This window comes from Bidens hawaiensis, unplaced genomic scaffold (genome assembly GCF_021521415.1).
Source record: "Bidens hawaiensis isolate Kalapana, Puna unplaced genomic scaffold, B.hawaiensis_p1.1 tig00028528_1, whole genome shotgun sequence".
In the NCBI taxonomy this organism is placed as follows: Eukaryota; Viridiplantae; Streptophyta; class Magnoliopsida; order Asterales; family Asteraceae; genus Bidens; species Bidens hawaiensis.
The window spans coordinates 149,608-283,459 of NW_027505121.1; the positions used below are offsets into that span (position 1 = coordinate 149,608).

Sequence of the window (133,852 nt, forward strand, 5' to 3'; positions counted from 1 at the left end):
CTAGCGCAATAAAATATTAGATCAAAAGGCTACAAGGTCATTCATCGATGTATAGGTAGGTTTGACAAACAAGTAAGTGTTAGGTGATATAAACTTAAACTATTGTCGTTGCTAGTGGCTATACGTTTAAGAAGCGGTTGCATGATTCCGTTAAAGTCATATCAATGAAGGAAGAAATGTAATTACACATGTCATACCCAAGCCTCTCTTTAATTTATCACAGTTGTCTTATGAAAATATGTGTCAATTTTTATTTGAGTCAAGAAAAGCTTCATAGAAAAATAGGAGAAAGAAAAACAAAAGAGTCAAGAAAAGAAAAAGAAAAACACAAAAACTGTAGGGCCAATATTATATATTGTTTTTAGGATTGTGTATGTCATTTTAGTTTGCTTTTAGTCGGTGTAGTACGTACTCGGTACGTTTACTTTGTAAGTTTATTGTGTAAACTTTGGAGAAATGGGGACCCTATATAAAGGCCACTTAACCCATTTCCCCACACCAACTCTTTCACAACTCTTGGAAATAAAAAGAATTTCTCTCTCTCTCTATCGTCTTCTTCTTTCTTTCAAGAAAATAAACCAAACAAACGAAGATCCGAGATCCGAGTGTCGTTGGTGATTTCCGCTAACCAACAACACGGATTGATCAGAGTCAAGTCTTGAGATCCATTTAGAGGACCTACAAGTGGTATCAGAGCTTTTGGCTCGACTTTTTGTGGTTTTCGGGTCAAACTTTTCGGATTTTGATCTTAGTTTTGTTGGATTTGATGTTGATTTCGTGTTACTCATCTCTTTTTGAGTCCCTTACACCTTAGAAACACACGAGAATCACCAAATCTAAGTTTTTAGTATTTTAAGTTTTTGTGACTAATCTCAGATTCGGCTTAAAACTCAGATCTAGGCCGATTTATTGATTTTTAGACTAAAGTCTTTTTGACCTTTTGGAAGTTTGGGTGTTATGTTCTCAAAAAAAAAATCGCATTAGGTACTGTAGCAATCGCGCGGGGGTACTGTAGCAATCGCATGGCGAGGTACTGTACCACTTCGCGCGGGGGGGGGGGGGGGGTACCGTAGCAACTCATGCGAAAAAGGTATTTCGCATGCACTGTAGCAACTCATGCGAAACACTGTAGCAACTCGGTACTGTAGCAAATCATACAAAACACTGTAGCAACTCATGCGAAACACTATAGCGACTCGGTACTGTAGCAAAAAAAAAATTAAATTATTTTCAAAAAAAAAAATCTAATTGAGTTAAAAAATGTCTTACGAACCTAAGCTTGGAGGAAATCTGGATATGGGAGAAAGCCGAAAGGAAATATTAGAAAAAGAATTCGACATGTTTACACATATTAAAGCAGAATCGGTTTCTTCTCTCATCAACAGATTTGAGTCACTCTTCATTAAAATGAGAAGTGTCGGTATTATCAATGGTTTGTCTGAGATCAACATGAAGCTGTTGAATTCACTGCCTTATACATGGAGCATCAATGTGGTTACCATCAAAAGAACCACAAATCTGTATACCATGACACTCTTAGAGTTGGCTTCTACCATCAAGTCTTTTGAAATAATGGAAGATAAACTCCAAATGAACAATCAGTCCAAAGAAAATAAAGTTGGGACAAGTAATAAAGTTGGGACAAGTGCTACCGGTAAAAGCAGTCATGCATGTCCTATCATTCCCGACACATCACTAGTTAATGAGGTAAATTACAATCTGTGCACTCAAGCTTGTGTTAATAAGGTTACATATTATAGATACTTACAAGACGAAGTTTTGAAAGAAAATGCAAAACTTCGTCAATTGAACACTGAATATGTAAAAGCTGACAAGATCTACATTGAAAAGATCAAAACTCATCACGATGATGTAGCAAATCTTAGACTTGAAATTTTTCGAGAAAAGCATAATGTCATTTATTTTAAAGACATAATTAATGATTTACAAGAAGAAATTATGAAATTAAAACTCGAAGTTTCTGATAAGAAAGAAAAACAAAAACAAGTTGAAAGATTTGAGGCATCATCTGAAAAATTAGATGATCTTATTGGAGCCCAGGGAAGCGCTAAAGTTAAAGCGGGGTTGGGGTACGATTACACTGCCGTACCACCACTATTCAATGATAACTACACCAGTTTGCCCCACTTTAGCTATAATACTTTTTCAGAGGAAGAAATGGAATACGGGGTTGGTAGAATACCAACGCCTGTGAAATTTGTTCTTGCTGCCTCTCAAACTGCTGCTCCAGTCCCATCATCTGATAAATCTGACATCAATGTGTCTTGTGTAGCAGGTGATGTAAATGGTGGTGAATGTGGGACGGTTAACCTGGGTTGTAAGCTAAAAAGAAAGTTAGAACCACGTTTTGAATCATGTGTGGATCTAACCAAAACTATTAACAATCCAGTTTGTAATAAAGTTTGTAAATCCATGTTGGGAAGTTTAAAGTCAGGGTCAAATTATGAATTTTGTGAAAATTCAAGTGATGATAGTTGTACAAACGTTTGCAATGAAAATGAATGTTCTTCTTCTGACTCAGATTATGAAACCGTTTGTGATGAAACTTTTGTTGAAAAATGTGTCAATGAAAGTAGACCTGTTGAAGTGAACATATCAAGTTGTTCATCATCAAGTTGTGAGACTAAGGATAATTCAAGTAAAAGCAAAGTTTTTGAAAAATGAAAAGGCAAGTACTTTTTGTAAATATGTTCCACCAAATAAACGATCATTTTCTCAAACAACCAATCAATTTAGAAATCCTCAGCCATACAACTTCTATGATAACAACTACTATGGTCATTATCAACAAAATTTTGTTGATCCATATTACACAAATGTGTTTTATAATCATGTTCCTTTCCAAGGATCACCTTTCCCACCACACCAACCACATTATAGTTCAGATGAGTTCTTTGGCACTCCCAGGAGAAAGTGTTGTTTTGTGTGTGGTCACTCTTCTCACCTTGCAAGACATTGCAAGCACTGGTTCAAGCAACAGCTTGATATTCAAAGGTGGCTTAGTCAGTCCCCAAAAGAAGCTTTTAGTAGCCCTGATTCAAGGACTGATCAAGTTGATAGTGAACCCAATGAAATGGATGTGAGATCCAAGGTTAATAAAGTAAAACGCAAAAAGAAACCTTTTTGGAAAACCAAGAAGGATAAAATCAAAAAGGATCCTAAGACTGTAAAGTCTGAGGATTCACCAAACAAAATTCAAAAACAAGAAAAGAAAAGTCCAAAATTGTTAAAACCAAGGAACAAGTTTTTGCTTGGATTCCTGAGGACCGCTCTTCATCAAGTGAGGCTCCAACAAGAAATAAATGGTTTCAGGATATAAAATCAAGTTTGGTCGATTTACGGTTGACCTTCCCGGGACAAAAGTATCCCGGGAACCCATGTTTATTTGAAAGCTTAGTGCATGCAGGGTCAATCAAGGAGGACTATCAATAGTATTAGGTACTTAGATAGTGATTGCACCCGGCATATGATGGGAGACGAACCCTTGCTATTTGATGCTAAACCATTCGATGGCGGATTCGAGTCTTTCATAAGCGACATAGGAGGACAAACTTCAAAGAAGGGAAGCCTAATTTAAATGGTTTAACAACAACTTTCGAGCGTTTCTCAACTAACCTCATCCAACTACTTCTCTCAAGTGATGGATCCAGCATCAGTTGTTGGATCTCGGTTTGAATCTCTTCAACTTTGTCATACAATGTGATAATGCATGCTTAAGATAGTCCATCTGACAACAACTTTGCTGACCTTTTCACTAAAACCATCGATCATGCTCGATTTGAATATCGAGTCGAATAGATCGGCATGATCAATTTTGATTAAAAAAAACTATCTATCTTTTTGTATATAAAATTGTAAATATTTTTCAAATATGTCACAATTTTAGAGGGAGAAAATGAGTTAAGTTTAACTCACCAAAAAGATTTTCAATTCATCTTATGAAAAGCAAAAACAAATCAGTGATATAAACTTAAATATCTGCCTATGCTAGTGGTTACACGTTATGAAGCGGTTGCCGACTCCAACTAAAGTCATATTAATGAAGCTTGAAATGCAATTAAACATGTCATACCCAAGCCTCTCTTTACCTTATCACAGTTGTCTTATGAAAAATCAGTGTCATTTTTTATTTTTATTGAGTCAAGAAAATAATCAAGTAAAGTGTCAAGAAAAGCAAGAAAAAGAAAAACAAAAGAGTCAGAAAAGTAAAAGAAAAAGAAAAATCAAGAAAAAGAGTCAGTTCTAGGAATTTTAACTTCTGCGTTATTTCTTTATTTATTTTGATTCAAGCCTCGGACTTTTTCCTGCGCGATAATATGGTATTATCCGACCTGATTGTTAAGGCCCTGAATCTTCTGCTTTGTTTTATTTTCTTTCTTTTGTTCAAGCCTTGGACTTTCTCTGCGCGATAATATGGTATTATCCGACCTGATTGTTATGGCCTGAACTTCTGCTTTATTTTAATCTTTATAGATCGAGTTAAGTGTACAAAGTTTCAAGTGCACAAAGTCAAAGTGTCAAGTGTGTTAATAAGATTATTGTGATCAAATAAGAAAGGTTTAAGTCAAGTTGAGGTGACATGTGAAAGCAAATTAAGCCCGAGGTATGATGGAGTCTGTAATTTGTCGGATTAAATGGGGACCACACAAGCATTGTGCCTAATTGTACCTTAACGTATCATGTTGACATCAAATACTTGTTAAGTTTAAAGTGGACAAATTATATCTACAATCGACTTTGGGTTCTTGGCATAATAATGCCCAGATAGAAGTGTGATCTAAAACGTTAACAGATAATGTGATTCCATGTTGTGATTTTTCTCAGAAAAATAATTTTGTAAACTTTTAAAGTAAATATTTTTGATAAATAATATTAATTTCATCTTTACTCCTATCTTATTTTTGTTTTATTTTTTGTTTCAACTTTAAAATAATTATGTATATATTTTCGTTATTTTTAAAATATATGAAAATGCCAAAAAGATTTTAAACTTTTTATTATGTTCGTACATATTTTGTTAAACTTTGTTTCATTCAAAATCATGTATTTTGTTGTCAAGGTCGTTCATGCAAAGTTCCTTGGAAATCTGGGACTTAAACAAATCATTTACAAGTTGAGAGACTGAAATTGGGAGGGTCTGTGAACAAATTCTTCTTTGACCCTCGAGAGGGTCTGTGAACAAATCTTATTCGTTCTAAGTTTTGTGCAGTTATACATGGACAAGTAGATCAAGATCTAGTCTGCTTGGAGTTGCAGATGTTGAAGCACTTAAAAGAAAACGAGAACGTGAAAGTTGGTGGTTGAACCTAAAAAGGAACTGATTGTATCTGAAGACAAGGAAAGAAACCAGTCGGCTCAAGAAAGTCAACAAAAGAAAATTAGATGTCGAGCCTCCCGCATCTGATGTTTCTAAAATTTGCTGTTGACGATCGAAAATAAGATAAGAACTAGAAAATAAAGAATTGTTCAAGATCCAATCTGGTTCAAGATCCTGAATCAAGACAAGTACTAAGTTTCAAGAAATAAAGACGAAGCAAGGAACTTGACGAAGGTTCCTCGACATACTCAATCCTAGAGGGAGATTGTACGGCCAATATTATATATTGGTTTTAGGATTGTGTATGTCGTTTTAGTTTGCTTTTAGTCGGTGTAGTACGTACTCGGTACGTTTATTTTGTAAGTTTATTGTGTAAACTTTGGAGAAATGGGGACCTATATAAAGGCCACTTAACCCATTTTCCCACACCAACTCTTTCACAACTCTTGGAAATAAAAAGAATTTCTCTCTCTCTATCTTCTTCTTCTTTCTTTCAAGAAAATAAACCAAACAAACTAAGATCCGAGTGTCGTTGGTGATTTCCGCTAACCAACAACACGGATTGATCCGAGTCAAGTCTTGAGATCCATTTAGAGGACCTACAAAAACAAAATGAAAATCAAGAAAAAGAGTTAATTAGGATTTTAATTTCTGATTATCTCTTCATTTATTTTGATTCAAGCCTTGGACTTTCTCTGTTTGTAGTCATACAAGATCTAATTGTTAAGGCCGTGAATCTTCTGGTTTATTTTAACTTTTCTAGATCGAGTCAAGTGTGCAAAGCACAAAATGTCAAGTGTACAAAGTACATAGTGTCAAGTATGTTAATAAGAGTACTGTGATCAACTAAGAAAGGTTTAAGTTAAGTTGAGGTGAAATGTCAACACAAACTAGGCCCGAGATATGATGGAATCAGTAACATGACTGATTAAGTGGGGACCACATAAGTATTGTGCCTAATTGAATCTTAAATGTATCACTTTAACATCAAAACACTTGTCAAGTTAAACATATGGAATATATCTATAATCGATGATGAACTTATGTCACAATAATATCAAATTGGAAACGCGATCTAAGCTTTGCAAATCAATATGATTCCACGTTGTGATCGTTCTTAACGATTTTATGTAAATTAATTCAATATTATCTTTAACTTCAAATATGTTTTAATTTTCTTTTATTTTGTTTTGTTTTTATTTTCTAATATATTAAGTACTTGTATAGTTAATATTTAAGTTTTATTTTAATTTTAATTTTATTTTATTTTTATTTTTATTTCATTTTTGTCTTTATTTTTAAACAAATTTTACTTTATTTATTATGTTTTGCTAAAGAGATCATCCGTGCAAACGTTAACAGTTATGGACCGACAAAAGAAAATCAAGAAAAATAAACAAGTGCTTGGATTCGGTGGGTAAATGTTTTTGGGGTTTGAATATACAAATGTTTTTAAAGACCGAGGACCGAGAGTGTAATTTTCGGTGAATACTCGCGATATTTTGACCTTATCTCTTTTACTATTCACCAAAACATTTCACTTATTCTCTCTCTTCTCTCTCTTCATCTTTACTCTCAAACCCTAACATTTCACTTGAATCTTCAAAATACGGCCACTCTTTATCATCTTTGATGATGAATCCAGATCCAACTCCCTCGGTATAACTTCATAAACACCATGTTCCTTCGTTCATCTCATTTTATAGGGTTCACGCAAATCTAGACGGGGTTCTAATGAACCATCGGCCTAGATCTGAGGATAGATCTTCAAATTGATGTTGCTTTAAAGATTATCACATATCGATTAGGCTTTAGTTCATGTTTGTCACCATTAATTATTAGTTTTTAAAGTTTATTGTATAAAGTTTGTAGATCTAGGTTAGTTCATGTGTTCAAGGGTCCAATTGACCAAGCAAACCAAAGGGTTTCTCTTTCAAACCCTCCAGATCTCTGATTGGGTCTTAACGACCATGTTGAAAGGAAAAGGAATCAAAAACAGGGCTAAGGAACTTTGTCGCATGGAAAGGGGTTTCGCTTCGCTTGGCCATGCGAAGCGAAATGCGTTCTGTTTCACTTCGCCTGGTCATACGAAGCGAAATGCTTTCTGTTTCGCTTCGCCTGGTCATGCGAAGCGAAATGCTTTCTGTGTCGCTTCGCCTGGTCATGCGAAGCGAAATGCATCCTTGTTTCGCTTCACCTGAACATGCGAAGCAAGATGCCTTTATATTTCGCTTCGCATCCCATGCGAAGCGAAATAAGATTCATGCAAAATTCTTATACTTAGCAAATTTTTCAGATTGATGAACTAAGGACTGTTTTTACCTACTGGACTGTTTGGGACTGTTTTACCCTTGGACTAATTTGGACATATAATGAATGTATATTATGGACTAATTGACTTGTATATACACTAAAATTAACTTATCAACTTATTAAAACTAAAATGTACATAATTATTCAACTATAAGTAATTAACTAAATTAAATAATGTGTAAATATTTAAGTCTTTTGTGTATATCTTATCTTATATTGTTTAACTTTGTTTAATGATGATTCTCATATCTAAATGAATGATTTATGGGTCATAATCAATTTTGTGTTCTCGAGCTTCCAAAGGCCAAAGCTGACAAGGTGTTCACATCTATGGTGAAATGGCTAAGACAGTCACCCCTTTCACATGCCATCTCTGCAACCTCACTATTCTTGGTGTTTTGTTGAGCACCAAAGGCAAGGGACATCAGTATGTAGGACCAAGACCAGGTCTTAAGTTCGGTTTATTAGAGGAAACGGAGCCTGCTGGGGATGAGGCGTCTGTTGAAAGTGGAGAGATTTCTGAGCGAGGCTGAAGAAACAGATTCATCTGATGAACCAGCTGAGGGCAAAACAAAGGGTAAGCATGACTTAAAGAGGAAGGCTTCGGACAAGCTTTCTGTTCGGGGTTCTTTTAGAAAAGGCAAAAAGGTTGAAGTTGAAGAGGAGGAAGAAGAGGAACAGCAGCCCCTCAAGCGTATCAAGAGACTTGGAGACTCCAAGAAGCCTCCTAAGCTCATTGTCAAGCTTCCTTCCAAAGGTAAACCCTCTAACCCACCTGTAGTTACACAAGAAACCTTAGCCAAAGTACTTAAAGACCTAGACGTGGCCAAGATTCAAATTCCCGCCTATAGGAAACCCAAAGCCAAAAAGAAAACCAAAGCCAAACAGACCAAAACCATGCTCCATGATTCTCCTGACTCCTCACCCGAACACTCACAAATGGACCAACCTATATCATCCTTTCTACCACGTTTACCTGAATCCCCACCAAAATCACAACCACAACCTACAACTCCACTCGAACAACCAACCCAAACTGAGCCCGAGCCATCCCAAACCACAATACCAACCACACAACCCACATATGAAACAATACCGCCCACGATATTCACATCTTCCATCTTTAGCTCACCAATCCAAACCACAAGCTTATGGAGCCAAACCGTCATTACCTCACCACCACCAAAACAACCAACACCCTTAAACTTAGAACCCATACCATACACCTCCATATTCTCAAAACCACCCACTTCCACAACCTCACCTTTACCGACCCAATTACCACCCATTACAACATCACCTGTCCAAACAACCTCACCTCCACCAACCTAATCCATTATCCTACCTGTACAAACAACCTCACCACCCATCCTGTCCATGACCCCACCTTCCACAATATTCTCACCAAAACCCATCACCAAGGGGAAGTCTTTGACACCTCCGGTGTAAGCCGATCCTATCCTCGATAGGATCGTCGTACTGGAGGAATCAAACGCCAAGAGGGCTGAACGTGAGATGGTGTCCTTACTTTTATCAAAGATTTGAAGAAAAAAAAGATTGAGGATGAAAAGGAGAAAAGGAAATTGAAGGAGAGGGACAGGTATTGGAGGAGCAGAAAGAGCTGAGCGATGCTCTTATTGAAAGTCAAAGATTGATGCTCAACACACTCCACGCTAGAATCCTGAACCAACATCTACTGATGAATCATGAAGCCTCTGAAAATGCTAACCTGAGGGCAGACCACTCGAGGCTTGGTGATAGAGTGGCTACACGTGAAAGGAACCTACCCTCTGCCACCATACTTGAAGAAAGATTGTTCAAGAAGATTGATGACACAATGACCAAGTGGGATGTTGAAAAGGAGGCGACCAACTCCAGGGTATCTGTCATTAAAGATCAATTGGGCTCATCTGACTGTATCAATACACTTGTTGCTGAGAACACAAAACTTCGAAGCGAGATTGAGGCCCTTCAAGCAAAACTGGCTGAACAAGAAAGTATCAATGAACGCCAGTCAAAGCTTAATGAGGAGTTCATATGCAAGCTTAATGGTGATGATGAGGATGGTGAAGATGAGGAAGACGATAACGTCCATGATAGTTTTGACGAGGATGATGACAATAATGATGGTGGTGACGGCGGAGACGGAGGAGCCGGTGTAGTAAGGTCAAGTTCAGTAAGTTTCCCATGGAATGTCTGAATAGGACCCGTTAACTTGTTACTAGATAGGTCTAAGACTTTTAATAATCTTAATTTTCCCAAAGATTCTGGAATTGATCCATGCAAGTAATTATTAGAAAATCCGTCATACACATTAGATAGATATAGGCCTTTTAAATTTGTCATTCTTCCAAGGGATTCTGGAATTGTACCTTTTAAACTCAAAGTCAAATCCAACCATTCCAAAGCATACTGGGTGCACTCTGATATGTTTGTTGGCGAGCTAGTCAATTCTATGAAAAACTTGTTATCACACTCATTTGTTTTAGGTGACAATGTCTCCATATTCACACATCTTCAAACTTCTCAAATAAATTAAAAGAAAGGTCAACTTCTTGAAGATTAGGCATAATAGGAACTGATAAATTCAAAGAGCTACCCGAAAGGTCAAGGACTTGTAGAGAAGTCATGTTTGCTAAAATGGATGGAAATCTCCTAGGGAAGGAATTGCTGCTAAAATCCAAGTGTTGAATGTTAGAAATGATCGTGAAATTAAGATGAGTATAAGCAAAATTCATCTCTTCTAATTAGTTAATGAAGCTCTAACAGAGAAGGGATCATGCTTAGCAAGCTTGCAAAGTTAAAAGATCAATAAATTCTAGGGATGTCATGTTTTGTGAAAAGTCAGGGGGTTGACCTACGAAAGTATTATCACTAAGATCCAGGTGTCTGATGTTGGAAAGTCTAGTGCTGGAATTATGAAAAGGACTAAGGTTGGCATTAGAAAGGCCGGAGTCTGATAAACGTAACTCCTTTAGTGAAGGAATCATGTAAAGCACAATGTCAAGGTTTTTCGCCCCACTAAGAAGCACAGAACTCAAGTCAAGATGCTCGAGCAACGAAAGCCCAGAAATCCATGCCATATCATGTGCCACAAGCTCATGTGGGCTGTCTGAACTAAGATCAAGACTCACCAAGTTAGAAAAATTTCCAATGTGATGAAGAATAATGCCAGAAAATTTTGCATTAGAGAGATTGAAGTAAGTGAGTTGTTTCAAGGATCCAATGAACCCAGGGATCTGGCTTTCTTGAAAATCATTCCCGCTCAAATCTAAGATTTTAGATGCTTCAACTCTCCTAAAGAAGTGCTAACCTCATTACTGATCAAGTAGTCGTCATCATAAAAAAAAGTAGCCGTGAAATCATTGATAAAAGGATCATCGTCAATAAAACCACATCTGAGATCAAGACTTTCAACGTTTCCGGTGACACTGTCACAGTGGACTCTTTCCCAGCAACAACAATTGTTGCCAGCCCATGATGACAACATACCAAAGTCATCTTTGACACTGTATTTGAACTTGAGAAGAGCTAGTCGCTCATGCTCAAAGCACACCACCGTTGTATTTTGAGCACCCAAACAAGTATTTGTGTTGGCAACCAGAAAAGTAGCTATACAAATGAAATAGAGCCACAAGCCCCATCGATTCCCCATTATCTAATCCCACTGCCAAAGTTAAGCTGGTGAAATTAAAAGTGAAATGTAAAGATGGATTCTTATGATGAAGATGGTTTCTTGAGATTAACCAAAACTAGTTCATTTATAGATCCAGAATGTGTACAATTAATCATTGTCAACTTGTCATGGAAGGCTTGAATGTCCAAGACCTTCACACAAATCATTTTGTTTAATACGTGTCATTTTTACATGCAGTCCTCTCATTTATTTTCAATTTCTACTATTTTGATAGGTGGCATGTCTCTTCATCAAGCTTTCTTAGGCTGCGTGCTATGGGCTCCGTGGAGGGGGGAGAAGGGCGCGGTGGGGCTGCGAACACCACCGGGGGGCACGGTGGGGTGGGGAGCGGTGGGGTGTGCGGTGAAGGGGAAGGTGGGTGCGGAAAGATGGTGGAGGTGGGGCCCACCCCAACGCTTAATAAAAAAGAGCCGTTAAAAAAAATTAATAATTAAATATTTCTATATAAATTCAAACCTTTTTCTCAATTTTACTCAAACAACTTTCAACTTCACATCAAATTTAGCCATCTTCATACCAAATTTAACCATCTACACACCAAAAACAAATTAACCATGATTCCTAACTCGAACCCGATCCCGAACCCAAACCTGAACACAAGCCAGGTTCAACACCGAACCCAAACCCGAACCCAAACCAAAACCTGTGGGATCCGAGTTGTATGTGGTGGGCTAGTTTGCTCACAAATAACGTCGACCTTAGCAACCCGCTCTATGCAAACCAACAATGACTGATTATTCCTCCACCCATGCCACCGTTTACCCCCGATATGTTCTTTCAGGCGCCAATGTCGTATACGTCCTCGCAAGTACCACAAACCCAAGTACCCGAAATGGCAGTACCCGAAACGAAAGTCTGGCGTCCAAAAAGAAATCATAAATAAAGAACCCGGGTGACGGTCGAACAACCGAAAAGGTCGAAAGACAAATGTGGGAACCGGACGAGGAAATGGCGTTAGCGTTGGCGTGGATCGACTCTTCCGAAGACGCGATTCAAGGTATATTATAAAAATATTTATATGTTTTCCATGTTATATATTTTTTATTTACTAATACTAAGCTTTTATATGTATCGAAGGTGACGGTAAATATTCACCGGAGTATTAGGTACAAATATGCACCAGGTTCCTTGCTTTAATGGGTCGAGTAGATTATCGCGGGAATGATTCTGTCTACAACAGATGGAAGTCAATACGCACAAAAATAACTGACTTCATAGCCGCTCACACCCGCGTTGTGAACAACAGAAAAAGCGGCATGAGCGATGCCGATGTGTTGGAGGCTTGCTTAAAACAATACAAAGCCCTTTATAACAAAGATTTTAGCATGTTGGATATTTGGAGACAATGCATAAGCTCGCCAAAGTGGCATATGGTCCCGACATCATCACCACCGCGACTGTCCAAATGGTCAAAGACAACGCCTACTTCGCCCAATCAATCGCCGTCTTAGCCCATGTCCGATGGTCGTTGTCAACTTAATCTAAACGAGTTAGATCCGGAATTAATTTTTGACGAACCGGATGAGTTGCCACGGCCGGTAGGAAGAGATAAAGCCAAGGGGGCGGCTAGAGGTGGAGGATCTTCATCCAGAACCATATCATCTAAGAGTTCCGACATGAGCTCGCTTCTTGAAAACTTGGAGCTGAGGCTAGCCGAGTTTGCCAAAATTAAAAAACAAAAATAGGAGGGCCTCATGAAAATGCACGAAGAAAGAAAGGCAATGCTTGCGGATTACAAAGCGATGCACTTGGAGCGAAATAAACAAAAGGAATTTGAGCTCATCTCAAAAGATCTATCGCATCTAGATCCTGTGTCGCGGGCGGTGATGGAAAAAACAAAAGCCAAGATATTGGCCACATATGCCAACGAGGACGATGACGATGACGACAAACAATAGTTATATTTTTTTTAATTGTATGTTTTTTATTTTTATTTGTAGGGTTTTTATTTTTATTTGTATTGGTTTTTTTATTTGTATGTTTTTTATTTTTATTTGTATTGGTTTTTTTAAAAAAGGTTGGCTTTCTAAGCCCCTTCACCATAGAGGGACATTATGCCCTGGGCTTCGATGCCTCCAGTGTCAACGTGGTGCTGACGTGGCACCGTGGAGCACCATAGCATACAGCCTTACGGTTACTTTGTGCAGTTAGCAAGCAGATGGTTTCTTCCATGATTCTAGCTCCATCAACCCCCTTTCTCATACATATAACCGGCCGTTCTTCTCTCCACTACTTCTGATTCTCAACATCTCAATATCCCCGTAAGTTTGATCTCTTCTCTTCTTATCCCACATATCAATTAATTTTTTCTTCTATATCTGCATGCTAAATGCTCAAATTATTTGAGTTGATCCGTATCGTTTTCTATTACAAGGCAGAGAAGAGAAGAATCCATTTGGTTTACACCCAAATTGACAAAATTAGGGTTCATGCGATTGTGCAGCTTTTGAGGATTTGGGATAAAGTCAGAAATTCCAAAATCAATGGTATTCACTCAATTTTCACTTTTATCATACTTGAATATGTTGCTATAACTTTATTACAAAGAGTTTGTTATTGAATCATAACAAGTTCTATTATACATATAAATATATTTGGTTTTCAAACAAAAAGTTTATTCGGGTTGACCATAAACCAAAAAATTTGGCCCAAGTACCAACCCGAGCTACTTCGCTTCGGGTTTATCATTTCTTTCGATTCGGGTTAGTTCAGTTCAGGTTTCGTTTAAAAGTGACAACCCTACTCTCAAGTGCCTTTCATGATATTCTTCCAATGTTTCATCATACACAATGGATTTTGCTTTCACCAAGGCATTTCTTCTCCGAGAACTTATCTTGCCAAGTGACTGCTGTTGAGGAGCGTGATCTTTGAAGCACCCCATTTGATGAGGTCCTTTTTGTAATCCGTTTTGTTCTGCATATGAAGCTGGTTTTAATGTTTTTCTTTTTTTTTTTTTTTTTGTATACAAGCCCTTGCACATGACAAGACAATGGGCGATTGATAGCTTAAAGTTTGCAAAGGGTGATCTATTTCAAGCATTTAAGGTAATGGATCAAGCGATTCGGTTTGGGTAATACACTAATGCTTCAACTATTTCTTTCAATGTACTCATTTTTCAAAAGCTTAATATACAGATGACATAACTCGACTTACACCCAACCGCTTTAACATCAAGAAACATGTTTTTCAGTTTATTATTTAGTTTCAAATAATAGAAGGGAAGACATCGTTTTCAAAGGTACTAGAAAAAGGTTAATGGATCTTCTTTATCCGATTTATGAAAAAGATGCAAAAAGAGGTTTTAAATTTTGTAGTTTCTGCAAGTTTTTTTTATACCATTAAGTATTGAGTCATATGCAAAGCAGTGCTTGACTATGTCGTATCAGCTTTTTAGTAGATCCTTTACACAAGATTATTTTAAATTTTATCTTATACCGGCAAAACTTAAATTTAGCAATTAAAGAAACACTAGGAGCTTATTTGGAAAAGCATGGATGGGCATATAAAATGGATTAGAAGAGAGTGGTAAAAATAGTAAGTTATAAGGGGGGGCTTTGCTAGATATAGAGATGATCAAAAAAACCGGTTCCTGGACCCGAACCGGTTCCTACCCGTTTTTTGTAGGAACCGGACCCTATCTGATTCAACCCGATGATCCGTGACCGGTTCTTGCATTTCTGAGTGGGGGCGGGTAGGAACCGGAACCGAACCGGAACCGGTTCTGGAACCGAACCATCCGGAACCGGTTCTAGCCGTTGGATCGATTATAGCCGTTGGAAATCGTTTTTTTGGCCATTTTTTGACCGTTGGGGTCAAAAATAGCCGTTTTTTGGCTCCCCCAAGCACCCCACTATTAGTATAAATAGGTATTTGGTGTCATGGGTTCATCACAACACTCAAAACGCAAACCCGAACGCAAAAAAATACAAAAAAACGCTATTACAATGTTTTGAGTTCTCTAATCTCTTGTTTTCTCTTCTTCTATATTCATATTTGTTGTTATGGCTGCCTCACAATCATCGGTTGGTCAAGGTTCCAACGCCGAACCAAGTTTCGTTCGTATTGTACCTCATAATCGTAATCAAGAGATTTGGTGCAATTGGGATTTGGTTGAATTGAGTGACCATTCATTGAAGGCTCGGTGCAAGTTTTGTGGGGTTTATTTAAACCCACTTTCGAATTCAAATTTGAAGAAACACATCGAAAAACCGTATTGCAAGGCGTTGAAAAAGAACGTCGATTCGCAACAAACGCAAATGGATAGTGAAGGCGGAATATTTACATACCAAATTGATCGAGTTCAAGATCGTATGGCGAAGTTTTTGATTCAAGAAGCTTTGCCGTTTAGCCACTTCGACAACCCTCGCTTAACCGCCATGATTCGAGATACGCTTCAACCACAATACACTCACGTAAGTCGTCATACTCTTAAACGTTATTGTTTAAAATTGTGGAAGAAGGCCAAAGAGGTACTAATTGCATATTTTGAAAATATAAATACGGGAATAAACTTAACTAGTGATGTTTGGTCGGCTCCACATGGTCTACCCGAATCTTATCTTTGTGTCACCGCTCATTGGGTAGACCCGTCATCGTGGGAAATGATGAAACGCACCATTGCTTTCGAACTCTTTGAGTATCCACATACGGGAGATAATTTGTTTGAAATTTTAGATTATGTTATAAAAACTTATAAACTAGAAAATAAAATATTTTCAATGGCATTTGATAACGCGTCGAATAATACATCGGCGGTTGATAAATTAAAATTAAAATATACGCCGATTTGCAATGGTGTATTTTTTCACTCAAGGTGTGTTGCACATATCATTAATTTAATCGTGCAAGACGGACTTGCTTCGGATGAGGTTACATCGTTATAAACGATTTTAGACTAATGATACATGAAGTTTTTAAGAAAAGTAAAAAAAGACAAATGGAATATAGAAAATTTTGTAAAGATACGGGAAGAAAAGCTTTGGGAGCTAATTGGGATGTACCTCATCGATGGAATTTCACTTGCATAATGTTTCAAAGTGCTTTGGAACAAAGAGAAACTTTACAAATGTTTCATTCTAGTCTTGCCGAGAATGATTTGGCAATCCCCTTTTCAAATGAGAAATGGGAAATTATCAATGACTTATCGACTTTTCTTGAAGTTTTTAAAACATCAACTACGAAACTATAGGGAACGTATTATCCGACAAGTCCCTTGGTTCTTTCGGAGTTATTTTTAATGGTTAACAATCTTAAAGAATTTGAAAATAAAGGTCCAATGTTTTCAAACATCATATTACCAATGAAGTTTAAATTAAAAAAATACTTTCTTGAATTGCCACCCGGTTTTTACTTGCGCCGCCGCTTTAAACCCAATGTTAAATGTTACGGGGGTTGAATGTGTGATAGACGAAATTTTTTCAGCCTTAGATATGCATGAAGTTGACCCAAACTTTTCAACAGAGGCAAAAAATTATTTTAACTTGAATTTTAAATTTATGTATGACTTTTATTTAAATAAATATGGGTCAAACATACACATGCCTATGCCGGGGGGGTCTTCATCAAGTTCAAGTGCTACTAGAGTACGAGATCCCATGATTAGCCTTATGAACACCGTTCGCAACGTAACGGCTAAAAAACAAAGGGGTAACACCCCTTCAAGCGAACTAGGAAGGTATAGCGCAAATGATTACTCTACCGGTTTATCCGAAGAGGAATATGGCACTTTTGATGTTTTGGCTTGGTGGAAGGTAAAGGAAACCGAGTTTCCGATTCTTGCCACCATGGCCCGTGATTTACTAACCGTCCAAGCTTCTACGGTAGCTTCGGAATCCGCTTTTTCTCTTAGTGGCAGGGTAATATCGGTGAGAAGAACAAGACTAAATTCGGAGTCGGTGGAGATGTGCATTTGCTTAAAGGATCACTTGTACTCAATCGATCGTATTCAACACGTAACCACTCTCGAAGATGAAACACCACTTGATGTTCGAGTGCACGACGAACAAGAAGGCATTTCTACAAGTAATTCCGAGGAAGAAGTCGTCGCTCAATAATTACGACGAACAAGAAGGCTTTTCTAGAAATAATATGTCACAACTTTATATTTATAAGTTTAATGTTTTGTTAGTTTGTTTTTGAAGATTTTAAAACATGTAACCTTTTTTTTTGAACTTCTTAAAGTAATTAAAATGAATTTTATGTTAATTGTTTTTTTTATTTTTCATGTTATACAAATACGAATCGTAGTTTAGAATCCAAATCGCAAACGAAAAACGAAAAAAAAATAAAAAAATTTTACACTGTAACCGGTTGGAACCGGGTACAGTACAGGAACCGGGTTAGGAACCGGTAAGAACCGGTTAGATAGGTTAGAGGTCCGAGGGTGGGAGAACCGGTTCGGTTCCCTAACCGGTTCTAGCCTGGAACCGGTTTAAAATGGGGTTTTGAATAGTTCCTAGTCCCAAACCGTTTTGAACATCTCTAGCTAGATAGAATAGTTCTTGCATCCTAAAAATTTGGTGTGCATTGATATGTTGTATAGTTACTTCATGCATTTTAAACACTGATTATATATATATATATATATATATATATATATATATATATATATATGATCAGGATTATGTGAGAACTTTTTGGGAATTAAGAACTGTGAGGACCATTTTGGACCTCAAAAAAACCCAAAAATAAAAGAAATCATAAAACAAAAAAAACACAAAAATAAAAAAACTAAAAAAAACAAAGTTCTTATTTATCATCCCGGTTTCTAAAAAAACGTAAAAAAAAAATTCTCGAGTTTAGCTAAATTATACATATATGTATAATATGTACATATATGTACACACATGTTTTTTTTCCTATACACATATTTATAATTAAGGTAAATAAAAATGTACATATGCGTACATTACGTAACTAGAGATTAAATGAAAGTATATATATGTGTATAGATATAATTCGAATTAAAAAAAATCGGTGTTTTTTTTATTATATATATGTATAATATGTACACACATCTTTTTTCCTATACAGATATGTATAATTTAAGGTAAATGATAATGTGCATATGTTTACATTACGTAACTAGAGATTAAATGAAAGTATGCATATGTGTATATGTATAATACGAATTTAAAAAAAATCGGTTTTTTTAATGAAAACAGAATGAAATATAAGATTTTTGGTTTTCTTAATTTTTTAAAATTTTGTTTTTTTTTTTTGTTTTATAATTTTTTAAATATCTTTTAGAGGTTTTTTTAGTGGTCCAAAATGGTTCTCAAAGTTGTCAATTTGCCAATGGTTCTCTTAAGATCCTTACCCTATATATATATATACATATATATATATATATATATATATATATATATATATATATATATATATATATATATTATGGGAAGAGATTGAGTTGATAGCTACATGGATAATACGTGAACATCTGGCTATTGACTATTGAGTATAGACTAAAGTTTGTGCATTGGGTTGGATTGGAATTCAAGATAAAGTCAAATTCTGTCACGAGTAAGTGGATGAAAGAGATAAGTGAATGATGCACCGATTAAAATATAATCATGGAACATGGGTAAAGGGAGTCATAGCAATTTGGGATACGATGTATGGGCTGCTAACGGGATGTTGATGGTCAAATTTACCCGTGTAAACATATGGATTAATGGGACGATGACGAAAAAAAGTATACTAGTGGTGTTTGTATTAAACACATTGCTATGATTTGTTCCTATGATTTTTTTGAATATCATGAGTTGATTGGTGGCATTGCAGCACCAAACTACTTAGCGGGTTAAGAGGGTAAACAGGAGCATACATGCTTAGCATGTTCCTTAATTCCATATATATGGAGCGGAGGTCGAAGTGGTGGAGTTTGAATGTTAGTTCCGTAGTTGTGGCAGAGGTGGTTCCAATCAGTAACGGTGATAGGAAGGACACTGAAGTAGATGAACGAGCTTGTGGAAATGTTCTAAGTGAATTTTATTTGTGATTGTTATTATTTTGGTGTAGATAAATAAATGTTATAGCAATGTTGGCCATCCATTTCTATTATGATTTGGTGTTCCTTTCACTTTTTTTTTCTTTTTCAGATTGTAGGCATGTGTTATTGACATCAAAATATTAACATGTAGGTTGACTCACGATATACAAAAGATCAAGTATTCAAATAACTTACTAATGAAATTTGTTATGTAAACCATTTATTATTTCAAACTAGATGATGCATAAAGGCTCTCAAAGCTATTAAAAGACATCTTTTAAACCTTCTATTCATCATACATATTAAAAGTCTACATAATAAATGGTCATTTGCGATGACCATCTTTTATTTATTTATTTATTTTGTAAGACCCCGAATCCCGGGAATCCTACAATTGGTAATTACATCCATAATTTCACAAAAATTTAAAACCTAACAATACTTTGTATTTAAAACCAGTTCAGAGTAAATAACAGCGGAAAAGTTTAAATATTAAAAATCCCAAAACACGGGTACATGTGTCCAAAATAAATTGTAAATAAAATATTCGTTTTATTTGAAATCCTTGACCAGAAATGTCTTCAACCTTCCGAGTAGTCTCCAACACGTCCAAGCGGTGGCATCCACTTCTTAACCTGAAAGTCAATCTAACATACACACAAAGTCAGCTTGAGCTGAGTGAGTTCAAGTTTTCATAAAAAATAATTCATACTTATTTTCAAAGTTATAGTTATAAGCAATAGAGAGGATAAAATAAAGTAAATAATATAATTCACCAAGTAATACATTCATCGTCGAACACACGTACACGGGCCTCTCCACCACGAGTCAAGGCTCGAGTAATATATTTGACCCGGACGCGGTAAGACCTAAGCATGTGACACGAGCCACTCCACCACGGGTCAAACCCGAGTAATATATTTGACTCGGTCACAGCTTACACATCCAGGCACGAGATACGGGCCTCTCCACCACGGGTACAACCCGAGTAATATATTTGACCCGGTCTTGGCTCACACATCCAAGCACGTGATACGGCCTCTCCACCACGGGTACAACCTGAGTAATATATTTGACCCGATCGCGGCTCAACATCCAAGGGGCTCTTCACCACGGGATTTTAAAACCCGAGTAATATATTTGACCCGCCAAAATGATGATCACGTCACACGAGCCTCTCCACCACAGGTACAACCCGAGTAATATATTTGACCCGGCCGTGAATCACCATGCACACACACATCAATAAGCCTACTCACATCATTCTTAGTCACGAGGAACTCAATATCATCACACAACCGTAGGCTATAAGGTAACACATACCCATACATACATACATACCTCCATACATACATACATATATATATCTATATATATATATATCATCCCATACGGGAACTAAGTAAATAGGTCTACTCATATTCAAGTACTACCAAGTCTACTAATATCCTCGAGTCTAGACCATTAATATTGTACGTAACCGTAAAGGATACAAGACCATAAACGAGTCTAAAATATCCTAAAGCATATAAAATAATTCAAACATAACTTTCAAAATGCACAATCACGAATGAGACCATGTAGTACCATTCAAATAGTTGTAACGGGTAAAATCGTATAAAATTGGATTTCGGTGTGTTTGCTAGCCCAAAACTTAAAAGAGTTAAAAAGGGGGCATCATGAACTCACCTGAAATCAATCGAACACCTGCAACGAGCTAGGAAATCCCTAAGTGCACAATCACAAGCAAGTGCCTGTAAATTATACACAACACGTTACTAAACTAGACCGCAAGAACACACTTGCCTAATGGGCCGCTCAAGCCCAACACTTTGGCCCAAGGCCCAACAACTTGGACCAAGGCCCAAAAACTTGGCCCAAGGCCCAACACTTGGCCCAAGGCCCAATACTTTACCTCAGCCCCTAAAACCCTTCAACTAACCAAATCCACCCTACGATTATGGCCGGGGCTAACCATGAAGCACAACTCACCCGCCGGTAATCAAATCGAGTCGAATACACGCGTAATAAGTCTTAAAACCAATTGTCGAACGAATCAGCCCCAAATGGACTAAATTCCCATATTAACCTTTTCTTACATCATAATTATGTCACCCGAGTTGATAGGGTTGACGGTTCCTTTTTACAACTTTCAATTTAACATTTAAACGAAAATTCGCGCACCGCCGACTCGATTGACCAATCACCAACCAAAACGGCCCCGAGTATCAAAAATATAATTTTCCCACAGCCCTTGGACTCCCCTAGGGCCATGCAAACTGATTCGGTTGGTCATCCAACCGATTAACGCATCAAACTCAACAATTTACAATTCTACACCCGATAAACCCTAGTTTTCGAACTAAAATCGATTGACCGACCTAACCACCTCCATTGGCCATGAAATTTTATTATGTTGTAAGTGACATACCTAGGAAGTTGACGGAGCACAAACTTCAATTATAACAACCCCGAAAGATGTGAGAAAGGGCAGCCACCGGTTAAGCCTAAAACGAACTTATCGATCAATAACGAATATAACATGCAGATTTTAGCATGCAAAGATGTATTTTATTACATAGGAAAACCATGGAATTAAATTTTTACCAGGGTTGCATAAATATCTTAAGTTTATAAAAATATTTTTATTATATTTTTCTAGTGGACAAAAAAATCATAAAAATTCCTCCAACACAGAAAGGTATGTGCAGCTATTTCAGCGCGCAACAAAATGGTTTTATTTTTATAAAATTCATTACCAAACCAAATTAAACGATTCCAATTGGGTTTGATTCTTAACTCAAAATATTAAGTTCCAGAAGTGGAACCAACTAATTTGGACTTGTTGAAAAAGAGATATGATATCGGGAAGACAGACCAGAATCCGACATCCCTCATCAGCTTTGACACTCGATTTTATAAAATCATAAAAACCATTCAAATCTCGTCCAAAAATTACGTATTATACCTTTCTGGAAACTAGACTCAAAGTAGAACATCATGGAATCAAGAATCGATCAAAAACAGTGGATAAACATCGCGTTACAGACCCTACAATAAATGTATACGAATCTGTCAGCAAGCTGTTATCATCAAAACTCAATGTTACGACCAATAAACGCGTTAATATGATCAATTAAGGTGTAAAAGACATGGGAAATCATAAAACCGACCTTGAATTGAAGTTTTCACGGCTGAAACTTGGCTGGGCAGAAGAAAAACGAGCAGGGGGGGTCTTAGCTGCGATCGGCTGCTGGTAGGAGTTAGGGTTAGGGTTTGTTTTGTTTTATGATATAAAAACAAAAGTTACATCCAAATCCCTCCAAATTGAAGTGTAAGGCAAAATGGAAAGAAAGTTAAATGGTTTAACGTACCGAGATGACGCAAAGGCTTCCGAGAAACGTCGGATAAATCCCGAGAATTATACCTACTCTACAAGCTTTAATTCTTGAAACCGGAATTAACATGCGTTACAAGTCCACCCTCCTTACAATGGGATTCGTCCCCGAATCCCGTTGCAACAGGAACGGTTGTGGATGGAGACGAAACCTAATCATCTAATCGCACACGAGGACGATAAGAACAAAACCTTTACTAGCGCCTGAGTCAAACAGAAACGAAGCTTAAAGCTCAACAAGTAGTAAGGAAACCTAGAGTGATAGTATGCTACGCCTCAGCTAAACCATTACGCGTAAAGCGTTCGAGAGGATGGGAAACGAACGGGAGAATTTAAGGAACGAGAGGAACTTTAACGCTAATGACACGAGCATTAGCCACATCCTATCCCTACAAAGACAGAACCCTAACACGGTCAAGCACAGGTAGCGTTTAGAACATGGAAGGTAACGGGTAAACTGCTAATAACGTTGATCAAGTGTTATTAATCGTTTACTTTACCCGCCCATCCTAAGCGCCCCCTGCCCCTAACCATATTAGCATCCTATCTAACACTTAAGCAATTTATGCACATAATAAAAATTTAAAACTTATAAGAATGATTAAAAAAATTAAAATTACCTCTTGGCGTGCAGCTAGTCGCGGTTGGCATTTCTAATCCTTTCTTTACAGTTCGAGTCCAAGCATTCGAGAATGTTGGATCCCTCGAACCAGGGCTCTGATACCAACTTGTAAGACCCCGAATCCCGGGAATCCTACAGTTGGTAATCACATCCATAATTTCACAAAAATTTAAAACCCAACAATACTTTGTATTTAAAACCAGTTCAGAGTAAATAACAGCGGAAAATTTTAAGTATTAAAAATCCCAAAACACGGGTACAGGTGTCCAAAATCAATTGTAAATAAAAGATTCGTTTTATTTGAAATCCTTGACCAGAAATGCCTTCAACCTTCTGAGTAGTCTCTAGCACGTCCAAGCGGTAGCATCACTTCTTATCCTGAAAGTCAATCTAACATACACACAAAGTCAGCTTGAGCTGAGTGAGTTCAAGTTTTCATAAACAATAATTCATACTTGTTTTCAAAGTTATAGTTATAAACAATAGAGAGGATAAAATAAAGTAAATAATATAACTCACCAAGTACTACATTCATCGTCGAACACACGTACACGGGCCTCTCCACCACGAGTCAAGACTCGAGTAATATATTTGACCCGAACGCGGTAAGACCTAAGCATGTGACACGAGCCTCTCCACCACGGGTCAAACCCGAGTAATATATTTGACTCGCTCACAGCTTACACATCCAGGCACGAGATACGGGCCTCTCCACCACGGGTACAACCCGAGTAATATAAATGACCCGGTCTCGGCTCACACATCCAAGCACGTGATACGGGCCTCTCCACCACGGGTACAACCTGAGTAATATATTTGACCCGATCGCGGCTCAACATCCAACGAGCCTCTTCACCACGGGATTTTAAAACCCGAGTAATACATTTGACCCGCCAAAATGATGATCACGTCACACGGGCCTCTCCACCACGGGAACAACCCGAGTAATATATTTGACCCAGTCGTGAATCACCATGCACACACACATCAATAAGCCTACTCACATCATTCTTAGTCACGAGGAACTAAATATCATCACACAACCGTAGGCTATTAGGTAACACATACCCATACATACATACATACCTCCACACACACACACACACACACACACACATATATATATATATATCATCCCATACGGGAACTAAGTAAATAGGTCTACTCATATTCAAGTACTACCAAGTCTACTAACATCCTCGAGTCTAGACCATTAATAATGTACGTAACCTTAAAGGATACAAAACCATAAACGAGTATAAAATATCCTAAAGCATATAAAATAATTCAAATATAACTTTCAAAATGCACAATCACAAATGAGACCATGTAGTACCATTCAAATAGTTGTAACGGGTAAAATCGTATAAAATTGGATTTCGGTGTGTATGCTAGCCCAAAACTTAAAAGAGTTAAAAAGGGGGCATCAAGAACTCACCTGAAATCAATCGAACACCTGCAATGAGCTAGGAAATCCCTAAGTGCACAATCACAAGCAAGGGTCTGTAAATTATACACAACGCGTTACTAAACTAGACCGCAAGAACACACTTGCCTAATGGGCTGCTCAAGCCCAACACTTTGGCCCAAGGCCCAATACTTTACCTCAGCCTCTAAAACCCTTCAACTAACCAAATCCACCCTACGATTATGGCCGGGGCTAACCATGATGCACAACTCACCCGCCGGTAATCAAATCGAGTCGAATACGCGCGTAATAAATGTTAAAACCAATTGTCAAACGAATCAGCCCCAAATGGACTAAATTCCCGTCTTAACCTTTTCTTACATCATAATTATGTCACCCGAGTTGATAGGGTTGACGGTTCCTTTTTACAACTTTCAATTTAACATTAAAACGAAAATTCGCGCACCGCCGACTCGATTGACCAATCACCCGCCAAAAGAGCCCCGCGTATCAAAAATATAATTTTCCCACTGCCCTTCGACTCCCCTAGGGCCATGAAAACTGATTCGGTTGGTCATCCAACCGATTAACGCATCAAACTCAACAATTTACAATTCTACACCCGATAAACCCTAGTTTTCGAACTAAAATCGATTGACTGACCTAACCACCTCCATTGGCCATGAAATTTTAGTATGTTGTAAGTGACATACCTAGGAAGTTGACGGAGCACGAAATTCAATTATAACAGCTCCGAAAGATGCGAGAAAGGGCAGCCACCGGTTAAGCCTAAAACGAACTTATCGATCAATAACGAATATAACATGCAGATTTTAGCATGCAAAGATGTATTTTATTACATAGGAAAACCATGGAATTAAATTTTTACCAGGGTTGCATAAATATCTTAAGTTTATAAAAATATTTTTATTATATTTTTCTAGTGGACACAAAAATCCTAAAAATTCCTCCAACACAGAAAGGTATGTGCACCTATTTCAGCGCGCAACAAAATGGTTTTATTTTTATAAAATTCATTACCAAACCAAATTAAACGATTCCAATTGGGTTTGATTCTTAACTCAAAATATTAAGTTCCAGAAGTGGAAACAACTAATTTGGACTTGTTGAAAAAGAGTTATGATGTTGGGAAGACCGACCAGAATCCGACATCCCGCATCAGCTTTGACACTCGATTTTATAAAATCATAAAAACCATTCAAATCTCGTCCAAAAATTACGTATTATACCTCTTTGGAAACTAGACTCAAAGTAGAACATCATGGAATCAAGAATCGATCAAAAACAGTGGATTAACATTGCGTTATAGACCCTACAATAAATGTATACGAATCTGTCAGCAAGCTGTTATCATCAAAACTCAATCTTAATGACCAATAAACGCGTTAATATGATCAATTAAGGTGTAAAAGACATGGGGAATCATAAAACCGACCTTGAATTGAAGTTTTCACGGCTGAAACTTGGCTGGGCAGAAGAAAAACGAGCAGGGGGGGTCTTAGCTGCGATCGGCTGCTGGTAGGAGTTAGGGTTAGGGTTTGTTTTGTTTTATGATATAAAAACAAAAGTTACATCCAAGTCCCTCCAAATTGAAGTGTAAGGCAAAATGGAAGGAAAGTTAAATGGTTTAACGTACCGAGATGACGCAAAGGCTTCTGAGAAACGTCGGATAAATCCCTAGAATTATACATACTCTACAAGCTTTAATTCTTGAAACCGGAATTAACGGGCGTTACATTCAATAATGGCTAAAATGTTGGAAGCGTTGGTAGCAATGTTCAAAGTCGGTGTTATTGCGTTATTGTTGGCCAACGGATGAAAATTTGAATTATTTAATTCCAAATTTTCATTTGTTAAAGATAGTAAATTAAGCAAAATTAAATTATTTTAGAAAACCTTAGCATCACCTGTTTGTTCTTTTTTATAAATATCTTACAAGATCAATAAGAGTTCACTTTTTATTTAATATTGTTAATGTATAGTCCCGTCATTCTTTAACTAGCATATATCAAACAAACATTGATAAAATCGACTTTGTTAACTAGGGAAGGTATTCATTTATCAAAACAAATATAGAGGTAGTGATATTTGAGCGATAGCTTAGATTAACTGTTTATATATGTATTTGCCTTTTCATTTTGGTTTTGAATTGGTTAATTTCACATGCGGATAGTATTAGATATGGTGCCATTTTCCTCGCAATGTCTATTTTGCACCCACATCTATTTTTGCACCGGCGATGGGCATATTTGCATTTTGCTAATTTCAAGTTATTTGATAGTTTGTTTTTACCAATGTGATTTAAACATAATTGATGTTGTTAAGTTAAGATTTTTTGTACCCAATCCAGTGTATCACACGGGTTTATAACCTAGTAACGCTAATATTATAGATATATTGTATTGCAACGACAAAAAAAAGGACGCTGATTAAAATAACTTGAAATACTGGAAAAAAAAAACTATAACATGATATGATGTATATTATTCTTATTGCAACTTCATATTGCAAAGTAGGAATGAAATCGGTATAGTACCTGTAACATTCGTTATTTTTCAAACCCGAAAACCCGACCCATTTCGAATTTTCGGTTTTTGTTTATAAATCTCAAGTTCGATTCACGTATTTTTACGTGTCATTCGTTATTCTATTTGAGTGGTATTCGTAATCGTTAAACCGACCTATTTTGTCGATTCGTTATATTCCTGGTTAACATTCATCTATAATATAATTTACACACGAATTTACGTTTATTGTACGTTAATTTCTTATTCATTTTGTTGTAATAATGAATCTACGAGATTGAAAGTCCAATGTTAACGAGCCGCAATAGTAAATTTCTCGTTACGTTTATTAGCGCGTCCTAAAGTACAGGAATTTAACTCGTAAATTATATTTTAATTATTGATCTTAAAACATTTCAAAGTACAAGGTTTATATTGTAATTATAATTTAATTTCTATTCTTAAAACATCTTAAAAACTTGAAGGGCCTAAAGTGTAATATATTAATATATTATAATATATAAATCAATCTAATTTCAGCCATCATCTCCTTGGCTGCCCGTTTTTCCGTCATGCTATTTCCGGCGACTAGAAATTATTCTGGCAAGCCATATTTAAGCCGTGAAAGTCGCGATTTGACCCATTTGATTCTTGTAACGACTTTAGACCATGTTATTAATCTATTTAATATTCTAATTATATTATAACATCCTATAATAATCATATTAATCCGCGACTGCCATTATATTCGCCGAAAAATTGACGAAAATCATTTAACGAGCATACGTTTCAATTGACAATATAAATAAGACCTCCTTATCAAACTAAACTCGTTCATAATCTCCAAACTCATTAGCATACTCCCTATATCACCAAATTAATTCGTCAAAGCTCGTTTTCCGGCCATCGTAGTTCACCATCATTTCAGCATGGTTACGGGTAATTATTATATGCTTTTCAATATCTTTTAACCATCTATTAAAACCCCCCAACTCAATTTAAGCAAACATGGAACCAATAAACGAATTAAAATCTAGGGTTTGTTAATGGAGAAGATGAAGAAGCATATGTGTATATATATATTTATTCTCGTTATGTTAACCAATATCTAGTTGGTCTAGTGGTTGAGTCTATGCATTGCGGTCATAAAGACCCAGGTTCAAACCTTAGTCACTGCATGTCTTTGTTATTTTCTTTTAAAACCATTTATACTAATTACTAGATTTTATCCCCCGTATTACGGGGGTTATTTACATTATTCGTTTTTAATATATATATATAGATTTTAATTTTATTTATTGTAAGAAAGTTAATAATTAACATACTTGAGGTTTGATGATAAAATGGTTTCACAAATAAATGATATGTAATAATCCGGTTTAAAAGCTATCTGGGTTTGGTGATACGCATTACCCGTTTATTTTCTTTATTATAAAATTGTTTCTTAAATATAAATAATATCATTTTATAAATAAAATAGGATATTAATTTTTAGTATATCCCTATTTTATAGGATTTTTATATCAAATATTTGTTTAGATTAATTTTTAATATAATGAGATGTTACACCCCGTTTAAGAGCTATCTGAGTTTGGTGAGACCTTTACTCGTGAATTCGGGTCAAATGCGTGAGAAGCCTTCATTTACAAATAAGGCAATCTGATGGCTTGAGAGAATGGTTGTTTTACATTTTTCGTTTTTTAATATTTATTTTTTGGATTTCAATTTTCTTTGTTGTAAGAAATTTAATAATATACTTAAGGTATGATGATGAAGGGGTTTCATAAATAAATGATATGTTATAACTCGTTTAAAAGCTATATGGATTTGTGACCCATGACCCGCTTATGTTTTTTACTATAAAATTGTTTATTAATTATAAATAATCTCTCTTTCTTTTTAAATTGGATATTAATTTTTAATATATCCCTATTTTATAGGATTTTCATATCAAATATTTGGTAAGATTAATTTTTAATTTAATGAGATGTTATAACCCGTTTAAGAGCTATTAGGTTTTGGTAAGACTCATACCCATGAATTTGGGTTAAATCAATGAGAGGTCTTCATTTAAAATTCAAACAATCTTGTGCCTTCCATAAAAAGGGGGAGCAACCACATCGCGACACGTAGGATTTTAGGGTTTTCATTTATATATATTATAGATTATAAACCATATATATATTTATAAACCATTGTTAAATCAAATAAAATTATTTTTAATCACTTAAAATCAATGATAAATTTATACCTATCATTTTCACCTAAAAATCAAATTTTCAAAACCCGTCAACTTCATTTTAAACCCGTTTAACATTTATATATTTATATATCGTTCATTAAACTTTATAATTCGTTAGCACGTTCGTTTTCAAAATAAAGTATACCGTTAACACCAAAACTTCGTGAACGTTATAATATTTAAACTTAGTATTAATCTTGTCGTTAAGATATTATTAAAATATTAATAAATCATTAACCCGTTAATATAAATTCGTTAATTTTTTTTTGTTAAGCTTTAAATCATTTTCTTAATTCGTTAACTTATATTTCGTCAACCGTAACCCATTAATTTTAAAATTGTTAGCTTATCATTCGTTAACCATAATTCGTTTGTTAGTTAATCTCAAAATCGTTAACATGAAAACTCGTTATCTTTTAATTCAATAGCTTAGTTATAATATTAAAATAATCTTAAAATCATTAAAATTCCATTAAAAGTTTAAATATAATATTATAATATGAGAAACCATAAAATGCTAATAAAATATATTAAAATGATGCTTAACACCTAAAGCCAAATATATATAACCTTTTTAATCCCGTTAGTTTGTACTTAAATATTTGTATCTATTTTATTTATAGTTCGAGGAGTTCAATTGTTTCGGATTCTTTAACGTACTTTCGGTTGCTTCGGTATCGTTAAATGTGCTTTCGCTTTTTATTTCAAGTTGATCTTCAATTTCGAGGTGAGTTTCTCACAACCCCTTTTTTAAACGTTTCATATTTTGGGGTAGCATATGTATCTTATTACAAATTCAATGCATTACGATTTCGCTTACAAACTACAATTCACTATATGGACTTGTGTGTTACTTGATTACTTGCTCGAATTTACTTACACGTGGTAGCCTCAATAAGTATGATCATAAGCCCCCCTTTGCACTCAGGTCCATTTGTATCGAGTGAAAAAGGGCCTCATTAACCGAGTACGTTGGTTGTTACCAACTGCAAAGGACCTTACTTGCGCGATTATCCGAGTACGTTGGTTGATACCGACTGAAAAGGACTTTACTTGCTCGTTTATCACTTGTCCATGAATTGTATGATTTTTACGTATTATATCAAACTGTGGGAACCTCACCAGCTATGTTCATAGCTGACTTTATTTTATACATATGTTACAGGTGTAAACATACGAGGATTAAAGTTAGAAGACACATAGCATGCATATAAGATATTTAAAGAACAACTTATCATTTGTTTATTTCTTTGTTACAACTTTTATTATTTGATAAACTTGTGTTACATGAAAATTTAAATGAAATAATGTTATTATGGTAACCTAATAGTGTCACGTATGTTTGAGCAATCAGTACGTCACACGCAGGCGTTTCCGCTTTAGCCTGGGTGTTACAGATTGGTATCAGAGCCATGGCTATAAGATTGGACATTAGATGTGGTGTTCTAGGTAGCTATAGCTTATTTGTTAAATGTCTAGGTTGCATGATAGAATTATGTGAGCCTCTACTTGATTGTTTAAACGCATTTACTATTACCTCATTGTTGTACTGCTGATTTCATTAACGACTCATGAACACAAGTACACACACACAAGTCCAAGGCTTAGGCCTAAAACAAGTTTTCTCAAAAGCAATTTCAAGCAAATTTTTGAATTCGGTGTTCGGATATTTCATCTTCTTAAAGACCTTGTCCCTTTTGTGATAAGGATATGGTTGCACTCCTTAGGATGTTACACAAGTCATGGTGGTTCATGCGACGTGTGACTCCGACCCTCAATGTTTTACAACGGGTTTTAACTGAAAGTCTGTCAAGTCGTGGTGATACATGAATACCTAAGTTTCGGTTCGATTTGATTACGCATTTTTATTTTTTTGGAACATACAAACTATAATGATTCATACAACGTGTGATTCCAAAGACTCAATTGTTTATATTGCGGTTTTAAAAGTCATTGGGTTATGTGAATAGTTAAATTTTAATTCGTTTTCTTTATTTATATATGTTCATTTACTGTTTTGAAAATTCGAAAAGTCATAGTGGTACATGAATAGTCGATTTTCTGTTCGTTTTCTTTATTTGTAAATACTCATTACTTCATACATTTTGAATTGAAGGCATGAAAAGTCATGATGATACATGAATTGTCGATTTTCAATTCGTTTTCTTTATTCAATTTAATTATTATTATGGTTTTAATTGAAAAGTCGAAAATTTATGGTGGTACATAAACACTCGATTTTCAATTTGATTTCAATACTTATATTAAGTTGTATTAAATTTTATTTCAAAATTCAATTATTTTCATATGTTTATTCAAAGATTTATGAAATTTTTATTAAATTTATGAGCATTTAAACTTCGATTTCAAATCTTGTTTCATACGATTTTATTCTTTTCATGATTCATAAAGATTGATTCCGATTTTAGGAATCTCTCATGTAAAGTTTCCTTTGGTTGTTAATACGAATTTCATATTTAAGTTCTGTGTCACGTGAATTCTTCACGCTTCATAGCATGTCTTCTCGTTTTCCTCGACATTGCCCTCAAAACTCAACCAAAAATAAAAATAAAAAATAAAAAACCCAAATCATCAAGCAAACCATCATGATTCTGATTGCAATAACCCAAGGTTCATCACTAACCACAAAAATGCATTCAAAACCCAAAGCTGACTGAATCAATCCAAACCCAACAAAACTTTTGGATACTTTAACTTAGCCCAACAAGAATACTCACATGGGAACCCCCTTTGTGTAATCCCCCGTGCCACTACCGCGACGTCAAAATACTCTAAGCTGTGATAATTTCGGCCATCTCATCAAACCTTTCCACGTGACTATACATACTCAACACTACACAACTATTCCCACGACCGGTTACCTAACCATTTATCCCAACCATATGCCTTACCATATGCTCCTGTTTCAAGCTTATTATCGTTGGAGTACCTCGGGACACCCGCAAGACGCTAAAAAAAATAAAACCTGACTCATTTCTGCTATGCGATAACTTACGGTGTTCCCCGTCGTCTTAAAAGTTTATTCTTTTGGCATCAATGCTTTATCTTTACAAAGTCATCCACCATGCTTAATTTTTTTTAATAAATAAAATTGCTATGCATATCTTTCCACATTTATTTCTCTTATAAACACCTTTTACGTAAAAATTTTAAATCTCGATTATTTTAAATAGTCATGTGAGAGCTTAAACTGATCTAGATCTTGTGATTACAACGATGCATTCGTTATCTAGGTATACGATTATGCTGAGATACGTTAGTGTGTGTAGTGTGTGTGTTGAGAGAGTATTTGGACCGAGTAACGAGAGAGAATCAAGGATAAATCAGAACTGTTACATTAATGATAATTTACAGGGTATATATAGGGAATGGCTACATTCGTTAAGTTAACACTTAACGAGTGTGTCATTCGTTACATTAACATATACGAATGAATACTTCATTCGTTAGTACACTTAATCCATAACGAAAAGCCCTCATTCGTTATCTCATTCGTTAATCAAGGTTAATGAATGAGATTACATTTAATACGAATGTGTTACATTCGTTACAAGGTAACGAATGTAACTTACATTAGAGCGAATGGCATGTTTTACCTTATTTACATTATAACCCCTATACTTTTAACCTATTACATTAAAGTCCTGATAAAGATCGAGACGTATAAAACATGTATCAACAAACTCCCCCTCGTCTCGAGCTCTTTATCTTTCATCGCAGGAACATCTTGGTCTTCTAGTCAACACAACTGTGAATCTTGTATGCGTAACAGACTCGAACGACTTTCTGAAACTGCATAGCAAGCTCGTAGTCGCATACGTTAGCAAACCTGATCTGACTTGTAAATAACGCATCATAGTCAGACTTAGATAAGTTAACCAGCCACATCGGATCAATCATACGTATCGTCTTCGTGTTTGAACCATGGCCGAATACAATAACCGCTTCATCTGTATGATTGTCGTAGTACCAATAATTAAACGAGGTGAATAGACTCTGAGGAAATGTCTTCATTGGAGCCCTCTTCATTGTCTTTGGTGGCTTCACTTGCAATATCATCTTTCTCCAGCCAGCATGTGTATCAATCTCATCAATGTACTTATGAGTAGGCACCTGTGGCTTGAAGAACTTGAAACCAAAACGTGTTTCATGAAATAATTGCTTATAGAACAACCCAGCCCACTGATCGTTCCCACGATTTACGAACAGTCTGTTTGCTAGTGTTCTCACATCCCATCTGGGCATAGATAATATATCGTGTAGACATTTAAAATAATGAATACCATGCTCCTACTTAAAGATATATACCTTAAGTTCTGAATCAAACTGCCATGCCACCAAATCACCTCTTACATCTTTTGCTGGCTTGTACTTCTTCATTTGGTATGCTGATGCTCGAGCCTTTTCCACTTTGACTTCCACTCATTCATGATAACGAAAGGTCTCGATCATCTTATTCATCTTCATAACATTATGCTCAAACATACCATCCAAAGCACGTTTACGCTTTTTCTCAGTAGCAGAGACGTGACTTGTTTCAGCAGCTTTATATTTTTCTTTTTCTTCTTGTAATCGACGTTCTGCTGCATCAAAATGCTCAGTAGTGAAAAACGGAATACCTGAGTCGTTGTTATTGGTGTAGAACTCAGGATACTCGTCAGCAGTTACGTCTTCAACCTCTATCTCATCAAAATCAGGCACATTCCCGTGTACTTTCCTCTATTTCAACATCCACGTCCACACTCTTTCCCAACACATCCACCTCTTCTTCATTTAGATCCAGAAGCAAGGCAATTTGTTCTTTTGTTAATGAATGATCAACAAATTCACCTTCTTCGATTTCGTCCTCATTCACCATACTATACACTATTCCTTTTATTCCCACAAATAAAATCATGTTTGCTGGAATAACGTCAATCGGCTTAGCTCTCGTGTAATCCTTGTATGGCACAATCTGCAACTGACTATCTCCAGATCCACCACCAGCACTCGTATCAGTCTTATTACCTGCCGACGGTGTAGAACTACCACCCGATTTCTGATCTACCCAACCACCTGTACCATCTTGATCATCTTCATCGTTCTTTAATTTCTTCAACTCATCGTCTTTACACGTCAACTGAAAAATGATCTCATTCTGTTTATCCAATCTCTCCCCCTGAGCAGCAACAAGGGCTCTAAGTTCCTTGTTTTCACGTTAAGTGAACTGAATATGTCGCAACAAATTTCTTTGTGATAGCTCATGGGCCGCTCTATTAGCTTGCATTTGAGTCTGTTGAAGGTGCAACAGATTCATCATATGAAACCATTGAGTCTGAAGATTCAAGCTGAAAAAATTAGGATGAACTGGTTGCAACGGACCCTAAGGACGAGTAAATGTCATAAAAGAATGCTTAGGTCTCGACAACTGTGTAGGAATGGCAGGAGTAGTAGGCTGCAGTGTAGGCATACGTGCCAAAACGGTCTGAAGAATGTCACCAAATACAGGATCTGGTCGTGCAGTAATAATCAAGGTCATAGATGGAGGTACCGGAGATACTGGCATATGTACCGGAGTAGGTGACCTTGGAATCTGTGGAGGCATAGGAGATGTGGGAATAGGATCTAAAATAGATACAGGAGGAGTAGAACGAACAAATGGTTGACTCGAAATCTCAATTCCTGAACCTCTTCTAACCCTTTGCTTCTTGGCTTTCTCACTCTTCTCCACCAACGGTTCTTTCCCTTTATGTTTACGCTTCTGCTCATAACTTAAAGCAGCTTGTGGTCCTAGACCACCATCACCACCATCATCATCATTTCCACCATCACCACGTTCACGTTCGGAATCGGAGTCGTCATGAGCCCAACGATCATTAGGTGGTGCAACATAATCAATATTCACTAAATAACCAATCAATCGTTTAAACTTTGGTCGATCAGCCAGACTCTGACCTCTATAAGACCTCAAACATCTCATTGTTTCTTCATTCATGTGCTCAAGTCTCATAACATCATCTTGATCTTTATCCAAATCTGGCACCAAATCATTGATTATCATCTGTAGAAATCTTGGATACATTAGAAACTTATGTCGGCTTGTAATGTTCTCTTTCAGATGATAATAAACCAATTCCGAGAAATTGAATGGTTTATTCAATACGAGAGCAACAAAAGCAGACTGCAGCATCACTCGGCATTCATCAAAACCGCCTTTACGTCCGTCGAGGCAATGAATCAATACATGAAGCAAATACTTGTATTGTTCACATAAGTTTGCTTTGTTATACATTGACTTTCCCAGATCACCATTATACTTTACACGTCCAAACAATCCACGTATCAACTCTCTATCAAACTCGCACCTGTCATCAATCGTATCACGAAATCCCAACGAATCTCGGATTACCCCAACATCAATCACTAGTTGTTTATTCTGAATCATTGCCTCAATTTGATTTTTTGTCTCATTAATATAGCAGTATTCCAGAATTCTTTGATTATCGTCTGATAAACCACCGTACGAGTCGAAATAACCTTGTAAATTCTTGAGTGTGTCAGAAAGCTAATCATGCCCCCGAATATCGAAGAGTCTTCAAAATTCGGCTCAAGATAGGCATAGATATTGTGGCTTTTGTTCCAAGATAGCATCACAGGAGCTTGTTCAGGTTCAGCTTGAGCAGGGTTAGCCTCCGGGTTTTGCTCGGGAGCTGGATTCTGAACGTTTTCATCAACCATTACTGTTAAAATCAATATAAACATTAGTATAATATTCAAAAATTATATTCTGAATACCGAATGGTTATTTCATTCGTTAGTTGACTTAAGACGAATAAGACGTTCGTTATACATTAAAAGGTGACATTTGTTACCCGTAACGAATCAACCTTATTCGTTAACATTTGTTATACGAATCAGAGATTGTATCTATAACAAATCAACATGATTCATCATAATTCATTCGTTAACAAGTTATTTGATCATTCATTAACAAATTTTAACGAATATCACAAACATTCGTTAACATATAACGAGTCTTTCCTGATAACACTTTGACAATTAAAAGTCCAATTAGAAATTTAATTTTGACTTCAAACAAGTCAAAGACGAAAGAAGGACATCGACTAATCATCTAATCTAATAACCTACATATGACATTTATCAATTCATCTTATCTAAGACAATCGATAGCCATTTTCAAACATTAATATGCATTGTTTGCTTGATAATCGATTCGATTATACTGAACCATCGCTGACAACTATTTAATAAACATGCATATCTTAATCAATCAGTTAATCCAAGATCATCCGATGGAAAAACTCTACAACTTAGATCATCATTATCGGCAATACCTGTATAACAAGGAAATCTTAGTCGATTGAGCAGATAATCAAGTATAGATTTTTAGAAAAATTTGGCAAGATTTTTCTTAGAAGAAGAAGGAATAAGAACAAGCGAATGAGATCTCATTCGTCTGACCTTGGGATTATAAACCCTCAGACTTCACACACACCCTGAGGTCAATCGTTCAAATTTTGAATTAACAAATGGCCTCATTCGTTAACTTATGATCCTTATTCGTCAAGATTTTAAACGAATAGAATTCACATTCGTTAAACTTTAACGAATATACTTTATTCGTTAACTTTTCTAACGAATAAGAGTGTCATTCGTTAAACTCTTAACAAATGATACATTAAATCCATTCCATTCGTTAAAGGTTACTCGAATGCCTTCCATTCGTTATGCACAACGGAAGCAAATGAAGATATAACGAACAAGAAACTTATTCGTTATATTTTAAATAACGAATGGCTTTACATTCGTTAAACCATTTAACGAATCACCAAATATCCTTAGCAAATGAGACAAAAATCTCATTAAGGAATTAAATAATATTAAAATCCAAATAGGGTTTTAATCAAATAATAAAATAATCAATCAAATCCAATTAGGGTTTTGATTTTATACATTAATATACCCGATCAACCACGGATCGGTAATATTTAACATAAGCGGATTTTACGTTAAATCACAACTGATACCAGTTGTAAATACATTAAGCACGATTAACTTAAAACTTTTTGGGGATCAAATACTTCTTTTTCTTTTGATGTATTCGCTAGCTTGTTAAATCGCAACTAAAATAGAATTGAAAAAGAAAGAAAAATCTTTTTGGATTTTAGAAAATTTCAATTAACAACTAACTAACAACAGAAAACAACTATACTATGAAAGCAGTACATATTTTTTGTGAGTTGAGCAAGGAATCATATTGACGAAAATGTCACTAAGTAACACTTCAATTTTGATGATTACTATACACATAACCCAGCGATGATTACAGATATAATTATCCTCTTAAACGTTTCACAGACTTGTCGGAAACTTTACGATATGCTTTAATTTGGTTCAATTAGGCACAAAAACATATGTGGACCCCATCAATCAGATATAACATTTCTATCTCTTATACAGTGATTTTCACATGAACGTTTTTCTTTGATTTTCTAAATTTTGATTAATTGTGATTCATACAAAAATAATTAAAGAAAAATAAAGCAGAACGTCAAAATTTTTCCTTAAGATCGGTATTACTACACGCAGATAAGGTTCCATTTCAACGAAACAAAATAAAAAGATAAAAATAAGTTGAAGTTGTTCAGGCCTTAACCCCAGCTCGATACATGACTTTCACACATTTTTGCTTATAGTATACGCGGAGAAGGTCCAAGGCTTCTACGAAACACCAAGAAAAGAAAGCAGAATACTCAAATATTAACCCTCAGGTCGGATAATCTTATCGCGCAGGAGAGGATCCAATATTTGAATAAAAATAAAGAAAAAATGAAGTTGAATTTCTTTTGCAAAATAAAATAAAAACAAAGCAGAATTTTCTTCAAAAATGAAAGCATGCACACACAGTAATCATTTTAATTTTTGATTTTTCTTTAAATCAGATATAGTATCAATCTTTCAAGATGTAATTCCACTAGGTTTGGCATTCATTATCTTTATATTTTATCAGTTCCTATATAGTCTGTCAAGCCTATCTTTGCATATCATATTGCTGGCCTTACGGTAATTTTTAATCTAATTTATTCATGTACTAGATCAATCCCGTCAATGTACTATCATTTTCCCTTTTTGCTTCAAAACTCATTTTTTAGGAGCATTTTTCAATGTTTTTGAACTTTTTCAATATTTGAATGTTTTTAGAGTTTTTAAATTTCTCTGTACAAACTAAAAACACAATTTTCTCCCCCTAAAAACAACAAAAAAAATTGAAATAAAACAAGAAAGAAAATGATATAACCAAGCTTTTGAGTATCATTTAAAGTTTTTAAACCATTTATACCCAGCAGATATTGAAAACGTGTTTTGTCAAACGCTTTGGTATAAAGGTCAGCCTTTTGAAAATCTATGTGAATTTTATCAATTGATATTAATTTCTTTTCAAAACAATCACGTATGAAATGATACCGGATTTCAATGTGTTTGGTTTTCGAATGGTGAACCATATATTTGGTGATTGAAATTGCAGTAGAATTATCAATATAAATGGGAGTAGTAAGAAACTTCAAACCGTAATCCCGCAAGTGTTGCTTGATCCAGAGAACCTGTGAGCAGCAACTCAAGGCTGCCCACATACTTCGCTTCGGCTATTGAAGTTGAGACCGTTGTCTGCTTCTTACACTTCCAGGAAACAAGCCGGTTTCCTAAAAATTGACATCCCGTTGTTGTCGACTTGAAGTAGATTTTGCATCCTCCATAATCCGAATCAGTGAAAGCGGTGAGATCGAACTTATCGTCTTTGGGGTACCTTAACCCGATGTCTGGATTTCCACTCAGATAATGTAAGATGCGCTTTACTGACGCCAGGTGAGTCACTTAGGGACTCGATTGGTACCTAGCACACAAACAAACAGCAAACATAGTATCAGGTCGCGATGCAGTTAAATACATGAGAGATCTGATCATAGCTCGTAAGGTTGGATCTACGGTATCCTCCAATTCATCCGGTGATAAATTGTGACCCACGGGAAGAGGTGTCGAAGGAATTTTGCCGTCGGATATCTTGAATCAGCTCAAGACATCGTTCACATATTTGGTCTGATGGATAAATATCCCAGAATCAGACCGGTGAATTTGCAATCTAAGAAAAAGTTCATCTCCCCCATCGAGCTCATCTCGAATTTGGTTTGCATCGTCTTTTCAAAATCTTTACACAAGCTATCGTTTGTCGAACCATAAATTATGTCGTCCACATAGATTTGGACGAGGAGCAAATCATCACCCTCGTTCTTATAAAATAAAGTACAATCCACAGTCTCTCTCGTGAAACCACTTTCAATCAGATGGTCAGCCAACATGCTATACCAGGCTCTCAGGGCCTGGTGTAAACCATAAAGATCCTTGTTTAATCGGTAAGCACGCTCAGGAAAATCTGGATCCTCGAAACCGGGAGACTGCTTCACATATACTTCCTCATGAATAGCTTCGTTCAAGAACGCCGATTTCACGTCCATTTGATAAACCTTAAAATTTTTATAAGCTGTATAGGCAAGAAAGATACGTATAGCTTCCAGTCATGCAACCGGAGCATATACTTTGGTGTAATCTATGCCCTCTTGTTGATTGTAACCAAGAACGACCAATCGTGCCTTGTTCCTCACGATTACCCCCCGATCGTCCTTCTTGCACTTAAAAACCCATTTAGTTGGAATCACCTTTTTCACGCGATCGGGTTTATCAATTAAGTCCCATACACCCAGTCGAATAAACTGTTGCAGCTCCTCCTGCATAGCTTCAACCCAAGACGGATCCTTGAGTGCCATTGCGACACTTATCGGTTCTATCTGTGATAGGAAGCAGGTGTATTGTGCAATACTAAGGATACCCGAAGAGTGCAAATCCGCATAAGCACAAACAATCGAATCCTCAGTAGGAGATAAATTACACTCAACTTGTTCGTCACATATTTTAGATAATTGGTGTCGTGTACGGACCCCGTCGTGTACATTACCAATTATCTGTTCCTACGGATGATTAGAATGAATCCTTAAGGAAGGATTGGCAGGTACAGATACGTTATCACCCAGATTGGTGATATTTTCCTCAGCCATGTCTAATGAGACAGTTGGAGAATCATCATCAATTAGAATAGGCTCATTAGTGTCTAGAGCTTCCTCTAATGATCCTGACGATGAATCAACAAAATCAGCTTCATCAGAAGACTCAGAAACATTATTCGATGTCTCTGATACATTAGGAGAGTCATTCACATCAGCATACGAAGAACTAGGAATTGGAAGACATTATTCCTCCAAATAAGATCGAATAAAATCTTCAGGTATGTCTTCAATGGCATAAGTGAACGAATTAAATAAACTGTTGTAATCGAACATCCAATCGTGACCCTTGCCTGTAGGTGGAATGGTATAACTTTGACAATCCACATGGTACCACTCTTCCACACAACCTGAAGAGATATTGAAGATTCGCTTCTTCGGAGAATTGTATCCCAAGAAATACCCTTCAAAGGCTTTTTCATCAAACTTGTCAGCCTATCTCTTCAAAACAGTACATGGACACCCGAACGGTTGCAAATACTTTAAGTTCGGTTTATGATTGTTCAGAAGCTCGTAACTCGTCTTCTTGAGCTTCTTTACTGTTAGTACACAATTTAGAGTATAACACGCTGTGTTCACAGCTTCGTTCCAGAACTGAACGGGTAGCTTTGAATCAGCAAGCATCGTTCTTGCAGCTTCAATCAGTATACGATTCTTTCTTTCAGATACACCATTCTGTTGAGGAACATAAGGTGCACTGAATTCCCGATGAATTCCTTTTTGTATACAGAAGAAATCCAATACATTATTCCTAAATTCAGTTCCGTTGTCACTACGAATTCGTTTCACTTTTAGTTTGTAAAGTGATTCAATTTTTGTAATCAGATTCTGAATTAAGATAGGTGTCTGATCTTTCGATCCCATAAATAACACCCATGAGTAGCGTGAGAAATCATCAGTCACGACCAAGCAATAAAAATCACCCGCGATGCTAGCACGATTGTAACGCCCGTAAATTTCGTTAATCGGCTCGATCGTTTATAAATGTTTGTCAAAAAGCCGGGGTTTCGTCTTTCTAAATTAGAGACTTGTAATACGTTTTAAAAAGTCCGTTTGTCCATCCTTTTTCCCAAAACATCCCCTCTTACGACTTAAAGTATTATATTAGTATGTAGCACCCGACATTTTTGTTTATCGGCATGCACATTGTAGAGTTTGTATATTTATCGGGTTTGAACCGGTTTACTTCGGGGACCTCCTTGTCATACCCGTAAGTTGAATTAATTGACTTTCCACCCAAGTTGCTACACACTTCATACTGGAGGGACTAGAGTGTAATTTATTTTATATCATAATATTAAAAAAGAAAAACCCTAACCCTAACTCTATGCGCAGCCGATCGGCCTCAAGACCCCCCCTGCTCGTTTTTTCTTCTGCCCAGCCAAGTTTCAGCCGTGAAAACTTCAATTCAAGGTCGTTTTATGATTCCCCATGTCTTTTACACCTTAATTGATCATATTAACGCGCTTATTGGTCGTTAAGATTGAGTTTTGATGATAATAGTTTGCTGACAGATTCATATATGTTTATTGTAGGGTCTGTAACGTGATGATAATCCATTGCTTTTTATCGATTCTTGATTCCATGATGTTCTACTTTGAGTCTAGTTTCCAGAAAGGTATAATACGTAATTTTTGGACGAGATTTGAATGGTTTTTATGAATTTATAAAATCGAGTGTCAAAGCTGATGCGGGATGACGGATTCTGGTCTGTCTACCCGACGTCATAACCTTTTTTCGACAGGTCCAAATTGGTTGGTTACACTTCTTGAAGTTATTATTTTGAGTTAGGAACCAAACCCAATTGGAATCGTTTAAATTGGTTCGGTAATGAATTTTATAAAAATAAAACCATTTTGTTGTGCACTGAAATAGCTGCACGTACCTTGCTGTGTTGGAGGAATTTTTATAATTTTTGTGTCCAATAGAAAAATATAATAAAAATATTTTTATAAACCTAAGACATTTATTAAAGTTTGGTAAAAATTTAATAATTTATTTCAAAGGTTATCCTATGTAATTAAATGTATCTTCGCATACTAAAATCTTCACGTTTTACTCGTTATTAATCGATAAGTTTGTTTTAGGCTTAACCAGTGGATTTGGTTAGTTGAAAGGTTTTAGGTGATGAGGTAAAGTAATTGGGTATGGGTTGGGCCTTGGGCCAAGTTGTTGGGCCTTGGGCCAAGTGTTGGGCCTTGGGCCAAAGTGTTGGGCTTGAACGGCCCATTAGGCAAGAGTGTTCTTACGGTCTAGTTTAGTAACGCGTTGTGTATAATTTACAGGCCCTTGCTTGTGATTGTGCACTTAGGGATTTCCTAGCTCGTTGCATGTGTTCGATTGATTCAGGTGAGTTCATGATGCCCTTTTTACTCTTTTACGTTTTGGGCTAGCATGCACACCGAAGTCCAATTTTATACGATTTTACCCGTTACAACTATTTGAATGGTACTACTTGGTCTCACTCGTGATTATGCATTTGGAAAGTTATATTTGAATTATTTTATATGCTTTAGGATATTTTAGACTCGTTTATGGCCTTGTATCCTTTGAAGTTACATACATTATTAATGGTCTAGACTCAAGGATGTTAACAGACTTTGTAGTAAGTGAATAGGAGTAGACCTATTTACTTAGTTCCCGTATGGGATGATATATATATATATAGATATATATATATATGTATGTATGGAGGTATGTGTGTATGTATGGGTATGTGCCACCTTATAGCCTACGGTTGTGTGATGATATTTAGTTCCTCGTGACTAAGAATGATGTGAGCAGGCTTATTGATGTGTGTGTGCATGGTGATTCACGGCCAGGTCAGATATATTACTCGGGTTGTACCCGTGGTGGAGAGGCCCGTATGATGTGATCATCCTTTTGGCGGGTCAAATCTATTACTCGGGTTTTAAAATCCCGTGGTGGAGAGGCCCGTTGAATGTTAAGCCGCGATCGGGTCAAATATATTACTCGGGTTGTACCCGTGGTGGAGAGGTCCGTATCACGTGCTTGGAATGTTGAGCCGCGATCGGGTCAAATATATTACTCGGGTTATACCCGTGGTGGAAAGGCCCGTATCACGTGCTTGGAATGTTGAGCTGTGACCGAGTCAAATATATTACTCGGGTTTGACCCGTGGTGGAGAGGCTCATGTCACATGCTTAGGTCTTACCGCGTCCGGGTCAAATATATTACTCGAGTCTTGACTCGTGGTGGTGAGGCCCGTGTACGTGTGTTCGACGATGAATGTATTACTTGGTGAATTATATTATTTATTTTATTTTTATCCTCTCTATTGTTTATAACTATAACTTTAAAATCAAGTATGAATTATTGTTTATGAAAACTTAAACTCACTCAGCTCAAGCTGACTTTGTATGTATGTTAGATTGACTTTCAGGTTAAGAAGTGGATGCTACCGCTTGAACGTGCTGGATGCTACTAGGGAGGTTGAAGGCATTTCTAGTCAAGGATTTCAAATAAAATGAATACTTTATTTACATTCGATTTTGGACACTTGTACCCGTGTTTGGGACTTTTAATACTTAAAATTTTTCCGCTGTTATTCACTCTGAACTGGTTTTAAATATAAAGAATTGTTTGGTTTTAAATTTTTGTGAAATTGTGGATGTGATTACCAACTATAGGATTCCCGGGATTTGGGGTCTTACAACGATTCACAGGACCAAATAAATCCATATGAAGTCGTTCTAGGGGTGTAATAATTGAATTAATCGATTTACACGGGTGTGATTTCTTCTTTTGTTTTCCCTTCTTGCAAGCGATGCAGTGATCATTCAACTTGAAATTTTTAAGGGTCACACCATCCACCAAGTCATTTGAAACCAAATGATTCATTTTACGCACATGGATGTGTCCCATACGTCGATGCCAAAGAATCGTATCTTTCTCCGTGGCTTTGGAGACAAAACACGTTTCTGAAAGAGAAACGTTTACATTAAGATTCATGTCTAGGACATAAATATCATTCGATCAAGGTGATCTCATGACAACCATTTCTTCAGGAATTTTATATCCCGGTTGAAGGATAACGCATTCCTTGTCTGTGATAACTGTGGTATATTGTTTATCACAAATTTGTGATACACTCGACAAATTATGATCCACTTTTTCACAATAATTTACTCTTTCAAACGTCGCAATCCCGTTTGACACTTCTCCCTCCTTTGTAATCATTCCCCCGTTGTTACCAGCAAACGCAACGTAACCCCCTTGAATATCTTTAACATTCTTCAGAAGATTGAGGTTGCCAGTAATATGCCTAGAACATCCACTATCCAAAATCCATTTATGTGTAGACCTGGACCTGGATGAACTCTGCACAAACAAGTAAATGATTAGTTCAAAAAGGCAGCCCTAGCCTCAGTCTTGGGCTCTCCTTTTGATATTTTCGGAGAAAAGGATAATTTTACACTCGTATTCGGTACTTGAGAATAAGTGACAGGTTTCTTGTTTTCTTCTTTAAGTACCCGTCACGTATAATTCCCGAATTAGTGTTTGAACAAATTGGTTGAGCATGATCAACACAATTGTTCGTTACCTTAAATGATTCAATCCTAATAACTTTTCTTGGATTGACATCAGAATACATTATGACACTCTCATCAATTTGTTTTTCTTTTGGTTTTACATTCAGTTCAGTCTTACAACTTGATGACACCTTTATCTCATCAACCTTTGCTCTACATTTTTTAGAAACATGTCCCGGTTCTCCACACTTAAAACATAAACGTGAGTCTAAATACTTATCTAAGGAAACACTAGTTTAACTATCAAGCTCGAGTTGAGATTTTGATTTTTCAAAAGACACTTTCGTAGTACCAGCAGATGTAAATCCCTTTTTATTTTGGAAAAATTCTAGGTTGGTAGAGTTAGATGAATTCTCCGTCGCAGATGATTTGACAAATTTTATAGGTTTAAATGTGGTGCTCTTTTTCTTTTCTTGAACATGTTTAGATTTTGATTTGTTAAATTGTTGCTCAAGTTCGGTAACTTTTGAAGTGTCATCCTGATATACACTTTCAATCATTTCAGGTTTAAGAAGGTTCAATGGAACTTCTTTGTCTGAAAAAACTTTGGACAAACCCTTCAATTTAAAAACTTTCCCAGTCGAAGAAACAGACTGAGGATCAACAAATTTCATCAACTCCTCATCAGTGACAGTCGGTTTATCTGATTTCTTCGAGTTAGAAATTACATTAGACCTTTTTAATGAACCTCCCGACGACTTTGAGCCATAAACCGCTTGCTCAAAATCTTCAGGTTCACACAGAATGTGATTGTCAACAGATATATCTTTGTTTTTGACAATCTCATCGGGTTCAGTTAACTCCTCGATTGAACCATCCAATTCATTTTTGGTAAAAACAGTGTTACTTTTGATATGAATTGATTCTTGAGTAGTTTTGGTTGAATCAACATCCTCAGATTTAACAGTAGGCATATCTGAGCATTTTTCCACATCGGGAATGCTACTGTAATCTCCCTTAAAAGGAGGAGGAATCTCGACATATCCCAAACCTGTTTCTCCATTTTTCTTATGTGAATGGTTAACTTCAATGATTTCATTCAAAAGAAATGATGAATCTCTAAATTTTCCAAGCTTATTTTTAAGTTCCATTACTTCATTTTCGAGATTAGAAATACAGGTTCGGAGTCGAAGAATCTCCTTAAAATGTTGATCAACAACGATATTCTTACACTGAATCTTAGCTTTAAGATCATGATTGCTTTCAGATAGTTTTTGAATTTTAAGAGTTGACTGTTCTAGTAATTTTGATTTCTGTTTGTAGCATTCATTGATCATAAAGTGATCTTTTGTGAGAGTATTGTTCTGATTTAAAGCTGTTTCAAGTTTGGCTTTAACAGCACATTCAGTACACTCAATCACTTCAGATGAAGATTCAGATGCATTAATTTGAGGTTTAGGACATACCTCATCAATCTTAGCCATACAAGCATAAGATTCAACTTGATCAGGAATTGATTCGGTTTAAGATGATGAACTTTGATCAGTATCAGTCTCAGAGTCAGATGAATCACTTTCCTCAGATACATTATCACTGCTTGCATCTTCGAATTTTTTCACTGGTTTCAACAATAGCTACATTTGCTTGATTACCCAACAAACGTTGAGACCAATCAACAGCTTCATTCACCACCAAAGCTTGAGTAGCAGGAGACTTATCTTGTTCACCACCAGATGAAGCCGTTTTACTCTTATCCCCACCAGATGAATTCTTTCCTAAAGGTCTATCTGAATTGCGTGGCCCCGAATATTCTTTTCTAGGTTTATCACATTCTTTGGCAAAATGGCCAAAGTCCCCGCAATTGTAACATTTCACCTTCAGTTTATCAAATCCAATCCTTTTATTCAAAGTAGGAAGATATTTCCTAGTTCTCTATATAAATCTCTTGACTTTTCGAACAATCATAGCCATGTTCCATTTGAGGTCCATTAATTCAAGATCATCCAGGTCAATTTGATCATAGTCTTCATCTGTTAATTCACTCGTGGCTATTTTGCTTCCAACAAGTTGTTCATATGAAGTCATGAAAGCGCACATGAATGCAAACTGTTGTTCAGCTTCTTGCAAATTTACTTTAGGCAAGCTTGAAGCTGGAGCATTTGTGCTTGCATTAGCTCCATTAGCCATAAAGCATACATTAGGAGGACAGTTTACATTAGGTTTCTTCTTGAGCTTGGGCAAAGAAAGCATTAATTGGTAGTGTTTTTTCTTAAAGTAATTAAAATATATTTTTGTTAGCTTTCACTAAATAAGTACACCTCTTTATTTCAAATATATATTTGAATACCTCTTTGTTTGGAATTTAACACCCAAATTTCTTGGAATTTCACACCCGAAATCCTCATATTTTATCCCCATTACTTTTTGAAAATTCAACACCCAAATTCCTTGTACACTTGTTTTTAACCCATGAAGGTTACTAACTCCTTTTATTTCATTCGAAGTTCAACACCTAAACTCCTTGGGATTTCAACGCCCAAAATCCTTTTATATTATCAAAATTTTGGAGTTTCAGCTACTGAAACCCTAAGGACTCGTAAGCCGTTTATTTTTATTAGGGGTGTAAAGCCTCGTTCCTGGGTGCCCTACTTTTGCTCGGGTTGGAATTACTATTCACATAATTCGGAAATCAGAGTTAATTAAAACAATTTGCGGAATAAATAGTCAATCACTCTTACATACATAAGTACTTTCTCTTAAACGAAATAACATAAGTCTTAAATGTTTAGCATAATTAACACGTGAATCTTCTTCTTAATCGATGCCAGTCTTCATTTTATTCGCCACGTGTCTTCATATTTATTTAACAACATACTTTAACTTACAAACTTTTAAACACGAGTAGAGTTCATTTGCCTGTCCAGTCATGTTCACAAAGCTTCAGTCTTCTAAGAGTGTTTTTTCTTAAAGTAATTAAAATATATTTTTGTTAGCTTTCACTAAATAAGTACACCTCTTTATTTCAAATATATATTTGAATACCTCTTTGTTTGGAATTTAACACCCAAATTTCTTGGAATTTCACACCCGAAATCCTCATATTTTATCCCCATTACTTTTTGAAAATTCAACACCCAAATTCCTTGTACACTTGTTTTTAACCCATGAAGGTTACTAACTCCTTTTATTTCATTCGAAGTTCAACACCTAAACTCCTTGGGATTTCAACGCCCAAAATCCTTTTATATTATCAAAATTTTGGAGTTTCAGCTACTGAAACCCTAAGGACTCGTAAGCCGTTTATTTTTATTAGGAGTGTAAAGCCTCGTTCCTGGGTGCCCTACTTTTGCTCGGGTTGGAATTACTATTCACATAATTCGGAAATCAGAGTTAATTAAAACAATTTGCGGAATAAATAGTCAATCACTCTTACATACATAAGTACTTTCTCTTAAACGAAATAACATAAGTCTTAAATGTTTAGCATAATTAACACGTGAATCTTCTTCTTAATCGATGCCAGTCTTCATTTTATTCGCCACGTGTCTCCATCAAGCAACCTGCCTCATTCTATTCACCTGCGTGCATACTAAAAGTCAGCTACGCTGAGTGAGTTATAGTTAAGCAGGTAACATACATTACATTCACATTCTTACACGCATACATATATATATTCGTTCTTACTTTCATACTTCCATACATTCATACTTTAACTTACTTTCATTATTTTATACATACATAACCGTTCTACGTTTTAAAGAGCCTTTCACCCTATAACCTTCATAGATATTATTAGGGTCTGCAACTCTTCATTCTTCGCATATATTATTAGGGTCCGCAACCCTTTACTCTTCGCTATATTATTAGGGTCTGCTACCATTTACTCTTCGTAGATATTATTAGGGTCTGCAACCCTTTACTCTTCGCAGATATTATTATTAGCGTCTGCAAGCATTTACTCTTCGTATATATTATTAAGGTCTGCAACCCTTTTACTCTTCGCAGATATTATTAGGGTCTGCAACTCTTTAACCATTCAACCATACAACCATACAAACCATACATGCCATACATATGTTTAGTTATATATATACTCGTACACATCTTCGTACATACTCTTAACTCTTTCTATACCAAACAAGTATCATTTATAACATTCATATGGCATACACTTACCACTTAAGGTTAAGTGTATTAACTAAACACATAGGAGTATGCACACAGCCCCGAAAAAATAACAGAGAAGTGGGGCTAGTCGGTTCCATTCTGAATTAATAGTAATACCCTTCTTTAATTGAGCATGGCTAACTGTTTAATAATTACACGTATTAATTCTTTATTCTAAATATCTCATATTATTATTTAGTTAACGATCCGAACTTATAACTTTCACGAAACCGAACTTTACCGGTTAACGAACCGAACGCATAAGTTAAGAAACCGATCTATTATAGGTTAACGGTTTCTTAACGAGTCGGTTTACTTAATGAACAGGGGGTTCTGGCTTGAAAACACCCGACTCAAACCATTCGAGTCGAATGGTCCACTCGAGTCGAATTTCCCATTCGAGTCGAATTTCCATTCGAGTCGAATTTTCCATTCGAGTCAAATGTTCCATTCGGCTTTTGGTTACGGCTCAGTTATGCCCGTTTATCGTTAGGACAAGTTTCGGGTTATAGCAACTCCATTTCCTTGCTCGATACGACCCGAACAACACTTGTTCGAACCAACTAAACCCAAGTAACTTTCTTACTTTAAAGTTCACACTTTTTTTGTTTAGCAAGACCCGATTCATCAAAATCTTTGAATCTTACAAAATCTAACACAAAAACCTAATCTTTAATCTACAACATACCTTTAAGATTTGGCTTGGTTTTGGATCTTGAACTACTTGCAAATCTAGACTTGGGTAAGGATTAACTTGCTACACCTTAGACCTTGGATGAACTATGGAAGGAAAGGGAGGGTGTGTTTGTGTGTGTACAGAGAGAGTACGTGTCTGGATGTTGAAGATGAATGAATGAAGATGCTTGGAGTCTTTAGGGAGAGTAGGAGCTTAAATACTCCCAAGCTCATGAACCTTAGGCCCGTAACCATTCTCACTTATCCGAAATAAATCACGACACACAATAAATAAATAAATAAATAAGAACTTATTTTATTATAATATTCTTAATAACACGAATGTTACAAGGGGCTTGCCACCATATTTATTTCAAAATTATAGTCCCTTTTTAAGTCACCCGTTCATATACTTAAAACAATAATCTCATTAATCATTTCCAAATAATCGTGTATTTGCGTACTAAATAAACACATATAGCACACTATAAAAATAACATGATTACTATTCCATGTACTTACCTTTGGATGTCGGTAACTCAAGTGTAGATGATAGCACGTCAATTATTGTGATCGAAACCGTCTTCAAATATTAGTAGAGCGCCTATGTTTTCTTACTCCAAATATTAGGCCCACATCTATTCATTTTTTCAAGTTGGAAAACTTCCGACGAAAAGCTTTTATATATATATATATATAGTTTTTGTATAGGAAGTATAGTTTTTGAATATGGAAGTATAATAGGTTATAATAGGAAGTATAATTTTTGTAGAAAGGGTAAGAAGTAATCTTGTCCATTAATTTTGAATATGAAGGGTTGAGATTAGTTTAGCGGGAAATCAAGTGTGAACACAAGGTAAAAGGCATAAAAGAAATAACACATTTGTTGACTTTCTCTCTCCACATGCAAGACACATGCCAAATTCTCCCATCATTTTAAAACGTCCATAACTTGTTTTACGACGTTTTTATTGAAAAAAAATTCACCATAATAACGAGTGTCTTTTTATCTTTCATATGAGTACTATATTGTAATATAAAATTTAAAATAAATTAGTGGGTTTTTTACAAATTGTGTTTTACCAAATTGTGTTTTACAAAATTATGTTATATAATAGTATTTTTCATTGTGTTTTTTCCATTGTATTTTTTACATTTGTCATACAATTATGTTTTTTATTGTGTTTTTTTCATTATGTTTTTTTTCATTGTGTTTTTTTCCATTGTGTTTTTTATAGTGTTTTCCATTGTGTTTTTCCGGACTTTTCCGACGAGATGGTAGCGGTGGGTGACGGTTATGGTGGCGGTGGGCGGTGGAGTGGTGGTGGTTGTAGAGAGTAAATATGTAATTGGGTTTTATGTAAGTGGGTTTTTGAAATTAATGTAAGTAGGTTTTGATATTTAAGTGTTAGACTAAAATACACTCCTTTCTAGCCTTCTTAGGAAAATCAAACTTCTTATTTGAACCTAACCCTATATATATATATATATATATATATATATATATATAGGGTTAGGTTAAAATAAAAACCCACTTGAGTTGTGAAAACCCTAGAAACCCATTCTGAACCACATGTTTTTAATTAAAGTTTAAATCTTGTGATCCATAATTAAAGTTAATAAAAAATGTAAACATATATATAACATTTTCTCTCTCCTGAAAACATATATAAAAATTAGTAAAAAAATGTTAAAAAATAGCAAAAAAATGTTTTTTTGATTTTTCGATGTTTTGTATTAAATGTAACAACATATATTACGTGTGTAACAAAAAAAAAACGATGTTACATAGAGTTTTCACAACTCAAGTAAGTTTTCATTTTATACTTCCCCTATATATATATATATATATATATATATATATATCTCCTAAAAATTTACTTGCTAATTAAGAAATCTTCATGTTTAAGATTTCTTTCAATCTTATTGATGCATGGTAACTATCCATTGTAATAAAAATAAACATATCTCGTTGGTATATTTGAAATAATATAAAGCCTTATATATTAAAAGTTATAAAAGAAAAATCAAATATAAGTGAAATTAGTCTTAATAATATAATATTAAAAAACAAACAAAAGGCTAACATGTCTTTAACTATGTGTTTAGATGCTAACACATCGTTAACCATGTGTTTTGAGGCATAACCCATCTTTAACCATGTGATAGAAGTCTAACACGTCTTCGTTTTAACCATGTGATAGAAAGTCTAACACGTCTTCGGAGACGTGAGACGTGTTAGACTTTCTATCACACTGTTAAAGATGAGTTAATGGAGGACATATTTGGAATTCTAAAATTTTAAAATATGAAGGACAAAAATTAAATCTTTTTCCAAAGTATGTTTATTTTAAGACATTTTAAGAATTTTCTCTAAAAACAAAGCCATTGACATTTTAAACTTGAGAACTGATTTAAAGTTGTATCCAAATTGAAAGTGTTGTTTATTCACTTTATATTCAATGGAGGTGGAGGATCGATTAAAACTAATAAAATTTCCTGCACGATGCGATAAATAATTCGTTCGGCATTGGTTCAGTTCATTACGATATCGATACTTGCCATAGCAATTTAATAAGAAACCCAAAAAATAAAGTAATGATATACAAAAAAAAGATATCAATAAATATTTTATGTCAATGAAAAACTATATAAATGAGTATGGGTATTAGTTCCGATAACACCAATACCAGTACCTATGTCTTTCAATAGGATTCGATTTGGTTAAATTTACTGGTATTCGTGTAACATACGATATCAAAAAAAAATCCTATATATTGAATATAACTGAGTTCAACAAATTTACCTTGGATTGCTGAGGAAAAATAAATAAGCAAATCTAAAAAAACCATAAAAACAAGTGCTGATAACACTATCGGTCCTAATGATACTGATATGAATACCAATGTTATTCAACAAGAAATGTATTTAATCAAGTTTGATCCGCCGCAACGCACGAGTTCACTAACTTGTTTCATTGTAATTTGTAATAATAATATTATTTTGCAACTGTTATTTATCTATAAAAACTGAAAATAATATGAATAACATGTTTGTGCGTCAACGTGACTCGGCCAATTTCCATTTTATGTTGGCAGTGGCCCATTTCAACCTGAAGTCCATTTGATAGCCCAGCCCACTTCACTGATCCCTCTACTATTCATTGTTTGAAAAACTTCAAATATTATTTTGAATTTTGTCACAGGATCTGTTTTCTATGAATGTTTAGTCCTTGCACTTCATACTATTTTGGCTCTTTCTTAACCCCAATTACATGTAAGATGCCAGGAATATTTTCTGATGTTTGCAATCTTTTTAGTCTACTCAATGCTCATCATCACTAGTAACCAGTTACTACACTTTATGGAAGAATCTTTTACCTTTGCTTTCCTTGTGATTTGAAATTCTAATTTTTCAACTTTGGCACTTTCTGTTTGATCTTTTTGCCTTTTGGGGAGAATATTTTTTTTTATTAAAAGGTAAAACTTTATAGCTTCGTTGGTTTAAAGCTTGACCAATCATGTTCGTAGGTATATTTTTTTATGGTCCACTCAATCATCTTTATTCTCTAAGTAACCCAGAGACCACTCTAGGAAGAAACCTACCATAGGCGAGATAACATCATGGCCCAACCTAAAACCGCCTAAACATGTTACTACTTTTTATTATTTTTAAAGTTTGTTGCTATTTTGCGCACTTATATTAAGACTTTGTTTCATTCCGAACATCTATCAATGAAAAATATTTGTTTTCTTATAAGTGTGTTTTCTTAGAAGTTTAAAACGAAATTGAGGGAGTTATTAATGCTTAACAAGGAAGAAAGACACTCACAGTTAATATGAAAACATTATAGTCACCACCACTTAGCCAAATCAAGATAAAAAGTGACCCCTCAATGGACAAAACAGGGTATGCATTGTCAATTTTAGTAAGGAAGAAGGTTGTTTGATTTGGATGTCTAATGATGTACTTAGATCTTGACATCTTAAAATAAGAGTATTAGAAATCATTTTTATGACTTGTTTGGTATTCTTTTTATATGGCTATTATCTAAGATAACAACCCCTAATTAATATAGTAGGGTCTCTTTCTTTTGACAATTTCATTTCGATTGTGATTGGGAACCAATATTATTAAAACAGTATTAAATTATGAAGTAATTAATTGTACATAATAGACTAATAGTTGTCGGTGGATAGACGAGTTGTGGTTAGTAGTTGTTTAAGTGAGTTAAGGTCTTTTTAGCAGAAATTTCAATCCCTGAATCTAATCATCAAGCGTGCTTAAACATATATGTCAAGTTTTATCCTAAAATAAATTGACTATCGTGGAGTTGTACAAATGTTTATAAGTTGCTTCAAGATCTACTGTTTCATAGTGGGACTTGAGCGTCGAACAACTTTGTTTTAGGTGGAACCAAATCAACCGTACCTAAAAGAACGCCCCGTAAATTAGAAGGATGTAGTTTCTTTTTTGTTAAATTAATAAGATAAACCCAACTATATATAGATGTATTATTATAGGGTCTTATTTAAGTCTTGTGACACCTATCTAACATCTAACAATAACAATATTATGTGACTTGGGAGGACCACACAAGCATAAAAGCCACATGGAAACATCAACTCATCTCTCTCTCAAAACCATTAAGTATATGATGATGTATTTATGATTTTAAACCATGAATAAACAGGTAGTGGGCTAGGGCAACAAGGTTACAATGATGTATGCCTATTTCTTTCAAATAATATTTTTTTACATGATTTAATGGCATTGATATGGTGTTTAAATCATTCAACATATTAATCAAAAACTTGTAGAAAAGTCTAGGTTTTGTCCCTTATATGGCACACAAGATCACAACTAATGTAATAAAAAAGAAGATATTCAACCCTTATGAAATGAACAAGACTAATCATGTAGTATAATAAAATAAGTACCATTTTTGGAAACTAGCAAGACATTATAATAGTGTTTAATGGTACATAAATAATTATGTTATAAATCATTACTAGAAGCCAAAAAAACACAAAAGCCTCATCAAACTCTACCACTCAACTCCAACACACACTCTTGCACCAACTCCTCTAGCAACTTCCTTTCAATTTCCATTCTTGTATTAACAATTTCCATTCTCAACCACTCCACCCACCCCCTCCCCACCACCTCTTTCATCACCGCCACGCTGCCGCCACAATCACCGTCCTCCCAATCGCACATCTCCTCTCGCCATAGCCATTCCTTCATCTGACCCCACACTCGGTCCTCCAACACCGTTGATGACATTGCCATGTCAGCTACATTGTTATGGGCCCCACTGTAGGGCCCACGGCCCGTGATATCTATCAGAGTCTCGTTGACGCAGTCAAACACGAGTTTTGATATTGCTTTCTGATGTCTTAGTTTGGTTTGACTAAGTATGGGTTCCTTTTGGCTTAGGCTCATGTACTTGTCTCTTAATGACGGGTCTAATGGGCTTTCAGGTGAATGCCATTTGCCTAAACACGAGTTTGACCGAATTTGACTGAGACCCGCAACTGATAATAAGGCTTGAACATAGGATAAACATTCTCGCTCTTCTTCCTCGGGATTTAGAGGTGTGGATGAGGGTTTACTGTAGTATGGTGTGGCTGACCCTGCAGAATCATCCCATGATAAAGTTCGGGATATGGATCCAATCAGGGGCGATTTATCAATCAAGTTGTATCTCATAGGCTCTACTCCTGTTATTACAACAAAAATATTAATGATGTCCAAGAATTGCCAATTAATACAGCACGCTATTCGTTTATAAAACTAGAAAAGTAGATACGAACATGATTTTCACGTCTACAAGTAGTTGATAAAAATTACCATATTTATTCGGTCTGGAATTTTGAAGACAATTTGTCATGTGGTCGTCTTCAAATTTTCGTTCCAAAACCGAAATAGGGCTCGGGTGATCCTGATTCGCAATGTGCTTTCCAATAAAGTCAGGTTTCATAAAAGAAAATCCCGCCTGTGATAAACAGTTAAAAATCAACTCAAATCAAATTTAAGAACCTAAATAAGTACATATAACTCATAAAAAGAAGCAATACCTCAGGTAAAGTTATGCCTTTTTTCAGACCAGAACATGATGCTTCATTAACCACATCACTAATGCATTGAGATCCTTCGGTACCAACATTTTTTGGGGAGAATCCAGTAGATTGAGGTACATTGTTAGACTGGTGGGACTTCTCTTTACTAGATTTCTTATTCTTAGAAAAAAACAAACTTGACACTCGCCCCTTAAAAGATGATGATTTGACAAGCTTTTCCTTCACATCTTTAGTATTATCATCTGCCTTGTCTTTCAAGGAACCAGAAACTTCTACACCAAGTCGGGCCGGAACAGACTTTGACCTCAAAAGATTTCTAGAACCTTTATCAGCATCTTCACCTTTGTTCAAATCACAAATTTCTTGATTTTCCTCAGGTTTTACTGGTTTCTTCAAATCGGAAAGAGCGAGCATATCACCCAATGTACTTGAGCTTCTTTGTATTTCTCTTTGTTCTGGAACATTCTTATTTGATGACATCATCGCCCATCTTTCAGAAAGCCGTTTCTTAGCTTCCCTACAAACAGATGACTCTGGAGAATAAGATGTACGGCTGGACGACGCGCCATAATGACTATCGAAACGGTTAATATAATCCCACGAGTGTCGAGAAGCCGGTGAAACAACTTCAGAATCACTAAGATTCCCTGCTGCATAATCAATCTCCGATTTACAATATGAACTATCATCGCCAATATAACCGTTTGAAAAAACAGAAGAAATTGGCGTTTCGTCTCTTCTAATTCCACTTAAACTTTCAGAAATCTCATTTGTAATCTCTTCTTGATCCCCATTCAAAACATCATCATGTGACATTGAATTTGAAGGCGATGAAGAAACTTTGATATTATTAGGTTTCAGTACCACAATGCGAGTCGGCTGGTTGTTAGGGGTATCATCAACTTTGCAACATTCAGGTGAAAACAAAATATCAGAACCTTTTTTGTTCCAAACCTGTTTTTCATCAGTCACCAGTTTAGACGGTTTAAGAATCGTAATCCTTCTAGATTCTGGTGGTGGTGGGACCGATTGCAAATTGTAAAGATTCTGTGAGAATAAAGAATTGGGTTCTTGAAGAAACTTGAGAAACATATCTTTATTGGAACTTAAAACTTCTAATGCATCTTGAAACTGTTTTGTTTGGCGAAGCTTTTCATCGGTCGATAAACGTTTCGCTTCCATGAATTTCTCACGAACGAGATCCATCGTTTGTTTTTCACGACTTTTTCCCTTTTGTTGTGAATCATTTTGTTGTATTTCATAAACATCCTTGTACTCTCCATGTTCATGTTGCAAAAATTCTAAAGGTCCTGATTGGCTCCTGCGTGAAGCAGAATCAAGCTGATGCCGATGTGGCAGAGCATCTAGACCCATTAGTTTGGCAACCAAATTAGATGGACTTTGCTTTGAATCCTCTTCCTTTGACATTTCCTGAGCAATAAGCATCTTTATCGGTGTTCCATTTGACTTTCTACTTGATGGAGATTTTTTTAAGTCAGATGCAATCTGCACACACCAACATTGAATCAGTATATACTTAATGCATTATAAGAATTTCGCAAAATTATCATAATTTGAAGTAATTACCACTTTATCATCCAACTGATCATCAACCAGACTCGATTGCCTAGTAGAGAATGAAGAACCTGCGCAATTTCATATTGTCACAAATAACTTCCATATAAAGAGTCAAAAATCAATGCCTAACATAACAGTAAACAGGCATGTTACATATCTAACAATACAAGCTTCGTTTTCATAATAAGAATCTCACTGAAAAGAGGATGAAATATAGGTTAAAAATTAATAAGAAAATCACCATCATGATGCGGTTTGTCGGTAATGAGCTTGTTTCCTCCAACACTAGTATTCAAATCAAACAAGTTCACCATTCTTCCCAAACACCCTGAAACAGGTTTTTCAGGACTCTGCTTTTTCCCATTTTGAATCCAACTCATTTTTACACCTGTAAACATCACACTCTACAGTTATAATTACAAACCACAAAAAACAAAAGGTATACCTGGTGATAACATGTAGTTTAAAATTTAAAGAATAACATGATGTTAAATCATCAATCATCAAGAATCTAAACAGTATGTTGATTTAGAAACAGTACACATCCCAAATAAAGTTAAAAATTAAAAAAAAATGAAAACTTCAAAAACATCTACCTGGTGATAACATGATAAACATCAACCGATTCAGTAAGGTTGAATATGATATTAGGATAATAGTCATAATACAAAAGCTAAAAAGCAAGATAATAACAATGACAACACTTGAACAAAGTATAAGATTCTTCCAGCATATTCAGTTACTCACATGAAACCTCACATCAACTAGTCATCACTTAAAACTAGGGTTACCAAAAAAAAAAACTTGTTTTTTTAAATGATTACAATTCACACACTCAAAACAGACAAAACTAAATCATTAACAAATCAATTAGAACCAAAATACAAAAAGCCCTAATTTGAATCCACTTTAACCAACCCTAACTTTCCAATTGATTAATCAGATAATGATTTCCGATAAAAGCTGCAATTACAGAGTCAAAACAAGAGAATCTGATTCTGTTTTCACATTCAAAAAGCGAAGTGAGAGAAATTAGGGTTTGGAGTGAGAAATAACTGAACCGGTGAGATGAGTGTACTTTAGAGTGAACCGGTGGCCGATTGGTGGCCGGAATCTGGCATTCCGGTGCCGGAGATTGGTTGATTTGTGGTGTGATCCGTGGTGGTTGTTCAGATCAGTAATGAGTTACGATTATATGAATGTATTTGCGAAATAGAAATAATAATATTAATAATGATGGGAGTAATAAAACCAGATGTGTGTGTGTATGTCTATGATAAGAAATAAAAATTGTATATGTAGGAAGTTGGAATTTGTAGTGAAGTCCTTCAGGTTTTGTTTGTTTTCGAAAACGGGTGTTAAAGATATTATGGTTTCCGTTTGTCGCGGTTTTGATTTGTGAAAGTGTTATGTTTTTAGGTAAAATAGTGAGTTTGGTAATGTTGGTATGGTGTTGGTGGCTCTAATCGGGAGGGCTAAGCCTGGCAGGATTTCAAAATTACCAGCTATGTTATCAGGATTTAAATCTAACTACATAGATTTTGATAGAAATTGATCAATCTTAAAACATTTATGAAGAGAATGTCATCAAATTCTTAAATTTGTGTTCGGACAGTGATTTTATTATTAGATAAAGTGATATCCAAAACTCGTATTTAAACATTACTAGCACGTTAAACTATAATTATAAATGAGATCAGTTGTTTCTTAAAATAATGTTTTTAAATTCAAATTAATAGCATGCAAATTTTAATGTATATAGTTATTTCAGTAATAATATCATGATAATATATAAAAATGATAATTTAAAAGAGGCAAAAATATATTTATGCAATTTAAAATTGCTTTCACCTTTGTGCTCTACATTTTTTTAATAACGTTAGTATAGCTGACAAATTCCTAAATGAAATCTTATACATCAATTATTTTTTACCAGAGTTTGAATCATTTTACAGTAATAATCTCCTCGATAAGCGGTACACACTGATGAGAACAAAAAACGGACCTCCCGGAACGGAAAACTTATTGAAAATCCCTAACCACCCGAGCTAGCTAGTGACAACTGGAGCTCTACAATTTAACATAATAAGTTACTAAGAATTGTGATTCTAATAATAAGTATCATTCAATTTAGTATTTTCTTTATATGTATAAAAGGAGTTACATATATCGAATTGAAATGCATAAAGTTTCAGTGAGCATATGTGAAAAGTGAATAAACCGTAAAAGTGTTCTTGCACAATTATAAATAAAAGTTAGTTTGAAACTTGTACATATTCAAGGGACTGTTTATGTAAATCTGTTTCAGTATTATTAGGTCTCGGTTTAAAACCGTTGAGAGCGGTGACATTTACCCTCAAAACCTTCATTAGCCATATCTTGGCCCTTTAAAAATATTCTTCTTTTATTACGACTTTCTTTATTAAGGTTATCGCATTTTTTAAATTTGAGAGTCCTGATGCTTCATTATGGCCAGACTATGTTGTCTTAACTGAACCCAAACTAGCTTCAGAGTTTGGCTTGAGCGTTTCCCCGGGAAAGCATACCGCCAACTGCTACTTGGCAGTTGTTGTATCACCACAAGAGCAGAACTCTCTAGCGTAACACACGATGAAACAAAAACCCGGCTCAGGATTTGACTAACAGCCTTTGCACGAGGCCTAGTTCAAATCTTTCATTATCAATATCACCCAAAAGTGACACAAATGAGATTCGAACTTGAGTCTCCATTAAAGAACTCAGGCTTCCTACCGCTAGGCCGTAAGTAGGGAATCTTTAAAAATATTCACAAAATTATTAAAATAATTAATATGGGATTAAGAAAATATATATTTCAAGAAAATTAAACCTTTTAACAAGTGCCACAATAAAAAAGTTATATATGATTGTTTTAACTATCGGTGTGACAATAATTTCAAACTACACTAAATAACAACGTTAGATGTCCTATTAATGTCAAATATAATTAGTCAAAGTTTCAACAGAGCCCATGTGGTTACGCCAGAATTTAATTAGAATTTGACGTGGAGATAATTCATTTTCTGTTTTACTACACTTATTCCTATTTAATTTTTTCAGTTGTTTCACTCTCATTACACAAAATGTTATACTTTTTACATTTTCTTAACTTTGTCGTTTGTTTCACTGTTGATCATGAATTCATAGCGTTTATTATTCGGCTTAAAAAGTTAGAAATAGGCATACGACATTTTTTATACAAATTACACGGCGACAATGTTAACTGATTACATTTTTTTGAACCATCAAAAAAGCTCGAACACCCAGGTATACTCATTGGAAAAAGGCCACTCACATCCGCAAATATTGTAGACAACGCTAACGACCCCGACCGACCATCATTTCTAGGAGAAACTCCCAAAAGCCCATTATGGTAAAACCCTAGATCTCACATGGCATTGTCATGAACAAATTTTTTTTTTCCTTTATGTATCTTTATTTGTTAGCCTATAGCATTTAAATCGCAAATCTATTAAAGAACGGGGTTTACCATAAGATCCGGTTACATTAAAAAGTTTGGAGCGAACGGTTAACTACTATTTAAGGAGCGACAAACCAAACTGGATGGTCGAGTCAGTTAGACCTAGTGGTTTAGTATTTCGATCCAATTTTTTAGTTTATTTTTCATAACAGTAATTCGTATTAAAAGTTCCACGGTTTACATGGTTGGCTTGGTTTACATGGTTTTACCGGCAAACAATCAAAACCAAACAATTTTGAGCCGTGAACTGGCCGGTTTGCTTAGTTTTAAACGATTTGATCGATTCACATGAACACCATGTTATTTTAATTCTATTTTATACTTTTATACATGTTTAATTATTAATTTTCTCACCTAATACCATAATAGAAATCATGGGTAACGTTAAAATTATCCACAACCTCTTCACTAGTTTGTTGTCCCCTTATACATTTGTCTTATATATTCACTATCTATTATCGTTTGTTTTATTTAACGAACATAAAAAAAAAAGATAAAAACTCGATTTGATCATGTATCATTGTGTGATTATTGCTTTTTATAAAGTTAATTTAATTTAATATAAAGAAAACGTGATAATTTTTTATTCTTTGCACTAATAATTACAATCCGCTCTCGCTATCAATCTATCATGTTTCGTATTTTAGTGAATTATAAATTAGTATAATCAAGAACTTTTGTGTCACAAAGTGTATATTTCTGTTTTTGTATATATATCAATGGTTTTAATATTCTACATATAGACTTGTGTTGGTTGGATGGTATTGTTGCGGTGGGTAAGTGTTTGTATCAGCTTGCAACCTGGGTTCAAATTATGCGAATGTTTGTTTTATTTTTTTACGTGTGTTATTTATGTTTTTTTGCATGTTAGAATAGATGTCTTTCAACATTAACTTTAGTGTGGACTGAATAGTTGTGTTGTTAAGTGAAACAGACTGAATTTGCATACAATTACCGCATTTTTTTAGTATCGACGCAGTAACGAAAAATGACCGAATACTAATTTTCTTTTTGTTTTCGTTTTTTTTTCAGTACCGTAACAAACGTGATGAAGACCGACCAAATTTGTTTAGATTCAGCGCCTCAATAACTGGGATCGACAACGCTCGGGTATTACCTACGCCCGAGCTTTACTGATCGACGCCACCACATTGGTCCACCTTGGTTTTTAAATGGTTTTTGTTTCATTTTTTTGTTTTAGTTCCAATACCAAAACGCGCATAACCAAAACTGACCGAATTTGTGTTGACTAACCGCCTCAAATCCGAGACCTACAATGCTTGGTTTTTACCAACGCCCGAGTTTTACTGACCGGCCCGGCGCAACACACCGGGTAAAACACTAGTTTATTATAAAATAGAAATAAATAAACTTTGTTCGATTTCTTAAAATTGAGAATACGTTTATTCAAAGAATAACATTGAACTTTGTAACATATAAGAACGTATCATACCCTCACATGCAAACTAAAATATGAAATGCTATGAATTCGTTTTAAATGCCGATTATTATTATTATTATTATTATTATTATTATTATTATTATTATTATTATTATTATTATTATTATTATATAATAATAATATTGTCAATCAAACAAAACAAGCCAGTCGGGTTGATTAGATTGAGAATCGGACCCCTACAGGTTGGCATGGCCTCAACCAAACTGGTTGGACTGGTCGGTTTTTGGCAATGTCATCGAACCATTGAAACGATTCAATGATCGGGACCGCTTTTAAGTTAAAACACACATTTTTCGATTGTAAACCGTAAAGCTCTTCTACCCCACAAATGATATATATTTATCTTCAAAGGTTGTAGTCATCTTAACGGCTTAACCTTACGTGGTTCTTTTGTTTTTTTGTTTCGAGGCTTCTTTTAAATAGATCCATGTCGGGAGTTTTATAACTGTTTTAAAATGTTGTATATCACGAAGTCATTCATTGCTATCTATTTTCTAAAATAGTATATAAAATCCCAACACTCTAAAGAATGCATGTCAAAACTCTCTAAAGAATGCATGTCAAAACTACAAATCTTGTTACGTCACTGCCAATTTGATGAGGAGAATGCCTCTTACCACCATGGTATCTCGTAGGAGAAAATTTTGGCTTATATATTAACCGAAAAAATTTACAATTACAAAATGGGAATATTTAATGGACTCAAATAGTTTCTAGAAGAGAGAAAAGGTGATTAAGGTTTCTAGGTGATCCGTCATGTCAAATGGTGGATTCTAGAATGGTCCAAGATTGTGTCTGATGAGCTAGAGTGTTATCTCGTGTTCCGATATAATCTAACTGTTGGAATTATGGACTGGTTCGGGTAAGTCAATACGGCCAACCGGTTTATGACCCGTGAGAGTTACACCATGAGGTAACGAGCCATTGACCCGCTTAAGTTAGTTAACCGAGTTAGATACTTTAACGAGATGAAATTACATGGAGCGGGCTTTGGAGCAAGAAGTGGACTTGTTGGCCCATTAGGTTTATAACTAACTAAGTTAGTTAAATCTAATTATAGGTTATATAAACACATGATGTTATGGACATAACCTTAACTCTAACCTAATCAAAAAGTCCATCTCCTTTCTTCCTCCACCCCATCGCCGGCGCTGCCCGAGCACCGCCGCCGCTCGCCGCTGCCGCCGCCGCTGTCTGCCGGGCTGTTGTCCGCACACCACCACAGCTGCCGGGTTGCCGTCGTGCACCGCACCGTTGGTCGTTGGATCTCGTTGTCTCACCTAGCTCGGCTCGTTAGCCTTCAGTGTCTCAACCGGTTAATTATTAACCGAGGTAAACTTAAATATATTGTTAGTTTATATTTAATATTTTGACTCGTACTCGTATTGTTTGTAACCGGATCATGTCGGGTTTTGTTTTCGGTGCTGATTAACATATATTTTCCGCTGCGTATATTAATTAATGTAATTAATTATTATTTGTCACGTTTATTGAACCGGATTTAATAAACGAAATTTTAACTGATAACCACTAAAACCCAACAGTGGTATCAGAGCCTTGGTTACAACATACGAGTCGAATCCGGTATTTTCACCGGTTCTACATCATAAACTTCAATGGAGTTGACGTTTATGATCCAGATAAAATATTAGGGCAATTTTAGTTTGGTCAAAATTTTATTTATTTTATTTGACCAAAATATTGCCCGACTTATTTTTCGTTGAATATGTAAATCTGGCCCGACCTTGTTTGTTTGGTTGAATGATTTTATTTTGGCCATATGGATGGTTCAAAAGTTGTATTTAGTTTTCGGTTTTATTTTATGGTTTTTGGCCACCTTGATGGTTCAAAATTGTAATCGATAGGGTTTAGTTTTTCATTACTTGTATTAGTGTGATTTTGTAATGAAGAAGACCCGAAGAAAACCAAGGACGAGGACGAGCTCATGGAGTTCTTGAAGTCATTGGGAGTTACCAAAGATGACGAGATGCACCAAGACTCCATCCTCGTGGTTGTTTTGTGTTGTGACCCCTTGACCCCTTGCTAATAGGCTCTAGCAAGGTCAATCACTAATCTTGGCCATTTAAGATTTACATATTCTGTTTGCTATTTTGGTTGTTTGCTTGATTATAATAGGATTATAATACCACCAACCTAATACCAAATATATTAAAATAAATTAACCAATCAAGTTTTGCAAAATTAAACAAAATTTAATTTTCCATAACTAATAACTTAATAGGTAAAACTATTAACTTAAAATTGGTTGGTATTATCGCGACAAACTTAGTTTTAATAGGTTATATAAAACTAAGTGTCCTGAGAGATGAGAGGGTTCATCAAGTTGTCTCGATCAATAAAGTAAAACTGGACTTTTACTCTATTCGGTAATATTTAAAATTAATCCCAATTTAAATCAATAGTCTATGCCATCCTACTATAAGTCACACTTGAGGCATACTGTGAAACTTCAAGTGTTTGGAGCTACAGCACCGCACTTGATTTCTAGCCTATCCCTTAAAGGTGAAAGGGTTTCGTTGACACATCCGGCTCTTTCACAAGTGACTATACTAGGGCGACTATTACTTTACTCTCTTGTTACGTGCTACAGCTGTCTGGAGACTAAGGTGGGCATAGATGAGGCTAAACGTATCTACTTAGGCAAATGTTGTCTTAATAGGCCTCATAAATGAGAGTTGTGTTCTATCCACAATTGGCAATCGTTGTCTGTCTGCCTAACCACTTACTAATGTTGTGTGCTACAGCTGCCATTAGTAACTGGAAGCCAGATTCTCAAGTTCCTATTTAATAATGTCATTGGGTCATTAATAATAGGATTAAAAACATCGAAAATACTAATAAAATTTACTTTTGCTTAATTGAACAGATGTCTACTGATAATAACTCCTCATTCACCCTCAAGGCTATCCTTGAGAAAGAAAAGTTGAATGACACCAACTTTCTTGAGTGGCATCGCAACTTGGGACTTGTTCTCAAGATGGCAAAGAAGCACTATGTTCTCGATGGACATGTTCCAACCGAGCCTGAAAACAATACTGCTGATGCCAGGAGGGTTCTTGACAAACATATGGACAACTCTGCGGAAGTCGTCTGTATCATGCTAGCCACCATGTCTTACGAGCTTGCTAAAGGCTTGGAAGATTTTGGTACCTATGAGATGCTTGAGCAACTTAAGGGCATGTTCCAGAAACAAGCCCGTCAAGAACGCTATGACACCATGAAGCAGCTTATCAGCTGCAGAATGGAACAGGGATCACCTGTTAGTGCGCATGTCGTCAAGATGAAAGGGTACATCGAACAACTAAGAAAACTTGATTATCCTCTGTCAGATGAAATGGCAGCGGATTTCATCCTGAACTCTCTTCCCAGCTCTTACGACCAGTTCGTAATGAATTTCAATATGAATGGCTGGGTGAAGACAGTGTCGGAGCTTCATGGAATGCTCAAGACGGCTGAGATGAATATTCCCGCTAAAACAATCAAGTTCTTATGGTTCGATCTGCTGGTGTTGTCAAGCCTAAACCCAAGAACCGGGGTCATAACGGTAAAGGCAAGAAGAAGGTTACTGTTGCTGCCAGGAATGCCACCAACACTAACAAAGGTGTTGCAAAGGTACCATCGCCGCCTCCTGAGGAGCACCAGTGCTACAAGTGCAACAAAATGGGACACTGGAAACGTAACTGTCCCGACTACCTTGCTGAGCTGAAACGGCAGAGGACCAATGGTGTCTAAAGGTATTTCTATTTACGTTATTGAACTTTTCACTGTCTCTAGCAACACATGGGTGTTTGATACCGGATGTGGTTACCACATCGTTAATGTCTTGCAGGAGCCTAAAAACTGAAAGAAACTGAAACAAGGCAGCATGGAACTCATCGTGGGTGATGGGAAAAGAGTCCTAGTTCTTGCAACTGGCACATATCGTTTTGCTTGTCCGTCTGGCCTTGTAGTTACTTTGGATAACTGTTTGTTTGCACCTGGTTTGACCAGAAACATTATTTCAGTTTCTTTACTATTTGAACAAGGATTTAAGTACGTTTTTAATAGTAATACTATTTCTGCCTACTTAATTGATATATTTTATTTTGAGGCTAAACCTCGAAATGGTATTTATGAGGTTGATGTTCAAATAAACAATAATGTATATAATCTTTCCTATCAGATCTGGCATCAATGATACATTTCTATCACATTGCCGACTTGGCCACATAAGCAAAAAACTAGTTAAGGGACTCCAATCCGAAGGGATTCTTGAATCCACAAGACTAGACTCTTTTGATGACTGTGAATCCTGCTGCTGGCAAACTCGCCAAAGGCTCTTTCACTCATAAGAATGAACGAGCAAAGGATCTGCTGGGAATCATACACACTGACGTATGCGGTCCCTTCAAAATCATGTCTAGGAATCATGAAAGATACTTCCTTTCTTTTATTGACGATTACAGTCGATATGCCTATGTGTATCTCATGAAACACTAGCATGAAACCTTTAAAAAGTTCAAAGAGTTTCAAAACGAAGTAGAAAACCAACTCAGAAAAACTATTAAAATGCTTCGATCAGATCAAGGCGGAGAGTATCTCAGCTCATAATTCATACATCATCTAAAAGAGCGTGGAATTGTTTCACAGCTCACTCCACCCAGCACACCCCAACACAATGGCGTGAGCGAGAGAAGAAATCGAACCTTGCTAAACATGGTCCGATCGATGATGTGTAGAACTAACTTGCCTCACTCCTTTTGGATTTTGCCCTTTGACCGCCGCTCGCATTGTCAATCTGGCTCCACCATGTGTTAATTGGAATATTAATATTAAAGGAATCAAATATCATAAATAGATGGTTACCCTTCTTAACTAGCCACTCCTTGAATTTAGGGCAATCTCGCTGCTTGTGCCCCGTGTTACGGCAGAATTTGCAGCTAAGTTTTCCAGATGTGGCCTTTGAGATAGCGGCTGAACTTGTATTAGTTTTATGGACTTTGGAGATTTCCCCTTTGTAGTTTCCCTTCCTCTTTAATGGCTTGGTAGTGGAGACATGAACAGCATCTGGTTTTTCTAACTTCAAACGTTCTTCCTCCTGCACGCACATTGCTATCAACTCACTCATTGACCATTTGTCTTTAATGAGTGTTATAGTTAATTTTAAAAGCATCAAAGCGTGCTGGAAGAGAGGTCATAATGAAGTGTACTAGAAAACCGTCACTGATTTCCATGTCTAGGCTCTTAAGTTTATTAGCCATGTCATTCATCATCATTATGTGCTCACGCACACCACTTACCCCAATGTACTTTAAATTAAGCATCTTCATAATCAAAGTGCTCGCATGCGCTTTTGAAGATCCTTTGAACTGTTCCTCCACTGAGTCCAGGTAATCTTTAGCATTTTCCGAATCAGGTATTGCTCCCCTGATGGTAACTAAGATGAAGTTCTTGATTACCATAAGACACATTTGATTAGATCTTTCCTACCTTTCATACTCTTGTTTATCTTCTGTTATGCTTTCATCAGTAAGAGTAGCGGGAGCATCATGCCTCAGTGCATAATCAAGATCCAACATGCCAAGAATAAGTTTAACTGAGTCCCTCCATGAGGCAAAATTTGCCCCAGTCAGAACTTCAACATCAAAATTTAGAGTAATAGTGGATGCTAGATTAATACACGCAGAAGTGGCAAAGTTGAAGTAAGCTAAATAATGGGGTAATCAAAATAAAGCAGACATTAATAATACATTGAAGATAAAACCCATTATAACACCAAAATAATAGGTTAAAACTAGAATTCTATTTGAACATTAGTTTCGCGTTAGCTATGACCAATATCCAAATGTTATGAATGAAAATAATGTCCTACTTAAACGTTGGCTTCACGTTGGCTATTACCAACGCTCAAGTATTATGAACAAATAAGTGTATGGTCATACTTGAATGTTGAGTTCGCATTGGTTATGACCAACACTCAAGTATCGTGAACACATAAAGCTTCGGCACATAAATGCACACATTACCGTTGGGCAGAAGTGTATATTTATACATGTTAGGCCTATAATTCTTTTTATGTGTATTATTAAACAACTAGCCTTTGGGTTTATTATTTGACAATACACATTAAATGAATTTTATGTTTAACTGACTTGAATAACTTCTCAGTTGGTTCCGTCATTCAAATCATCAAAGTATATTTTATTTATGATGTAACATATTAGAATAAATAAAACAAATTACCATAACAAGAGTATGATATAAACATTCATAGAACATTCATATAATTCTTTTTATGGAATTAAGCTACGCAAGAAAATATAATTCTTTCATAGAACATTCAACCGAAATTAAGGCAATAATAATTATACGATAATTTTATAATCTATATGAAAAAAATTCAAGTCCACTAAAAAAATTTTGTGAAAACAAGAGAGACAGAAAACCATTAAATTGTTCGGACAGCTTTCAAATATTTGAAATTCCAATATGTCAAATACATATGGGTTTTAACATAAATTTAGCCAATGTATAAGGGGTTTCATTGAATTTTGCATGGTAAAAGGAAGTTCATAAGTCTTCAACATTCGCATACAGAGGTTGATAAGAAATAACTAATCAAGCAGGTAAATTATATCATTCATTCTAGAAAACTTGATCCAATTTCTTGAAACACCAAGTTCGGTGAGTATATTACAAAACCAAAATAGTTTCATTTTCAAGAGATCGATTCACCTAATGTTAAGGAAATGAACTTTATGATTGAATCGATATAATCAACATACGCTCTGATACCACATGTTGATTATATCGTTAGAACATGAGCAATATTAACAACCACTAACATGTAAACTTAATCATAAACATTAGATAAACGAATTATTAACCATACTTACTTGTAGGAATGGTTATCTTTGAAGATGATGAAGCCATTATACTAATCTTTCTTACTTCCCTTCGGATGCCTTAGTTTTGATGGAGATGGTATGCATTTGAGATATCTTATGGTGTTCTATTGTATCTCTATTTATGCACATGCAAGACATCAAAAGGTAAGAGTCCTTTTATATTATGTAATTACATCCATCATGTAACTACCAAATTAATCATATTAATGGGGACTTTTCATGATCATTTAACTAAATTCAATGAATGATCTAGAAGACCATTTAATGTAGATTATTTTCCAACAGAAGCCTCTTTCAGTTATTACCTCATTATTATTATTTTTTATTTTTTAATAAGAATAAAAACAAATAAAATTTTGTTAATAAAATAAATAAATAATTAGATTATAATCTTCTAGTATGAATTTTGAAATTCAGGAGGCTAGTTCTTTGGCCCAAACCCACTACAAAATGAATGGTGCTAGGCCCATTTTACTATATCTACTCAAGTACTCAACTTATTACTAAAAAAAAATTGGAAATAAATAATCTCACATTTTGTGTATTGGCCGATAATAATGTCATCTTTAAAAATCATTATCAATAGTTTCACTTTTCAACTATTTTTGTCACAATGGTCCTTCGCTAAAAAATACTTAACGCCGTTAAGTTTTTTCCCAGATTCAAATCGATGTTTTAGGGTTTTTGATCGGAAAAAGGATACGAGTCGACTGATGTAAAATTTATCTCGAAATAGTGATCCAAACGAAGAATCAATGTTTCAATTTGGGAGCTTGAATTTCCAATTAACAAAAATCAAGCCATTTGAATCACCGTTTCGAGATAAGTTTTACATCAGTTGACTCATATCGTTCTTCCAATCAAAAGCCCTAAAGCGTTGGTTTGAAGCTAGGGAAAAAACTTAACGACATTAAGTATTTTTTTAACAGAGGGCCATTGAGACAAAAATAGTTGAAAGGTGGGACCGTTGGTAGTGATTTTTAAAGGTGAGATTATTATCGGCCAATACACAAAAGGTGGGATTATTTATTTCCAATTTTCCATTACTAAACAAACATTAGGTTTTACAGCCACTTTTCTTCTCTAACTTCTCGCCGGAAAACATGGGGTGCATTCATCTGGTTCATCTTTATTCTTCTTTTCCTGAAACCATTTTTTTATTTATCAAAAAATAAATAAATAAACAAACAACAACCAATCATCTTCCACTTCTCCCTCCGCCCACCCCAGCGCTTTGTGGGAAGCACCCCCTCCATAGCGCCCAAAGCACGCCGGGGATGGAGTTCGTGGCACTTTGGGGGGCTCCATGGGGTGAGGAAGCGTTCCACTACGCATGGTCTTAGTACATTACCACACCCTCTCTCTCCTTCACATCATACTCTCTCTCATCCGCTTCATATTCTCTCTTTAGTCCTTATAAACACTCTAAGAATCATCTATTGATGATGCTATAATAGATCAAACTCAATAAAGAAAGTTATAAAACAATATTAATAAAAGTTACAACAAAGATCTTTCAAATTGGAGCAATTTCAAATTGGTTTAATGCAAATTCTAAGAACATAGGATGAAATATGAATGTGCTATTTTTTTAAGTTAATAATGACCTTTTGTTTTAAGCTTACAAAATTAGCAATAGAGTACAAAAAAGATTAACACCAATACTCATATCCATGATAATCCATCACCAAGTGATATATCATCATTGTATGGCTACGCCCACCGGCGTACGCTTGTGCCATTTGCAACCCTTTTTAACTCTTTTTTTTTCCCTTCATTTTCATCCAATTCCAAAAAAAATTTTAGTGTTTACCTAAGCATATAGTATGCTCTACACATGTGTAAGCAATATCCTACGACGGCATATGACACTGTATAATGCGGTACCAGTATAACGCGGTGCCAGCCCGTACATTACGTAAATGTTACCTCCAACACAACCACAGTTAAGTGAACCATGGTTATGTTTCTTCCAAGACCACTAGAAGTTCTAGACTGGTTGTCGTGGCTGTTGATGAGGGGCACCACTGGTTGCAGCCACCGTACCAACCACCGAAGCTGCACCTAAGCCACCTCCGATCGGACCCAAGAAAGGAGCTAGGGTAAATGTGTGACAAAACCTTAAGAAATTATAGTATCGAGTCTACACTTAAGAAATTAGCTATATTAACTAATATGATATTATATGTATAGGTGAGGATTCTAAGAAAGGAGTCCTACTGGTTTAAAGGCGCAGAATCATTTGTGACATTTGATCGGTTAAAGTTAACACGCGTGTGAGGGCGGTTAGTGTGTTGTGTTGGGGTGTCGGATGATAACGAGTCTAATAAGTTTTTGCAGGATCCAAGACTCATTATCCTGTTGTGTGGTTCAACAAAGTCAATTATGCAAATGTATCAACAAACAACTACGCATTGGATGAGATCCAAGAAGTTTAAATCACCTTCTTCGTCTTCATGTTATTATTGTAGAATTCAAAGTTCCTTTATTACAATCTTTGGCTTCGATATACTCAAGTGCCTAAATTTGATTCAGTGACAGAACCAGAACTATATAACAAGGGCTAACAATGCACTAGCCTTTATATTCAACTCTAGTTCTAAAGAACAAAAGAGACTTGCGTTCGTTTTCTTTCAAAAACATACAATCATGTTCATGTTCCCTTGTTTAACAAGTAGACAGACAAATAAACGTTTAGTTTGTTGTCCAACAAAACCTTTTTGTCCAAACTCTTCTATGAATAATAAAATGAATGATTATAGAAGTAACATCACAATAACAATGAATAAACCTATGCATTAAAAGAAATACACTTCTAGCGTCTTTTATCCCGTTTGAACTTTGAACCCCTAAACTGGCCTGTCATAAGCAGTGGCGGACCCAGACATTTAACTCAGTGGGGAAGAAATATAGCAAAACAAAATATATATGACAATTGTCCTCTAAGTTTTTCATTAACCTAATACTTTTTACATCTCATCTCTTTGATCTGTTTGGTAATCCCAAATTCTTTGTATATCGGGATTCGAAGTAAGATTATCTAGATCAACTAAACTAGGCCCAAATATTGGTTTAAAAAAATTTCCATAGCACTCATAAAACAAAAAATCAAGCAGTAAAAGATCAAAAACCAAACAATATACAGTGGTGTAAACTATAAAATAACTCCATTTTCATAATATTCAAGCAAGTGAGCAACTAAAGAATTAAAATTAACAATATGAATTAAAACTTCAAAGTTTTAACAGTAAACGGTTGCATATGAAACATTACCAAAAACAAAGAAATAAGGCATCAATAAGCCAATGATATATTAATATATAAGATAAAGAAATCAAGAAGGCTTGCGAGTTAAGATAATACATACGGTCTGATTTCCTTTTTTTCATCTCTGTAAAAGTGTATATATGAACCTGATTTGATTGGAACTTGGATGGTCGCTTGAAGCTTGAACAGTCTGCCGTGTTGTTCGTTTAAGAATTAGGATCTTATTATTTTAGAGGTGTCTTTTAATTCTATCAATACTCATTAGCAAATATGAAGTGTAGGAGTGGGCTTGTTCTCATTTTATTGGGATGGGCTATAGATAAGCGGCCGAATAAAAAAAGTAAAAGGGGCTTCGAATTTCTTTATCCAAAATTAACACTAAAAATTGTAATATATATGCAGATCACAAATAATTGAGTGGGTGACTAACCCCCACTCACCAATACATCCATCCGCCACTGATCATAAGTAAACAGGTCAAAACTGTCATCTCAGAATTACTGCTGAAGATGCGTAAAACCCTTGTAAACAAATTTACGTTTATATATCTTAATGGGAAAAAAGATTCGTCAACCGCATATGCAGCACGGTCACTATCATACCAGTTACATCTTTTTAATCTAAATATGGCATACATTAAAATAAAATCTATCATTGTTGTGAATGAGAACAATTAAGCAGTTAAATTTGTGAAAAATTAAACAATACTCTCTTATTGATACAACACATCTGGAGTATGAGTAGAATTATGTCTGTTTTGCCTCGGCCAGCAAAGCTTCAAGTTCCCCTTTCCTATGTAACTTGACGGTATCTGCACAAAACCACAAATGAGGTTACACTATCATAAAACCTCCTAAATCGCTTACCCGCTATTATTGTAATAATATAGTTTTGTAATCATATACTTTAACACGTAAACAATTTATTATATTTTTTCATGATACCAACAGAATAGTTAATAAAGTAGCAAGAAAGCTATGGTAAAGTTGGTACCTGTACAACCGCCTATGTGTTTGCCCCCTGTTATCAAAGAATGAGATAAAATGAACACATTAGAAATTATTAAAGCAGAAATAATATAAATTCACTGTAAACCAATTTTATTTCTATTTTTCATTTCAAAACAACTTCTTCACACTTTGGCTTGTTCCCTTTTTCGATGATCTTTTATTGGCCTGTTTGAGATAAACATAACCCAATTCGACCCATAAATACTTAAACAGGTGGTCAAATTCACTAATATGATGATCTTTTATTGCACACTAGAGATTCTTAATGCATTTTCAACATACCAATAAAAACATTCGGAACAGTATGCTGGCCAGTAAGCCGTTCAAGAACCTTCTGTAATTGAGGTCCTTGTGCACCTGAAAAAGAAAGAAAAAGTTTTATTCAGATAGTGTAACTCCAAAAGTTAAAGTGTATACAAAAGTGAAAAACTACGTACATCGTATAATGCTTTACATGCATATAGTTATGCAGACTCCAATATAACAAACATATGGCATGTGAGACTGGTCAGAGAATCTTGACTACAAATATGTGCATATTACAAGCAATTTAGACAAAGCAGATGATGCATATACCTTTAATTTAAACTTGTGTAAAGGCATGCTTACCTAGACCAAAAATCTCGAAATTAACTTACTAATACGGTATAAGTTCCTAAAAGTTTACAAGGGTTTTAAAAGTTAACTGCATCTACTAGAGAAAAAGTATGTATGTTGTATAATACTTTGCCTACTCACAGTTAGATAGACTCCTTTATAATAGATATATGGCATGTGAGGCTTGGTAAAAGAATCTTGACTACAAAGTACAAACATGTGCATATTACAAACAATTTAAACAAAAAGTAGATGATGCATATACCTTTAACTTACACTTTGTGTAAAGAAATTTCTTCCCAATACCAAAAATCTCCAAATTAACTTAATTATATACTATAAGTTCTTAAATTTCAAGACTCTAATTCATTTTTTCAAGCATCATTTCTATTAATTATGCTTCAAATTTCGAAACTTAACATTCAACAAACCCTAACTACAAGAACAAAATGCAACAAACGCTAATGTAATGAACTTTTAAACCTAACCTGCCAGATCAGTTTAACTTCTACTTCATTAATGTACCTACAGGCTACGGCTGGCAATTTTTGTGCTTAACAGGCTCCGTATCTTAAAGTCTTAAACATGTCGACCTGTTTAAATTCATGTCTTAACAGGTTAAACACCTGTTAATAACCAGTTTATATTTTCGATTTAAAATTTTATAAAATTATGTTATTTGTTAATGAAGAATTTTATGGATTTTTGTTTCAAATATGTTGAGGAGTATTATATCGAGGTTATGTATTTACTAATAAGACTATTATGAAGTTTTAGCACTTTTTGTTTCAATATACATATGCATTATTTATCATTTCTTTAAACAGGTTTGTGTTTGGAAAAACTGGCACAATTAGTTATATACCTAAGGTAACTGTGCTTTATCGGTATGACTATGCCAGCACTAAATTTACCTTTCCCCCAAAACCATACCAAACACAACACTTACCCAATTCGACAACGAGCGGCTCCACACCTAGCCGATTAAACAACGATTTCACCTCAGATGAATACCTTCACAATCCAAATCAAATCAAAACAAGCAGCGATTAAATAACAACAAAACAGTAAACCCTAAGTGACTTACGAGCACCACGTTTTGGAATACACAACAACGGGATTGTCAGTGACGGTTATCGAGATCCGAATGAAGCGGTCATGGCACGGATCTTAAGAGCGCCGTGATGTTTTCTGATGGTTAGGGTTTTGTTATTGGTGGTGGTGAATGAGATGGATGAAGGGAAGTGAGAGAGAGAGTGGTGGTGGTGGAGGACACAGAGACAGAGGCTGTAGCTGCTGCCATTGATGCTGGTTAATTGGTTGCAGGTTTTGGTGTTGAACCTTTTGTTTGGTCTGATCAAGGGCTTTTTGGTCTTATTTGAACCTTTTCTTTGCGTAAAAGGAAACAAAAGTTATAATAAGAAAGTGATCATATTTTTTTTATAAACGCTTGCGTGCGTGGCTGGCTGGCTTATATTAATACAAAACTATGCTAAAAAATAATTATTATGTGAACATAGGTGTTCAATAAAAAACTTGCATTATGTAAAACATGCGTGTTTCATAAAAAACTATCTACTTTTACGTACTTAAAGGCAAGCTTAATAAACAAAAATAATCCAAAATATACATTTTAAATCCTTGGGGGAGCCGTTAGTCGAGATACGGAATTCATTAGCGGACTTGCTGTGAAAAGGGCTCCGCGGGCTGTGGAACTGATGAGCCATCTCCCACGTTTACAGGACCCCCAATGTGAGCTCCTTTTGCTTCGCTCATGTATGGGAGTGGGTAAGTTGTTGTTCGGCCTCAGAACGTGCCAACCTGTGTTTGTAGGGGAAGCTGTTTCTGTTTTTGACAATGGCCTTCGAGGGGCGATTGAGGACATCGTGGTTTGTGGTGGTGCCTTTTTTGGGGAATTTCAATGGAGGTTGGCATCACTTCCGACTCGTTTTGGAGGTTTGGGTTTATGTTCAGCTTCAGACGTATCTGCATATGCGTTTGTGGCCTCGAGGGCACAATCTTGGAAATTGCAAGACCACATCCTTCGAGATTGTTGTATTGATAGGTTTGACTCCGATTATGGGAGTGCGATAGATCGGTTACACATTTCGCTTCTAGAGTTTGATATTAGCGGTTTCTCTATTAAAGACACCGCCCCACCTAAAGCCCAACATGCTTTGGTGAGTGCCGTTTATAGTGGAATCATCCAGAGTCTGGAAGTGAAGTTTAATTTATCTCCTCGTCAGAAAGCGGTGTTTGAGTGCCTTCGGGCTCCCCGGGCTCAAGATTTTTTAAATGTTAACCCTATTGAAGGATTAGGCCAACATATGTCGGATTTGGAGTACTGGACCATCCTTAAGTATCGACTAATGATCCCTTTGTTCCCGGTAGATGAGCCATGCCCAGTTTGCCGCAAGGTTTGCTTGGATTCTTTTGGTGAACACACAGTTCATTGTAAAGAGTTACCTGGGTTTAAGTACAGACATGATTTGGTGAGGGATGTTCTATGCGATGTTTTTAAACGGGCTGGAATTTCGATTAAAAAGGAGGCCCCCGTAAACTTTCTTACGGATCCTCTTGAAGGAAGATCTACTTTACGACCAGCCGATATTCTTGTTTTTGGGTGGGTAGGGGGTAAACACGCTTGTGTGGATCTCACAGGAGTGTCCCCTCTTGTTGGTCTTAGGGATAATGGTTTTGTAGCAGGCCAAGCAGCATTGAAGGCGGCATCGGGCAAGGTTGTTAAACACGAGAAAGCTTGTTTGGAGAATCAACACGTGTTTATCCCCTTCGCCTTTGACACATTTGGTTTCTTAGCTCCGGATGCTGTAGACCTTCTGAACAGAGTTCGAAAAGTCGAGCATAGTAATTTATCGGCCGATAAGAGCCAAAACTTTGTTTTTAGTAAAATTGGATTTGCTATCCAAAAGGGGGTTGCGACATAGCTTGTTGCCCGCTTACATGCCACTTTATTGTAAATCGTTTGGTTGTTTTTTAATTGTTATTTCATAAAAAAATTTAAATCTCAAGGGATCAAATGTGTACTAACCTAAAGTCTACTAACGTACAACCCAAATCTCAAGGGACTAAATTTGCACACACCTAAACTCTAATGTAGCAATTCACTTTATATAATTTAAACTAGTGTGTTCCCTTCGTGCGTTGCGTGAGGACCATAGGAACGGGCTCAGTGACGGAACAAGAGCTTTTCAATCGGGGGTTGCAATATAATTTTTTTTATATCAAGATCATGGTTGTGCGACAATATGAATCCTCTCTATGATTTAAAACTGTGATGTAACTATATATTATTTTAAAAAGAATCATAAAAAGTAAAAAAAATAATAACATATTTGAGATCAAATAAAGTCTAAGAGGTCTTTTTAGAAGAAGGAAAAAAAAGGAGCATACGATAATAAAATTTGACAAAAAATTAAATGTGTTACTAAAACTAAGAAATAAATTTGAAACTTAAAGTTGTAAAATTATATATCTAATTTTTTAATAATAAAATTAAGATGACTGGTAGAGTAAAAATGTACTTATTGGTGAGAAGATATCTAGATCATTTTTTTACTGCACATTTACAATTTAGCATTTACTTTAGCCTTAACAAAAGTGAAAAAAAAAATTCTCAAAAAAGTATTTATGAAAACAAATTTCAAGTTTTAGCCTTCAGGTATTTTTTATAAGAATTCCAAAAATAGGTATTATAAACTAGTTGTGACGAGTAAATTATTTTAGTACACGAATAGTTTGTAGAGCCAATTAAAACATGCCACATGGCCATAAACTAACCGTGATGAGTACGTTCACTAACCATTTAGTCGTCATGACTAAAGAAGTTGCATGCTTCGTAATCAGCACTCACGAGTACTGCATAAATGGTTTAGTCGTGACGAGTAGATTACAAGTTTCCAAGACACTGGTAGTTTACTAAACTAACCATAACGAGTTGTTTTGTTTACCAAATTCATCGAACCGGTTAGTTTTACAAGAAACTAACTGGACCCGTTAGATTGAAAGCTCAAATAGTCATTACGAGTAGTTTTTCCTTATACATTCCCAATACGAGTAGTTCTTCCGTTAACATATCCAATGCGAGTAGTTTGTTCTAAAATGTACTCGCGGCTGTTTATTATTATGTTAATATACTCGGCTCATAACTTTCTAGTCTAAACTAGTTGTTACAATGTTGTTTTGAAGTTATGGGGTTTATACCATTTACCGCACTATCTTTGTCACAACCTGGCCAAAAGCGGCGGAACATGCCGGGGCGCAACGTGATTGTTTCAATTCACACAACACTATTAAAGTGTCAATATTTAAACAACAAATTTATTTCATTTAACATAAAACACAACACAACTTGTTCATACAAATACAACAAAATACAAGAAAAATAAATAGTTCATTTACTAATAATCCTAACGGTCCAAAATGAAAATAATATCTTCAATCATCAATCAACCAATAATCAAACCTGTAACGTTGCATAAAATATATTTTGTCAACATGAATGTTGGTGAGAAATTCCATGATTTTTGTATAGATATAATATGAGGCAAATGTAACAGTTCGGTTTTTCCATATACGTATTCGTATTTGTTTACCCGATTCAGGATTGTAATTCGGATCTTTCTTATCAATAATGCAATTATTAGTAAATTAATTTTGTTTAATTTAGTTTATAATTCCTTAAGTTTCAATTGTGTCAAATAACCCTTAGAAATCTTAAATTCGCTTAACATGATATCTTGGTTCATTCTCTGTATTTTGGTCGATATATCAAAGATTACAAGACCCGATTTCGTTATCAATATGTTATTCGTTTATCAAAACAAGTCGGTTTCTTGTTCTACAAGTTGTTATACTAACTATATAAACAAACCACAACTCCAAACCCTAGAGGTTACTGAAATATTGAATTCCTAGCAGTCACATTCATTAACCCGATGTTTACACTCTCGTTTTGGCTTATTTACTCGAAGATTACAAGCTGCGGTTTGACTTTGACGAGTTTATGACCTTTGACTTCGATTCCCGTCAACTCAAGCATTTTTCGGGTAAGTTGTTAACTGAGGAATTGTTCATTATAACTCACTTGTCGATAACCCTCAATCAATTTCTGAGATTGAGGGATATTGACAGGTTAATTTTACTAAAACCCGTTTAAGGGCATATTGGTCAATAACTTTGATTAATCAATTTCTCATAATTCTGGTCGGAATCGAATTTCAGTCCAGAAGACTTTTATTTTTGTTTCGTGATTTTAAGGATACTGAACAAAACTCGACTTCCAACTCACTGTTCGGATTCTGGTCAGTACCATCTCACTTAAACATTTATTTTTTCATAACCGGAGTTCTAGACATCCGTTTGTAATGATTCCAAGTGCAGTATTTTTGGTTTTAATAATAGTTATTTGTCTCAAAGTTTCAAGTTTATTTGATTAACCTTAGTCGACGCGTTAAAGAACGATTCGCTTATTTTCTCATCGTTTATTCTTATTATTATTCACTCGCCTAAACTATAAGGTGAGATTTATTATTCCCCTCTATTTTACTGATTTTAATAAGTTTTGGGGACATATGCGTATTAATATTTACTTTTATATTACATACATACACAAACCAGCAAACGTATAATTGTGTGTATTCGATCAAATGCTATTTGTTACTTGCTTATGTGTTTACTTTATCGCATCGAAGAGGTCCATCATAATAATCACATTATAGTATGATCATACGACTGTCACATTAGCCAACGTCCGCTCACATGGCAATGGTCAACTGACACATTAATTGTTCACGGTTTGATTGTTTATTACCGCATTTATTTCGTTTTGCTTATTTATATTTATATTATTGTATCATGAAAACTAGTGATATTCTCACTCAACCTAGTGTTGACAAAATCTACTTCATTTTCTACGCATATGCAGGTTACCAGTTGACTTGAAGTTAAGGTGAAAAATGCTTAGAAGGACCTTGGGAAATAAAACGAAGCCTATCTATATTTTACTTTGTTTGGAATTATTTATTTGTTTGGATTGTTTTGTTATGTTTCGAATGTTTGTGCACTTTAACTTGAAATAAATAAATTTAATAGATATTGTCATATTCTTATTTTATAATAGTACCTTTTGAGCTGTGAACAATCATTTCGCATCCCGGCATTTCCACCATAGGCTGGGTTGTGACAGCAAAATCCACAGCTCTTATGTGAAACCGTAAATAATAACAACAATTGCAGTATATAAATCATAAATAAATGAGGCTCCTTTCTAATAGGTAAAAATACCAAATTACAAGGAGGAGCTTATGATCATACTTATTGAGGATAAGGATGAGACCAACCAATAAAAGCAATAAACATTTAGCAATTAATCATATGAGGCATATAACACACAATCGAGCAATTATTCTAAGTAACACATAAACTAGGGTTTGCGGTTTGAGAATCTAAGTCTTAAATCATTTTTGTTTGAATAAGTATGCAAGCTACCTCCAAAATATAAAAGCGAAAACGGGGATGAAATTACTCACTTGGAAAATAGTGATGGCTATGAAGAAAACTTAGAATAATAATAATAATCTTCAAGAAAGCGAGCTGACGATTTAACGTGTGTGTCCTAGATTGAAAGATCTTGAGTTAATAATGAGTCTTAAAGATGAGATATAAATGGTATAAAAGTTCATAAAAACATGGCTTGGGTTTTCGGGATTATATTTTACAAAATGCGGTTAATAAAGTAAGCATAACATGAAATGGGTATTACATGAAACCGGGCCTTTGATGTTTTGTTTTACTCAACCTTTGTTAAGCTTTACATAGGAGAGTTGGTTTAGTGCTAGTGTGCACGATCCCGCTAATGTAAGCATCAATATCCGACTTTTAAGATTTGTTCGGTTTAGTCGGTTCGGGACTTGATAAAGTAGCAAATCCACATCCTACTTAACAAACATTTTAAATATATGAATAACTTCAATAAAATCAGTAGCTTAAACAAGTTTGGGGATTTTTATCAGTTAAAGTCCCAAACTCGGGTTTAAGCGAGTGTAAGTCGGCACGATCTTGGTATAAAACCAAGTTTGGTTCCGACACATCATAATCTTAGAAATATAAATAATATAAAGTGCAACATGAGTTAAAAAGGTTTGGAAAGATTTTTGGTAGTTTGAACGGTGACTAACTCGTTAAGACGAGTAGTTCGACTTTTACTTGGTTTTTACCCGAAACTTGGTTTAAGCCAAGATTTGTTCCAACACTTCTAAAATCTTAAATAACATGAGTAATATAAAATAAAATGTAAAAATAAAAAAGATAAGTTGAACTTTTGGTGATTTGAACATTAACTAACTTATTAAAACAAGTGTTCGGTTTTACTCAATTTTTACCTGAAACTTGGGTTCAAGCCAAGATTTGTTCTACACTTCCATATCAACCATATAATGACTACAACATGAAGAAAAACTCAAATCTAAAGTGTTTCATACAATATCTTTGTTTAAAAGTTAATTAAAGTGTTTAAACTAGTGTTTAGTTTTGGTTCGGTCCTTGACTTGGCATGAGACTGAGGATGGTTACCACATGCCCAAAACCATAGAACTAAAATAATGTAAAATTTCCATATCTAAACTCAAACAAGAAAGCTAAGCGGGTAAACTTCCCGAAAACGACCCAAACGAGCCTAAAATGCAAAAATAAGTGTTCGGAGGTCCAAATACCTTAAACAAAGATGGAAATGGTTTTCTTAACATAAACTAACTTAAAACAACTGAAAATATCATAAACATATACCCGAGAAGGTTTGAAAGGCAAGATTCGGTTCCGTTGACTTTCAAAGTCAAACTTAAGCAATACTAGCTAGAACAACTTGCAAGTTCAGGCAATTTGGGAGAGAAGAATGAAAATGTGAAGGGAAAAACGGTTGAGATGGGTGGGTATTTATTGGGAAATATTAGGGTTTGAAGGATTGGGTAAAGGCTTTATCCAATGGATAACCGGTACACTTCGATTCTTTATTTAAAAATGAGTTTTGATTTAAATAAATTATAAACAGAGATAAAAACATGTTTGAAGGGTTCTAGAATAATTATGGGTTGAGTCTTGGTTGGTTTGGATGGTTACAACACGAATTCAGGCCTTAAACAAGCTTAATCACATTATAAGTGTTTATTTTATCACATTCGGAGAAGTCCATCATAATCACATTATAGTATGATCATACGACTGTCACAGTAGTCAACGCCGCTCGCATAGCAATGGTCAATTGACACATTAATTGCTCACGGTTTGATCGATTATTACCGCATTTATTTGTTTCGTTTTGCTTATTTACATATATTATTGTATCATGAAAACTGGTGATATTCTCACTCAACCTAGTGTTGAAAAAATCTACTTTATTTTCTACGCTATGCATGTTACCAGATGACTTGAAGTTTAAGGTGAAGAACGCTTAGAAGGACCTAAGGCAATAACATGAAGACTATCTATAGTTCTATTTTGTTTGGGATTATTTATTTGTTTTGGATTGTTTTGCCATGTTTTGAATGTTTGTGCACTTAAATTTGAAATAAATAATTTAATAGATATTGTCATATTCTTATTTTATGATAGTACATTTTGAGCTGTGAACCATCAATTCGCACCCCGGCATTTCCGCCGTAGATTGGGGTGTGACAAATCAGGTTTTGGCTACTAAGACGGCATATGATCATAGTAACATGCTAGACTTCTGATGGACCTCTCTGAAATACAATAAATAAACAATTAAAGAAACAATAATTAAATCATTTAATTGATAACACACAACACTCACAGTTTGCTAGTGCGAATAACATATAATATGTAGATACTGATAAGTATGCAAGTGTCCCCAAAACGTTTAAAATATGTAAAAAGTGGAGAATGACTTCTCACCTTGACGATTAAGCGAAAGACCGAGAGATAAAATAAACGAGCAAAGTTAACGGGATGATTGTTCTAATCCAACCAGACCTGATACTTATACAAAATAAAATAGAATCAAAACCAAGAACAAAGCCGTGGAATCAATCCAAACGGATGTATAGGACTCCGGTTATGAGATTTTCAGTAAATAAGTGAGTTGGTACTTATTAGAATCCGAACAGCGAGTCGGAAGTTGGGTTTTGTTCAGTACACTCAAAATCTCAAGAGAAAACTAAAAGTCTTATGTACCGAAAGCTAGTTCCGACCAGAAGTGACAAAAATTGATTCGTCAACTTTGTTAACCAATTTGCCCTTAAATGTGTTGAAGTCCAATTGACCCGTCAATTCCCCTCAATCTCAGAAACTGATTGAGGGTTATTGATCATTGAACAATGGAGAACAACTTTACAGAAGACAACATACCCGGAAAGTGCTTAGATCGATGAGAAAACGGAATCAAACACCGGAAAACACCAAAGTCAATTTGAATACAAACAATCTTGAAGAAAATAATAAAGAACGAAGGGAAGAACGGGTTTTCTTGAAAGTAACGGCTGCTACTGAGTATATTAGGGTTTAGGGAAAAGAGTTGCAGGTTATTATGACCTTGTTTATATAGGAAGAGTAAACTAATGTTAATTTTAGTCGAAAGACTTGTTTAAGCAACAATATCTTGTTTAATGAGCAAATCAACTAAAAATAAACAAAAATTCATTCTTAAGGAAGGGGCAAATGTATATGGACATGTACCAAGTCTAGGAGGGTTTTCTTGGAGCTTAAAGCACGAGATTTGATCCAAAATTAAACGATTTAGCATTAAACACAAGTTAGGACTTAAAATAAACAATCTTGCTGATCTGGGGGTCTGGATGCACCTCGCGACCAGATAGGGTCTCCCATGTCGCGTAACGCGGCGTGGAGAAAAATCTGATCTTTTCCTTTTTTTCAATTTTGATCCCTGAAATTTCGAAAATGCATTTTTTAGCCATTTTAAGCGATTTTAAGAGTTTCTAAGGACTATTTGGCATGATTGAAAGTTATGAAATTATAAACCAAGTTAAATACAAGTTTTTATTAATACAAAATATCCTATTTATATTCCCGGTCAGGTAAACGAATACGGTTATGAATTGTTAGGGCACGGATTTTCAGTATCCTCGGCGAAGATTATATTCAAAACGAATCCAGGATGTGGTATCATCCAAGGTAACAGGTATCCTAATTACGTTATACAACGAACGCAATATTTGCTACTTTCCATGTTTACCATGTCAAAGACCGTTGCTTGATCTCCCGGAGACTCACGCTTTCAGTTGATAGATCGTGGCAAAAAAGGAAACGTGTTGATTGAGAGATTAACGGCTAATTAGATTTAGTCCAAAAGTTTCCTAAATTATAGGCAATAGTTGTTAGACTTTGTTTATTATAAATAGAGCTCTAAACATTGATCATAACACACACTCTAGCACTCGAGAACTTACTAGTACTTGCATTCTTATAATCACGATCAAGTTTGAGCTCCACACTTGTAATCACCTTTATTATTAATAAACCGGTGGTGATAGTTTTCACCACCCGGGGTTTTTTTCTTGTTATCCTAAGGATAGCAGGTTTTTTCCTCGCAACAAATCTCTGTGTTCAAACCTATTTTACAAGCACCTAGTCCCGATTTACTAAAATGGTTACAAAATCACTATTGTCAATTTTTGACCAAAACATGAATATGAAAAATCCAAAGTGTTACACCAGCATATGCATCAGTGTTAATATTTTGGGGGAAAATATTATTCATAAAAATCATTTGGGAAGCTATTGCTCACTTGCCGACTTGGGCATTCTAAAGGTGTGTAAAAACTTTAATTAGTACAGCCGCCATAGTGCGAAGCCATGACTCCAAAACCTGTAGCATCCCTTTGGTATGCCCAATTGTAAATGCCACCTTCGTTAAAAGATAAGGCACCACCTTGTGTATTATGAAAACTTTGGTTATTAGCAATACTAAAAGATGATGTTTCACCTACACTATCATTTGGATTTTTATCAATGTTCGAATTTTCATTATGGGTGTTTTCAAAATTTTGGTCACGCCTAGCACGTGCCTACGCATCCTTTGTAATGTTTGTAAAGGTGCATTTGGGAAATCATATTGGTTCATATTTGTAGCCAAATGTGATGGTTGGTATTGCATATATTCTTGAAAACTTGTAAGTCCCATATATTGTGCCGCCACAAATGAAATGGCTCAAAATAATGAGATTGATCAGGATGCATTTCTATTAAATTTCTCACGTTTCTGTAAACTTGGGACATCTCTTCACCCTTCAATATATAATAAATATTAGATAAACATTAGTTATTTTGTAAAACAACGAAATAAGATGTTAAATACAAAATTATATACGAGCAACAACATACCAATAGTTCAAATCTACCGCCGTGATTTTGTGAGGCTCCTGCTTGTCTAGGGTTAGAAATATAACATACGGTTTGAGCCATGAACCATGTCATATATTCTTCGCTACCAAAACTTGTATCACATGGTATACCATTTACAACATTGTTTAACCTCCCTTGCCACGTTTCAACATAAATTAAGTGTTCACTTTTCGAATCCTTTGCTTGTCCTTTTAGGTTGACTTTATGCATTCTCATGTGTTCTTCTTTGTTAAAGATCAAATTTCTAGGGTTGGTTTGTACCATTCCAAATTGTCGCATAACCCTGTTTAGTAAATGCGGTTCAACAACTTCCCAAAATACGAGAGCCGTATCACATCTCCAACTATCTTTTTCACTTAAACTACTTTCCGGAAGGCCTTCTACTTGAAAATGCAACATCCAACTATCTTTTTCACTTAAACTACTTTTCAGAAGGCCTTCTCCGGTATAGGTTTACGTCTAATGCATCCCCAGAATTTTTGATAACCACGACGAACTATTAGGGGTTCTTGACTGAAATTGTTATTATGGAACAAATGATAGGCTCGGTGATTTTCAGCTAAAAATAACAAATTAGAATTACTTGGACCAGGAAATACTCGTGAATTCATTTTCTATTCTCACAACACAGGTTATGAAGCTCCTAACAAATTAATTGAAGAAATGATAGGATGGCTTTGATGAGGATACCAAAATCAACTTCCATATATATTGCATGATGGATTCTAAAAATGCATGTACGAATCTTTCAATTAAAAATCGGTAAGTTCACGAATTGATTATACAATTGTAATGTCACTTCAATGGAGAAAAAACAAAAGCATCAATATCACAAGTGAAGAATACTGAATGCTAAAAAAAATCAAACCGTGGTCTAGAACCACGAGTTGTCTAAAAAACAAAAAGGTGCATGTGAACATTTTGCACTTAACAAAAAAAATAATAATAAAAAGACAAAATAGCAAAAGACATCCTTTACCTTTAACCTGATTTTCATGTTTCAAATTTGTTTCACGTTATGTCCTTTGTCACTAACCCAGTTAATTTTTTTTGTTAAATCTTGTCACGTATCTTACACATGAGAGCAATGTGGTCATTTTAACCCTTTAAGGACTTTTTATGTAATAATCTCTATCTCTCCCCCCCCCCCCTCTCTCTCTCCTTTCTTTCTCTTTTGATTCTCTCTCTACTTCTTGTCTGCATCTCCACACATCTATTTACCTCCTACCTAAACCACCGGTCACCACCACCATTAACAGCATTGTTCACCACCACAAACACTACCACCAATCCCCATTTCAATTTCATGACTCATTAATAATTCCTAAATTCAGTTCAAAACAAGAGTTAGGGTTTCATTAATAATTCATATCCCATCATCTTGCAATATCTTAAATTTCTTGAAAGACTCTAAAACAAATCTTCAATCGGTGGCTCCAAATTTAGATGGAAGTTTAAAGATGATACGAAACCCTTGAAAAAAAACTCCAAATCAAGATGATGATTGCTCCGATGATGATGATTCTAGTTCAATGAAACGGATCAACAGACTGTTTGGGTTCTCTATACAACGACGGCGATAACCGGTGACTCACTGGTTCTTTCCCGGTGGCTTCAACAACCGCGATAACATTTGTTTCTGGTGGCATGGTGGCTTCATCGGAAAAGCTGCACCGCTAGAGGTTCCCTAGTTGGAAAAGCTAAGACCGCCGGTTCAGTTCGGGTTTCACAAACCCTAGAACAATGGGTAGCAGTGGATTTCCATATGGTAGCCACTTCATCTTAAATTTGTGGCCCACTGGTGGCTGTCGGATCTGAGCATCGCCGGAGAATTAGGGGGGTAGTGTTGGTTCTTGGTCGTGATTGGTGATGTTGCAGCTAGGAAGCAGATAGAGGAACAAAAGAAAAAGAAAGAAAGAAAAAGAAAGAAGAAGAGAGAGAGAGTTAGGTAGAGAGAGAGAGTTTATTAAAATGAACACACTGCCCTCATGTGCAAGGCACATGATCAGATTAAACAAAAAAATTTAACTGGGTTAGTGACAAAGGACGAAACATGAAAGGAATTTGAAACATGAAATACGTCTTCTGCCATTTCTTTCATTAAAGGATGTCAAATGAAAATCAGGTTAAACGTAAAGGACATCTTTTGTCATTTTGTCTAATAAAAAACATCAACCCATGGTTTCAAACCACGGCTTGACTATCAAAACCACCTCACTCACGAAAAGCAGTATTAGGTTGTTATTTTGGGTGCAATCCGTGGTTTCAAACCACGGTTTGTATTATTTTAATCATACTTTATTGTTTTATGAAATTTCATCTAACGTACCAGAGGAAAAAAAGAAAAGGCAACCCGTGGTTTCAAACCACGGTTACACCATTTGTGAAAAAAGTAAAAAAACATACCACTTTTGAAACAACTTTTCTAACACTATTTTTGAAAAAAAATTCACACATTGTGACATTGTTCCGGGTCCTTAGGCTACAGGTGCATATTCAACTAGTCATGTATGCAAGTGTAATTATCATGTGTGTTGCCACAAAAATAACCATGTGCTTATAATTATTTGAGATCTCTTCATCATCTAACGATACCAGCCTTATTCACTTGTCAATTGTTGCTTCCACTAGTTACATTTCAAAACACTACCAAACAGGTTATCCTCACGAATTGGCGGGTTAAACCCAACACGGATATAGGAATATAGGAATTTTGCATGAATTCAAGTACGACTCGTGTATTAGGAGCCCATGAATTCGATCAATGAAGCAAACATGCAATGTTTATTTCAATCTTGGTTCTTGAACAATTGCCTGGATTAATCTCTGAATCGTGAATCACTTTCAGATAAACATATTTACGGATTACACGCAATGATTTATCGGATCACGCAATGATTTATCGGATAAGACAGAGTTTTTTCTGTAGATGGAATTGAATTTTGATGATTCTATAAATGTAATGAAGAACCAGAGAAGAGTAACTGTCTCTTCTGTTCTATCTATTCGATCAAGTAAGGGAATCCCACATAATGAAACCATCAACCTATAAAAACTGATTCCCATATCTCTTATCCCACATAAGCCCAAATATTTAATTACAAGCCCACATAACATTATACTTAAGCCAAAGTATAGCCACATAATAAATTCAAATAACATTTAGAATTAAATTGAGCTCGCACTCCTGCGTCACCTAACTTGATTAATCTCTAACATTATTTCCTCGATCGACAAGTTAATTCAATAACACTAAAATAACCAACAGTTTTAACCCAAACTTCTTATATAATGTTTTACATATTACTACACTGCATTTAAAAATCGACATCATTTCTAACTTCTGCATTTTGACATAAAAAATACCTGTAACATTATTCAAATAAACGGGTCAACACACAAAAGTTAGTCAATTACCGACCCATTTAGCTAAATTTATTCACATTTTATCCTGAAACCAATCCAACCCCATATATATTATATACTGTTCTAAGTAAACACTAATTAAACTAGTACTTATAAAGCATATCGTTCTAGATGTATTAAATGTTGTTTCAACATAACTCAAGACAACTATATCTGTAGCACAATATTCCTGTCCCGGTGTTTATGTACAACTGTGAATGCATTGGTACAATTCCAATCAAGAATAATCTGAAACATATGCCAAAATATTAAACAAAAAAGAGTGAAATCTAATTCTACATGATTTAATGATGATTCAAGCCCTGTAGCAGATTGAGGTTGAGAAGACCTCAGATGCACCAAAACAGGGGGAGAATGATGAAGAAGCATATGCTCTTATGATGATAATTGAAACCTATAATGAGGCCAGTGATGAAAGTGCAGGTGTTGGAACATCAAATGCTCTAAATTTGTAAACAAAGAATATAATGAGCAAGAAGTAGAAGAAAATGTGAATATAAGACAGGCATTCCATGAGGGGGAGTTTGAAGCTAAAGAAGAAACCCCATAACAAATTGAGAAAAGAAAACAAAAAGGAAAAGGGGTTGCTCAGTCTGAAGAAGATCTTCACCCCAAGGCTACTCCAAGAGTAGTATCTGGTGATGAAATTTTGGAAACAAATGAAGTAAATGATCCAGATATAGCTGAGGTGGAATCTGTTAAAACTGAAATGGAGATCATGGATGAAGAAAGGGCTAGCTATTGAAGAAGAAGAGGAGGAAATTCCTCAGGAGTTGCTGAAGACTTTAATTGAAATGAAAAAGAAATATGAAGAGGAAGAAAGATTGAGGAAATTGGCTAATAAGACTATAGGGGCTGCCATGGAATAAGTAAAGAAGAGTCAATCTGAAATTCCTCAAACTGAAACAAGTCCTGCAATACCAGAACAACATGAAAAATCAGAAGGACTTAGTTTTGGATTACTTACAAAATTAGTTGTCTTGAGAATTTATAATAATATTCTGAAGAATCCAGAGAGACATGATCCTGAACTAGTGGCTGCTGCAAGAAAGACACAAAAAGAAATACAAAATAGAAGCAGTGAGCAGACTGAAAACCTATCTGAACCAAGAATTGAAGAAATAGTTGATGATGAGCCTGTTGAAGAGGTCACTGAACCAACTGTCATTGAACCAATTATGATTGAAGAACCTGAGCCTGAGGCTAGAAAGTCAGTTAAAAGAAAAGATACTTCAGAGAAAGAGACTCCTAGGGCCAAAAGGCAAAAATCAGTCAAGAAAGTCTACACAAGGAGTGATAAGCCTAAGGTTGTTGATAAGAATAAGATTGTTGATGAGCCACAAGTCAGTCAAACTGAAGAACCTATGATTGAGGCTCTACAAGACTTAGATGAGCATGCAGATGACCATGCAGAAGTTGAGGAAGATGAAGAGAGGCTAAAGAGTGATCTAAAGATCATATTCCTTATTCAATGTGGACTGAATTTCGAAAATCTTAAGAGAATGACTGAGCAGTTAGCCGAGTTAAAAGCCAAAGAAAAGAAAGAAAGGCTAGAAAAGGAAGAGAAAAGAGATCATGAAAAGAAAGCCTATCTTTTAAGCCTGGATTATGAAGAAAGACATGTAGAGATGATGACAAGGGAAAGTAGAACAGAAGCAGCAGAGGAATGGAGAAGAAGAGATTCACAAAGAGCCTTCCTTTTAAAAGCTGGACATCCTCCCTCTTACTTAAATCGTCAATCGTTTGAAGTTTTTGACAAAATGTACAGAAATGCTATTGTTGATGATACTTCAAAATTTGTACAAGAAGTAAGAAGAAAATATGCACAAGGAAAGAAAGAATATGAAGATCTAAAAAAGAAACATAAAGATATCAAATTCTTAGAAGTGCATGGATATAAGTATGACTCAGTAAAAGACTTAACCGTTGATGAATTGAAGAGAAAGGTAAAGATGGTGAAGGACTCACACAAAGACGAAAAATGTGCTATGGATTGTAAAAGAAAAATGAAAGAAAAAGAGAAACAAGATAAGGAGAAAGTAGAGGCTGAGAAGAGAAAAGCTGAGGCAGTGGAATGGTTCAAAGATCCTGATAGAGTGAAGACCTTGAAGGATATACTATTAAAGAAGGGGATCACAGAGACTGAATTTGACAGCCTGCCTCATGAACAAATTCTGGACATTTATCATAGAGAGCAGAGGCGATGAAGAATCTAAAAGAAAGCATGGGAAGATAATATCTACAACAAGGTTTAGGGGACTTGTTGTTAGACCTGAAGTTGAAATGCAGCAAGCTTCATAACTGAATATGGTCAAGAGACACACTTGTATTTTGACATAAGATCAAGAACTCTGAGAGTCATAACTAAAAATGGTCAAGAAACAAAAATAATATTCAAGAGTGACTTCAGAAGCTTCACCAGAGAACAATTAGAAAGAATGGCACAGCTGGAGCTTTATGACAATCAAGACAGGAGCAGAAAAGCTTGCCAACAAAGAAATGATCTCTCTAAGTACCTAAAAGAACAATTTGAAAAGGGATTTCCATTCCTTAACCAAAAGCAAAGAGAATCATATATAGAAGCAGAGAAGGAGAGGAGGAAGAGAAAGTTAGAGATGTCAAATTATCAGAGCTCTCCCTCTGGGAAACCAAAGGAAAGAAAACACAACAGGATAGAGGCTTAAGCTCTGTGAGAAGAACATTGAGAGAAAGTCTGGCTATGAAAAGAGAGATGGAAGTGCCAAATTCTGAAGTGCAACAAGATTGACAAATTGTTCATCTTACTTATAATAGGCAAAGTGACTCTGTAACTCTTAGAAACTCTCATGGACGAACCATAGCTGTTGTTGAGCATGATGCAGAGTTGCAATTCATACACATCCAGGATCTTCAGGACATTATCAATGTAGATGTTCCTATAGATTCTGATGATGGTGTAGAATTAGAGATGTTTAAATAAAGGGCTGCAGCAGTAAGACTAGACAAGATACAAGAAGCTGAAAGGAGCCAAGGCTGATTATCCTTGTTTATCTTTTTGCATTTTATGTTTTGTGTGTTTTGATTTTGTAATTTGAATGAAATGTAAATTTGATATGTAATGCCCAAGTGGCAGAATTCCCATTTTGTAATGTAATGACTTTTGCTTAAATTAACTATCTTTAGAAAATTGATACATTTGTAGCTATATGCAGGTATGTTTTGGTGCATATGAGCTAGTTCCAATCTAGGGGAGATTGTTGAGTCGGATATTCACAAAGGAAGATTGGACTCTTCTCAACCTCCTCAAGGAATCGGCTAAGTATGGACTCCGAGCAAGCTTGGACCTTCAAGCATGGTTTTACTACCTCGAGCACGATGTATTATGGCTATAATACTATCTTCTGGAAATTACTCTAAGTGTTGAAGGCTTCGAGCAAGCTACACTTCATCAAGCAAGAATATTCTTCATCGAGTATGGATTGCCAATCGAGCAAACATCTTGAGTTATCCAGCTTAAACCAAGTGTTCCGAGCACACTGGTGGATCGAGCATGGATACAATAAAGAAAGATATCAAATGTTCTAAGTATGCTGAAGATTGTTCTCAATAAGTCACCAAGGTAGGATTGAAGATATCTAGAAGAACAGGGCCTATAAATAGTGTCCTAGGTTTCCATTTATTAAGAGGGTGGATAAGGCACAGAATACAAGAGCACAAACACCTGAGCAAATATTCCTTTTGTGTATTCTCGTACCGCCGCCACCTTCACAAAACTCTAGACATTCCTTTCACCAAATCACTGTTCCATTAATGATATATTTAATATAGTGAATCTTTGTCTTTGAATATTGTTCTTACTGGTTATCTATTGTTATTCATGCCTTTATTCACATCCCTTGAATATACTGATTCCGCCGGAATATTCAAGAGGCCTTTGGGTTTATTAGATCTGGTTTGTTCTTGTTAACCTACTAAGGTTTGCACTAGGTCCGGTCCTGACAGGTACGGTGGGAAAATCATATTGGTTCATATTTATAGCCAAATGTGATGGTTGGTATTGCATATATTCTTGACAAACTTATAAGTCCCATATATTGTGTCGCCACATTTGAAATGGCTCAAAATACTGAGATTGATCAGGATGTCTTTCTATTAAATTTCTCACGTCTCTGTAAACTTGGAACATCCCTTCACCCTGCAATATACAACAAAAATCAGATAAACATTAGCTATTTTGTAAAACAACGAAATAAGATGTCAAATACAAAATTATATACAAGAAACAACACACCAATAGTTCAAATCTACCGCTGTGATTTTGTAAGGTTTCTGCTTGTCTAGGGTTAGAAATATAAAATACGGCTCGAGCCATGAACCATGTCATATATTCTTCACTACTCACACTTGTATCACATGGTATACCCTTTACAACATTGTTTAACCTCCCTTGCCACATTTCAACATAAATTAAGTGTTCCATTTTTCGAATCCTTTGCTTGTCCTTTCTAGTTGACTTTGTGCATTCTCATGTTTTTTTTTTTTTGTTAAAGATCAAATTTACAAACCATTCCAAATTGTCGCATAACCCTTCTTGGTAAATGCGGTTCGAACAACTTCCCAAAATATGAGAGCCGTACTCCAACTATCTTTTACACTTAAACAACTGTTCGGAAGAAGGTCTTCTACTTGAAAATACGACATCCAATTAAACTGTTAATAAAATTAAATTATATTAACACAATCACAATATGAATAAAGTTTATATGCATATACAATTTTGAATACCTCGTATATTTGTAAAGATTGTAACTGTGAACGGTAGTGGGAGAGCGCATGATTTTATGTTTCACGAAAACTTAAAGGAGAATTCCACCTGATAAATAGTAAAAGAATCTAAAAGTGTGAGAGCTCTAAAAATAGAAAAAAAAAACACTGATTATTTTAATAAATACCTTCAACCGTATGCTTTGCCACTTTGATATTCCATTGAGCGTGTTGGTGAAATAGGACTTATTCTCTCCCACGCCCATAATTGCAACAACATAGTCGGGCCATAAATCTCTATTGCTCTAGAAGATGCTCCTTTGCATAAATTTTTGAAAAGGTATGCAAGCACCGCGCTTCCCCAGCTAAGCCGTCCACATTCATCTAAATCTCGTAAATGACTTAAATAATAGAAAAATATGTTGCTACTCAAAGAATCGGGAAACAAAGTACCACCTAATAAGTGTAGTATATGCACTCTTGCTCGCCTAACACAATCGTCTTCTGATGCATCCTCTGGAAAATCATTTCCTAGTTCAGCTGTAAGAAGAGTTAACCTTAATGTTTTATTTTTAAAATCATTTTCTTCAGCATGCAAGCCTAATAGTTCATCACACAAATAATGTTGCTCGGGAAATGTTAATCTAGAATCCCTACCAGAAACAACCTTGTCTCCAATCGACAGACCCCATAAAGCTTGTATGTCTTCTAGGGTTATTGTGGCCTCCCCAAACTTGAAGTGAAATGTGTGTGCTTTCGGACGCCATTTCTCAACTAACGTTGTTATAAGATGATTATCAACCATTTTGTAACCGTATTCAATAACATCGCCAAAACCAGCAACACGTACGTGGTGCACAACATTCTTCGATATAGGTTTACGTTTCATACGTTCCCATAATTTTTTATTGCCACGATGAACTGTTAGGGTTCTTGACTGAAATTGTTACTATGGAACAAATTGTAGGCTCAGTGATTTTCACCTAAAAATAACAAATCAAAATTACTTGGACCAGGATATACTCGTGGATTCATTTTCTAATCTCACAACACAGGTTATGAAGCTCCTAACAAATTAATTGAAGAAATGATAGGATGGCTTTGATGAGAATACCAAAATCAACTTCTATATATATAAAAGAATCGGTCAATTGAAACTTTAAGTTCACGGATTGATTATACAATTGTAATATCACTTCAATGGGGAAAAAACAAAAGCATCAATATCACATGTAAACAATATTGAATGTTAAAAAAAATCAAACAGCGGTCTTGAACCAAGGGTTGTCTAAAAAACAAGAAGGTACATATGAGCATTATGCACTTAACAACAAAAATAATAAAAAACATCAAACCATGGTTTCAAACCACGGCTTGACTATCAAAACCACCTCACTCACGAAAAGCGGTATTAGGTTGTTATTTTGGGTGCAATCCGTGGTTTCAAACCACAGTTTGTATTATTTTAATCATAATTTATTGTTTTCTAAATTTCATCTGAAGTATTTGAGAAAAAAAAGGGCAAACCGTGGTTTCAAACCATGGTTACACCATTTGTGCAAAAACTTTAAAAAAATGCCCAACTTATATAAATGTTCGTGTTTGAATATTATTGGCTAAACATCGACCAAATTATTTAATAAAGTCTTCCGTTGTTAAATTAAGGTTTTTGGGGGTGTGACAACATAGTCGTGCCATAAATCTCTATAGCTTTAGAAGATGCTCCTTTGCATAAATTTTTGAAAAGGTATGCAAGCACCGCGCTTGCCCAGTTAAGCCGTCCACATTCATTTAAATCTCATAAATGACTTAGATAATGGAAAAATACGCTACTACTCGAAGAATCGGAAACAAAGTACCACCTAATAAGTGTAGTATATACACTGTTTGCTCGCCTAACACAATCGTCTTCCAATGCGTCCTCCAGAAAATCATATCCTAGTTCAGCTGCAAGACGAGTTAACCTTAATTTTTTATTTTTAAAATCATTTTCTTCAACATGCAAGCCTAATAGTTCATTACACAAATACTTTTGCTTGGGAAATGTTAATCTAGTATCCCTACCAGAAACAATCTCGTCTCCAATCGCAGACCCCATAAAACTTGTACGTCTTCTAAGGTTATTGTGGTCTCCCCAAACTTGAAGTGAAATGTGTGTGTTTCCGGACGCCACTTCTTAACCAACGCGGTTACAAGATGATTATCAATCATTTTGTAGTTGTATTCAATAACACCGCCAAAACCCTTAACACACATCTGACGCATGGCATTCTCCGGTATAGGTTTACGTCTAATGTCTAATGCATTCCTAGAATTTTTGATCGCCACGACGAATTGTTAAGGGTTCTTGACTGAAATTGTTATTATGGAACAAATGGTAGGCTCGGTGCCTAAAAATAACAAATCAGAATTACTTGGACCAAGAAATACTTGTGGATTCATTTTCTAATCTCACAACACAAGTTATGAAGCACCTAATAAATCAATTGAAGAAATGATAGAATGGCTTTGACGAGAATACTAAAATCAACTTCCATATATATACATAAGAATCTTTCAATTGAAAATTTAAAGTTGGATTGATTATACAATTGTAATGTCATTTTATTGGAGAAAAAATAAAAGCATTAATATCACATGTGAACAATACTGGATGTTAAAAAAAAACACTCAAACCGTGGTCTTGAACCACGGGTCGTCTAAAAAACAAAAAGGTGCATGTGAACATTTTGCACTTAACAAAAAAAATAAGAATAAAAAACATCAAACCGTGGTCAAACAACGACTTGACTATCAAAACACCTCCTTCACGAAAAGCAGTATTAGGTTGTTATTTTGGGTGCATTCCGTGGTTTCAAACCACAGTTTGTATTATTTTAATCATATTTTACTATTTCTGAAATTTCATCTGACGTACTTGAGAAAAAGAAAAAGACAAACCGTGGTTTAAAACCACGGTTACACCATTTGTGAAAAAACTTAAAAAGGCATGAAGCTTTTGAAACAACTTTTCTAAAAACACTATTTTTTGAAAAAAAAAATCACACATTGTGATATTGTTCCGGGTCCTTAGGCTACAGGTGCATATTGAACTAGTCATGTATGCAAGTGTAATTATTATGTGTTGCAACAAAAATACAAGCCTTATTCGCTTGCCAATTGTTGCTTCCACTGGTTACATTTCAAAGCACTACCAAACAGGTTGTCTTCACGAATTGGCGGGTTAAACCCAACACGGACATAGGAATACAGGAATTTTGCATGAACTCGAATACGACTCGTGTATTAGGAGCCCATGAACATAGCCCAGTTTTAACCCAAACTTCTTATATAACGTTTTACATATTACCACACTGCATTCAAAAATTGACATCATTTCTAACTTCTGCATTTTGGCATAAAAAATACCTGTAAACATTATTTAAATAAACAGGTCAACACACAAAAGTTAGTCAATTACTGACCCATTTAGCAAAATTTATTCACATGTTTATCCTGAAACCAATCCAACCCCATATCTATTATATATACTGTTCTAAATAAACACTAATTATACTAGTACTTATAAAACATATCGATCCAGATGTATTAAATGTTGTTTCAACTCAAGACAATTTCCCATCAGGAAACGCTACATCTGTAGCACAATATTCCCGTCCCGGTGTTATGTACAACTGTGAATGCATTGATACAATTCCAATCAACAATAAACTGAAACATAATTGTGAAATTGTTACTATGCAAAAGCCGCTAAACGAGGATCCGTGACGTGTGGAAGACCAGCACGGGCTCCTAAAGCCCGACATGCCAAAGCTGCCTGTAATCATTCATACAGAAGAAAAAAGACTGATGAAAACACCTTTATATGTAGATATTGAACATTGTGTAATACCGTAATATATAGGAATTGAACGTTGTGTCATACTGTAATATACAGAAATTGAACCATAAACTTATATGTACTAACCACTTGAGCTGCAAAAGGTAACATCTGTTCTGGTGGCTTGTTGGTGCAAATGCCTACAAATTGCATACGAACAATTAAAAAAATAATTTATGAATTTCTAAAACGAATTGGCTGTATAACTTATGAATACGCACCATACAAGACAGCTCCTATAAACGCATCCCCAGCACCTGTTGTATCCACGAGCTCCGACTGTGGTATCTTTTCAGCTGTACCCAAAAATAATTTCCCACGCACGGTCCCAACTCCCTTTGCTTGCAAATTTGTAACATCCTGAAACAGAAAGTAAATTGTAAAACAGCCATTATCGTTATAATTATTATTAATACTATTATCGTTTAAATGTAACTACCGATGAAATGCACGATGGGACAGGTGTGCTACTGTCAGATTGGCGCTTTAACTTCTCTACTAAATCATCTACATCTATTTTTTCCGCTTGAACACTCTCTCCTGCAAGTGAAATTTATATAAAAACTTGTGTTATACAACTGATACTGTAATGAATATTGGTTTGCTACCAATTATAATAAATTATATACACACCTTCCATGCTTCTCTGAAGCATTATACAACCATCTGCACCTAAAGTGACAATCACAAACTTGACCTTAGGTAGCCTTAAAAGCATTGAAACAAGTGCACTTGGAACTGATGGAGCTCCAGTCCATGTCTGTAATAGTAAAAATGAAAACAATTAAAAGTAAATACAAAAGTACAAATGTAAGTATCATTAACTTACTTGAGGAAATTTTGCAGAACACACAACATAATCTGATAACTTTAGAAGATCATCCAGCCCTTCTCTTGGTCTTTCAGCATCAATTAAAATAGGTATTTTTCTTCGGTTTGCCTGCACTGGTGAAATTGAACATGGATGGTTCATTTCTATTTGAATAAAAACTATTTAAATAGACAAACTTAAAAATATGAAATATCACCTAATATTTACCTCATGTGCAAAAAGTAGAGCAGTTTCAGGCAAGCGTACATCAAAATAAATAAGTTGTACTCCGGACAATGCAGCTAATAAAGCTGAATTGGGAATGTCATCGGGAACCATTGGAGGTGAGCCTGGAGTGTGAATGCACGTTCGAGTTTTCCTAAAACATATAAACCATTCCATAAATGAAAACACACTAAGTGTTGAAACAGTTTATGAAAACTACTTGCGTAAAGTGCCAAATTCGTCCTTAAGGTTTGATGGTTTTTGCGACTTTAGTCCAAATAGTTTATTTTGTGCAACTGGGCCATTAAGGTTTTCCAATCCTTGTCATTTACGTCCAAGTAACTAACTTCGTTAGTTTTTTAATGTTAAATGAGGGGTAAAACGGTCTTTTTATATATTTATTAAGAAAGAAAATTAAAACAGTATATTATTATTATTATTATAAAAAATATAATATAAAAATCTGAGAAGATTGGGGTCATCACCCCTGTACTTCCAATACTTTTTGCAGACCCCCACCGCAGCCCACTCGATTTTCCGGCGATCATCAGTCATCACCATCACCCAAAGTCAAGGTTCGATATGTAGCAAAATTATATCCTCTCCTTCCACACACAAATGGGCCTCACCCATCACTTTGAATATGCTCAAGGATTGAGTTGCTCTCGGCTAGCAGATCTGGCTACGCCGGAGAAACACGCAAAATATGTGTTGCCGGAAAATGCCCGGATCTGAGCTGCTTCAATGGTAGCCCCAATAAGAAGAAACCCCAAATTAGAATATGCAATCCAGGATCTTTTGATTAACACGAAACCAGCCTCGGTCATAATAGGTAAAGATTTTCCAAAATCAAGCCAAACACTTCCAATCTGGTGGCAATTGCGAGGGAGGCGTTCACCGGTGGCGAAATCTGAGCGCCGGAGGAAGTGGTGGCACTTGGTGTTGATGCTCAAATCTGGCGATGGTGGTTGCTAAAGCGAGTTTCGGGGGTGACCATGGCCGGCTTTGGGAGGAGGAAGAGGAAGAAAGGAATGCAGGTGCTTTTTGTTTATTTAAATGGAAAGCACTCAAGGAGTGCAGATGTTAGGGTAGAAGGAGGTGAAGAGGAAAGGATGGATCTATCCCTTATCTACCCCTGACTTAACAGTATAATTTAACGAGTTAGTGAGTTGGACGTAAATGGCAAGAGATGAGAAACCTCAATGGTTCAGTTGTAAAAAAAAAACTATTTAGACTAAAGTCGCAAAAATGACCAAACCTCATGGACGATTTTGGCACTTTACTCAAACTACTCGAATATTTTATTTAGAGTTAATGGCCATTTTCGTCCCTGTGGTTTGCTACTTTCGCCACTTCAGTCCAAAGTTTGAAATTTTGTCAATTTAGTCCTTATAGTTTTAAAAATTAGCCAATTACGTCCCCCCGTCTAACGGCAACCAACTATGCCGTTAGTTTAAGGGGTATTTTTGTCTTTCTCCTGTCTATTTTTAGTTAATGGTCATTTTCGTCCCTGTGATTTGATACCTTTGCTACTTCAGTCCAAAGTTTGAAATGTTGTCAATTTTATGTTTAATTAATTCAGTTTTTTTTTTGTCTATAACCCCTAAAAGCATAATCCAAGCCCAAAACCATCGAGCATCGACCAAAACAGGTCGACATTTACTCTGTCGACAACAATAATCATACCCCCCCCCCTCGTATTTAGTTTCTAGACATCTCCTAAACTCTCCCCCATGGTGGAATTCATTGGTAAAGTGGTCAGGGTAATTCCCTAAAACCCAACTATACCGAAAAAACTTAAATCGTTTATTTAATTAATGCATAATAGTTAGGGTTTAGAGATTAACATATCGTAGCAAACATCTGGGTTAAAATCAACATCAGGAGGTCGAATATCAGTATTTCCATGTTTACTCAAGAAATCGATACACTAGATCGCATGTGTGTTCTTCAAATCGTGGTGTTGTTCTTGAATTCTTCAAATTGACAACAACTCTAGGGTTGAATTCGATGAATTCAAGAACAATACCACGATTTGAAGAACACACGTGCAATTTAGGGCATCGATTTCTTGAGCAAGCATGGAAATGCGGGATATTTGATCTCCTGATGTTGATTTTGACCCAGATGTTTGCTACGATATGTTAATCTCTAAATCCTAACTATTATGCATTAAGCAAATAAACGATTTTAGTTTTTTCGGTATAGTTCGGTTTTAGAGAATTACCCTGACCACTTTACCAATCAATTCCATCATGGACTGAAGTAGCAAAAAAAAAACTGAATTAAATTAAACATAAAATTAACAAAATTTCAAACTTTGGACTGAAGTAGCAAAAGTATCAAACCACATGGACGAAGATGGCCATTAACTAAAAATAAACATGAGAAAGACAAAAATACCCCTTAAACTAACGGCATAGTTGGATGCCGTTAGACGGGGGGACGTAATTGGCTAATTTTTAAAACTATAAGGACTAAATTGACAAAATTTCAAATTTTGGACTGCAGTGGCGAAAGTAGCAAACCACATGGACGAAAATGGCCATTAACTCTTTTATTTAACACAAACTGCAAGATTAACAATGTTCAACATAGGAACAAGTTCATAATGGATTTCTGTTAGCAGAAAATAGTCAACAGTCAAATATATCTTTCACGGGAGTAACTAAATGAGAAGAGATGCAAACGTTTGATTGTCCACAATCACGTAGGTAAATGGTGAATTTCCCTCTTCAGAAACCTGAAAACAGAAAATTGTAAGTTAATGTATGCAAAAGAATTCGCAAAAACGTTAAAAAAAAAGATTGTATATGTATACATGCTCATTACCACAAAAAAAGATACATCTACACCATCAGCTTTTAATTCTTCCAATATTCCTCTCCCTTGAGCATCATTGGCAACCTGATAATGTAATAATGAGAAGTTGATAACATCAAAAACCTTCTTAATAGCTAAGTGAAGAAACTCAAATATGTACATAGTTTTAATGTCAATTTGTTAGCATACTGCATGCATACCTTGGATATTAACCTTGCGTTCAACCCTAAACGAGCTGCACAAGTTAGAGCATTTCCTGCATTACCACCTCCTTGTACCTATTAATGATAGTGTCGATTATATGATGGTAAAAAATTTGAAAGATATTCCGGTCACTTCTACAAAAATTATAGTAACAAGATGTACAATACAAATGGTAAGATTATATTAATAAATTTCATATTACGAAAGGGCCACTTTAAAAAACGACTAATCAAATTCCTTGCAATAATTGTTAATAAGAACTGGACCGATGATAACTGTAAATTCTCAATCAAATAGGAGCAGTAAACAGAAAGGGCAAGGAAAGAACAACATGATCACAAGGCAATTCTTTAATCATAGTGAGTAGGATAAGTTTGAGGTGTTGAGTGTTGGCATCTTCTATGCCACAGACAATAATTCATTGCATGGCTACAGAAAATATTTCACTCAATCTTCATATCTAAGTTTTAGACATCCAAATACAAAATTTTAATCAACAATTTTACATCAACTATATGAATGAACTCATGACCACTAAAAACCTCACAAATTTTTGATAGAAATGATCCACCTGATTCATAAACTATTGAATTCACTCCTAAAATTCATGCTATAATGAGACTGATAACCCAACTACAAACATATATTGATCATCTACAGTGAGTACCTTCAAACTGGTGCTACGGATCTTATCATCTGGATTAGGGAAAGCAGCCACAGTAGCCAAGAGATCCACCCCCACACCACCAAATCCAAGCTGTATTGTTTACAAACACACCATAGCGTTTTACTTTCAGTTATACATATCATCAATCGTCACCAGCGGTGTTCAACAAATTGGATATTCAAATTATTCTGATCAAACTATTTGAATTTTGGAACTTTGAAGCTGGATTCGAATTCAATTCAAATTCAAATTAAATTCAAAAAATTCAATTCGAATTCAAAATTCGATCCAATTCGAGTTTGTAGTTCGAATTCGAATCGATTTTGTATTGATTCAGTTCGTATTCAGCCAATAAAATAAATTATGTTAATTCTAATTTCGAAACTACTGCAAACTTGATTTTTTAACAACAAAAAATACAAGTTTATAAAACAAATAGACCATTCAAAGTTGCAAAACATCCAATACATCCTGCATAGTCATAAACTCATAGTGGAATCATCCATCAGACTCAAAGTGGTAACATCAAGTTAAATCTTCATAACAATTGACAAAAGTATTATGAATTAGCAACCATAACAATGAACTTCCAGCTTTTAGTTCTAAATTAAAAAAAAATGTATTATTCAAATTCAAATACCCAATTGAATCAAAAATCGCAAATCCGTATTCGATTACTGAAGTTAGGCCTGCAAACGAACAGATCGATCACGAACAAGGGCATGTTTGTGTTCGTTCATTTAACTTTGAATGAACACAAACGCGAACACTTAATCGAACACATAGTTTGTGTTAAAATGAACATTTTCATGTTCGTTTATTTAACTTCTAAAACAGTTCGTGAACATAAATGAACAGAGATAAAGAAACAAAAATGAACATATATAAACAAATGGAAATGAACACACTTAAACGAACACAAATGAACAAATATAAAACCATTAACTAGACGACTCTTCAAGATAAAATTTAATTATTTTCTATTAATATGTAAACGGACAGAAATGAACATAAATAAACAAACATATACAAACGTTCACAAACATAAATGAGCGAACGAAACATGCGTCCATGTTCGTTCGTCTAATTAAACAACCACAAATTTTTTGTTCATGTTCGTTTGTTTATTAAATAAACGAACTTCCAGCCGAACGGTTCACAAACAGTTCACTGAAGGTGCGGTTCGGTTCGTTTACGGGCCTAACAGAAGTCAATTCAAATCGAACAGAATTTCGAGTTTTTGGAGCCTATACACACACGTAATTTAGCTCGGGTGTAACTTGACCCAATTCTTCAACCTCAATCAAAATCACAATTTAAGTAAACAAGGCGGATAAATACGTACCACGACTGGAGTGTCAAGCTGCGTCACCGTCGCCGAGGACGACATTTTAGCCCTAAATCTGAACACACACGCATATCTAACAATTCATTAATAATAACAAAATCAAAATGAAATTGAATAAATAATACTGAAGACCTGGTTGTAGTGGTTACTGGACTGGAGGTGATACGCGATGGAAACGAGAGAAAGGAAGTGGTGGTGTGGAATGTGGCTGCCATACTTGTTGTGTCCACCACTTGAGTCCGGTGGCTACTGTTTATTATTATCTATTATTATGATGTTGCTTTAACACTTATAAACACATCATCCACATTACATCATCTAACATAAAAGAGTGGTTTCTATGAAAACCCAAAATTAGTTATTACTATATAAAACTAAATCATACACCAATCTAAATCTATGATGTGTTTGACTAACAAACAAACAGTTACTGAAAAAGTTATTCGACATGTTTATTGCTTTTCGTCCCATTATATGACAGGCCTGTCTCAGATCTCATACAGAACTCGATTGGCGTCTAGAAGTGTCAATAAGAGCACAAAATATTTATATATATAATTTCTTTTAACCTTAATTGGTGAATTTGGGTGAAAATGGCCAGGGAAAAAAAAACAATAAGGGCCCAAAAAGATATAAACAAGTCTATTGAACAATCTAATAAGATCTAAGCGCGATAATAAAGCATTACAATTAATGTCTATCTTTTGGGATTTTTTTTATCTAAAGGTCAATAGGCATTCGAAATCTTAGAGACAGCCCTATGATATAACATCTATGATATAACAATCTATGGTGTTCTTGGTTGATTGATATCATACGGATTGTATGATATGACAATCCATGGTGGTAAACTTGATTTGACATCATATGGCATGTATGATATGACTTTCATATTGGTGTATACTTTTGAGGTGGTGTTTGTATATCGACACACTTTCAATAATGATGCATAACTAATTAATTGTACATGATTATGCCTTGGTGTAAATTATGTCGGGTTCACTAGTTGACTAATTGAATGGGTGAACTCAAATAAGATTTATATAGTAACTCATGACAAAGATACCAACTTTAACCTAGAACACGATTCATATGGTAACTCATAACAAAGATACCAACTTTAACCTAGAACACGTAAAATCATATCGTGTTTCAGGTCAGCCCGTGTCATATTTATTTACAAATAAAAGTAATCCCTGATTAGTTAGTAACAACTTAATAAATGGGTGATCTGATTGTTTTCATGTAATTCACCAAGTCATGTTGATAGACATAAGTCATAGAACCATCCATTCGCAAATTATATTTTTTGAAAAAAGAGAAAAAAGAATGAATATAGTAAAACCATTTCTAATAAGATATCAAGATCCTACCAAGTCCGATGACTTAATTTATATATAAAAAAAAAAAGATAAGTAAAAACAGAGCAGACATGAACATATATACATTTTTTTTGAAAATTGACTTTCATTAAAAACAAACACAACCAACGACTCTCACCAAGACGGAGAAAGACGCTGAAATCCAAAAACCAAAACCAACAATCACGTTACATCAAATAAACACCAACTTTTCCAATCCACTACCCCTATCTTAGATCTATTTTTGTACCAAAGAAAACCCAAAGATTTTATATCCGCAACCATTTCTGCCACCTTAGTGTTCTTGCCCGAAAAAATCTTTTCATTCCTAGCCCGCCAAATCCTCCAACAAGTAATGATGACAATTCCATGAATAATCAATCTCTTATTCCCCGTCGCACCACAAACCATATGCACTTCCACCAAATCATTGACATGAAAAACAAAAGATCTAGGGATGTTGCACCATGAACCAATCGCATTCCAAACGGCCATAGAAATGAAACACCCGGTTAACAAGTGCTCGAGCGATTCCTCATTACTCTCACATAAAGCGCAACTATGATCATCACAATGCAAATGACGTCTAGCTAAAGCCTGCTTGGTTGGAAGACTATCCAGAACGGCCCTCCACATAAAAATATTACATTTTTTCGGGACCCAATCGCTCCATTGGAAACTGGAACTCCCAGCATCCACAACGGACCGCACCATCCATCTTTTAATCGCCGAAACCTCGAACTCTTTGCAGCTACCAACCGCCCAAGACCATGAATCTTCACGGTCAACCATCACCACCCCTTGAAGGAGATCTTCCAACTCCTGCTTCTCGATCACCTCCTGTTGGGAGCAAGGAGCTCTAAGCCAATCCCACACAATGCGACGAGAAGATCCAGTGACCACCAACCGATCTGCTAACAAGACATTTTTATGTTTTTCTACCGCATATAAGGACGGATACTTGTCCATAATCGGCACCAAACCCAACCACAAATCCGTCCAAAACCGAACTTGGCGACCATTCCCAACTATGGCCCGGATCACTCTATTAAAACCCACACCATCAACCTTAAATTTGTTCCAAAACATAACACAATTCTTCCAAACCCCGGGAACTCCATTATTAACCGGAGCAAGCCCCCAACAGCGCGAGGACCCGTGAATAGACAACACTACTCTTCTCCACATCGCGTGATGATCATTTAGAAATCTCCCAAGCCATTTAGTAATCAGCGCTTGATTATTAACCTCTAAACGAGCGATACCTAAACCCCCTTCTTTTATAGGTTTGGTGACTACCTCCCAAGCCACCCATGACATCTTCCTCACTTCATCCGAACCACCCCATAAGAACCTTCTCATCAAAGCTTCTAAATCATTGGTAACCTTCTTGGGTGCCTTAAAAAGCGAAAAATAATAAGTGGGGAGACTATCCAGCACCGATTTAATAAGGGTTAACCGACCGGCAATAGATAACGAATTAACTTTCCATTTAGATAGCCTCTTCTTGAACTTGGACACAACCGGTTCCCAATTAACCACCCTATTCATGTTAGCGCCAACCATAATCCCTAGATAAGAAAACGGGATTCTACCCGGCTTACAACCCATGAAACCAGCTTGGATATCGATCTCACCATCTTCTACACCTACTCCAAATAACACTGATTTATGGAGATTAATCTTTAGCCCCGAACACAAGTAAAATATGCGAAGAATACGTTTCAAGTTATCAAAATTAAAAGAAGACCACTCTCCCATAATCATAGCATCATCCGCATAAAAAAAATGGGATAAAGTAGGACCTTCATTAGGAAGAGTAATACCATGAAACGCACCTATATCACAGGCTTGTTTCAACATACCTGAAAAAGCCTCCATCAGAATAATAAAAAGAAAAGGCGATAGCGGGTCACCTTGACGAATGCCTTTATGACATCCAAATTCGAATGTAGGAGATCCATTAACAAGAACAGACGATCTGCTCGCCAACAAGATACCACTAATCCAATCGCACCAGACCGAAGGAAAACCCATCTGAGAAAGAACCGACAACAAGAACTCCCAATTCACATTATCAAAGGCTTTATCGAAGTCAATCTTGAACATAAAAATTCTTCTCTCCCTCTTCTTAGCCCAAGCAATAACCTCATTAGCCACCAAAGGGCCATCAAGAATATATCTCCCGGATAAGAAAGCCGACTGATGCTCTGAGACAATCTTATTCATAACCGTTTTGAGTCGATTCACTAACACCTTCGACACAGTCTTTAAAATACAACCAATGAGACTTATCGGTCTAAAATCCCCCAAAGAAGACGGATTGTTTACCTTAGGAATTAAGGTGATAAAAGACGAACCAACCCCCGAGCAAAAACTTTTAACCTTATGAAAATGATCAAGAATATCCACAAAATCCTTCTCGAACAACTCCCAATAAAACCGAATGAACCTAAAATTAAAACCATCCGGCCCAGGAGCTTTGTCACCACCGCAATCAAAAACCGCCTTCTTGATCTCATGCACGGAAAAATCACTGATCAAAAAATCCGCCTCCACCGAAGACAAGACCGAAAACCCATATCCAATCAACCGAGGCCGATGTGTAATAGATTCTTTAAACTTACCAGCAAAGAATCGCAAAACTTCCTTTTTAATGCGAACCGGGTTTGTTTCCCACGCCCCATTCACTTCCAAACCCGGAAAATAATTTGAAGCTTTACGTTTATTAATAAAACCGTGAAAAAATCGAGAATTTTCGTCTCCATGAATCACCCAGTTACACCGAGCCTTTTGCTTCAAATCCCGGTAATAATGATTATCCAACTCGCCTGGCCGTCTTTTAATTTCGCTTAAAGACCATGTCTCTTCTTCCAACAAGTCCCGGACCTCCAAGGTTTGGTCCAAGTCACGCAACTCTTGCTCCAATAAAACCCTCTCCTCCTTTTCTTTGGCTTTACAATCGATCGCCCATCTAGTGATAGCATCACGCAAAGCTTTAAATTTATACAACAATCTCGCGTCCGGAGAACCATGAAACGAGCCATCAACAAGCATCTTCTTAACCAACGTCCCAAAATCCTCTCTACCAAGCCATGAATTGAAAAACCTAAACGGTTTGGGACCATAGTTCTTGGAAGAACAAATTTTCAAAACCAACGGACTATGATCCGGCTTATTCCTTTCGAGAGCAATATACTCCGCACACGGTCATTCCATAAAGAAATCCCAATTAACGAAGATTCTGTCAATACGGCTTAGTTTATTTCCTGCGACAAAAGTAAAACGCCTCCCTTTCAAGGAGTACTCGTGAAGATTCGAATCATTAATGAAATCGTTAAACTCATTGGCCTCACCCACATTAAACAAAGAATTCCGCCTATCCTCAGCACACCGAACCGAGTTAAAATCTCCTGCCACAATCCACCTCCCATTACCCTCCTCGATCAAATCACGAATTTCCCCCCAAAGAGCTCGTTTAGTAACTAGATTTTGAGGAGAATAAACATTGAGAATATGATACGAGCTACTCTTTCCTTTCACAGTGCCCGAAACTAGAAGCCAATTATTATTCTTGACCACCCTTTCCATACGAAAGACTTGAGAATCCCAGATCGATAATAACCCACCCGACCTTCCAGACGAAGGAACCCAATCAAAAGAATACTCACCATAACCCCAAAACCGTCCCACATCCACAGAATCCAAGGAAACAAATTGCGACTCTTGTAAAACAATAAAACTAACCTCATGATGGACTCGAAGACCTCGAATCCAATCGGCTTTGCTAGAACTCCCTAACCCACGAATGTTCAGAGAAAAAACATTCATTGAACACCTTCTTGATAGCCTTCGGAAACAAGAACCTCTTTAACATTAGAAACAAAATCTTGCAAATTCTCAACACCTAACGCCTTACTCAACTCAATGGTCTTCTCCAACTCCACCTCAATCGGACCTTGGTGTTGCACCGGATCTATACCTCTACCAATCATCGAGGGCTCCGCAGTCTCTCCCTCGATGTCTCGAACCACCTCCATATTAGTAGACATCCCTTTGTTAAGATCCGGTGTTAAGAACACTCCTTCAACACCTGTCTCGATACCCCTAGTAACATCCGAAGGCACGTGCATAATACCGATGAACCTATCAAGATCAAACATATCTTTATCCTCCCTTGGTCTCTTCTTAGGACGCTCCCTAGAACCACTACCCCCACTCCGATTAGAAAATAAAGACTTCCGTCTGAACTTCTTATGTCCCTTGCCTTTCAACACAGAAACATTAGTACTATCAACGTTACCATTCTCGACCGCCTCCTCATTAGAATGATCATAAGAGTTCGAAAATTCACCGACCATCACGTTAGAATTATCGTTCACACAACCATCCAACCCATTAACAGCATATTCCCTGACAGAAAACTCATTAGCTTGAGAACATTCGCCCTCTTCACGATGTACATTATGGAACTCATCCTGCACGATATTATCATCACACTTATCCTCCTCCGGTAAAACGGAACCATCATCCTCTTCATACTCTACTACACATTCCGGTATCCATTCCCCAACATCTTCATCCACCCACACTTTAAAAATTTTTCCCCTCCAATTAATGTCCACCCGATCCACAATCCGTTTGCACTCTTTACTCAACACACCGATGAGAGTATACGATAAGTTGTTCTCTTCACCTGATAAGGAAGCCGATTGAACCACCTTGCCAAATCTGCTTCCAATCAAATCGAATACCTCGTCTAACACCAACTGAGCCGGAACCCCATGAACTTGGAGCCAGGCGATCCGACCCTCCTCCACTCTAGTTCTATCAGACCAAGGTTCTAAAAACTCAAACCAGTCTGACCATTTGTCTTTGTCATTCAGGAAGGCATCCCTATCCCCACTAACGTAAAATACCAACACCACTGAAAGCCCTCCCAGATACTTAATCTCTAATGATCTCCAACCATGCTTCCGAACCAACTTTTTCAGAGAAGTTAACGTGTGAAGATTCACCACCCTCCCCGTAAGAGCACATCCCTTCCAATGAGAAAACCGTTCCACCGAATCATCCACCTTAATCTCATCTACTTTGTTCCGATTTAACAAAGAATCAACAAAGGAACGCCCATTACCAACTGATGCATAGGGAACCCCATTCCTATCGGATCCTTCGGAACTAGGGTTTGTTTGACCACTAGGTTTTGCAAGACTATAAACAGGAGCCGAAGCCGTCTTCCTCCTATTACCAGAATCGGGTCTATGTAGATTCTCACCATCCACAAACCGAGCAATCGCAATAAACAACTTATACGAACCGATCCATACGTCTGATAACTCATCTCCCAACCGTTTGACATCTTTCACCTCGGAAAACGATACGAAAGCAAACCTCTTGCCCCATTTATCCAGCTTCCTAGCTATATAGGAACCTTCGTAACGACCAAAGCTACCCATAACATCTTTTAAGTCTTGCGAAGAACACTTTGGGGGAAGATTTGAGACAAAAAACTTCGATAAAACCTTGTTATTACCTTGAGTCTGATGACCATTCCGTTTCCCTTTCCGATTACGTGGATGTTCCCATTCTTCTGAATCCATGCCGCCGTGGATCGTGGTCAAAACAGCAGGGTGGGAGGCTGGGCGGCTGGGTCGGTTGGCGGCGACTGTGGAGAGGGAAGAGTGAAGGTGGAGGAGAGGGTTTTCCGGCGACTGTGGAGTGGTAGCGGCTGTGGAGAGGGGTTTCCGGCGACTGTGGATGGTTTTCCGGTTTTCCGGCTGGGTCGGTTGGCGGCGACTGTGAAGGTGTGGAGGCTGAGGTGTGGTGGAGGAGAGGGAAGAGTGAAGGTGGGAGATTAGGGTTTCCCGGTGAGATGTGGTGGTGGCTGAGGTGAGGTGGCGGAGAGCCGGTTTTCCGGTGAGGTGTGGTGGCTGAGGGAAGAGTGGCGGCGGTGTGGTGGAAGAGAGGGTTTTCCGGTGTGGTGGCAGAGGTGTGGTGGAAGAGAGGTGTGGTGGCTGAGGTGAGGTGGAAGGGAGGATTTTCCGGTGAGAGGGAAGAGTGGCGGCGGCCGGGAGGTAGGGTTCCGGTGAGGTGAAAATGTCAACATGAACATATATACGTAACAACTACTATGCTATCCAGCTTCCAATTGATTATAATTAAATCAAGATTGTCAAAAACTACAATCCCTCATTTTACCCCAATTTATAATCATCATCAAACACATCATACAATCAATCAATCAATCATGCCCAGTAAAATTTCAACCGACAACAAAGCTATAAGTTGGGTCTAGGGAGGGTGGGATGTAGGCACACCGTACCTCTATCCAAAGGAATAAAGAGGTGGCTTCCAGAGAGACCCTCGGCTCTAAGTACATGTGTATGAAGCAAAATAAAGAAAATCAAAGTTTAACAGTTATATAAAAACTACTACTAATTATAATAATATTAATAATATTATTATTATATAAAAACACATCATACAACAAACCCTAAAATCAAACCCAATTCCATCACTTTCTAAACTTCACCGATCGCTTCTGTACACTTCTTAAAAATCAACACTCTTCAATCTTCATCCGCTAGAACGAAGCTTCGCTCCAGAAAGGCTTTGACAGCAGTCCACCGTGTTCACTCATACTCCCCTTTGACCTATAAAACAACGGTTTGCTCCTAACCGTCCGAAGCGGGCCTGACCTGTTCCCGTGACTAATCGGCACCCGGTTATCAAAGCTCGAAGCTGAAAACGGTCTGTTTTCCAAATCCTCAAGCGGGCCCGAGCTGTAATCCATTGTTATGAAAGATGAAGCTTGACCGTAAGTCAACCGTGGGGTGGCCCCACCACCCGCATTCCACCAGCTGCTGTCTGACGGGGCGTGCTCCCCCTTGAAGTCCGAGTCAACCACTGATGAGTCTCGTTGAGTCGAGTTGTCACCACCGACTTCATCTTTGTCATTGTATATGAGTTTTAAAGCTTGAACCACTTCACCCATGAATGGTCTTTGTGTGACCTCCGGGTGTACACACATTGAAGCGATTGCAGCTACCTTCGCCATGTCATCAAAGTCGTAGGTCCCAGATAAAGTGGGGTCAACTAGCTGTTGTAATCCTTCTCTGGTTGTTAGAAGCGGGCGGGCCCATGTTACTAGGTTTTCTTCGCCGGGTGGTTGTGACATGTCCACAGGTTTCCGTCCCGATAGAAGCTCTAACAGCACGACCCCGTAACTGTACACGTCACTTTTCACTAGCAGGTGACCTGTCATTGCGTATTCTGGGGCCACATAACTGCAAATCAAATGCAGGGTCGGGTCAATGGTCAACTTATTTGTAAGACTATAAATCTTTTGTGTAAAACGTACCCGAAAGTTCCCATGACACGAGTGGAAATATGACTGCTTCCTTCTGTAGCTTCTCTTGCTAACCCGAAATCTGATACCTTAGGGGTAAAATCATCTTCTAGCAAAACATTACTCGCTTTAAAATCACGGTGAATTACACGTGGATTAGAATCTTCATGAAGATAAGCGAGTCCTCGTGCTGCCCCGAGAGCAATCTTTAACCGTGCGTCCCAGTCGAGAGGTCCTTTTTGTTTATCCACACCTGAAACATCCACACATTGATCTTTATATTATTCACATTTTAAAATAATCCACATGGCAATATTAGTGCTTCACAATTTAAACATTCTCCTTGAGGTCTTTTTAACTTATCAGATCGGATGCGGTATGTACATCCAAGAATAGAGGTAACAGTTTCAGGTAAATCATTTATGAACTAATGATTAATATAAAACCTTACAAATTACTAAATACTAACCACTAACCTGGTAATTAAACTGCATATGTAAGAAAAGAAAGCAAGGTAAACAATGATGACAGCAACGTGTGAGACTTGAAACATGCATGGATATCATGGAGGAATGGCACGTATCAACATAGAGGTGATAAGGTGATTGGGTAACCGCCTAAAAGATAAAATTGGGCCAGTGTTGAAGAAGGTAGAGGACTCGAGGGATTGGATTGGATTGTGCTGTGTTTACGTAAACCCAGACACTTTATTAATCTTTTAAAGGGTATACAAATAACTAATACATTATTTATGATTATATAGACAACACTGTTACAATAATGATATAAATATTTAAATATAACCAATTTAAAAGGTGCTACGCATTATAAACACCTTGTATGACTTTCAATCTGATTCGTTCCCCTTTTAACTGTTATTATTTTATGACTTGTTTGAAATAAAATGCAACCTCAATCGACCCATCTACAAGTAAACGGTTCAAAACTGCCACCACAAGATAAATAAATTGTTTCGGGAGAATTGTCATACCATGCAAATGAGACTCGACACTGCCATTTCGTACAAGCTCATAAACCAAGCACCGTGTCCGTCCTTCGATGCATATACCAATGAGTTTAACGAGGTTTCGATGATGTAAGCGGCTTAACATCTCAACTTCTGCAATGAACTCACGGTCCCCGTTTTGATTATTATCTCTATTAAGCAATTTCACAGCAACTTCACCTCCATCTTCAATTGTCCCATGATACACACACCCAAAACCGCCTTCACCCAATATTTTTCTTGAACTGAACTTTTCAGTGGCCTTTTCCAGCTCAGCTAATGTGAAGGTTTTCACTGAGAGAATGGATGTTGGCATTGCAGAGAAAACAGATAATGTTGAGGTTGATTGATCACTTGATAGCATTGCTCCAAAGCCTAAGAAAAGAATTGTAAAAAAGTCAAAACGGTTGTCTGGTGAAATATAGCAGATATAAAGTACAGACTTACCGCGTCTCTTGCTAGTTGGTGTTGTGAAAACAGGGCCCGCAGCATTTGATGATCTACTTATCTTTCTGTATTTTATGAAAACAGAAATTGCTGCACAACAAACAACCAAAAGTACTACTGCAGATAAAACAATCACAAAGATGGTTCTAGGGTTCATTTTCTGGCTTTTTCCTACAAAAGTCGCAGTGATAGGATATTGTCGATTCCCAGGACTTCCATTTGGTCCATTTCCATTCAGTGGTGAAGAAGGAAGCCCTGAAAATAGTAATTAATAATAATAATAATATTAAACTGTATGTTTTAAAAAAAAACAAGAGAAAGAGAAAGAATGGTAAAAAAAAGGTTGCGCATTTTATTGTACCTGGATAAGTAATATATACCACTTCATAATCTCCGAAAAGGGTTCGGTTTAAAGTAAGTTTTTTTCGCCATAATCGATCGTATGTGAGTAAAGCGGTTGTATTATCAAATTTTTCTCCAAGGGGGACGAGATTAATATCAACTTCTGTTTTATCCTGATCTTGACTGTCAGCATTGGCACCTGTTATGACTACTTGACTTTGTGTTAAGTATGTGCCTGTTGCAATCTCGATTTCTAGCTCGGTAACAACGGGAAATACAGCGTAGACGGACACGTATAAAAGTAGTCTGACTTTCATAGGTAAAACACAACCGCAAGGTGAACCAATGGGAGTTGAAGTGAGTGGGTCCACACATGTTTGATCACAACCTGTCAGAGATTGATAAAAATAATTAATAATAAAATTGGTCAAGAAATGCAGCATCTTTATTCTGATTAATATATAGACTCTACCCGATAGAGGGGATGGGGATGGAGGGATCACATGAGTGATCTTCCCATGATGAAGACGATGGTGATGTCGCCGTGACTTGCCAACAGTGGGACCCGCGACAGGACCTAAATTTTATAAGAAAATCTTAGTAAACATATAACTATAAAAATAATAATAAACATGTCAGTTGCAAGTACCTTGAATTGTTGGAGAAGAAGCAGGTACAATTGAGGGTTTCATAAAGGGCTTAGGTGGATGCATAAAGGGATATGATGTTATACCTGGAACAACTGATGAACTCATTGACATTATCCTAACTGCATCATGCAAACACCAAATTCATTTATTAAAACAACTTGACAGAAAAGAAATTTTTAACAGAATTACAGAAATGCAACAGACCTAAAGAAATAAACCGGAATAAGCAATATATGCTACCAGTTGGCAGTTGCACAAAGGTCGTGCAAGAATATATTCCTTAACAAGATATGAGTAAGAATATATTCCTTAACAAGATTTCCCAAATGTTGGTTAAGTATGTATGATTATGTAGGCAATTAATGGTGTGCGTAACATATTGACAGCAATAAAATTGATTTAGATTAGCAAACCAGACCTTTGATAAATACCCGAAATACCATCATACGACCATATTTTAGTATTAGCAAATGAAAACTTTGCTTCATTCATTTTAAAGGTATTCAGAATTTATTTAGCTTGACATGCACTTTACAATAAGTGGTGATTCAGCATGAAACTGCCCGTTTATTAAGCAGACTGAAACAAGACTAAGAAACTAATGAAAGAGTAAGAATTACAACAATTCTATTAATCTATTATTCCAATCATAATATTTCCATCTTTGAATAAGGTATGTATGAAATCCTTACCTTTCAGATGATCAAAACCATTTCTTTTCACAAAAATTGGTTGGCTTGTCAGTAGAGGAGACAGATTAACGTTCAAGAAAGGAATGCCTGAAAAGTAAGTAGACAGATTATTGCAATCAGATAATTTAGCAAGTGCCATCAGTGTGATGAAATCAAAGTAATGAAGTATAAAGGTCAGGTGACTCAAATGAAAGTAATTAGTCATTAAACATTACAATAAATATTAGTTACAACTTTCATAGAGATCGATGGATCGTTTGTTAAGGCAAGTAATTTATACCATAACCAAAAAGATAAAGAAGAATCTACCGTAGACACTTTCTACAAAAGAATAATGCCATGGTAAGAGTGTAGAGATTGAGGATGAATCAATATTTGTGTATAATACAAACAAGCAAAACCGCAGACATACATAGACAAATACATACATATAACTTTGTGTTATACAAATGTATGGTGGTAATATGGATGCTAACTTTTATGTTTATTAAATAGTTTTGAGTTTCTAAAGTAACCAAATTGCATTGGAATACCAAATTAACTTACTTATTGGATTGTGCATACTAGTATGTAGAAGGGGAGACGTTAGAAACTAGCAAGCAATACAGTGAATACACATAAACTTGCCAGCATGGATTTCATGGTTTGAATATCACCACTTTTTTGGGACTTTGAAAACTAAACACTCTTAAAGTAACTTTTTCATCATCCCAAATTAAATCAAACTTTTTAATTCTACTCCAGCATATTGAAAAGGGCAAGTCTTACGAACTTTACCAACTTCTTTTAGTGATCCAACTCTCCAAAAGAATATAATCAAATATCTTATGGAAATAAATCAATTACCATGTTAATGTACAGTCAATCCTGTCACTATTCCAATAGCCCTTGACTTCAAAAGTCAAATAAATTACTCTCTCAATCCACAACTCATATTGAATTTCATAACACTTGAATAAATACTTAAATAGCTAAATAGAGAAGCATTCATAAGAAGTCGAGTATCCAAACTACAACAACAAATTTGGTAAGCCAATCTTACCATTCACAATAATATCAATTTTACATGTTAAAAAGAATTCCAATTAGCATCAAATTGTAGCATATTCTTACTTTTAGGAAAGGCAATATACAACTTCCATATTAAGCAGGTCTCAATATGACAACATTCCACCAAAACAAACAATTAGCACACAAAAAAACAAGTAACCCTAAATTTTCGCTAACATACAACCAATCCACAGTCAACACATCCAAAACAACAGTCAAATCCTAACTAATTTTCAAAATATAAAAAATACACAAATCAACTTCAATTCATCTTCATTTTTACCGTAAAAAACTGAAGCTGAGCAGAGAGCAAGCAGACGAAACACAAACAACAGCATTAGCGAACTAATCATCTTGTACTCGAACACATAAACACCATCGTCAACCTCAACTCATGACCTAGGGTTTCACACTCGCACCGACACAAGCCTCCGTTGCTTCCGTCACCGCCACGTCAGCACACCGTCACCAACACCTCCACGTAAGCAAAACTAACCGTAAACCTAGCTCATTTACCGCAATGCAGATCCATAAGCTACGGCAACAATCTGAAGCAATCAACTGAGTGAGCTAGAGAGAGAAACAGAGATCTAGAGAGAGTGAGTAGTTAGATCTTGTACGAATTGAACCAAATTGAAGAGCTAGGGTTTACTGTGTGTATGTAGTGTGTAGTGTGTGTGAGAGAGATGAAGAAGGACTAAAATGACAGCATGAGGAAACAGGGGAGATGAAACTTGAAGAGTGGTGTGGGGGTATGCGAGTGATGTGGGGTCGGGTTTTTTTATTATTATTTTTTTTTGTTTTGTTTTTTAACTGGGCTCGGAACCACCTTCAGTAGTAGTGGGAACCACCTTCAGTAGTAGTGGCTGAGTAACGCTTTTGAGACGGAATGTCATCCGTCCATATTAATGTTGATGGTTCAGGCAGCTCACCCAATAACTTCAGGAGAAAACTCATCACTGTAGAAAACCCCTTCAATTAGTTTTTCGAGATAGACTCTTAAACAAGGGAGATGAAGGTGGGTCGGTTTTTTTATATTTTTTTTAACAACTTTCGAACTGACTTCAATACCCGAGTGAGTCTTCTAAGAGCATCCATAACGAGATGTGCAACCCAAGGTGTGACGGATCTACGTGGTGGACGAGGTGGTTACAAACTTCCTTCTGGAGCAAAGTCCTCGAACCAAAGGTTGTTCCTGCAAACTGGTTAGGTAGGCAAATTTCTCTCTCTTTTCTCACATACACACTTATAGATATATTATATATGTATGTTATTATTTTAATAAGTTTTGTGGAGTTTTGTTGTGGAATAAATTGTGATTTTTAAGAAAAGTTTGAAATTTGGCTTAGAGCTGATATGTCAGTTTGTGAAATTTTATTGTTGTAGATGCTTTAAAACAGAATGTCAAATGTTCATGCCGATGTTGACGTTTCAGTGGACTCACCCAAAAACATCATCAAAAAGAAAATCCATAATTGTGTTTAGGTTTCGAAACAGCGACTCTTAAACCTTAACCGTTATCACCATGTCGTTGAACCGGAAGGCAAATTGGGAGGTGGGGTCAGTTATTATTGCACGCTCCAGATCTAGCAGAGTGTATGATGAGTGTCTGGTGTACGCGCGTGTGATTTACTGCTGAAAGAGAAAAGACTGTACGGGTGTTAATAATAATGTTGTTTATGGTTAATGGAAAGAATAGAAGGGTCTGTTTGTTTTTTGTTTTTGGTGATAAGTTGTTAATTTCGCCTTTATGTATCATAATGCCTTTGTTGACTTGCTTTTGTTTTGTAACAGAAGCAATATATAATCAGTACTTAAGATTTTGTTGATTATTATAAGATTGTGCGTTGTTATTTAATTGAGTTAGTTGTATGTGTAAGTATAAAAGGTATACTTTTTTGTAAGCACTTGATGTAGTATGCTTCTTCTAAATATGTTACAAGCTTGTCTTTTGACTGTTTAGGCTTTTCTATTTTCTAGGTTGTGTATTGTATTGAACATGTTATAGAATTAATGACTATTTGTATCCAGAATATTTATTGTAGTTATTTTCTTATAACTATAACTTATCTGATTTTCTTTATAATTAGGCTATCAGGTATGGACGCCGGATTGCCACTGAGAAACTGACCTGGAGAGCGGTGCCGGCAGCAAACACCGCCCCAGGCTAGTTGGCGCTGCCCAGCGGCGAGGATGCTGTGGAATATTCACCGCCTAAATGCCGCTGTGATCCTTCTTTGAAGTCTTAAATAATTATTCATCCCTTTTTTTGTTGAGTGTTGTAGAAAATAATTGATGAAGAAGAAGATAGAGCATACTGTAATTTTAGGGTTTTCATTTTTTAAATGAACACAGATGGAGATGATGTCTATAACTCTATATACATGAAGAGGATGATAGTTAAATTTAATTCTTTTTAGAATTGGGCTTTTAATGGGTTTGTAAAAAAAATGGGTAAAAATTTTATAGAATGGGCAATATTAGAGATTTGGGTGTGTATTTCTTAAGAACTTAGAAATTTATTAATTATAATAGTGTAATCCATTATTTAACTTTTAAATTTAGTTACATTAAATTAATTTGAGTTATATAAATATTATTATTTTAATTAAAATGAGGGTAGTGGTGAATTGGTGTCTATTTCCATGATATTATGAAAAAGAGTGAAATAAAGTGTCGTATGATTTATGCTGACGTGACACTGTAAAGTAATAAGCAAAATGGCATCCATAGCATATAGTCTTACATCAATTTACTTTATAAATAACTTAGATCAGTAATATACACAATATTAATGAGTTTTCATTATTGCGTTTAGTATTAAAGCCAATAATTGATCAATAATATACAACAAGATTTAGAATTTGTGACCACTTTTTTAAGCATGGTATTGATTTATGATGTTATATGTGTGATTTAACATATAGGAGACAAGTTCTTAAATATACGGCTATCTTAGAATATTATTTAACAATTAATTTTGGATTCCTATGATCAACAAAGTAAGCAAGAGGCACATCTTATTATTCATCTCCTCTTGCCTCAGAGATATAGGGACGGACCTACTCTTACTGTATAGGGGTCGGCTGACCCCTGTGAGCAAAAAATAAATAGTGTTATTATAGGGTTAAAATCCTGACTGGTCCCTGTAAAATTTTGACACCGATCCCTGTGAAATTTCGAAATCTGATGGGTGATGAAAGAAAAGTAGAAGAAAGAATTTGGAATTTTTTCTACGGCTTATGCAAAGGTGGTCTCAATGGTGTATTTGGAAGATTAAGATGAAACTGAAAAACATATAGCTGATAGGTGCCCTAACTGATTTTTAATTAAACAGGCTTTTTACGATGTATTAGAGGCCCAGTTAAAAAGCTATCTTATTTAGACTTGAAAGAGATTACTTGAGCCACAAAGACTTTATTTAAAAATTTTAGAAATCAACTTGAAAGTGATTACTGGAGCCATAAAGACTTTATTTAAAAATTTTAGAAATCAAACTCATTCTTCTTTGTGTAAACGTAAAAAAAAACGGAAAAAAAATATATATCTAACAATAAGTCTGGGTTAGGTTAAAAAAAAACTATAGCCCAATAAGTCTATCACTATAGTTTATTTATTTATTATGTTTATATTTAGTATTAAATCATATAAATTCTTTTGGTTCTTTATTGTTTACATTTTATTTGATTTCATTTATCATCTTTTCTATTTTTTAGATTATATGTATTTTTTATAACTTACTTTTACACAAAAAGGACCTTAAAACAAATATTGATTGGTATGCATGACTAATTTAGAGTTAACAACTTCAAATTTGTCAAGTGATTGTATATCAACAAGAAAAATATATATTTTAAATACATTTATGCGAGTATGAATTATATTTTACATTTATTTTTGTCGAATTAGACAAAAAAAAATTATATACCAATTTGACCCGACCCGAACAGCCGAACCAGAAAAGAAAATTCCTTTTTATATAATTGGAACCGACCAAAAAATTTTCCGACCCTTGTGAGAAAGTTTTCTAGATTCACCACTGCAGAGATATATCGTATGTGTATTGGTAATGTTTTTTTGTTTTTCAAATAAGTTGCATCTTGCTCATAAATTATACATAGTAAAAAAAATAAAGTAAAAACAAGTTTGATATCACTTTTTAAGTCTTTCATTCCTTCATATCACTTGACTCTCTAACCGGGTATATAAATCAGTCAATCAATCAAACTAGGTAAAATACTTCACCTATAGTCAAGCTATTAGTAGGGTTTAGGAAAGATGGTTAGTAGACAAATCGTATTTCTAATCAAGTATAATAATACTTAGCTTATTATTAACTAGTTTTAGAGCCCGTGTCACACACGGGATAATTCAAATTATAAACTTATAAGTAAAAAAACTAATTACATAGTGTATATGAAAAAAAATGTATTACATCTATGCTTGTAATGTGTACATAAATTGATTTTATTTATATATATCACAAAATAATTTTTTTAAATGAACTTAATAAAAAAATGCTCGTGCAAAAACGTACCTGAGAATGCTTCTTTTTATTGAAAAATTCATTCTCGGTGCATATATGTATAATTGAAAGACTTTTGGTTATGAACCAATTTCGGAAATAAAGCTTCTCCTACGATAGTAGTTCTAACCACTCAGCTTAAATATAAAATGAGCGTTAACTTTATTGATATATTTATCAATTTACCACCCATCAAAGGAAAGTAGTGTAACATTTCGGATTTTCTAAACCGTATTCGTTTACTCATAACCCGAACCGGGAATATTTTAGATCATTATAATTAATCAAAAATCAAATAATTATGAATTTTTAAGTTCCTAATGTTCACTATAGGCCCTTCATGTTTTATACAATGCTTATTCCTTAATTATTGCATAAAAGTTCAACAAATGATCAAATACTAAACTTTAGGGACTAAAATTGTTAAAAAAACAAACTCCAAACCCATTGTGGGCCGGGGCGCTGCGCGACCACCAAGGGTGGTGGCCGCCGCGCGGCGCTATGGCCATACTGTGCAGATCGTTTGATTAAACATGTTTACTAGTTCATTTTTGGCCCGAAATCAATTATATTAGGTATGTTTGAGTGAATTAAGGTCCAGGTAAACATCATATAACTAAAATACAACTCCTAATTTGTTTTCCCCTGGTCAAGATCATATATATTAGTATATTTCATTGATTATTTCCTTAAAACGTATTTACTTGCTTAAACGGGCCAAAAAGCCTATAATCAGTTCGGTTTAGCTATTCCTATATAAACAAGTCATAACCATCTGCTGTAAACTTTAATCTAACCCTAATCCACCTCCTCCAGCCATCACTAGCCTCTGCCATCTCGCAAACCCTTCGGTTTTTACATATTCATTAAAGATACAAGACTTGATCGTTGACTTTGCTTGCTTTAAGACATTTGACTTCCATTTCTCATCAATCCTTTCACATTCCGGGTAAGTTGTAAACTGTAAAATCGTTCATACATATTTCCTAGTCAATAACCTTCAATCAATTTCGGTGGTTGAAGGGTGTTGACTGGTCAATTGCTTTAAAACCAGTTAAAGGGCAAAACAATCAACAAGTTTGACTTTACGTTTTCTCATGGTTCTGGTCGGATTCAACGTTCGGTTCATAAGACTTTTATTCTTGAAACGTGATTTTAAGGCTACTTCCCAAAACCCAACTTCCGACTCGCTGTTCGGATTCTGGTCTGTACTAGCTCGCTTAACTCTTAAATTCAACATAACTAGAGTTCTACTCATCCGTTTGGATTGATTCCAGAGGCATTAAGTTTGTTTTTATTTATAGTTTAATATCACAAAGTTTCAGGTTCTGATCGGTTATCTCGTTTGACGCGTATTGGACGACTCGCTTATTCGTTGACTCGTTTATTCTTAAATATACTCACTTGCCTTTAATCTAATGTGAGTTTTATCATTCCCCTATTTTACTTAATTTTCACAAACGTTTTGGGGACATATGCATATATCATACTATACATACATATCTATATACACATACATATCAAAAATAGCAAACGTGTAATTGTGTGTGATTAATCAAATCTACTTGTTATGTGCTTACTTGTTTATGTGCGCATTCGTGCTCAGAGAGGTCCCGCATATCCCCATGTATTGGGTTCTCATTCTGTTGACCACCGCCCGATTCGCTTGGCAACGGTCTTATTCTATTTATTTGCTCATGGTTGATTTGTCGGCGCCCGATTCGCTTGGCAATGGTTTAATCGACAACTTACTTGCTTATGTTTGATTTCATTACCGCATTTATTACGTTTTGCTTATTTATTATATTAACATTATTTTTTGTGTCATAAATTGGTGATAAACGCACTCAACATGTTTGTTGACAAAACTCCATTTTCTACACATATGCAGGTTACTTGAAGTGGGAGTATGGACACTTAGAAAAATCTTAGGGTTATATTGAAGACAAACTTGAATTTAAATGGTTGTAAATATTTATTTGAAGTATATTGTTGTATTTGATTATTGTGTGTATTATTTGAACAAAATAATTAATTAGATATTGTCATTTATATTTATGATAGTATCTTCGAGCTGTGAGCAATAGGATCACGTCCCGGCATTTCCGCCTTAGGTTGGGGTGTGACAAGTAGAACATTAAATTGTAACAATGGATGTTCTTCAAGAGCTATGTTTTTCTGAGCTACACCATGAAATTTTTTTTGATAAGTTTCAGAGGGCTTCTTGACTTTGTCATAATGACAACATAAAAAATAACATGTTAACCCACTCAATTTTGTGAATATTCATTTGAGCATAGTTTTGCATGACATGCTCCCCATACAACGTTCTGATCACCATTGAAGGAAAAATTAATGTTGACATAAATATTTCAAATTTGATAAAAGTTAGAAGCATTGACAGGCATGGGGGTGGCACGTTGAAAGTGTTCGCAATCTTTTCTTATATTTTAATAGTTGAGGGAAAAATAGTCAGCTTGTCAAATCCCGAACCTTTTAATTATTTCAAAAAATGCTCTTAAAAATAAATTTGAAACCCGAATCATGTTTAAACTTCTAACTTTCATACTTTTGACATTTTAAAGTCAACACTTTGAACCTCTAACAAATTTGACGATAAATCTATTTTGCATTCTCAAACTTTTAAAAATACTCAAAATTTTCATTTTTGACATGTTACAAATTTTAACCTAAATGCAGTTAACTTATACCGAACAATCTATTTACCAACTTTTGACCCATAAAATCAAATTTAAGTTCCAAAAAAAACCCGAAACAATTTTCATTTGAGAAACATGATTTGTTGTTGATTTTTTAAATTCATCAAGTATTTTGAAATATATAGTAAAATAATATGTTAATATTTATATTTATAAAAATATATAGATATTATATAAATATAATGTAAAAGGAAAGTGAATCATTATTGATTTATTACATATATTAGGGTATGTTAGTTTTGGAGGAAAAAAAATTGTAAGAATTAATCAAACATGACAAGTGTCCACATTTATTTTACTTTATTAGAATAGGTAGATGTGATGAGGTATACCGTATGCAATGTTTATTACTAAATATAAGTTTGAAAGTATCATATTATTGATTAGTTGGTTGGTATTTCTAATGAGAACAACAAATCTCATTATTTGTTTGCTTCCACCCACTAAGATTTCCACTTGTAAAGTAATGAAAAACAATTAACGTAATTAAATATAAAGTTTGAGTGGGATGGTTTATATTAGTGTTTGTTTTTGGCCTTCTGGTTGGGTTAGTTTTGAGTTTGACCACATGTCCAAAGATTCTTGAATTATTAGTGTGAATATATATATATATATATATATATATATATATATTAAAAACAAAAAAAATATATTTAATAAACACCTTTTTATTTATATAAAATGGTTGATGCTAATATAGAGTATAACCATCCATCTATTGGGTAGTTTTGTAACATTTCAAATTTTTGATATGATATATCTAGCATATTATATATTGAATAAAATATCGGTGTCATGCTGAATTTATTCAGTTTTCTTTATAGAAAAGAGAGCTTGCTAGGAAAAGTGGTCTAACGAATCAAGAGGGAACATCCAACGAAAGAGGAGAATCAAGCAATGTTGATCCTAATCGCCTGATCGTTTATGGAGAATTTGTGAGGCTAAAGAGGTCGGTTCTTAATAATTAATCAATGCTTGAGAAGAGGATTGGTTGTATGAAGATGTTATATTCAAATTGTAACACTTATCCTACTCACGACTTGGTTGGTTTTTCCTGTGATTTAATGGCATATTTTTAAGACAATACTATCATGGTTTGTTTTCTTGGATATTTGGTTTGGTTTGAACATATTAGTTTGACTAGGTTGGTAACCCGTGTATTACACATACTGCAAAATGATATAATGTCAATAAAAAATGTTTATATATTCGATACAAGTTATATATGAAATCAAACATGAAGTATATGTCATAGCATATAAAACAATTATAATTATATAAAAAATTCATAATGCCAAATAATTTAGTAAGGTATAACAATTTCTCATAAATGAAATTATATATTACACTAAATATTATAGTAACGAAGGATTAGAACATTAAATTGTTTATAAAGAAATTAATTGGAAAAAGTTTCCACCGGGTTTGAAAATACATGAATAATGAATTTGATTTCAAGTTAGAAAATATTATCCTTTAATATAGCCCATTTCGATTCAAAATCATTCTGATCATGACCCATTTTTACCCGTTCGTTTCGACCTGAACTAATTTGATACTCTTTTAAAACAACTTGTTTTGTGCCGGACTTATTTTACTCAAAAAGACACATCCTAAACTTGTTTGAACCAAACACGTAACCCTCTTTGACACGCATGTTTTGATTGAACCAATTTGATATTCTTTTAAAACAACCCGTTCGACCCAAACACTTTTCATTCATAACCTGTTTCGAGCCGAACTAATTTTACTAAAAAACCATTGACCTGAACTAAATATGAGCCTGATCCGCTCGTTTAAATTAACATAAAAACTATAAAGACATGAATAATAAATTTATCTTTGTTTTTATATATAAACTTTTATGTAATATTGTAGTTTTTAAATTTGTTTTTAAGATTCATGCAAAACAAGAGGTTGAATCTTACACGCACATAAAATAATCATGACCGTATTTTAGTTGAAATTGGTGAAGCTTGCTCACTCACATATACAGAAACAAGCTTAGTCCAACATCATTGGTTATGTCGTTTGCCAACTATGAGCGTATTGGTTTTGTCCATTACGGGTTGATCACAACTGTATCAAAAAAAGTCAAAAAGAAACTTTGATAAGGGCAAATAATTTGCGAAATATTATGAACTGTTTGATAACAAACCGTATCCTTAAACCTAAAACATATCACACTACTATAATTTCTTTTCAACTACGCTTTAATTTTTATGCCCAAATGTAGTCAACTTATACCAGACAATTTTGACCCATAAATTCGTAATACCTCTTTCAAAAAAATTCAGCCAATTGATCAAGCTGTTGAAACCAGCCATTCTTTTTTAGATAATAACTTAATTGAGATAATTAGAAAATGTTAATAATATAATTTTAAGTATTAATAATTTTAAATTAATAATATAATTTTAAGAAATTCATATTTGTTTAATTGAGTTAATTAATAAATATTAAATAATAATAAAATAAAAATTTATTAAACTGAATGAATGGTAATTAAAAAATTAGTTAATTATGTGGAATATGTATAAATGAAAATTGATTAGTTGGCATCCTATGTGGATGACATATTTGAAGGCCATGTGAAAAACATGTTTTGCTTTAATAAAATAGTTAGATATTTAGATTAGATTGTTGCGGTTATGTATATAGGGTCAAGTTATTCTACAAAGAGGGACAAAAATAATAAGGATGAGAATAATTTGTAGGCACACAAAAAAACCCTTAAAAAATTAATAAAAAAAATCAAAACTCAAAATTTAATAAAAAATGAAAAAAAGTAAAAACATAAAAAAGTTTCTACTGTCTTTCTCATTCTAAAAAAAACAATGTTGAGTGAAAAACATCATTGTGTCTTTTTGTTATCATTGTGTTTATTTCCTCCATTGATTGTGTTTTTTTTCTTGGCATTATGTCTTTTTTACTTGATATTGTGCTATATTACTCAACATTATTTTATATTTTATTCGGTATTTTGTCTTTTTCAGTTATAATTGTGTCTTTTGTTCATTTTCATCATTGTGTCTTTGATCTCGGCATTGTGACTTTTCGTCGGTTTTTTTTTGTATGGGAATGATGGGGGGAAACATTTTAGTTTTTTATTTATACCTTGAGTTATGATTGTTTTATAATTTTTTTAAATTTATTTTTAAGGGGTTTTTTGTGTGGTCACAAATCCTTCTCACACTTCTTATTTTTCCCCCCTTTGTATTTTAACTTTACCCTATGTATATAATCTACATAGTTGTAAGTAAACTATGGATAACTAAAACATATACAAACAATATAGGCCTCTAAACAAAGTAACAAACTGAACGCTTGGTGAATTGTTCGTGAACTGTTCGGTGAAAAGTTTGTTTATGCTCATTTATTTAATAAACGAATGAACATGAACAAAATATTGGTGTTCGTTTAATTAAAAGAACAAACATGAACACATGTTCCGTTCATTCGTTTATGTTCATGAACATTCATTTATGTCTGTTTATTTATGTCCGTTTATGTATTAATAGAAAATAATTAAATATTATCTGGATAGGTTATCTGCTTAAAAGTTTTATATTTGTTAATTTGTGTTCATTTAAGTTCGTTATGTTTGTTTGTGTTCATTTACATTTGTTCATATATGTTTGTTTATCTTTGTTCAGTTATGCTCATTTAGATTTTAAACAAACGAACATAAACGAACACAATTGTCCATTTTTAAATAAACGAATATGAACATAAATATTTGTTCGATTAAGGGGGTGTTTGGGATTCCTTATTTTACCTCATTATAACTTTTCATTAAGTTAATAAGTTACAAAATTGTAACTTATGAAACTTTTACTCTCACAACATAAGCAATCCTAAACACCTTATTACTTTTCAAAAAGTTAATAAGTTATAAGTTGGCGAAAATAAGAAATCCCAAACACCCCCTTAAGGTGCGTATTCTTTTAAAGTTAAATGAATGAACACGAACATGCCCTTGTTCGCGTTATTCACATTGATGAATACATCGATCTCAATCTATAGGCTTTGCCGATTTTATTTGCGTTCGCTTGTGTTCGTGAATCGTTCGTGAACACATTAATTTTCTTAACAAAATAACACGAACATAATTCCTTGTTCGGTAAGTGTTTGTGGATTGTTCATGAACACATTTTTTCTCAACGAATGAACATGAACAAAGATCTGTTTGTGTTCGTTCGGTTCGTTTACAGCCCTAAATATAGTGTGATAGTTTTCTAAATACATAGTTTACACATGCGTATTTTCAAAAAATAGAAAAAATCAAAAGACACGACTCATTGATAAAATGATTTAGATTTTTTTTACAATAATTTCGTTTGTTTTAATTGACCATTTATACATGTGAAAAAGATAATCATTTTTTTTTTATAAAAAAATGACCTTCAAACATCTGCTCTAAAAGTGGTGTCTGTAATCTTTTAACAATAAACTAGGTTTTATCGCCTATATTACGGGGGTTGTTTTCATTTTTCGTTTTCTAATAGTTATATATTTTTTGGATTTTAATTTTATTTATTGTAAGAAAGATAATAATATACTTAGGGTCATGATGAAAAGGTTTCACAAATTAATAAGATGTTATAGCCTGTTTAAAAGCTATCTGGTTTATTGAGACCCATGGCGCGCTTACTTTTTTACTATAAAATTGTTTCTTAATATAAATAATATATTTTTTTAAAAAAAATTGGATATTAATTTTTAGTATATCCCTATTCTATAAGATTTTTATATCAAATATTTGGTGAAATTAATTTTTAATATTATGAGATGTTGTAACTTGTTTAAGGGTTATATGGGTTTGGTGAGACCCATACCCGTGAATTCAGGTCAAATGCATGAGAAGCCTCCATTTACAAAATACAAATAAAGTAATCTAGTGGCTTGAGAGAACGTGTTTTAGCCACCGTGTTACGGGGGTTTTATTTAGATTTTTGTTTTTAATCGTTTTGCTATTTTTATATTTTGTAATGATTTGTTTTATTTTTTAACATATTTTTTTAATTTAATACGTATATAGTAGTTTGTTACGTTAATTACATTTATTTAACGATATGACTCTTTCAATTGAGATGTGTAGGTTTCTTAGATTTTTAACGAACCAACATAAACGAACATGAATATGTTGATTTTTTTAAAACGAACAAACATGAATACAAATATTTGTCTTATGAAAAAGTGGCGGTTAATGTAGGTTACGATGGTGGTTGATGCATGAAATGGGAGGTTGACGATGGTGGGTGGTAATCATAAGTAAATCGGTGATTGAGATGATAGACCAGCGACCGAGAATATGTAGATGAGAGAAATTATTAACATTTGATGTTAAAAGGATTTCACAAATAAATGAGATCTTATAGCCCGTCTAAGGGTCATTCGGGTTTGGTGAGACCTATTGTCACATCCCAACCTAAGGTGGAAATACCGGGACGTGAGCTGATTGTTCACAGCTCAAAGTACCTATCATAAATAAAAATGACAATAACTATTAAGTTAATTATCTCATTTAAAGTGCACATATATCCATAACACAATAAATAATTTAAAACAAATAATCCAATCAAGATAAATGTAATCTTCATTAAATTCCCTATGGTCTTTACTAGATGTTCTTTTCACATCAAACTTCAATTCAAAGGCAGCCTGCATATGCATAGAAAATAGAGTTTGTCAACAACACATGTTGAGTAAGCTTATCACTAGTTTTTGCAATGTTATAATAATAATAATATAAGAAATAAGCAAACGTAATAAATTGCGGTAAATAAATCAAACCATGAGCAAATAAGGTGTCAATTAATCATTGCCAAGCGAATCAGGCATTGGTAAATAAACCATGAGTAAGTAATAAGACCGTTGCCAGGGGAATCGGGCGTGGGTCAATAGTATGATCATACTACAAATGAGAATATGTTGCACCTCTCCGAATATGAATGAATAAACAAATAAGCACGTAGCAAGTATATTCGATTAATCACACGTAATTACACGTTTGCTATTTTGAGATATATAGATAATATAATATGAAATACGAATAAGTACGCATATGTCCCTAAAACTTGTAAAAACTTAGTAAAATAGGGGAATGATAAAACTTACATTGATTCGTATGCAAGCGAATAATAACAATAATAAACGGTTAAGAAGTAAACGGATCATCCGTTAACGCGTCGAAAAAAATAAACCAACTGAACCCGGAAAGTGAAAGGATCAACCAAAAAGAAGAGTCAATGGTCGATGTATAAGCAAAGTCAACCTTCAAGGCTTGTGTCTTCAAGTAAAACGGCAAAAACGAGCAAGACGATGAAGGCCAGAAGCAAGTGACGGCTGGGGAGTGATATATTAGGTTTAGGGAAGTTTGTGGCAGATGTTAGATGATGTGTTTATATGGGAAACACTAAAACGAACCATATTTAGTTAATTTACTCGTTTAGGAAACTGAATAAGCATTAAATAACAAAATCAATATTATAAGCAGTAAAATTTGTTCTTGGGCAAGGGGTAATGAATATTGACATGTACTTAGGGTATGTGAGTTTTCTTGGGGCTTAATTCACTCGATTTAGTAAAAAAAATAAGCGATTTCGGGTCAAAAACGAACTAGGAAACAAAAAACATAACGAATCTGTGCACAGTAGTGGCGGCGGCGCGTGGTGGTGAAGACTAAGGCTGGTCGCGCCGCGCCCTGATCATCTGGGGGAAAATTTTGATTTTCTGACAATTCCAGTCCCTTAACTTTCTAAAATTGCTAAGTTTTGATTATTTTAAAGTTAAAACAAAACATGAACAACCTTAAGAACTTAAAGGGTATAAAAATGAAAATGTAAATCTTAATTACTTAAACTTGTTTAATTTGATTACTAATAAAGATCCGAAAATGTTCCCGGATCGGGTTATGTGTAAACGAATACGAGTTCGAAAAATCCGAGATGTTACACCCATGACCCGTGAAAATTAGTGTTTGATGATTAAGGGGTTTCACAAATAATTGAGATGTTATAATCCGTTTAAGAATAATCCGGGTTTCGTAAGACCCATACCCGTGAATTCGGGTCAAACGCATATGAAGACAGGATTCAGGAATGAAGCAATATGATGGCCTGAGAGGTGGTGGGGAGCAACCACATCGAGACACTTAGGATTTTTATGTTGGTAATTATATAGATAGATAGATTAATTCATATTTATATACTATTTCAGTTCTATATATTGTTTTATTTATTAGTAGATTAAAAGATAAACAATGTTCGTAAAAGTAAAATTTAACAATTTATTTATGATCAAACAATACATTATATACTGTAAGAAAAGTAAAAGTGAATGTATTATATTTAAGATATTTTTAAGATTAATGAGTTATTTTTATTTTATTAATTTTTTATAAAAATATCTCATGAGCTAATATGAACATGTATTTTGCAATAAATTAAACGGCAAGAAAGGAAAAATAATCATATGTATTATTTTTATTTTATCCTGTTTCAATAAAAAATCCCTCATGTGATAACATAAATGTTTGCAATAAATTAAACTGCAAGAAGGGAACATAATACTATATGTATTGAAGATCAACTACTTGGAAATATAAGTTAAGAACTCAACCTTACTTTGAAAATTTACAGACTTTATAAGTTACCAAAAAAAATTAAAAAATTAAGTAGTCTTCAACTTGGTAGAGCACAATTTGCCTCTAGTTCTTCAAAAATAAGTTGTTTCGCTAGATCCAAAGCACTTGTTCTATTTTTGCTACTGAATTTCAAGCAATTACAATTACTTAACACCATAATCTATTGAAACTTTGTTGTTTTTTAGGTTTTCATTCGTGTAGCATTTAATTTTGTAGCTTTATGATATAAACTTGGATTTTGGGTTAGGGCTTTGAACTATTCAGCAATGCCATGCTTACTTGCCGATGTCTCATGATTACATGAAGATGTTTGGATTTTTCATATTTTAGAAGAAGTCATTGTCGATCCATCTAAGTTCTTTATTGAAATGTCGTCTTGATTTTTTGGTTTGGTATGAAGTTGTGGGTCATTTTGAAGCGTATTTGTTGTATATGATGAACTAGTTCTTGAAATATGAAGACAAGTCGCTTTACTTGCATAAAATGTCACTCCAAATATGCCAAAAACTACAATGATGGTTTTTCTAACGAGACATGGTGATCGTAGATGTTGACCAGCAGTGGGAGGCTAGAGATAATAAATAGAAATAGGTTGGGTAAATTAAATATATTTATTAAATAATCACAAATTAAATATAATTGTTATATGTAAATCAGTTAATGGGGCCGTTCAAAAAAACAAAAAAAATCAGTTAATGGGTTTTAAAGAAAAGCACCAAATGGGCCTTTTGAATTAAAATGGGTTTAGTTTTAATTTTACAAATGGGCCTAAGATGTATTGAGTTTGAACTTTGAATTGAGTTTAACATATATCATGTATGTGTGCACGTATGTATGTATGCATGTATTAAAAACCTTCGAGCCTTATGGAGGAATGGGTCTGGGGTTGTCGCCTTCCCCATGGGGCAGCCCCGAGCTAGCCAGATCCAATTTTTGAAAGCAAACTTAAAATGACTTCAATTTTACTTGTTAAGAGAAAACTCTTATCACACGTTCAAGTATGTTTTGTATTGCATTTCTAATAAAAAAAACACTCAAAGTTTCTTCAAACCAAGTGCTCAGCCCCTAATCAAGTTGGTCTGGCCATCGGCTATGATTTAACTAGTTCGTTATAAGTTTACAAACTTTCTTTATAATCACTCCAAACTTTTCTACCATATTTGTATTTTATAGTTCGTTATACCATATGACTACATATCACTAAATTTAACAAAATACACAAGTCAACTTTTATTGAACTATTAATTAATGATATATTAAAAATCAACTTTTTTAAGAGACGTTTACTGTTCATTTTTTAAATAATTTTTTATTACTGCATGATTGTGAAACTGACTTTACTTTTTTAAACCTGCGTGTCCTTACTATACATATAATACTAGGTTACGACACGGGTGGACGTATAGAAATCGTCTAACAAACATATATAATTTTATATTATATTGCAATTTGTAGTATGTTTTCTAGAACGACAACATGATATTTAGTTGTAAATAATACTGGTACGAAAGGAAATTATTGTCAGATATAAATATAAACCAAAATAAGATACGACGTACAATGTTTATAAACCCAATTAAAAGTTAAAAATTTAAAATTCATAAACTAATAAGTGTGTAGTTAGCGTAAAACAAAGCATGTGTCTACCATGAGTTCATATTCATATTCAACCAGGAAATCAAAGAGACGCTTGATAAGAAAAATTGATTAAGGCTCAATGGGCTACATATTTAACCAACATGAATTAAAAAATTATAGTTGATAAATAATCTATTTTCGTTCCTCATGGTTTTTGTGAGTATACATTTTTTTTGTTGATTAACAAATAGTAGATAATATGTTGAGTACAAATTATCGAGGTGATCACTATATTGACTTTAATAAAATGTTTAATATTATTAATGATTTGGAAAATCATATACCATAGGTAATCTAATTTTTAACACACAAAAAAGACAACAAAATGCAAATGTTATAAAAGTATGTTTTTAAAAGTAAGATAATTAAAACAATTAAGTGTAACAAATTTAAAAAAACATTTACTTTTCCAAATACCAGGTATGTTAAAGACTTAAATTTTAAATTAACATATTACCTTATAATATAAAATAACTAAATTATAAAGCAAACCAT

General features: G+C 35.1%; 3 protein-coding genes and 2 pseudogenes across 4 annotated transcripts; all 5 read right to left on the reverse strand.

Annotated features, from left to right (window-relative positions):
• LOC143610860 (receptor-like protein EIX2) overlaps positions 1-11,306 on the reverse strand; it is a 21,309-nt pseudogene extending 10,003 nt beyond the window's left edge.
• Positions 11,307-54,927: 43,621 nt separating this feature from the next.
• Positions 54,928-69,557, reverse strand: LOC143610861 (uncharacterized). The gene is made up of 9 exons (XM_077085223.1): positions 69,521-69,557; positions 68,115-68,331; positions 67,925-68,051; positions 67,371-67,722; positions 57,905-58,051; positions 57,673-57,731; positions 56,083-57,591; positions 55,856-56,000; positions 54,928-55,725 (listed from the first exon to the last, which is right to left on the reverse strand). Exons 1-9 carry the CDS (start codon positions 69,555-69,557, stop codon positions 55,043-55,045), a joined length of 3,276 nt encoding a protein of 1,091 aa, XP_076941338.1. The 3' UTR covers positions 54,928-55,042.
• A 3,796-nt stretch (positions 69,558-73,353) lies between these two features.
• LOC143610863 (uncharacterized) lies at positions 73,354-87,449 on the reverse strand (annotated as a pseudogene). The gene is made up of 6 exons (XR_013149663.1): positions 87,352-87,449; positions 75,494-75,795; positions 75,347-75,420; positions 74,092-74,166; positions 73,793-73,819; positions 73,354-73,610 (listed from the first exon to the last, which is right to left on the reverse strand). The product of XR_013149663.1 is annotated as an uncharacterized LOC143610863 (transcript).
• A 10,241-nt stretch (positions 87,450-97,690) lies between these two features.
• On the reverse strand, positions 97,691-104,142 carry LOC143610865 (uncharacterized). The gene is made up of 13 exons (XM_077085225.1): positions 104,060-104,142; positions 103,925-103,982; positions 102,580-102,669; positions 101,909-101,986; positions 101,718-101,792; positions 101,576-101,628; positions 98,889-99,039; positions 98,679-98,789; positions 98,483-98,609; positions 98,289-98,389; positions 98,071-98,209; positions 97,937-97,989; positions 97,691-97,786 (listed from the first exon to the last, which is right to left on the reverse strand). Exons 1-13 carry the CDS (start codon positions 104,140-104,142, stop codon positions 97,706-97,708), a joined length of 1,200 nt encoding a protein of 399 aa, XP_076941340.1. The 3' UTR covers positions 97,691-97,705.
• A 7,613-nt stretch (positions 104,143-111,755) lies between these two features.
• On the reverse strand, positions 111,756-117,206 carry LOC143610864 (receptor-like serine/threonine-protein kinase ALE2). The gene is made up of 9 exons (XM_077085224.1): positions 117,110-117,206; positions 115,777-115,863; positions 115,084-115,203; positions 114,907-115,011; positions 114,454-114,822; positions 114,093-114,347; positions 113,631-114,020; positions 112,652-112,892; positions 111,756-112,577 (listed from the first exon to the last, which is right to left on the reverse strand). Exons 1-9 carry the CDS (start codon positions 117,177-117,179, stop codon positions 111,875-111,877), a joined length of 2,340 nt encoding a protein of 779 aa, XP_076941339.1. The 5' UTR covers positions 117,180-117,206; the 3' UTR covers positions 111,756-111,874.
• Between the last annotated feature and the right edge of the window lie 16,646 nt (positions 117,207-133,852).

Excerpts from the sequence above, each read along its gene's own strand:
- LOC143610861 (XM_077085223.1), bottom strand. The coding sequence starts at position 69,557 with ATGGCTTCATCATCTTCAAAGATAACCATTCCTACAA. Across the intron at positions 68,332-69,520 it reads AAAGATAACCATTCCTACAA|CTTACTTCAACTTTGCCACT; the intron begins GTAAGTATGGTT and ends CCCATTATTTAG. Across the intron at positions 56,001-56,082 it reads AAGGCATAACTTTACCTGAG|GCGGGATTTTCTTTTATGAA; the intron begins GTATTGCTTCTT and ends TGTTTATCACAG.
- LOC143610864 (XM_077085224.1), bottom strand. The coding sequence starts at position 117,179 with ATGATTAGTTCGCTAATGCTGTTGTTTGTGTTTCGTCTGCTTGCTCTC. Across the intron at positions 114,823-114,906 it reads ATCCCCATCCCCTCTATCGG|GTTGTGATCAAACATGTGTG; the intron begins GTAGAGTCTATA and ends AATCTCTGACAG. Across the intron at positions 112,578-112,651 it reads CGTGTCATGGGAACTTTCGG|TTATGTGGCCCCAGAATACG; the intron begins GTACGTTTTACA and ends TTTGATTTGCAG.
- LOC143610865 (XM_077085225.1), bottom strand. The coding sequence starts at position 104,142 with ATGGCAGCCACATTCCACACCACCACTTCCTTTCTCTCGTTTCCATCG. Across the intron at positions 98,210-98,288 it reads TCCCATCGTGCATTTCATCG|GATGTTACAAATTTGCAAGC; the intron begins GTAGTTACATTT and ends TTTCTGTTTCAG. Across the intron at positions 97,787-97,936 it reads TACCTTTTGCAGCTCAAGTG|GCAGCTTTGGCATGTCGGGC; the intron begins GTTAGTACATAT and ends GAATGATTACAG.